Below are 141,753 nucleotides of genomic sequence, written 5' to 3'. Positions count from 1 at the left end.
CCTGGCCGCCTCCACAGACTGTAATGCAGAAAGATAAGAAGGAGGGAACTTTTGCAAATGAGCCCAGACTGGGGACTCCAAAAATGCAATTTAAAAACAAAATGTTGCCATCCGCTGCATACATTTAAAGCACACCTGATGCACATTTAAAGGACATGACTCGCCCCCACAGAATCCTGGGAACTGTAGTTTGTTAAGGGTGCTGGGAATGGTAGGTGTTAGGATTTTTTGTGGGAACTCAAGCTCATTAAATGCACATTGAATGCACTTTATACAGAACTTGCTCGCGAGTAAACGAGAGGGACAGGGTGGGTCTGCATGGGTGAAATCTGACACATGTTTTCTTGTTATAAATTCCACCGTGCTGCTGAATTCTGGATCCTGTCTTGGAAACCCACGATCCTATGCATGGGTTTATTTGGGAAACTCAATTGGGTTTCAGCACAGCGACGATCTCAGGAGCAAATCCCACTGCCACGCATGAGGCTTACTCCCGAGTAAAAGCATGCACCGACCTGGGACATGCAACCATCATCTGAGGCCCTCCTCTGTGAGAGGTCCAGAGGGTGGTAACATGAGAATAGGACCTTTTCTGCAGTGGCTCCCTATATGTGGAATGTTGTCTCCAATGGGGTTCACTTGGCACCTTCATTACATGTCTTTAGGCACCAGGCAAAAACTTTCCTCTTCTCCCAGGCCTTGGGCTGCATAAACAGTCTATGGCCTTTTAAACTATGTGTGTGAGGATTATTGTTTTCATTTGTTACTATGGGATGTATTTTTGTGTTTTTTATTGTAAAGTGCCCTGTGACCCTTGATTGAGGTATAGAAATTATTATTCTCCTTTGAGCAGGGCTGGGTTTAGGTTTGATGAGGCCCAGAGCTACTGAAGGTAATGAGGCCCTTTATATGTCCAGCTGTCCTTGGTCAACAACAAATTGTCACTGTTTTTTGTGTTGCATATATGCTATATGGCAATTTATGGACCTAATAAGTATCTACACAACACAAAACACTGTTGCTGTAAGTTTTACTTTGTTTTTTATCTTATATTTTGGAAATGTACATCTAGTTTTTCCCCCTTTAAATTTTGGGGGGCTCCCAAGAGAGCGGGGCCCTAAGCCAGGCATGTCCAAAGTCCGTTTTGGGGGGGCCTAATCTGGATCTGGCCCCTTTGGCAGTTTATTTACTGGGGTAAAATCCGAAAAAAGCCCTCAACAACTTCAATCCTAGAAAAAGGTCAAAAACTTTGGTTGGCCGGCCCCCACAGCCCTTCACTTCATCAAGTCTGGCCCTCTTTGAAAAAAGTTTGGACCCCATTGTAAACTATAGCTTGTTTAGCTTATACGTAAATCCGACACTGCCTTTGAGTAAAAAAGGTTTGCTCTGGAATTGTGTTCTGCATGTTTTGCAAGCCAAGCCATTTGTGCGCAGCCTTCGCTCGTTTGCTTTGCTTTGATCGGCTAATTAGAACCGCAGAATTGCAGAGTTGAAAGGGACCCCCGAGGGTCATCCAGTCCAACCCCCTGCGAAACAGGAATCTTTTACCCAACATGGGGCTCCAACCCATGACCCTGAGATTTAAGCGTCTCATGCTTTCCCGGCTTAGCGATCCCAGATCTGCCTCGCGAAATTATTTCACTGGATCCACGGCGCGTTTGCAAAAACCTCCATTTAAGAGTTTTTAAAAGCCACGCGTCCCTCGCGCGAAAGAAATCGAAAACTGCCCTGGCGAACGGGGAGGGGCTTCTTCCTTTTCCTTTTTGCAAGCACGTCTCTCGTTTGCAAAAAAAACACACAAAAAACCCCACCGCCTAGTAGCTCTTCCTGCACGAGAAACTCCGGCGCGGAGAAACATTCCCGCCTCTGCAAAATAAAAACCGGCGCACCGCAATCCATTACAGCTGCAAGATCTCTGGCGCCACTCTTTAAATTGAATAAAAGGAGCGGCGTGGTGGCGCATTGCATGGCGCGAGTGCTGCAGGTGCGTTTTAGCCAGCAAGGACTGGGGGACCTGCTGGTAAGAGCGCTAACAGAAACGGCACCCTGGTATCCGGGTTTTGCAACTCTCCCTTTCCAATAAAAGTCCTGCGGGACGGAGGAATGCGGATTGATTCCGGATTCGAAGCGCGCACGGCAGCTGCGTCCGCACGCCGCCCTGCCAGCGTTGCTGCGCGCTCAGGTATGGCCCCAGAGAAAGTGTGGGGAGGTTGCCTTGGCCCTTGACGCTGCGGGTTCCTCTTCTCCTGAAATGGCTAGATATCTCTATTTTTAATTCGCCTTGGAAGGGGGGCGGTCATGGAGAGTCTTCCTTCTTGCTTCCTGCTCTTTCTCCAGTCCCTCCCCCCACCCTATTCCTCCCTCCCTTTCCCCCTCTCTCTATTGCTTAGGGTGGAGAACCTGCGACCCATCAGAGGTGTTACTTTGGCCTCAGAGGGAGTTGCAACACTACAAAGTAAAAATGCAGTTTTGAGCAACAGATTCCTGTTTTGCAGGGGGTTAGACTAGATGACTCTTGGGGGTCCCTTCCAACGACAATTCTGTTATTCTGCTATTCTAATTAGCTGATCATAAACAAGCATCTGAGCTAAGTCTGTGCCCAGATGCTGGGCTTGTAACACATGCGTACCACGATCCCAAACCAGAGCTTTTTTTACACAAAAGGATATTATGATTATTTTGATTATTATTACAATTTGCACACAGGCCATGCTTCCTGGGGCAGATGGGAATTGTAGTTAATCAACATCTGGAGGACCACACAGTCTTCCCATCTCTTTCACAACCTAATAGGTTGTTGTCATTCAGTTTTGTGGGTTTTCTTTCTTAATACTTGCAAAGCTAAATATTGGGGTTTTTTTTCCTTTTAAATTTTTGCAAACTTTATTGTGACATAATGATTGTTATTAAGCACCACAAGGTTAAATTTTTTTACCTAATGAGCCCTTACCCCATAGTATTTAGAAAATGCTGTCTTGTTTTTTGGGTGGCGGCTCCATTTTGCTCCCAAAATGATTAGCACTGTGCCACTCACATTTGCTCTTGGAGGGGAAAATGATGAAAGGCCATTCCAGTCACTTTATTTCTTCCTGGTGGTTGCTGTTGTTTCAATTGATAATAATTACTTCTGGTCTCCTTTTCAGGTTGATGTCTCCATGGACCCTTTGAAGATGTGAGTATTTGGAGTAGAGGATAAGATGTGGCTCAGAGAAGGCCTTAGATATCTAAGCAATGGCTGAATGTGAGCTAGTATGATTACAAATAAATGTGGATTTTGTTCCTCAGCCTGAAATAAGGAGGTTGGCTGTCATGGCCTTTTTAGTGGTGGCTCCCAGATGGTAGAACGATCTTCCCCAGAGAAGCTCGCCTTTTGCCTATGAAGTCCCCCCGCCTTTTGGTGTCAAGTGAAGTTTTTAAAAAGAATCCCAGCCCTTTTAACATCATCCTAGGCATAGTTCCATCCTTATTTTCAGACGGTGATATATCAATACATCACAACGTTTAGCCGGTGATATATTGCGATGTGGAAAGCCAGATATCACCCAGCCCTATTACTGAGATGTTAAATTTCTGCCTTTTATGGTGGTTGAGAGTGCAATTTTATTTCTGCGGAGTTTTCCATCTCTCTGTGTGATTGTATCAGGCCTGAGGAACCTTTGACCCTCCAGTGGCAGCTGGGCTCCATAGGAAGCTGCCTTAGTTGGACCAAAGTTTGTAAGCCAGCAACAAACTATGGTTTCAGTTGATTAAACAAACCACAGTGAAGCTGCTGGGGCAGAGTTGAAACATATAATACTGAGTCGAGATTTAATAAACCATGACCCAGGTTGATGTGCGAGACAGGCCAAATTTTGCTGCGATGAATGTGTGTTACCCTATTTCTTTCCCCTTCGGAAATAATTCTTCTGTCCAACACACATGACATCTAAGGTTTCTCTGAACTTGCTTTTCAGGTCAAACCCTGGCAACGAGAGAAATAATGGCAAAACTCTGAAGAAGCATGTCAAAGCAGCTCCACCAAGGCATCCTGGTAAGTTTGCGCTGCTCAGTTTTTGAAAATGTTTGGGCTCGGGAGTAATAAACAAATGGCACCTGCAACACAGTGTTGCAGTGGGGAGGATTTACTGCCTTTGGGTGGCGCGGTGGGTTAAACCACAGAGCCTAGGACTTGCCAGTCAGAAGGTCGGCGGTTCGAATCCCCGCGACGGGGTGAGCTCCCATTGCTCGGTCCCAGCTCCTGCCAACCTAGCAGTTCGAAAGCACACCAGTGCAAGTAGATAAATAGGTACCGCTCTGGCGGGAAGGTAAACGCCGTTTCCGTGTGCTGCTCTGGTTCGCCAGAAGCGGCTTAGTCATGCTGGCCACATGACCTGGAACCTGTACGCCAGCTCCCTCGGCCAATAAAGTGAGATGAGCGCCGCAACCCCAGAGTCGGTCACGACTGGACCTAATGGTCAGGGGTCCCTTTACCTTTATAGCCCAGCTCTCCTCCAAGGAGCTCAGGGTGGCATACAGAGTTCTCCTCCCCATGTGACCCTCACAACAACCCTGTGAGGTAGGTTAGGCTGAAAGTGAGTGACTGGCCTGAGCCCCCCCCCCCCTCAATGAACTCCATGTCTGAGTGCAGATTTGAGTCCTGGTCTCTCCAAAGTCCTAATCCGACATTCTAACCACTGTACTGCACTGACCAGAGAATGGTGCAATGTTTAGCGTTCCTTTTAAGGTTGATTCCTGCCAGCTATGCCCTCTGCCAGGATGCTCCATTCCGTCCCCTCTCCCTGATTTCCACTGGCTTCTGAACATAGATAAGTCCTCCCTGAGCTTTTCTGCTTTGCTTTCTTAGCTCCCGGATTCAATCCCCTTAGGTGGGAGGTCAGTAAAGAGATTTCTCCCTCCCCTCCACTTTAAACAAATAAATTAAAAGAACAAATCTCCCCCTGTGTGTGTGTGTGTGTGTGTGTGTGTGTGTGTATACACACACACACACACACACACACACAGGGAAGGAAGGGGAAGAAAACACCTTTTACCTTTTCTGCTTTACAGAAAGTTTCCTTAACATTTTTATATATTTACAATTTTTTTGACAAAGTAATAATAATTAATTAATTAATGTACAGTCGTACCTTGCAAGTCGAACAGGATCCATTCCGGAAGGCCGTTCGACTTCCAAAGCATTTGAAAACCAAAGCTCGGCTTCTGATTGGCTGCAGGAAGCTCCTGCAGCTAATCGGAAGCCGCGTTGGATGTTCGGCTTCCAAAAGAACGTTCGAAAACTGGAACACTCACAGCCGGGTTTGGATCATTTGGGAGCCAAAACATTCGAGAACTAGGCTGTTCGAAAAGCAACTGTATTTAAAAAGAAGGGGCAAGTGCAAATGGGCCAACGTTTGAAATTAATAGGGAAATAATGGAGAATGGGAACAGGAAAGGGTCTGTATGAGAGGCAGGTCAGAGTGGCTTTTCTCAGGGTGGGAGAAGCTGTCCCAGATGGGAAGTGGGAAGATTCAACTTCTCTGTATGTGTGAAGATTAAGGTAAAATGGTGACTAAGGGCCACATAGATGTATTTATAATTTTGTGTTTTATGAGGATCATTAATGTATTTTACTTTAGGATTTTTCTGTTAGATCTATTTTATTATTATTATTATTCCCTTTTGTCTAGTTTGAATTTTATGGCATATTTGGTTGAAAACCTTTAATAAAATTCATTCAAAAGAGAGAGAATGTGGAGCTATTAGCATAATGAAGAGAGATTTGTATGCATTGCCCAATATATTGAACTTCTCTGTCTGGCCCTCGGGACTCCCTCCAGGCCGTGCCCCACACTTCCCTGTTTGCACCCTCCTTAAGACTTTCTGCCTGCCTTACCAAATTTTGATAATGCTTCCTGATTTGCCTGGATGGAGGATAGAGGGGGCTTTGTTTGTGTGGAAAGTAGCCTACCTTACGGACTGACATGTGGCCCATGAGAGATTACCCAGAACAGAATGTGGCCCTTGTTGTAAACAAAAATTGCCCTTTTCCCTTATGGGGTATCCAAGAGCCCATATAGATTCCTTACATAGGTTCCCTATTGGTAGGAGAAAATAACAGAGGCCAACCAGAGAATATTGAGGAGGGCAACCAAAATGGTCAAAGGCCTGGAAACGATGCCTTATGAGGAACGGCTAAGGGAGCTGGGCATGTTTAGCCTGGAGAAGAGGAGGTTAAGGGGTGATATGATAGCCATGTTCCAATATATAAAAGGATGTCACATAGAGGAGGGAGAAAGGTTGTTTTCTGCTGCTCCAGAGAAGCGGACACGGAGCAATGGATCCAAACTACAAGAAAGAAGATTCCACCTAAACATTAGGAAGAACTTCCAGACAGTAAGAGCTGTTCGACAGTGGAATTTGCTGCCCAGGAGTGTGGTGGAGTCTCCTCCTTTGGAGGTCTTTAAGCAGAGGCTTGACAACCATATGTCAGGAGTGCTCTGATGGTGTTTCCTGCTTGGCAGGGGGTTGGACTCGATGGCCCTTGTGGTCTCTTCCAACTCTATGATTCTATGAGAAGCAAAGCAGCTAGTAAGCTTGATCTTTACTGTTCTGTTGCAACAGGGTGCTCCGCTCACCCGCAGGAAAGGAGGAGGGACAACGAAAAATGGCATGCAAGGCCTTATAAAGACTTTTGAAATTGCCACCCTGTAGATCAAGACCACCCCCAGAAACATCATACATACCGGTACATCACAGAAGGGGTGTAACCTAAGACCACCCCTCAGATACCTCACACCTACATCACAGAAAAGGCAGTCTAAACAGAAATTTGAATGTTGTTTTTCTCCTGTTGTTTATCTCCTGTCTGGCAGGTTACAGTGGTGCCTCGCAAGACGAAAAGAATCTGTTCTGTGCTTCTCTTCGTCTAGCGGTTTTTTCGTCTTGCAAAGCAAGCCCATTAGCGGATTAGCGCTATTAGCGGCTTTTAGCGGCTTATCTGCTGATCGGATCAGCTGATAAGCGGCTTAGCGGCTTAGAAAAAGGGAGGGGGAAAGGAAAAAAAACCAGCAGGAACTCGCAAGACATTGTCGTCTTACGAAGCAAGCCCATAGGAGATTCGTTTTGCGAAGCACCTCCAAAACGGAAAACTCTTTCGTCTAGCGAGTTTTCCGTCTTGCGAGACATTCGTCTTGTGGGGCACCACTGTACTTGATTGGATTTCCTGGGGAGCCTGGCCATTCTTTTGTAGTGATAAATACTTAGTTCCTGGGCCAGGTCACAGGCTCACACCCTATTCAAACACAGACATACCCTTAAAACAGGATTTGTGAAGGAAAAGACAGTGGGGAGGCTTTTCCACTTTGACCTTGCAGAGAAAACATTTGCTCAGTTTAGGAATCAAAATGGCTTCAGGTCGGTCTTCCTGTGCTGATCTATGTATGTGCGGTTATGAACATTACCAGATATCGAAGACCTCAAAATTCCTATCACACCCTCAGGCTGGAGAGAGTTGTGCACCCCTGAAATAAAGGCACATAAGAAAAAAACATTTGAAAAAATATGGTTCCGGAACTGGAATATTAATAGATAATGTGTAAAATGTCCAGGGGTAAGCAAGGAAATAATAAAAGAATAAATGGAATAATTATTAAACTACAACAACACAACAAGATGGAAGAAGTAAAAAAAAGGGGGGGAGTGGGGGGGTATAGGGGAAGTTATAAAAAATTCTAATATAATATTTCTAATCACATTGCATTTATATACAGTAAAGGGAAGTCTATAGCAATTAGGCATATTTTAATTTAGTCAACTATGTAATAGGCTTATGTTGCAAAATGAATATGGATTTTGAATTAGATGTTTGTAATTCTTTTTCGGTTTTGGAATAAAGTTTAAAAAAGAAAAAGAAAAAAACATTTTGTTTTCCCTACAGAGATTTATGCCCCGTTCCCTGCCCCAAACCAATCTGGCTGCAAAATCTTGGGCTGTTTTTAAGGATTGTGTGTGTGTGTTGTGTGTTTCTTTGGCACCCATTTCAGGAAAACTGGAACCCCGGTGCTCCTTTCTCCTCCCAGCCCTCTCGGCTGGGTTTTCTTTCCACACAATGTGCCTGCAAGGCTTCTGAACAGGGCATAATCCTTTACGGCCAAACATTTCTCCCCTCGTTGGGGTCAGAAGTCAGAAAGCCATTGTCTGGTTATTTATAGCTGTGTCCTGTCTCTGAATTATCTTTGTTCTTTTGGGGCAGGCAGGTTGGAAAGCAGCCGACAAGTGGCAGGCAAGCCGGCTGGAGGTTTTGTGCTTGTGCCGGAGCCATTTTTACTGGGCCAGGGGGTTAGTGTGCTCAGCTGCACAACATCCAAGTTCTTCCCCCCACATCCTAGGGGAGGATGGTGGGGCACAAGGCAAGGAGCCCAAGTGTGGGTGGAGCGAAAGCTGGCGATTGGTGGAGCCAGAGCCCATCAGAGGAAGTGCCAGTTTAGGCCACATTCACAGCATAATGCACATTTGGAGCGCATGGCTTTGCCCCAGAGAATCCTGGGAACTGACATTTACCCCTCACAGGGGATTAGGCCAAATCTAGTCCTACATCCTTCTGACAGTGACTGACCAGGGCCACGGGTGGCGCTGTGGGTTAAACCACAGAGCCTAGGGCTTGCCGATCAGAAGGTTGGCGGTTTGAATCCCCGCGACGGGGTGAGCTTCTGTTGCTCGGTCCCTGCTCCTGCCAACTTAGCAGTTCGAAAGCACAAAGTGCAAGTAGATAAATAGGTACCACTCCAGTGGGAAGGTAAACGGCGTTTCCATGCGCTGCTCTGGTTCGCCAGAAGCGGCTTAGTCATGCTGGCCACATGACCCGGAAGCTGTACACCGGCTCCCTCGGCCAACAAAGCAAGATGAACACCGCAACCCCAGTCATCCGCGACTGGACCTAATGGTCAGGGGTCCCTTTACCTTAAATACCACTTGAATGGTCATGATTTCCCCCAAAGAATTCTGGGAGCTGTAGTTTATTACAGATGCTGAAAGTTGTTAGGAGACCCCCAATTTCCCTGGCTCAGCTACAATTCCCAGAGTGGATTAATGAGTCAATCCCTTTTAACGGGCGACTATGGGAATTGTAGCTCAGGGGAGGAAATAGGGGGGCCCCTAACAACTCTCAGCACCCTGAACAAATTGCAGTTTCCCAGGATTCTTTGGGGGAAGCTGCGTTTGTTTAAAGCGGTATGATACTGCTTTAAATGTGTATACTGGGGTATCTCGGGTTAAGAACTTAATTCGTTCTGGAGTTCTGTTCTTAACCTGAAACTGTTCTTAACCTGAAGCACCACTTTAGCTAATGGGGCCTCCTGCTGCCGCTGTGCCGCCGCTGCATGATTTCTGTTCTCATCCTGGAGCAAAGTTCGTAATCCGAGGTAATATTTCTGGGTTAGCGGAGTCTGTAGCCTGAAGCGTATGTAACCTGAAGCGTATGTAACCCGAGGTACCACTGTACTGTAGATGGGGCCTTAGGGTGTCAAACCAAACCCCTTATTTGTGGGGAGTGGGAGGCATCTCTCAAAAATTCCTCTGGTTTTCTCCTTCCAGGGTCCTTCAAGAAAAAAGAATCTGAACTTTTTGTCGGCAATCTCCCATTGGATATCAAGGAGGTGAGGCTTGGTGCTTTCTTTTTTGGAATATATTTCTTGCGGACACTTCTGCCGACTGCCTTTGTCTCGTGATGTATATTAAGCCGCGAAAAATGCGTCTGTGATATGGTCTAGATAGTCCCATGTTCTGGTTTTCACCTAAGTTGCCATCTACAACCCTCCTCTTTAAACCAACACCCCCATCATAAATGTGTCTCTCTTACAAGGATGTATATTGGGCAAGGGAAATGTCAGTTCTCTGTCCAGTGAGAAGGTGGGACCTGGGCATGGGATGCCTCTGTCTACAACCCAGGACATGCGTGGTCATGTGACACGGTCATGTGGCGCAGCTTTGTGGGCATAATCTGGCTCAGAAAGCTCCGCCTTTACCCCTTCTAGCCCGCCTTCACCCCAGTCCATTTGCACTATGTACCGTATTTTTCGCTCTCTAGGACGCACCTTTTCCCCTCCAAAAATTAAGGGGAAATGTGTGTGCGTCCTATGGAGCGAATGCAGGCTCCTTGGCTTCAGTGATAGCAACGCGAAGCCTCCGAAGCCCAGAGGATGCGCTCCCTCTGCGCTCCGGAGGCTTCGCGTTGCTTTCACTGAAGCCTGGATAGCGAGAGGGGTCGGTGCGCACCAACCGCTCTCGCTCTCCAGGCTTCAGGGATAGCCGCCTGAAGCCTCCGGAGCGCAGCGCGAGTTCCCGCTGCGCTCCGCAGGCTTCGGGTTCCTTTTGCTGAAGCCGGGAGAGCAAGACTCTCTCGGCTTCAGCAGAGAGGGAGAGCTGTGCAGTGCCCCTTCAGCCAAGCAGGAGGAGAAATGGAGGGGGCTCTGTTTCTCCTCCCGCTTCGCTGAAGGGGCGCTGAGCAGAGAGGGGGAGAATATTTTTTTCTTGTTCTCCCCCTCTCAAACTAGGTGCGTCCTATGGTCGGGTGTGTCCTATAGAGCGAAAAATACAGTACTTAAAGCACTACCGTGCCACATTAAAGGATACAGCTTCCCCCAAAGAATCCTGGGAAATGTTGTTGGTTAAGGGTGCTGAGAGTGGTTAGGAGACCCCTGTTCCCTTCACTGAACTATACACAACTGAGCTATCACCTGGGATAGCTCAGTTGGTAGAGCAGGAGACACTTAATGTCCGGGTTGTGGGTTCAAGTTCCACGTTGGCCAGAAAGATTCCTTCATTGCATGTTGTACAGTGGTGCCCCGCAAGATGAATGCCTCGCAAGACGGAAAACTCGCTAGAGGAAAGAGTTTTCCGTTTTGGAGGTGCTTTGCAAAATGAATTTCCTATGGGCTTGCTTCGCAAGACGACAATGTCTTGCGAGTTCCTGCTGGTTTTTTCCCCTCCCCCCCCCTTTTCTAAGCCGCTAAGCCGCTTATCAGCTGATCCGATCAGCAGATAAGCCGCTAAAAGCCGCTAATAGCGCTAATCCGCTAATCCGTCAATGGGCTTGCTTCACAAGACGAAAAAACTGCTAGACGAAGAGAATCACAGAACGGATTCTTTTCGTCTTGCGAGGTACCACTGTATGTATATATAAATTGATGATGGTATGTAAAGTAACACAGTAGCTTACAGCTCGGAAGCTAAATAACTCTTCTAGGTGATTGGTAACTTCTTTGTAAAGACTATACAATGTCCAGACTCTTTATATTCAAAAGAACTCTACTTTCATAAACATATAACCGAGAAGAATACATTTACAATCTGATGCTTATTCACTTTGTTCCTTATCAAGAGCTCCTGTGCAGGTTTCTCCCGATTAACATTTCTGTTTTCTAGCCGTATCACTTGGTCCAGTCCGATGTCCATAGCAATGTATCACGGCCACTTGGTTGGGTGCCCATACTGCATAGAATCATAGAGTTGGAAGAGACCACAAGGGCCATCGAGTCCAACCCCCTGCCAAGCAGGAAACACCATCAGAGCACTCCTGACATATGGTTGTCAAGCCTCTGCTTAAAGACCTCCAAAGTAGGAGACTCCACCACACTCCTTGGCAGCAAATTCCACTGTCAAACAGCTCTTACTGTCAGGAAGTTCTTCCTAATGTTTAGGTGGAATCTTCTTTCTTGTAGTTTGGATCCATTGCTCCGTGTCCGCTTCTCTGGAGCAGCAGAAAACAACCTTTCTCCCTCCTCTATGTGACATCCTTTTATATATTTGAACATGGCTATCATATCACCCCTTAACCTCCTCTTCTCCAGGCTAAACATGCCCAGCTCCCTTAGCCGTTCCTCATAAGGCATCGTTTCCAGGCCTTTGACCATTTTGGTTGCCCTCCTCTGGACACGTTCCAGTTTGTCAGTGTCCTTCTTGAACTGTGGTGCCCAGAACTGGACACAGTACTCCAGGTGAGGTCTGACCAGAGCAGAATACAGTGGCACTATTACTTCCCTTGATCTAGATGCTATACTATATATCATGAATGGAAATTGTTTCTACCAACATACGTGTGCAAAACTCCCTGGGAAAGGGGAGGGAAAGAGGACCTGGAAAACAGATATAAACTCTTTGTGAAATGCTTTCAGGTGTGCTTGCTGTGAATCAATCACGCAGGTGCCTTTCTGCTACTCCGGAAAGCAGGAATAAAGACTCTTTTCTCTGAATTAACCCCTTCCTCGGGAGCAATGCTCTTCCTACCCGTGAGAAAGGCCTTAAAGTCTACAGTTTCACTTCAGACAGATCACACGGACACACACTGTCCTCAGCAGAGCAGCCATTCTCCTCACATACGCACAGAGAGGAGCAGAAAGCAGTTTAAAAAAAAACGACAGTTACTGGAATAACAGTCACAACGGAACGGAATGCCTCTCTCATCTCTCGTGACTCAGCCAATCACACGAGGGCTACTGCCAAAGGGGAGAAAAAACCCATGTTAAAAATACACAGTAATTTAACATAAGTAAATATCCCCATTTAAGGAAATTTTTACCATTATCCTTAACGTTGCATTACTGGATAGCTCAGTTGGTTAGAGTGTGGTGCTGATAATGCCAAGGTTGCAGGTTCGACCCCTGTAAGGGGCAGCTGCATATTTCTGCATTTCAGGGGGTTGGGCTAGATAATCCTCAGGGTCCCTTCCAACTCTCCGATTCTGTGAGTAGCCGAGTGATCAGTCCTTCTTCCCAAGGGATTCTGGGAATTGCAGCTGGGGGGGGGGTGGTCACCTAGCGCTCAGCCCCTTAAACAAAATCTCCACCTCCCAGGATTCCTTGGGAGGAAGCCATGACTGTTTAAAGTGCTCGGTACTGCTTTAAACTCACCCTGCAGACGAGGCCTTAGATTTAAAACTCGGGGACTTGCCTCTAAATGTACCCCTTTGTGTGCTGTAATTAAACTGCAGGGATCTCTTTTGGTTTAGCCTGGGGGTGATTTTCGGGGTGGGGTGTCTATCCCGTTGTGAATCTTCCCCTCTTGTTTCTATCTTAGACAGAGTTAGCGCTCGCCTTCAGGGAGTTTGGCGTGAAGACGGTCAAGAAGCACAAGACAACTTTTACCAGGTACACCCTGCGCTAAACGGGAGGTATTGGAAGAAACCTTTGATGACCCTCCGTTCAGGGATTGGGGAACGTCCGCCCTCCCGCGAGGGTGATCCTCTTTGGCCTTGCGAGGTCTTCCCATCATGGGCGGATAGCCTGGGGGGCTGAATGCATTCCCTTCCACCTGTGGTGATGCTCAGATGAAGGATGAAGGAAGAGAACGGGGAGAGACTATGCCCTGCTTGCTTTGGGGGTCTTTGTCTCCTTTTATCTGGCTCCACCTCCTTTGACTTGGACACATCCTGCTGCCTGCAGTAGGTTGCTGTTGCCACTTTCCCCCAAGAGTGGGAGGACTGTGGCCCCTGAGGCCGACCGATCTGGCCCTCGCAGCTCTCCCTAGACCACGCCTCTCATACCACCTGCTTCATACAATCTATGCTTGCTTTTGTCTGGCCGGGACTTGTAAACCATACAGTCATACCTCGGGTTGAAGTCGCTTCAGGTTAAGCCTTTTCGGGTTGTGCTCTGCGGCGACCCGGAAGTAAGGGAGCGCGTTATTTTCTGGTTTTGCACATGCGCAGATGCTCAAAATGACATCACGCGCATGCGCAGAAGCGGTGAATCGCCAGATGCACAGACGTGGGTTGCGTTCGCTTCAGGATGCAAACGGGGCTCTGGAACGGATCCCGTTCGCATCCAGAGGTACAGTGGTACCTCGGGTTAAGTACTTAATTCGTTCCGGAGGTCTGCTCTTAACCTGAAACTGTTCTTAACCTGAGGTACCACTTTAGCTAATGGGGTCTCCCGCTGCCGCCGCACAATTTCTGTTCTCATCCTGAAGTTCTTAACCTGAGGTAATATTTCTGGGTTAGCGGAGTCTGTAACCTGAAGCGTATGTAACCCGAGGTACCACTGTATATATTCGGTGGCCCCTCCCACTTTTGCCTCTGGCCCCGCCCACCACTGGCGTGTGGTTCCGGAAGGGCATGTAGCCCATGTCTTTAGCCCATGCTCAGCGTTTCTCCTTCCCTGGCTCTCTTTTTTTCTGGAGAGATTGAAATGCCAACATGGCGCAACAGCTGACGTCGCTTCTCCTTCTCCGCAGCTTTGGGTTTCTGGAGCTGGCGTCCGCCGACATGGTCAAGCTTGCCATCAAGCAGATGAACGGGAGCCTGGTTCACGGGCGACGCATAACAGTGGCCGTTGCAGAGGACAGGAGGCCCCGCGAGCCCACAAACAGGGACACAGAGATGCCGGTAAATATTCCTGCCTCTCTTTTAGCATCGTCTAGAATGACAGTTCAAAAGCACGTCAAAGTGCAAGTAAATAAATAGGTACTGCTCAGGTGGGAAGGTAAACGGCGTTTCCGTGCGCTGCTCTGGTTCGCCAGAAGTGGCTTAGTCATGCTGGCCACATGCTCTGGAAGCTGTACGCTGGCTCCCTCGGCCAATAAAGCGAGATGAGCGCATTGTCTGCACCGGGCTTCCTCAACCTCAGCCCTCCAGATGTTTTGAGGCTACAATTCCCATCATCCCTGACCACTGGTCCTGCTAGCTAGGGATCATGGGAGTTGTAGGTCAAAAAAACACCTGGAGTGCTGAGGTTGAGGAAGCCTGGTCTACACTGACTGGCAGAAGCTCTCTCCTGGTTTTCAGGCAGGGTCCTTCTCTCCCAGCCCTATGTAAAAATGTCGGGATTTGAACTCGTGACCTGCTGCTCCACCCACTGAGCTATAAGCACTTCCCGATGGGTGTTAGGTGTTTTTACTTTTCTGGATGACGGGGCTCCAAACCTCACGTTTCATTGCAGGATTTGGAACCCATCCCCTGGGAAGAGACCGGACCCAAGTGTGGTATGTTGCACCCGTGGGGGTTCTTCTCTTTATTTCCTCCCTGCTATATCCTGGGGGCTCAGGGCAGCTTTCTACACTCCCCCACCTGCCCTGCAAAATGACAGTGATTTTCTCGCTGGGCGAAGAAATCAAATTTTCAGGCCAAATGAAATGAGAATGATATTGTAAATGTAACACCTATTTAACTAACACATGCTTACCTGGACACACTTTTTTTACCCTGGCTTTTGACACTTGACGTGTGTGTTTTTAGGACCCACCTCATTTGGATGATTGTAGCGGGTGGCTCTGTGGGTTAAACCACAGAGCCTAGGACTTGCCGATCAGCAGGTCGGCGGTTCGAATCCCCGCGACGGGGTGAGTTCCCGTTGCTCGGTCCCTGCTTCTGCCAACCTTGCAGTTCGAAAGCACCTCAAAGTGCAAGTAGATAAATAGGTACCACTCTGGCAGGAAGGTAAAGGGCGCTTCCATGCGCTGCTCTGGTTCGCCAGAAGCAGCTTAGTCATGCTGGCCACATGACCCGGAAGCTGTACGCCGGCTCCCTCGGCCAGTAAAGCGGGTGAGCACCGCAACCCCAGAGTCCTCCGCGACTGGACCTAACGGTCAGGAGTCCCTTTACCTTTAAGTTGTTTTAAACTGTTTTTAACACTGTGCTTTAATGTTGTGACTCATGCCTGGCACCTTAGGGTGAAAGGGGGGGGGGGGAGTAATAATAATCAAAGATAATGGTGTCTTATGGCAGCTGTAAAAAAAAAACCCAACCAACAAATTTAAATATTTATTATTTGTTAAACCCACTGATTTTTTTCTTTACAAAAGTAACTAAGACTCCTGTGTCTTTGAGTTGTTTTTAAAACTGTTTTTAATTTTAATTGAAGCCGTTTTGCGATACTGTAAGCTGTTCGGAATTATAATAATAATAATAATAAATAATAAATTTTATTTATATCCCGCCCTCCCCAACCGAAGCTGGGCTCAGGGCGGCTAACAACAATCAAAATAGTCCAACATTCTAAAACAATCATTATAAAATTAATTAAATCAAATTAAAATCAAATTAATGGCAACCAAATTAAAATCAAATTAATGGCAACCATCAAGCAAAATTTTGTGCAGATTGCCAGAGGAGGGGGTCAGGCTGTGCCTTGGCCAAAGGCCTGGTGGAACAGCTCTGTCTTGCAGGCCCTGCGGAAGGATGTCAGGTCCCGCAGGGCCCTAGTCTCTTGTGACAGAGCGTTCCACCAGATTGGAGCCACAGCTGAAAAAGCCCTGGCTCTAGTTGCGGCCAACCTAACCTCTCTGCGGCCTCTCTGTTGCAGCTCACCCTGGGACCTTAGGATGAAGGGCATATTGTTGTTGTTTAATAGCAACAACGATGAATTGGAGCTCACCTTATCAGATGAAGGGCTCTGTTCAGACACCACACCACACACAAAAGTGTGTGCGCCTGCATCTTTTGTAATGTGTTGTGAACTGCCTTGAGATCTACAGATGTAGGGCAGTATATAAATTTAATTCATAATAATTACCGTATTTTTCCGTGTATAAGACTCCCCCGTGTATAAGACGCCCCCTATTTTTTGGGACTCAAAATTAAGAAAACGAACTATGCCCTAACCTTGTATAAGGTGACACCTTACTTTAAACTTCAAAAATTTAGGAAAAAATATAGTCTTATACACGGAAAAATACGGTATTATTATATTACAATCAGACTTCGGCTAAATGTGGCGGGTGGGCGGGGTTGCCCACCTTTCAATCACATGACATCATGATTACCGTATTTTTTGCTCTATAAGACGCACCAGACCATAAGACACAACTAGTTTTTGGAGGAGGAAAACAAGACAAAAAATATTCTGAATCCCAGAAGCCAGAACACCAAGAGGGATCTGGCTTCTGGCATAGCCTCTTGCTGTCCTGGCTTATGGGGTAGCCGCGCGAAGCCTCTTGAGGGCAGCGGGAGGAAGTGCTTGCGGAGCGTGTGTGAGGCTCTTGGGGGCAGCCCTTTTCCCTCCTCAGGGAAAAGCCCCCAAGAGCCGCACACACGCTCCACGTGTCTCTTTAAAGGGAGTGCTGAGCAGAGCCTCCTGCCTGCATTCGCTCTATAAGATGCACACACACTTCCCCTTACTTTTTAGGAGGGGGAAAGTGTGTCTTATAGAGCGAAAAATACGGTACATCACCTTATTGGCTGTCTGTCAAGCTCCCTTGCACAGGTTCCCGTGTGCCCCTACAGACGGGGATAATTTTGCACGGACCCTCAATATTCCACAGCTACTGAGCATGCTCAGTCCTCAGTGGACTGAGTTCCGGGTGGGCCACCCATTTTTTGGGTTTTTTAATGGGGCAGTGTGGTGTTCTTCACCTTGGGATCCCCCTAAGCATATTGAGACCAGGCTCTCTCTCTCTCTCTCTCTCTCTCTCTCTCTCTCTCTCTCTGTTGACTTCGTTCCAGTTCCATTTCTACTGCCACTCTCAAACCTTGCCTCTTCTTTAATTTCCCCTGACTTCCTGTTATTGTTCTCGGCAGATCTTTCCCCAAAAGCCAACACCCAGACCTTGGACCCTCCAAAGCTGAAGGTCGTTTATGCCATTCCCATGGAAATGAGGTGAGGAGGAATATCTTACAACAACACGACGTGGCATGAAATGTCATCTGCATTTGGGTGTAAATTTCTACTCGTATGCATATCTTTTTTGCAAAGTGATTTTCCCAGTCGTGTTATTTTCACGATTATATGCACTTCTACGCACGCTTTGCCTCGGCACATTCATTTTTGCATACATCACTTGGCTGAAGAACTACATTGCGAAATTCAGAGGAAAAATTGAGGAGTGCACATTTGGAAGGCCGGACATAAGAAGAGCCCTGTTGGCTCTAGTCCAGGGGTTTCCCAAACTTCGGTCTACAGCTGTTTTGGACTACAACTCCCATCATCCCTAGTTAGCAGGACCAGTGGTCAAAGATGCTGGGAACTGTAGTCCAAAAACAGCTAGGGACCCAAGTCTGGGAAACCCTCCTGTAGTCCAACACCCTGTTCTTACAGCCAGAAGCCCACAAACAGCTCCTGAGTGCAAGAGCAACTCTAATCGCTTTAGATTCCCAGCAAGTGATAATCAGAAAAATACTGGACAGTAGCAGGAGAACAATAGCCATTGATAATGAATTTGTCCAGTCTTCTTTTAAAGCCATCCAAAGTAGTGGCCATCACTGCCTCCATTATTTAACTATGCACTGTGTGAATAAATCCTACCCTTTTATCCCTCCTGAATCTTCAAATGCTTCACTTTGTTGGATATATGAAAGCTCCATAGTTATGAGAAGGGAAGGGAAACTCTTCTCTGTCTACTTTCGTCATTTATACACCTTTATAATACACCCCTCCACCCCCGACTCTTATTTGCCTCTTCTCTGAACGAACAAGCCCAAAATGTTGTAACCCCATTGGGCACTTTCTTTGACTCCTTGATCATCTCTTGACTTCTGCGATTTATGTTCTCCTGCTAGGTACCGTATTTTTCGCTCTATAGGATGCACCCGACCATAGGATGCACCTTGTTTTAGAGGGGGAGAACAAGGAAAAAAAATTCTCCCCCTTCGGCGAAGCGGCAGGAGAAACGGAGCCCCTTCCATTTCTTCTCCCGCTTGGCTTAAGGGGCGCTGCGCAGCTCTCCTTCTCTGCTGAAGCCACGAAAGCGAAGACTCTCCCGGCTTCAGCGAAAGGAACCTGAAGCCTCCGGAGCGCAGCAGGAACTCGCACTGTGTTCCGAAGGCTTCAGGCGGCTATCCCTGAAGCCTCCAGAGCGAGAGGGGTCGGTGTGCACCGACCCCTCTCGCTATCCAGGCTTCAGCGGAAGCAACGGGAAGCCTCGGGAGCGCTCCCTCTGCGCTTCGGAGGCTTCCGTTGCTATTGCTGAAGCCAAGGATCCTGCATTCGCTCCATAGGACGCACACACATTTCCCCTTCATTTTTGGAGGGGAAAAAGTGCGTCCTATAGAGCACAAAAATACGGTATTTTTAACCGAGTACCAGAAGAATATTTTGATGGGTGTTGTGACTTTCCTTCCAGAACTTTGTTCTTGCTGCGGATGTTAGCAGATTGCTTTAAGGATGTGGGGTGGCTGTTCTCCATAGCAAAAGTCGTCGGGAAAGCTGCGCTGCTGGTGTTGGATACCGTTCCACAGACCCCCTTCTTCTGGGCCATCCATCTCACAGAGGTTGGTGCAAACTGCCAATTCATTTTGATTAAACCGCTTGCCTGTTTGCCCACCGCTTCCCAGGATTGTGGCTCCATACAGCCTGGAGAAGCGAAGCAGTTTAGTGCCCCCTGTTAGCGGTGAAAGCAACGTAAGCGCACAATGTGCTTCAATGCAACAGACGGCGGTTCATTGACCTCTAACGCACTTTGAATGGCACTGGCCTCGTTCGGGAAAGAGGGCAAATGGTAGAAAGTTGCTTTTGATGGCCTCTGCACACGTTGTGTAGTGAAAGGAAGGAGGCTAGAGGAACTGAAATCTTTCTTCTTTAAATGGAGCGTCTGCAAGTGGAAATGTGAGGGTCGTGTGTCCTCGTTTCTCAGTTTGATCCTTTTGCATGGCTTTGTACGTTTTGTGATATTTTGTGCATTGTGATTTGCTGTTATTTTTCTTGATTATAGTTTAGCACAATGCAATACAAATCTTTTACGGTCATAAAAAGGTAAAGGGACCCCTGACCATTAGGGTTGTGGCGCTCATCTCGCTTTATTGGCCGAGTACAGCTTCTGGGTCATGTGGCCAGCATGACTAAGCCACTTCTGGTGAACCAGAGCAGCGCATGGAACGCCGTTTATCTTCAGAAAGTAATAGTAATTCAGGAAGACGGTATGCCGCTTAAAAGAGAAATGAAATGAAATATTAGAGGACTTTTGCTTGTGTATGTGAACGTTCAACCGGAGCAAAAATACACCGGATACTGTTTTTGCTGTTAAAAATGCAGGAATGCCATCAGGCTATGCGGAAGCTGTTCGGGGCCTTGGCGGAAAGTGAGTCTTGCGCACCCTTTCTGACAAAGCAAGAGGTTAAACAAGGGACACGTTGCTTGGCGGAGTGCATTGTGGGGGAAGAAGGCCATGCCTGGAACAGGTGAGATTATGGAAACAAAATACACGTTGCGCATTTGGGGTTGAGAACAAATCATATACCGTATTTTTCGCTCTATAACACACACCAAACCATAACACGCACGTAGTTTTTAGAGGAGGAAAACAAGAAAAAAAATATTCTAAACGAAATAGTGGATATATGATTTTTGTGGTTCATGCTGTGGCCACAGACATGTGATCTGACAGTGAGTTTGGAGTAGCCCAATGCAAAAATCCTGAGGATCCATGTGGATCCATGCTTTGTAACCACGGAGGAGGGAAGGAAGGGGAACCATGGATCCTCTGCTCACGACTGCAGCAGATCTCCCCCGCCACCCGCAGGCATTCGCTCCATAACACGCACAGACATTTCCCCTTACTTTCTAGGAGGAAAAAAGTGAGTGTTATGGTGCAAAAAATACGGTAGTTAAAGACAAATGGAGATATCTGCAGGTGGCTGTTAGTTATGACGGCTCAGTTGAGCCTTCCTGTGCCATAGCAGTATACCTTGGGGTACTGGAGGCTGGGGACTTACAGCAGGAGAGGTTGCGAGCTTCCCAGCGACACCTCCTGGCTGCCCCTCATTGGGAACAGAATACTGGGTGGAAAATTAAAAGCGGAGGTATCTTTTTCTCTCTCTCCCTTTCTCAGGTGCTGGGTTGTGGAGAAGGTGGAGGATCTGGCGGTAGTGTTCTTTGTGGATTTCGGCCGCTCTGCCACCGTCCCGCTTAATTCCCTGCGGAAGCTGGACAGGGATGATTTCTGGGCCATCAAACCTTTGGCACAGCCGTTTGCGCTCCAGGAAGGCAAGTGAAGGCAAAAGTCGGTGGAGCGATGAACGCAAATTTCACCCTTGCGCTGTAGGATAAACTGCTAACGACGCCGCACCCCACCCCCAGTAAAAAAACCAAAAAATCTGAAGAGGTTGCCACTGGCCAAATCCAGTAACTGAGTGTCTGGGGGTGACAGAGACAAAAAAACCAAAACCCCGGAGAAGCGGAATGGAAGGGCATGACTGCCTTTTCAGAACCTGGACAGAGGTTGGATAGCCATCTGTCATGGATGCTTTTAGCTGAGATTTCTGCATTGCAGGGCGCTGGACTCCCTTCCAACCCTGATTCTAACAGAAGCGCACACACTCCATATTGCGGCATTTTTGTTGCAAGTCCCTCTTGTACTGCTTACTTGAATAATTCCTTTTGACTCGTACTTTTTTTTTCTTTCGCAGAGGTTTTCCCACCTCAACTCATGATGAGAAAAATCCTGGAAGGGAAGGTGGTTGGCCCATTGCAGACAGAGGTAAGGACAGAAGTGTCTTGCAACTGTTAACGTGCAGAGGTAATGATTTTTTTTGTCGTCTTCCAGACTTTTGATAGCCACAGAACCACTTCTCTGTCCCCTGAATCGACATGGGTGAATCCTCAACAGGTTTATTTTGAAAGTGGCCAGAGGATGAGTGCTCTGATTGCAGAGGAGAGCCACAAATCAATCCACTAGATGTGCCTCCAAAGTGGAAGCTCCAGAACAGCGACTGTACAGAGAATCCCGATTCATATATCACATTAACCAGGGGTGCCCAAACTTTATTCAAAGAGGGCCAGATTTGATGAAGTGAGCATACATGAGGGCCGACCAAAATTGTTCAGCTTTTTTTTAGGATTGGAATTTTATGAGCTTTTTTAAGGATTTTACCCAAGGAGATAAACTGCCACAGGGGCTGGATTAAACCCTCCAAAACGGACTTTGGATATGCCTACATTAAACCATACAGTGGTACCGCTGGTTAAGAACTTAATTCATTCCGGAGGTCCGTTCTTAACCTGAAACTGTTCTCAACCTGAGGTACCACTTTAGCTAATGGGGCCTCCTGCTGGTGCCATGCCGCCGCTGCCGCACAATTTCTGTTCTCATCCTGAAGCAAAGTTCTTAACCCGAGGTACTATTTCTGGGTTAGCAGAGTCTGTAACCCGAGGTACCACTGTAGTTGAAAATGAACCTGTGGTTCAAGGTGAACCGAAACGCGTCTTCCCCTAACTCTTTGGTCGCTCTCCAAACCAACAGCAGTCAGGGTTTGTTATTGGTTTGCTGGTTTGAGGCCAAAAGCCCACCTCAACCAGCATCTGAGTCTCACAGCAGGGGAAGCCCACTGTTTAAGGCATTTCCCTATCCTCCCCCCCCCCCCCGACTGCATATTCACATCACTACAATTAGCACATATGGCTTCCCCTAGAGCAGGCACCCCCAAACTCGGCCCTCCAGATGTTTTTGGGACTACAACTCCCATCATCCCTGACCACTGGTCCTGTTAGCTAGGGATGATGGGAGTTGTAGTCCCAAAACATCTGGAGGGCCGAGTTTGGGGGTGCCTGCCCTAGAGAATTGTGGGATCTGCCATTTACAGTTCCTAACACCCTTGACAAAATAGAGCCTGGTTGCTGGATCAGGCCAGTGACCCATCTAGTCCAGCACAGCAGCTTCTCCCAGTGCCCAACCGGATGATGATAATGATAATTTTATTCTCCATATGCCGCCCATCGGACTGGGTTCCCCCAGCCACTCTGGGCGGCTTCTAACATATATAAAAATACAATCAAACACCAAACATTAAAAACTTCCCTAGATGTCTTCTAAAAGTCAAATAGTTCTCGATTTCCTTGACATCCGAGGGGAAGGCATTCCACTGCCGAGAAGGCCCTCTGCCTTGTTCCCTGTGACTTCAGTGAGGGAAATGCCCGAAGACCCTTGGAGCTGGATCTCACGTCCCAGCTGGATGATGGGGGTGGAGACGCTCCTTCAGGTGCCTCTGGGAAGCCCGCAAGGACCAGAGCACAACAGCGGCTCCCCTTGCTTGCAGTTCCCAGCAGTGTACTACCTCCAAGATTAGAACACAACCATCATTGCTACTGGACATTGAGAGTCTTATCCTTCAAGTTTTTCCCTGCTGGGGGCCATCAGTACATCCTGCGACAGCAAATTTGCCCACAAGCTTTGCGGAAGAGCAGTTCCTGCGGAAGCGAGTTCCAAAGTTTAACAATGCGCTGCTGGAAGTACTTCCATTTATATTTCCTGAATCTTCCAACACTCAAACTTCATTGATGAGAAAGGGAGAAAAACATCTCCCTGTATGCTTTTCTCCAAACCATGCATTATCCTAGACACCTCTTACAATGTTCCCCTACCCCACCCCAAATTAATACTCCCCAAATGTTGTAACCTCTTCTCATGGGAGATCTACTCATGCCAAACTCATTAGCTGGTTTCCTGGGAGCAGAGTTGGTGTGCACTGATAACTTTTCGGTTTTGGGCTCCTCATTCATGTTAAATAAACTCTAGGTTTTAAAAACTGCTGTTTAATGCGACAAGTGAATCATCCAGAGGTGCAACAGGCATCTCTTCCCATGGTGGATAATTCTGCTGAAGCTCTGCAGAATTGGCTGACCCAAAGAAGCAACGCTTTGATCCCCTATGCAACGGGCACCTCTACGCTCGCTGGTGCGGTTTAGCTCCTGTGTAGCACACAGAGTTTAGGGAATTACTCATTGGCCGCTTCCGGCATGTTCTGAGGGTCAATGCAAGTTGGAGATCACTCTGCCCTGAATCTAAATTCTGCGCCAAGAGTTCCAAAGGGTCTCTGGAAACCTAGCAATTCTATGTGCAGCTAATTCATTTGGTGTTTGTTTTAATTCTTCATCTACTAGGCTTGAGAAACTAAAAGCACAGCTTGGGAGTTTCAGTGGGGATTTACCAACACTCTAAAGAGTTTCTCTTTGGATTATGTTAAGTTCTAACAGCTTTTTCTATGGGGGGGGGGGAATCATTTAACCAGCTGGATTACAACTGAACCCCGTGTTTACATCCAATTCCTAAAAACATCCCCACATGGGCAGCCTGTTACAAGGGCTGGAGCTATGGGTCATGATGGGTGTTTGGGGGCGGGGAGATGTGTTTAAAATACACTAATATTTTTTTCTAAGTCTATCTTGGTAACTTTTTACAGCAACACATTTTGAAGTTTGCCATCAAAGATGAGTAGGAGGAGGAGGAAGTTGAAAGAAATTCTGGAGAGAACATCCAACAAGCAAGCTGATGGGCTCTTGGGAAAAAGGACTGTGCCTTGTTGCAGCAGGAAGGGAAAAAATGTCTATTAATTAAAAGCATTTTGCATATTAGTGGTGTTCAAAGATGGAGGGTTTGAAGAGGCAAGGAATGTTGAAATTTTGCCTATTGATTGGAGCCTGTTCTTCCCACCTTGTTTCTGTAGTTTAGTTGATTAAAACCAAATATATACATGTACACCTAAAACTTGTTTGCTTTTTTAAAAAGTGATGCTGAGGAAGAAATTGTCTGATTGTCTCTTGCACTCAGGTGAGCTTTTTCCTCTGGAGTCATTTTTGCTGTTGAGTTTCCCCACTTCTTTGATTTTCTACCCCCCCCCCCCAAGGTCTGCTGATTTTAAAATATGCCCTACAGCAAGGGCTCCCAAACTGGTGCACAGACCACCAGTGGCCCATGCGCTCCTTTCAGGTAGTCCATGATGTGCCTGCATTAAGATTTTTAATTGCATTTTTATTGCTCTCTTTCTTTCTTGTACTTTATTGCATTTCAGTTCTAGGCAATTTCAGTTCTAACGGAGCGAAGTACAAACCAAGAAATTTAAAGGAGCAATTGAAACACGAGTAAAAATCACACAGCATTATGAACGCTATAGCTGGCCGAAAAATCAAATCAAATACCCTTGGCAATTTTCAAGTGGTCCACAGGAGCGTAAAGTCAAAGAATAGTAAAACTGGAAGTGTGGAAACCTGCTTGCTGCCCTGTTGCTGCTCCTAGGTGTCCTAGGAGCACCAGAAAGACACAAAGCCCTCACCTAATTGCTAACTCCAAATTTGTATCCTAGCAAGCTGTTGGGTTCCTACTTCCCAATTCTGAAAAACCAAGTGTGCACAAGGAGTTAACACAACAGGACTGTGAGGATTCAAAAGCAACCATCCTCACGACTACTAAGCCGAGTTGGTCCTGGTTGAAAAACAAAATCACAGTGCAGATATTGTGTCAGGATCATAGGGAACGTCACACAGACGCAATATAAATCTAGCAAGTTATGGCAATTCCACGAGCCTGAGGATCTTTAGGAACTGATTTTAAAGTTTCTAGACCTCATGGATTTGTGGTTGGTTGTTTTTTTCCTAGGAAGGCAACACCCTTTAACCTACCCTGAGTTGCCACCTGCGTTGCAGACAGAGAGGTAAGACTAGTTCCCCTTCAAATTAACAAATGTAATTGTTCTCCAAAGAAGATACATTTCCCCCCCCCCATACACATCCATCATACACTGTAACCAAAAAGGAAAAAAAAAAGCAGTGTACATGAAAATAAGAAAATAAATTAAATCCGTAGCAGAGGGAAGAGGCAGAGGTGCTCTAGACTGCAGCGGAGCTGGGAGCTTCCAGCGATAACAAGAGAATCAAAGAGTTTTGCTGTTTTGTTTTGTTTTCGTGTGTGTGTGGTTTTTAATAAGAGTGACTGCCAGCTTGCCTGCTAGCGCGGGTCCAAGCGAGTCGTCTGAGCAGAGCAGAGGGAGGGCCCGGCTGCTCGCAAGTGTTTATAATTCCGTAAGAGTCCCCCGCTGGAGCCGCTCACTAAAATCGCCTTGCAAGTACGGGCGGTGGAGAAAGAGGGAGGGAGGAGGGTGTGAGTGTCCTGTCCTAGGAGGAGGAGGAGGAGGAGGAGGAGGAGGAGGAAGAGCAGGCATCCTTGCGATCCAAATGCAGCAGCGTTCAGCAGGGAAGTCGAGGCCGGTCTGAGGCTGTCCAGCTTGACCATCTCCATGCTTAGCCATCTTCCTTAGGGGGCGTGTACCAGCCTGAGAGCAAAGTAAAAGGTGGTGAGGAAAGGTGGAAGACGGGGGGTTTAGGTGAACAGATGCCGTTTCTGTAGATCAAGGCTGGGAAACTTTTGCTGGTGGGCAACCTACATATTCTTAACCTCTTCACCCTTGTGGGGGCCCCCCTGCCCTCCCGTCAATCACCAGGTGCCATTCTCACAGCAGGCAACGCTGCGTCCTGATTGTCAGGAATGCAAAAAGCACAGATATTTGGAAATCTTTTTGTAAAATTGCCTTGTGCTGCTCTTCAAACCCCTGCTTTTCAGAGGGGCTGTTTGAAAGTCCTTTTGCAAACAGCTGAGCTTTAGCTGGGCCTGCCTGTTTGCAGCATACAGCCAGCACAGAATTAACCCCACCACCCAGTTTTCTTCTGTTTTTTAAACTACATCACAGGCCAGCAATTCCCCACCCCTGCCTCACATGGAGCTGGTCTAGCCAGCAAAATACTCTTCTTAATTGGGTGCTCAGAGGCTCTTTCCCAGGCCCAGATTCTCCTCTAGAACTGGAGGAGCAGGGGGGCTTTTTGCATAGAAACCGTATGCTCTGCCACTGAGCTAGGGGCCATCCTCTCCTGGGGGATGGGAATCCTGTGGGTCTCTCCAGATCTTGCTGGATTCCAACTCTCGTCACTCCTGATCCAGAGACCTTGCTGGGGGTATGTTGCAGCCACCCTCCCAACAACAGCTGGAGGGCACCGGGCAACCTACCCGTACCCTACAGGGATTGCCATGGGGTGATGGTTTTCAAACTGGTGGCAGCCTCAGTCGGGAATAGGTGGTCAGTAATGGCAGACAAACTTTCTGGAGTGGGAAAGCTCTGCTGCTACCCATCTTCCACTGCAATGAGACTCTTCAGTATAGACAGAACGCCCCTAGGACAAGGGGATGAGGGCAGAAGGTAGGGGGTTCTGAGCTCCCCTCCCACAATTGTTTAACAATTGCAACACCACCCCTCTCTCCCTCGATTAGGTTGTTGCCTGTAATAACTCGGGTGTAGTTTTGTACTTGTAAATGCAGGTTATTGCGACGTCACTGACTCCACCCCGTGACCTCATTTTACATTTGGCTCCTCCTATTTTATCTTGCACCTGACACCAGTTGCCATGGGTGTACAGAATGGAACTTGCTGAATACTGTTGTTATTAATGGCTTAACTGTTTCGCAGAATTTCTGGGCTCAACTCAAATTGCTGGTTTAAATCCTTATAAAGCCACTTGTGGGGTCCCACCTGCTCCTCCCTAAGCCTGGAAGTCCCTTAAGGTGAGGAAACAGTGGCCAACAAGGCAGGTCGGCTCCTCAGCCTTCCACCGGATGCACTTCAACCAAGGTGCTAGTCCTTACCATTCTTCTCATGAATCTGGACCAGGGACTTGTACGACTGCTGCGCTCTTGTCAAACTGTACTGGTTCTGCGGGGGGGAGAACGGAGAATGGCTTTTAATGTTAAGAAGGCTGCCCTCTCTGCGCCCTCTCTGCCATCGCCCACAATGGGTGCAAGGGCAATATATCGTGAATCATGATGTGTGTGTGTGCTATACAAAAATCAAAACGTGGGAAACACCGTGAAGCTAGCCAGTGCCTCTACACAGTTCCATCCTTATTTCAAAATAAAAAAATTCCTTCCAGTAGCACCTTAAAGACCAACTAAGTTAGTTCTTGGTATGAGCTTTCATGTGCATGCACACTTCTTCAGATACACTGAAACAGAAGTTGCCAGATCCTTCTATATAGAGAGAAGGTGGGGAGGGGTATTACTCAGAAGGGTGGTGGGAATGGGAGATTGGCAGATAGCTGAGATGAGCCTGTTGACGACTCTTAACGACTGTAATAGGTCTTACAGGAAAAGGCAAGGGGTGAGAAGGTGAAAAATGGCTAAGTCATGTATAATGAGATAAGAATCCAATGTATTTGTTCAAACCAGGTCTCTCCATGGTTTTAAGTTTGGTAATGAGTTGCAATTCAGCAGCTTCTCTTTCCAGTCTTTCCTTATTTCAGACATTGTGATATATCAGTATGTCACGATGTTTAGCTGGCAATATATCGCGAAGCTGAAAGACAGCTATTGCCCAGCCATGGGTACCCTAGAGGCTCCTGCCTCTAAATCACAGAAACACGATTACCCTGAGAAGCCACAGACCCGTGAAAGGAAATGTTACACTCCTAGAGGCGACTTTGCCAGATTATATCTCCCACATTGCTCCAACCATGAAGCACTCACTTGTAAGCGGTGGGTTTTTTTTTAATGCAATCAAGGCATTTTAGGACAAGCACGGTTTGACCATAAGAAGCTGCCCCCACTTTTTTTTACATCCCATATTTTAAGGCAGTGGACATAGTTCTCCCCTCCCTGTTTTATTCTTGCAACAACCCTGAGGGCTGAAAGAGAGAAAAGGTCTGCAGTTCTTTCAGGGTCACCTAAGTCAGTGTTCTTCAACCTCAGGTCCCCAGATGTTGCAGGACTACAACTCCCATGATCCACTGCTAGCTTAGCCCAACGGCCAGGGATGGTGGGAGTTGTAGTCTTGCAACAGCTGGAGACCCAAGACTGACCTAGGCCACATTGTACACCACACACCATTTAAAGCACCATGACATCACTTTGAACAGTCACGGTTCTCCCCCGCCCCCCCACAAAAAAATATATTCTGGGAGCTGCTGTTTGTTCAGGGTGCTGAGGTTGCCCACAATTCTCATTCCAGAGTTCTCTGTGAAGAAGGATTGTCAAAGCACTCGGGGAATCGTTAAAGCTTTGCCGGCTCTCTTCTGCCAGAGGCTGGAACCTCTGGCAGCCGACTCCTCTAGAGCACCAGCGCAGGGGAATTGGGGCAGGGGACACGTCGACCCAAGCCCCAGGTTACCTTGTTGGCGCCAAACTGGACCCTGGCTTTGCCTTTCACAAGTGTGGCACTGATCTGCATGATCACGGACTCCACCGAGTAAGCACTGCTCCAGCCCTGGGGAAAAGGAGGTGAGGGAAAAGGAAATCTTCACAGAACTGTAGTTGGGAGCGACCACCAGCGTGATCTAGTCCAGCCCTCTGCAATGCAGGGACCTTTTTGCCCCAGGTGCGGCTCGAACCTGCAACCCTGAGATTAAGAGTCTCGTGCTCTACCGACTGAGCTATCCCAGGGAGCAGCAGGCCAGCCGAACACCCCAGCCCAACTGCTGCAGAAGTGGCACTTGGACCTGGCCCCAAATGGGAGTCCTCCCAGCCGCTCACCTGTTTCGTTAGAAGCTCCATGCAGATAGCTCCTCCGCCCAGGACATACCTTGGGAGAGAAGGACAGAGGAAAATCCATTGTTAGCCAAAAAGCCTGAGATCTTCAGAAGAAGGGAGGTAATATAGATTTAAATAATACTGATTTTTTGGGGGGAAATAACTTGTCTTCTCCAAAACAACCTTTATTCAGATTTACAGTTTTAACATTTATGTCCACAAACCTGTACAGACTTCTCTAAAAAGGTAAATATGATTTTTATATAGTTAATATAGTTGGGTATTGACAGTTATTAAATATTATTAAAGTAAATCAATTTCACTAAAGCCTTATTATTATTATTATTATTATTATTATTATTATTATTATTATTCTCTGATGTTTTCATGCAACGTGGATAAGGCAAAATAATTACAGTGGGCACAATCTGCCAGGAATTGCTCACCAGTACAAGCCCCATTGAAGTGACTTGGAGTTGCATATGCACACAGCATGCGCAAATGGAGCAGCGGGATGCTCTCATGCAAGCCCATTTTGTTTCAAATGAGGTTTGGACAACAGAAATTCCAAGTGGACTGTGCCAGGTATGTAAATAATCATTAAGAGGGATACAGCAAAATAAGCAAGGCAAAACAGAACAGCAATAATAATACTGATTTAAAACAGCGTGGTTTTACATGGGTTGTTGTCCCCGTCTTTGATAGGAAACTTGAGCTACTAATACCAGCCACCCAAATCCCACCGGTGGGGATCGTCAGGCACTTACCCTCCCGACAGCACAGGAGACACGACCCTTACGAAGGGCGGGTCAAAGGGAAAGTTGTCCTGAAAGGAGAAGAAGCAGCTGAACTGGCTGCCAGGCAGCCCTCCCTTTCCCTCCCACCCTGGCCATCAGCAGCTGCCACTGCTGCTGCCACCACCTCCTCCCTCCACCAGCCTGACCTTAAAGGTGAAGTTGAGGAGGATGAAGTCTGCCCCCTCTTTCTCTTTGAGGATTTGCAGGTCGCTGTGCAAGGCGCTGTCCTCGTCCACCCTGGGAGAGAGAGAGGGATTCAAGCTGAGTCGAGGCCAAAGGAAGGCCACTCACCCCTCCCCAGGTCAGAGTTCCCGCTTTGGGGGTGACATGCTGGGCTGGACGAGAAGCCAAAGCGGGTGGAGAAACAAATGCAATTTTTTTCTCCCACTTTTGTACAATGGGGTAGTTTCTCCGCACCATCACGACACACACGCCTCTAAACAGGCAAGCGAGATGCACAACCAGGGTTCAAGGAAACACTTGTGGAAGGTGCATAGAGGTTTGCCTGAGGTGTTGCCTGGGGAAGAGTCCCAAGGGCCAGATGGAGCACACTGGGTCAGAGATTCCCCACCCTTGGCCTAGATGTGTGTGGGGAGGGGGCTTCTATCCAGGGGGTGTGGCTAACTTTCTAACTCTCCTGGATAGCTCAGTTGCTTAGAGCACGGTGCAGACAACGCCAAGGCTGCAGGTTTGATCCAGCTGCATACAGTGGTACCTCGGGTTACAGACACTTCAGGTTGCAGACGCTTCAGGTTACTGACTCTGCTAACCCAGAAATAGTACCTCGGGTTAAGAACTTTGCTTCAGGATGAGAACAGAAATTGTGCAGTGGCAGCAGCAGGAGGCCCCATTAGCTAAAGTGCTGCTTCCAGGTTAAGAAAAGTTTCAGGTTAAGAACGGACCTCCGGAACAAATTAAGTTCTTAACTCGAGGTACCACTGTATTCCTGCATTCCAGGGGGTTGCACTAGACGGTCCCTTCCAACTCTACAATTCTGTGATTTGTGGAAACCTTTTTGTTCCGTGGGCAGGATTCACTCCTGGCCGAAACATGTCAGTGTGGTGTAGGACCTGGCAGAGACCCACACGGCCATGAAGCTCATTGGGGGCAACCTGGATCCATTCACTGCCTCTCGGCCTACCCTACCTTGCAGGGCTGTTGTGAGGATTAAGCGAGGTGTGGAGAAAACCCATGTATGCCACACCTTTAGTTCTTTGGAGAAAAAGGTGGGATATGGTGCAATAAACACACACTGGGGGCAGGTTGTCCATGCACCAGCACATATACCGTATTTTTCGCTCCCTAAGATGCACTTTTTCCCCTTCTAAAAAGCAAGGGGAAAGGTGTGTGCGTCTTATGGAGCAAATGCAGGCAGGAGGCTCTGTTCAGCACTCCCTTTAAAGAGCCGCATGGAGCGGGGGCTTTTCCCCAAGGATGGAGAAGGGCAGCCGGTCAGTCCCTTCTTCCACCTCACAGAAAAGTCCCCAAGACCCCAAGAGCCGCACATATGCTAGGCACGGCTCTTTAAAGAGCGTGTGGCTCTTGCTGGCTTTTCCGGGAGGTGGGGGAAGCGACAGAGGGCAGCCCATCAGCCTATATATATGTTTCGCATACATAAATCCTCACTCCACTGGTTAAATAGATCTGCTGGCTGGGGAGGAGGGTATGTGGGGTATATTCAGAGGCACTGGGATGGGAAGAGAAGTTTTAATCTCTCCATCTACCAAAGCACTAGCTAACTTTATGAGAAGAACCCGAGGGCAAGGACTATCTGATTCCGCAGCACGTGTGAACTGCTCTGGGAGCCTTTGCTGTCGTTGCTGGAAGAGCTGCATAAAAATGCTGGCTATGAATCAATAAAGCAGGCTCAGATAGGCCTTTGTTGATTTTTTCCGGCTTGGCTGGAAGCAGCCCACTGCAAGGTGCTCTGCCCCAGCCTCTCTCGCTGCTCACGGTGGAGAAAAGAGGGGGAGGAAAATCCCTTTGCCAATCTACCGGCCTGGGAGAAAAAGCAGAGCAGGCGTCTTCAAGGTGTGTGTGAAGTCCCGATTCATACTGGAATGGAGGGTGCAGCGCGCGCGCACACACACACACACACACACACACACACGGGACCAGTCAGACCCTTACCTCAGGAGTTTGACATTCCAGTCGTACAGGCTGTCGTTCACTAGTTCAACTGCATAGTTTCCTGTGGGAAATAGAAAGAAGCAGTTGGTATTGCAGGAGAAAGGAAAGGAAGAATGGCTATATACACAAACACACACACACACAAACCTTAAAGTAACCAACAAAACAGAATTAAATTCCTACAGCAAACCATCTCGGCTTCCACAATATATATTCACAAAGGGGTTACGTTCCAGGCCCCATGTGTATAAATGAAATGCTCCTAAGTGGGGAGCACCCTAGAGAGTCCTTGTGGCTCTCAGGGAGACCCCAGAACCTGAAGAGGATGTCCTCTTTGGGCCCCGGGGTCTCATTGCAAGCCACAAGGACTCTCTAGGGTGGTCCCCACTTCTGGGTTCCCAGTGCCGCATGTGTATGTGCCGTCGCATGCAAGTAGATCGCGTACAAGTGGGGAGTTGCCTGTATACATACAAATACAGTGGTACCACGGGTTACATACGCTTCAGGTTACAGACGCTTCAGGTTACAGACGCCGCTAACCCAGAAATAGTACCTCGGGATAAGAACTTTGCTTCAGGATGAGAACAGAAATTGTGCTCCGGCAGCAGCAGGAGGCCCCATTAGCTAAAGTGGTGCTTCAGGTTAAGAACAGTTTCAGGTTAAGTACGGACCTCCAGAACGAATTAAGTACTTCACCCGAGGTACCACTGTATATGTAAGGCTGTCATTGCGCAGTCCCCATTTGCAGTGGCACATGAGAATCCTGGGAAAGGAAGGCTCCAGGTTAATGGGGTAATTATGTTTTTATATACGTTGGAAGCCGCCTAGAATGACAGGGTTACCCCAGCCACATGGGTGGGGTACAAATAATAAAAGTATTATTATTATTATTATTATTATTATTATTATTATTATTATTATTATTGGTTAGGGTTGGCAAGCAGCGTGAGCAAGGACACAGCCCACAGTATACATATCTACCTAAACAAACCACGAACAAAAACAATTGCTCCATCATCTACACCCCACTGAAAAGACCAATGGAACACAAAAATACGAACAGGGGTGACAAAATAAATTTCAAATTCTACATTATAGGCATCAGTATACATCAGACACACAACCACAAGAAAATAATGCATCACATTACCTACCAACTCAGTTTACTTATTACAATCCAGGTTTCTCAACAGTCCTCCCCCCTCTTCCTGACCGATGACAACCACTTCCCCAAAAAGCAGAGACGAGGCCAGGCTCCCAGTCCTCAGCCCCTCCCCATCCCCTGCCTCGGGGCTTTTCCAGGCTAGATACTCACCACCCTTGAAACTTGCCGATCGGTAAATATCCCTGAGCTCCTTCATTAGCCGGTCGGTGGCCTGCACAGACCCAGACACTGCCCCCTGAGAGAGGGCGAGAGGGAGGAGGAATTTCACTGTTACACCCAGGTTACTCTATTCCCCCCCCCCGCCCCCAGAATGGAGACAAGCTATTGCCCAGGCTCAGGGCTGGCCTGGTGCTCTCCTGGCAAGGTGAACTCCAACCCCCACCAGCCCCCAGGCAGTGCAGCCAACAGCCAGGGCTCACGGGAGCCGCACTCCGACCATGTGCCACTCGCAGCATCAAAGAGGGAGAGGCAGGCTTTGAAACGTCAGCTGGGCGACCCTCCTCTCCATCTCCACCCCCAACCCGCCCCCCATTTCCCCGCCTTGCCCTCCCGCCTGGCGACACGTACATTTAAGTAATCTTGCCTCTGGTTCTTTTTTATTTTCTCGAGGATGGCCAGGTTCTCTTTGCCAATGCCGTCATCTTCCGCCTTCTTCCCTTCCGCCGGCTCCTCTTCTTTCATCTCGTAGTGATCGAGTTCTTCTGTGTCCTTGGGGGGCGAGAAGAGAACCACAGAATGGTGAAGTTGGAAGGGACCCAAGGGCCATCTAGTCCAACCCCCCTGCGACGCAAGAAGACTGAGCTCGTGACATATTCCTGACTCGCGACAGCTTTGAATTCTCTTTTTTTCTCTCCTTAGAAATCAAAAGCTGCAAAGCCATGCAGGTCTGATTCGTGCTGCTTCAGCTTTCACAACTGCAAGCAGCGGGTGGGACTTCCTTTCACCCAAGGGCCACATTCCCTCATGGCATGCCTAACAAAAACATTTATAGCAGGCGCCCAAAATGGTACAGTGAAGGAGCCTGTCTAATATCAAAAGGCAGGGAGTTCTGAGGTGTAGGTGCTGCTACACTATAAGGTTGATTTCTTACATAGAAATTTAGCAACGTGGAACTATTCAAGAATTGTTGCATGCTAAATAGGAAGGGTGCTCTACGTCTCCAAAATGTATCTCCACAGACCTTTTAACATAGGCTTCTGCAGCCAATTTTTAAAGCTGTTATGGATTTGGATGTGTCTGTTATTTACCACTGATGGATGTATCCGAATCCTTGCTCGCTATCACACTAAAATCTCCAGTCCACATGATGGGCAGGGTATAAGTTATAAAATTATTATTACTGCCCCTGTCCTGAACATTTCTGAAGGAACAGGAATGGCTGTGGAATTGAGGTGGCTGAGCAAAGAGGAGTTGGGAAGTTTTAAAGGAATGCACCCCTTACCTCTGGCATCTCCTCGTCTTCCTCTTCAGAGGACACTTCTTCCTGTGTGCTCTATGGAACAAAACAGCAGGAGGACAGGTGTGTGAAGTTATTCTAGAAAACACTGCCGTAAGGCCATGCTTGCAACCTATGTTTAAATTGCAATGATGTCATGGTGTTCCCAGTTCCTGGAAGTTTGTTAAGAGCGCTGGGAGCTGTTAGGTGTTAGAGTTCCCTGGGAAGAGGGACAGGCTGCTGAACTGCTCTGGGAGTTGTAGCTCAGTGAGAGAAATAGAGACCTCCCAACAACAACTCAGCTTCCTTAAGTTAGGCTAACTATACTCCAAACACTACACGTTAATGCCTGCCTTAAAGCAAGCTGTTTGGAGGTTTTATAAAAAACGACTGCATTCAGACAATCATCTCAGTATGTCAAAATATGATTTCAGTTACAGATAGGTAGCCGTGTTGGTCTGCCATAGTCAAAATAAAAAAATTCCTTCCAGTAGCACCTTAAAGACCAACTAAGTTAGTTCTTGGTATGAGCTTTCGTGTGCACCTGTGTATCTGAAGAAGTGTGCATGCACACGATAGCTCATACCAAGAACTACTGGAAGGAATTTTTTTATTTTGTCAAAATATGAATGAGCCTTTCACAGGCAAACTTTGTGTGACCAAACCAGGACATTTCCATTAACACTACACAGGCTGCAATCCCAACTACATACCCAGGAGTAAGCCCAGTGGAATTCAATAGGATTTAGACTTATGAGTAGAGGTGGTTAGGAAAGGGCTGTGGCTCAGCAACAGAACATCTGCTTTGGGTGCAGAGGGTCCCAGGTTCAAACCCCGGCAACTCCACAGAGTCCCTGCCAGTCAGTGTAGACAAAACTGAGCTGGGTGGGCCAATTGCCTGACTCAATATAAGGCAACTTCCTGCATTCCTATGAACTGCACTGCAAGGAATTAAAGCAACTTTGAACTATATTTTAATATTGTGGCTCATTCCAGAGCTGTTAGTCATAGTGTCTTGGCTTGGACAAAAGGTTAAACAGAAGATTCTCATGTTTCTGAGATTCCTTGATTTCTGAAAATCAAGAGGATAAAAACTTTAGAAAAGAAGGGGGGGGAAAAATAACTTATAGTTATTTAGGAGACCACCATAAGCAGATGGAAACCAGAGCAGGATTTTGACACACTTGTAGTGTAAAAAATATCATGGATAATATGGTTTGATATAATAACTGGAGCACAAACGAATATGCAGTTGTAGATGTTTTAAAACAAGACTTCATGGACGGGATGGGGGGAAGTCGCGAGATGTGGAGAATCTCCACATATAGTGTTACGTTATCAATGTGTGTTTATTTGAATTTTTTTATTCATAAAATTTATTTTAAAAGAAGAAGATTCTAATGTTTGTTTGCCGGATTGCACACAGAAGGTGACTGCTTCAATTCTCAGCATCCCCAACTAAGGCTGGGAAAGATTCCCATCTGAACCCCTGGACTGCTGCTGCAGGTCAGTACAGACAATATGAAACTCATCATAAAGCACAGTCCACTGCCCCTTCTGTCATGGAGTGAAGTTTTATGTATTTGCAGAAGCTGCCAATAAAAGCTGGAACATGCTTGTGCGTTCTAGCAGGTCTGTAACTTTCCATTCGGCTCAAAGCAAGCAGCTGTTGTTTTGAGCTGTGTGCCTTATCTTAGTACCAAGGCCACGGGGAAGCGTATTATCTACCGCCCAGTGAGCAGTCTGTCTCCTCCTCCTTTTTCTTCATTCCTTGACTGACTTCTTTTACATTTATATTTTTGCATTTATATTTGTGTAGTGTCTTTTTAGGCTGAAACTGGATTTTTTTTTGCTCTAAGAGGAGCTTTATTGGGACTCTTGACAAAGAACTTATGCCTTAGTAAACTTCTATGAATGATTTTTCCTGTGTGTTGTGTTTCCTTGTAATCCCACATCTACCAGAGTTCCACTACTCTGCTACTTTGCTGCGTAGGCAACAGTCAGGAGTGTCCTAGGGCATTGATTCCTAACACCTTCCTATATGGAACCTATTTTAGTACACCTGTGACTGGTGTTCGGGTGGATTTCTTTGTTCCTTTGCTTGCTGATGTAAATAAACGCTGTTAGATAGAAAGAACAGTGTGTGGACTTTTCCTTCTCCTTACACGGAAGCAACTGCTGCGAACTCTGCTACTGCCTGAAGAAGTTTTGCACAGAGGAAATGTGCCGGACAGGAAGAAATAAACACAGAACCAATTGTGCCCATTCAAGCAGCCTCCATGACAGCAGAATGCCACCTGTCCCAGGAGCCTTGCCGGGAGCCACAAGGCTGGCTTACCTGCTCAGCAGGCAGAGGCTGGTCCAGCATTTCAACGTCCGGATGCTGGGGAAGGTTGTAGAGTTTGCAGAGATCGGAAATGATCCGCTTCAGGTGCTGCAGAAGCTACCCAAGAAGGAAGCCAACGACAACAAAGTTATGGAAAAAGGAGGAAGGCTGATCACCCCCCACCCTGCCTCCTCCAGCTCAATCGCTCCCCCTCCTTCCCCAAAGAGGTGGCGCTTCTCCCGCCTCACCAACGTGTTTCCTTTCTTCACGTCTGCTAGCCGCTCCAGGATCGCCGCCAGGTTGGGATCGTCTGATTCCACGGACCATATTGGGGGGACAGCTGGATAAGACTCCTAGAGAAGGCGGGGAAACCGAGGGGGTTAGCATCTCACAGAGATAACCAGATATGACAATGTTGTTCTGCTTCAGTCCTCTGCAACTTCCTGTCACAAGCCCATCATGCTAGGGATGGGGACGCTATTGTCCTCCAGAAGTCACTGGACCACAGCTCCCATCACCCATGCTGGCTGAGGCTGATGGGAATTGAAGTCCAATGATACCTTGAGGGCACCAGGTTCTCCAGTCTTGATCTAAATACCTTGACTTCAGCTCCCATGGGCTAGCAATGTTATTCTACCTGCCAGGGTTCTTGTGGCCCTCTGAATATTAGAGCCATGCAGCTAGGGACTAACTTGATGCCATAATGAAGTCTGCCAGTCCAATCTCAAGGGGTCTCAAGTCTAAGGTCTTAGTTGAGATAACAACCCTCCCTGCTTTTTGACCCAGGGATCTGTTATTCCAGAGCTGGAGATCCTGCGGGTCCCTACAGATACTGTTGGCCTCCCAACACACATCAGCTGCAGCCAAGATGTCCAATGGTCAGGGTTGAGGGGCTACACACTCCCCAGATCTCTGAAGTGGTATTTCCAGTCTAAACCACTAAGAAGGTAAACAGGGCTGAAGATCTGAGTCGTAAAAGCAAAATAGTGACACCTCTTCGCCTGATCCTTTCCCATCTTTTTCCACCTAGGCCACTGGAGCACCTGGGCTGTCCTGTATCTCTGCTTCCATGCCACAGCCTGCACCCCTTTTTGGCTACATGGTGCACACTGTGTTACCCTGGCAGCTGCCCCATATAAATCACATCTCCCCTGCTAAATCAAGGCTGGTCTCCCATAAGAACAACCCTGCTGGATTAGGCTCAAAGGTCCATCTGTCCTGGCATCCTGTCCTCATGGTGGAGAACTCAGGTGCCCCTGGGAAACCCGCAAGCAGGACTCAGGCACAATTCAGAGGCACACTGTCTTTCACAGGGAAAGGAGAATATAGCCATGGTGACTAGCCTTGATAGCCTTATTCTCCACAAACCTGTCCAATTCTCTTTTCAAGTCATCCAGTTTGGTGTCCGTATTACATCCCATCGTTTGCACACTGTGTGAAGAACTACTTTATTTTGTCTGTCCAACATTTGGCTTACCGGGTGGCCTCACTGGGTTCTCATGTTGCGGAAGTGTTCAAGATGGGAAACCCCCTGCCTCCCAGCTGCCTGCATTGTGCTTAAGGCTCAGGGTGGTCATCAGAGGCGAGCAGAAATTCCACGCAGGCGAGTGAGTAGGTTGGCAGAAGGAGGATCCCTCCAACCCACTGGGTTTCTGTCCCAGTTGCAAAGGCAGGGCAAGTCTTTGCTTGGAAGTGGGCTGGCAGAGGGTGAGTGGCTTAGATCATGCAATGTTGACCTGGAAGCTACGTGGCACTGATGGAAGATGGGGCTTCCACTGCCGCCAGCGTGTTAACACAGGATACCATGATATGCCAAGTTTGCAACTTTCCTAGGTTTGCACAGGGGCTTTCCATGATCCCTCTTGTACCTTGCCAACTACGCCCACCCACGGCCCGCCTTAGGCCCCGCCCTCTAAGCTCCGCCCCCACACGCCCCGCCCCTCTCAGAAAACGCCCCGCCCAGCCTCTGCATGCCCCGCCCCGGTTCCACACGCCCCGCCCCATCACCCCACTCTCCTCCAAGCCCCGCCCCCGAGGGAGGGCGAGGGTCTCCCGCCCAATTGAAGGCGCCCCCTCCTCCCCCCCACCCGGGGACTCACCGTGATGTTGCCATGGATACGGACGGGCCCCCCGCCGCCCGGGCCGGGCAGGAACTCGCAGCCCAGCTCGTCCGGGCAGGCGCGGGCGATGCGGAAGCGCTCGTGGCCGCGGTGGAAGATGGACTCGAGGAGCCGCAGCTCCCGCCTCAGCAGCGCGCGCCCCGGCCCCGCCCCCAGCGCGGCGCCAGGCCCCGCCCCCAGCACGGCGCCAGGCCCCGCCCCGCCCGGCCCCGTGCGCTGCATCTTCCCATCGAGCGGCCCGCCGCGGCCCCCGGGCCCCCCGCGTCCCCCCACACCGCAAGATGGCGGCCGGGAAGGGCCCGCAGTCGGAAGTGACGACCCGCATCCTGCTCCTCCCCCCATCGGCGCGCGGGCGGGGGAGGAGGAGGAGGAAGAGGAGGAGCCACGCCGGCAGGAGGTGACGGCGGAGGCCCGCGCGGGCGCACGCACGGCGCCGTCGTCATGGAGACGGGCGCTTCCGGGCCCGAGCGGAAGTGGAATCCCAATGCCCGGTTCTTTCGCTACATTTGGCCACAGAGGTGGTGGTGGGTCCTAGAGCGACGCGTTCGTAAAGGGGCCAGAATGTCGTGTTTCAAATATGTTTCACAAAAGTATCAGCTGCTCCTCCTTTTGGTGACTTGGGGAGCTTTATTTAGAAAATGATCCTTCTACCATAGAGATTGTAAGGTGTAGAGCGGCGCCAATGGCCGTAGAGAGAAGCCTCCGGTTTTGCCTAGAGCGGCTCTACGCTACTCCATACGCAGCTCGAGAATTAAAATGACTTCCAAAGTCCACCGGAAGTTCCGGTGTTGTTGGACTCGAATGTTACCCGCACAGGAACAAACACCCATGGGCGGGTGTTATATGTACGGACAGGAAGCGGAAGTTGTGTCAAGGAAACGGGCGGAAATGAATGAGAAATAGCTACTGCCCTTAAGTGGGATGGAAAAAGCCGGTGGGGGGCGCAGTTTGGAATCCTGGAGAACTTCCCTCGCAATTGGCTGCTTTCAATGTGACGCAAGAAGATGTACCTCCCAGGAAAGATGGAGGAGGGTGACGGACAGCTTTTTGGTGACGTCAGGGCACGAGTAGCCAATGGCATGGCGAGAATCCCTAGGTGTTAATACCCTCAATCCTCACGGTGACGTCATAGCGGGGGATTACCACAGGATGTGCTATTTATTTTTGGAGCATATGAGGCCCTCCTGGTTACCTCCATCTTTACTGCCACCTTCCAAAGAAGCTGGTAGACTGCCTCTAGTCAGGAAGGCTCTTCCTATATACAGTTTCTAGAGCCGGGTTTCCTTGCAAATCAATAATACTGTATGCAATGTTCAAAACAAAATAAAGACACTTAGAAGGTGCTATCAACCCTGTGAGAAGGAAGAATTGAGTGTGGGGGAGGAAGGTGCAGGGCCTAGTGGTCCACTCAGACTGCACTGTCCCAAATTCCTTTTCCTTTTCTCCAGGTCTTCTAGACTATCCCTTGATTTTATAATCTTGCCCCTAATGGCGTTTATCCCTCTACTGTTTAAAATACCATACTTTGTGGTTTTATAATGTTATTGTGCACACCTATCTCTCTGCTTGGCTACTCCAAACGAAGCCCCTCTGAAATCTATAGGATTTGCATTACTTCCTAGGATGTACAGTTAGCATTGCAGCCTTCACATGTTTACCTAGAAGTAAGTGCCTGGAGCTCAACAGGACCTTCTCTTGAGACAGCAGGCATAAGATTGCACTGTAAGCTGTTTCCCCTCTTTTGTACCTTAGCAAGAGTTTACAAAGAGAATGTGAATGTGGAAAAATTCGTATATCAGCTTTGGCTTCTGTTAGATTAAAGCTACAGCAGGTTTTATTTCAAGGGGGGTTGACTGGATGACCCTTGGGGTCCCTTCCCTGCTGTAGTATTCCATGCTAGTTGCTTAGAAATGCACAAGGCCTTTGGAGGCCTTCTTATCTCACCAGCTGCGTTCCTGCTGAAGGAGGAGCCCCCCCCCGCCTTTTTAATGAATCAGCAGAAAAACAAGTAGCCTGCAGAAGAAATCCAGCTCAGACCAGTTTTGCAGTTTGGTTGTGCTGAAGCAGCTACAGATGTTACGTTCGGATTTGTACATGGGATTTGCTTTGCTGAACTGTATAAGAGCGCTTTGGACAATAATGCAAGCAAGCCGCCTTACTTTTCGGCACGAGCCAAGGTTTGGGGTTCCATTTAGCTAAACCAAACCTGTCTTGTGCCTTCCTCTTGTGAGTCTGTTTCCCTTTCTCTAGGACAGGGGTTGTCAATCTGGTCCCTACCGCCCAATAGGGGGTGTTTCTGGGTTCTAGGTGGTGTGATAGGAATTTTATAGATATATATGGTAATGTTCATAGATATATGGTAATGTTCATAACTGCACATACATAGATCAACACAGGAAGACCAACCTGGAACCATTTTGATTCCTAAACTGACCAAATCCTTTCTCTGCAAGGTTAAACTCCCCATTGTCTCTTTCCTCACAAATCCTGTCTCAAGGATATGTCTGTTTGAATAAGGTGTGAGCCTGTGACCTGGCCCAGGAAATAGGTATTTTGCCACTACAAAAGAGTGGCCAGGCACCCCAGGAAATCCAATCAAGCAACCTGCCAGACAGGAGATAAACAAGGACAGGAGAAAAACAATATTAAAATTTCTGTGATGTAGGTGGGATGTATCTGAGGGGTGGTCTTAGGTTACACCCCTTCTGTGATGTATGCATAATATTTCTGGGGGTGGTCTTGATCTAGAGAATGGGAATTTCAAAAGTCTTTATAAGCCCTTGCACGGCATTTTGGGGGTCCTCTTCCTCTCCTGCGTGTGAGGGGAGTACCCTGTTGCAACAGATTAATAAAGATCAAGCTTACTAGCTGCTTTGCTTCTCAATATTCTCTGGTTGGCCTCTGTTATTTTCTCCTACCAATAGGGAACCTATGTAAGGACTCTATATGGGCTCTTGGATATCCCATAAGGGAAAAGGCATATTTTTATTTACAACAGTGGGTTGTAGGGGGTTCTACAACACAAGCTGAATCTTCCTTCCATCGAGTACTGGTGCGCGGAAAGGAAATTTTACCATCAGGAAAGATGCATTAGTGGGTAGGTATTAAAAAGTTGACTATTCCTGCTCTTAAGAGGACATTTGGATTCCTTCCAGGGACAGGAACATATTTTTAACACTCCCTTGATGACTGTAGTATAATAATAATACAGTCATACCTCAGGTTAAGCATTTTCGGGTTGCGCTCTGCGGCGACCCAGAAGTAACGAAGCGCATTACTTCCGGGTTTCACCACTTGCGCATGTGCAGATGCTCAAAATGACGTCACGTGCATGTGCGGAAGCGGCAAATCGCAACCCCAGACGCGGGTTGCGTTCGCTTCAGGATGCCAACCAGGCTCCGGAACAGATCCCATTCGCATCCAGATGTGCCACTGTAATAACAATAGCAGTAATAATAATACAGACTATGTAATGAGGAAGTGGGTGGAGTCTAAGCTCAGAGGAAGGGGGTTGTTAAGCCAGAGCAGCTGAATGGCTCACATGTAACGCCTGGCAACTAAGCAGACCTTTGTAAGACCTAAGTAGCTTTGGAAATGGAGAGCAGCATTGCTGAACCTGATCCTGGTCTGTGAGGGAGCTCCAACCAGCTCTTGGCAAATACATCCGAGGGCATGGAGGAAGATGCAAGCGGCTAGCTCATTCCCAATGAAGACTTGGTCACCAAAGACGGTGATCAGGATGTGGCAATCCAGCCAGACTCTTGGTCCTTTAGCCTCGGGCCTTGCTGAAAGAGATGCAGCCTCTCTCGCCACCCTGAAGTGCCCTTGGCGAGAGGTGAAGGAGGGTGTCTGCTCCAGCTGTTTTTGCTGCTCACAAGCCAGCTGTCTGCTTGTGTGCATGGAGTCTGTTGAAAAATGCATGTGGTGGTTCAGTGGGGGACTCTCTGGACCAGTTGCCATGGATACCAAGGACGGAGATTCCTCCCTCATCACCGGAGAGAAAGGCCACTTCCTCACTGAGGCGACAAACACTGTAACCACAGCATTTTCTAGTGAGCACTTCAACTGTCCAAATGCTCCTTTGTCTGCGCTGGAGGGGAGCTTTTTACTATAGCTTTTGAACCTTGCAATTTTAAAGTAATATACAAACAAGTGAAAACAGGACATTGGAACATGGTTTGACACCTGAAGGTCACATTTGCACTATCCATTTAAAGTACGTGGCTTCCCCCAAAGAATCCTGGGACCTGTAGTTTGCTCAGGGTGCTGAAAACAGTAGCCCTGCAAAGGGGAAAACTATAGTTCCCTGGATTTTTTTTAGGGGGAAGCAATGTGCATTAAAGGGAAGGTGTGTATGGGACAAAAGCATTAATGCATATGTGCTGGGTTGCCACCTACGGTGCATCAGTCTCAATAGAAGCTGAACAAACCTCATATTTCTGTTCTTCACACTCAAGCTGCTAGCTTGCCCACTCAGGTAGGGTGTGAAAATGGGTAGTACATTGCTCAAAGGTGGGGGGGCAGCTTCCTCTTCCAGGGTCAACGCATAATATAACCTGTAGTGCACACCAAGTGCTCCTTTGTAGGAAACAGCAACAACCCCGTGCGTAGAAATCTAGTGTGCCCAGGAGGAGAGTTGGTCCTTTCCCTGATGTTCTGGCTTTCTGGGGCAGGGAACTGGTTGGAATGTAGGAGCCTAAAGTCTGAGATGGTAAACCCCAGGCCCAGATTCCTTACTGCAGGAAAGGCTAGGCTAGAGAAAGAGAGAGAGAGAAAAATATATATTATTAAATATTGTTATTCATCATTATTGAGTAAAGGTAAAGGGACCCGTGACCATTAGGTCCAGTCGTGGCTGACTCTGGGGTTGCGGCGCTCATCTCGCTTTACTGGCCAAAGGAGCCGGCATACAGCTTCCGGGTCATGTGGCCAGCATGACTAAGCCACTTCTGGAGAACCAGAGGAGCGCACGGAAACGCCGTTTACCTTCCCGCCGGAGGGGTACCTATTTATCTACTTGCACTTTGACGCACTTTTGAACTGCTAGGTTGGCAGGAGCAGGGACCAAGCAACGGGATTCGAACCGCCGACCTTCTGATCAGCAAGTCCTAGGCTCTGTGGTTTAACCCACAGCGGCACCCGCGTCCCATTCATTATTGAATAGGACGTCCCTATTTTCATCAGAGAAATGTTGGAGGGTTTGGGCTAGTGAGGGGTGTGACCTGGGGGTTTGTCACTAAGGAAAAATCTCAAGGGGCAAGGAGAGAGGCTTGAGGCTCCCCGCACTCCTGTCCGAAGCAAATAAGAACAGCACCCCCCCATCCCGTTCCTCACACTGCTACTCTTCTAGAGATGGCGAAATGACGAGAACCTGTCAACGCATCAATTCTTCCTTCCTTGCCATAATCAAACTAATGACATCTCCCACATCTGCCAGCCTCTAGAACATGTTTCTAGGCCACTGAGGAGGCTTCCCTGGTGAATCAATCTTGGAGATGCGAAATTTGCTGTTGTTGTCCTTTGAAATGCCTTAGCGGAAAGGCACAATCCGAAAGTGCTTCCCTGGGCCCCGTTCTCTCCCCGCCCCCCCACTCCAAGGGCCCTGCGCATTTCCCCTAAAACATGGAAACTCCATTACCAAAGTAGGCAGCTGGCACAGAACGGTGTGACCTTTATAGATGTCAACAAGGTTGTGGTACTGTGGCTGATTCACATTATGCTGGAGGGAGGTTAATTGGAAGAGGGGGAGGGGAGCAGAGGAGAACAGACCCCCCACCCCAGAGACACTACGCAATCATTTGCAGCCAGCTTCTGCCAGGCTGAAGCTCGCAAGCTACATGCACAGTCTTCGTAATACAGCGGTACCCCGAGTTAAGTACTTAATTCGCTCCGGAGGTCCGTTCTTAACCTGAAACTGTTCTTAACCTGAAGCACCACTTTAGCTAATGGGGCCTCCTGCTGCTGCTGCCCCGCCGCGCAATTTCTGTTCTCATCCTGAAGCAAAGTTCTTAACCCGAGGTACTATTTCTGGGTTAGCGGAGTCTGTAACCTGAAGCATATGCAACCCGAGGTACCACTGTACTAAAAGAAAGGGTTCCTTTTCCTCTTAGGCAAAGATCATAAGACGACTCGGCTGGTCGCCAGATTCTGTGTACAGATCTGGAGGCGCAGACCATCCCCCGACTCAAACTAGTTCGTTAAGAAAACCCCCAAACTCAGTTCCATGGGTGACTCTAGGTCATCTCTCTGCGGTAGCTTATCTTAAAGTTTTAAGTGTCTATACGCTTATCGCATTTATAAATGTTAAATTTATTGTTGTACATTGTTTTAAATGTTTGTTTTCCTTCTGGGATTGTACTCCCAAGTGTGTTTTATAAGCTGGTCTCCAACCGTAATAAATTATCTATCTAATAATTTAGATTGGGGATCTGGCCACCCTGATTGTGTTGAGAGGGCCCCCATCTCTCTCTCTCTCTCTCTCTCTCTCTCTCTCTCTCTCTCTCTATCTCTGTGTGTGTCTTAAACACACCCAGAGGGAAATTTGCAGGAGAAGCACCAGACAAAAATATTGGGGTGCGGGGAATCACATCCCAAGGCCAAACTGTTTATGGGGGAGAGATCTGCCTGCGCAGTCTGAGAGGACTGTGTGGAAGGAGCTGTCTTGCCCTCTCAACCTCAACATGGACTCCTTCCCCGTTCTTGGATCTGCTGTTTGGAGAAGAGACTTCAGGGAAGGAAGTTCTCTTCATCAAGGGCCAGAAGAAAACACAAACAAAACACAATAAGGGTGGGGTTGGAGGGAGAACGCGGTGGAGAGAGGAGGAGGAGGACAACATTTGTATTCCTTGCAATGTCCCCACCACTTCTTTTATTAGACTTGACTCATCATCCAGCTCCCGCTTCCCCTGCTAAATGCTCGTCTCACTCTCGGGCGATTGTGAATTATTAAAGCCAGGGATGCTGAATCATCAGAGCACCGTGGTTGGCGGGAAAAGGATACAAATGAGTGTATATCGCACACTCAGAGAGAGTCAGCGGTGACTGGTGGCTGTTGAGACTGGTAGGGCAGAAGGCAGGGAGGCCAACAGTAGGTGGTGCTAGAGATCCCTGTTGAGTTCTACAGTGGCAACACTTGAGTCTGTGTACACATTACTCTGGCTCCAGTGCGTTCCTCTGTTGCCGGTATGCGACGCCATGTACACCTGACATGAGCCACAATGCGTATCTATGCCATACATAATAAAAACAAACCAAGAATTTCCCCCTCCCACAACACATTTAAAAGGGTACCAGCCAAAGGGCTGGTTGAAGAGGAGCGTTCTCTCCTGGTACCTAAAGGTGTATAATGAAGGTGTCAGGCAAGCCTCTCTGGGGAGAGCATTCCACAAATAGGGAGTCACTGCAGAAAAGGCCCCGTTCTCGTGTTGCCGCCCTCCAGACCTCAACGTGGAGGAGGTACACAAAGAAGGTGATCTCAGGGTCTGGGTAGGTTCACGTGGAGAGAGTCGGTCCTTGAGGCACTGTGATCCTCTTGACCTGCTTGAAGCATTTCCCCCTCAAACCAGCTTCCACCTGGTTTGAAAACACACACCGCAGCCGCTTCCCAGGTGCGGATATTTGAGACAGCTGTTGCGCTTGCACAGATGTCAGCAGATGTCGTACCAGAACTCCAGGGAATGAACTGGGGACCTACAGGCAAGGCAGATGTTCTGCGGCTGAACTATGGCCCTTCTCCAAAAAAAAGGGGGACGTGGGATACTGCCTTAAAGGTAAAGGGACCCCTGACCATTAGGTCTAGTCGTGACCGACTCTGGGGTTGCGGCACTCATCTCGCTTTATTAGCCGAGGGAGCCGGCGTACAGCAGGACATGTGGCCAGCAGGACTAAGCTGCTTCTGGCGAACCAGAGCAGCACACAGAAACACCTTTTACCTTCCCGCCGGAGCGGTACCTATTTATCTACTTGTGCTTTGACGTTCTTTTGAACTGCTAGGTTGGCAGGAGCAGGGACTGAGCAACGGGAGCTCACCCCATCACAGGGATTCGAACCGCCGACCTTCTGATTGGGAAGTCCTAGGCTCTGTGGTTTAACCCACAGCGCCACCTGCATCCCATGGGATACTGCCTTAAGAAGCATCAAACCGTTGGCTCATCGAACTCAACACCGCCTACACTGACTGGCAGCAGTTCTCCGGGGTTTCAGGCAGGGGGCATTCCCAGCTCTACCTGGCGACGGCAAGAGTTGAACCTGGAATATTCTGCGTGCAAAGCAGGTGAGTTAGAGGCCGCCTCTCGGTTCCTACAGCTGACTACAGACAAAGCCATTAGTCCAGCTAAGTAGGAGAGCACTGTCTTCTCTTCCAGCTCCCCTCACCCCCTGTGCAGCCTGCCTTTCTGTTCCATAGGCTCTTCACGCATGGACAGGCATTCTGGCCCAGAGCATCACGCCTGGCTAGAACAGAAGAGCAAATGCCAGACGCCATCTGCATGGCTGCCCTTGCGCCTGCCTTTCCTGACCTCCTGACTTTCCGATGAGGGAGGGGAGCTGTTTGAATGGGGTGGGGAGGGGGGCGAGCAGGGAGGGAACTTGAGAAACACGGCTGTTGACCTTGCTACTGAAACCAAAGGGAACCTTCAAATATCCCGCAAAACATTGCCATTGCGTAATATTTCCATTTGGAAAATAAATACCATGGTTCTGTTCAACGTATGCAGGATTTGAAGTATAGCAAAAGATGAGAATCTGTAGTTTAACCATTTGGAATTAACGTATATAATGGATGCTGATGCTGATTATACCTTGCCCATCTGGCTGGGTTTACCCAGCCACTCTGGGCGGCTTCCAGCACATATAAAAACATCGTAAAATGACAAATATTTTTTTTAAAAAACCCTTCCCATTACATTTTTTTTAAATAAAATTTTTATTGGTTTTTCACAGTTTTTATAAACACAAACAACACACAATACAAACAAACAAACACACAAACAAACAAACATGTATAATTTCGTATCCCTTTTTCTTAAACCTTACTTCGCCGACTTCCCCATACCTCCCCTTTCTACATCCCAATTTCCAAAAAATTTTCCAGCAAATCCTAACACTTGGTTTTATCAAATTTTACCCTCATTCTTTTCTTTTACTTAATCTTTTACAGCTGTAATCCCCTTTCCCCCCCCAAAACCTCGGCATTTTAGCACTCATTGATTTTACAATGTTTCTTAAGATAAACTTTAAATTTCCTCCAATCTTCTTCCGCCGTCTCTTTCCCCTGATCACGGATTCTGCCGGTCATTTCAGCCAGTCCCATACAGTCTATCACCTTCATCTGCCATTCTTCCAGAGTGGGTAGATCTTGAGTTTTCCAATGCTTTGCGATGAGTATTCTTGCTGCTGTGGTGGCGTACATAAAAAAGTTCTATCTTTTTTTGGCACCATTTGGCCGACAATGCCCAAGAGAAAGTCCTCTGATTTCTTAGGGAAGGTACATTTAAGTACCTTTTTCATTTCATTATAAAACCCTTCCCATTACAGGGCTGCCTTCAGATGTCTTCTAAAAGTTGTGTAGTTCTTTTATCTCCTTGACACCTGATGGATAAAATGTAAGCAACATAGCAGCTTTATCAGGGAATAAAACAACACCTTGGAAGGTTGGATTGGAAATCAACGGGTAGGAGAGATTTGTTGTGATTGTGTTTTTAAAAGAATTCGTAAATTTGAAAATTTAAAAAGATTATTTTTTTAAAAAATGAAACCGAAAGAAACGAATGTAATCTGTGGGCACTGTATTGCTGATGGAGACAGCTTCTATTGGACTGGGTGGGACTGTGCTGCGGATTTATTGATTTATTCGAATTTAAAGCATTTACAAACTGCTTCTTATTGTGACATACCGCCCCAATCTCCAAGCAGTGAGAAACTCCAGCCGTTCCAGCACTTGCCCAGGGTTCAGTTTCCTTGTAACAAGAGGAGACTGTGATGCATTTGGGATAGGTAGATAGATAGATATACATACAACCTGAGCGTAGGTTGGAGGGGCTCACAGCATTAACACCTCAGCAGACCTTGCTGTTCCATTGGTCACAGTTTTAGATCCAGTACAGAGTGAAGCACAGTCTCTCTGTCTGCAGCTTCTAGCATTCCACTTTTCAGCTCTCACACACAACACTGGCAAGTTCATGAAGCAGGGCGGGGGGGTGGAAGCAACAGAGCGACTTCTTTGGGGATGTTAAATCGTGGCACTTAACTAGCCAGCCGTTAACTTGATAATGGACCTGGTTTGGCAAGCTTGCTCTCGTATATTGGAAGGGGACCCCAGATGATATCCGGACTGAGCCCCAACCTCACCCGCAAAGCACATAACAATCATTTTTATTTTTAAAAAATCTCAAAGCATAAAAACGGGGTCAAAAATATTGTTAAAACTAAAACAGAAATACAGCATGAAACATTGAAAACAGTAGTGTAAAAATATATAAAAGCTTGCAAAATGGGTGTTCATATGAATTTATTATATATATATATATATTGGGCCCGGGAAAGCTTGGGCAAAGAAGATTGCAAAATCGAAGAAATCCCAGCTAGCTAAATGCAGGAATCACATTCATATGCATCAGCTTTTGAAGAACTAGAGATCACTTCATCAGATGCATTCTTATTACATTTTGGTAATGCTTTCATGAAGAAATGGACATTTCTTCTTGTGAACTGCCCTGGGGTGTATTTGTATGAAGGTGTGTAGATGCTTCCAATAAACTAAATGAAAACAAAGACCAGGCTGTTCATCTGGGCGGCTTCTTGGCTGATGCGTTCTTGGGTCCTGCCTACCCCCCCCTCCAGCAGCCAGCCCCCTCCCCAGGCATCCATCAGGCCTTGTTTGTGGGTTAAGCCCTGACTGACCTAAATGGAGCCTGCTTTGAATTTGGCTGGTTTCAGTCTAGCCCCCCCTCTCCACACATTCCTCTTCCTGGCCAAACCCTAGGTGGTTTGGGGGGCAGAGTGGAGTGTGATGTGTTCCAGTCACCTGCTCAGTCAGGAAGGCTTCGTGTTTGTAAACAAGACAGCACGCAAAATGGTATATGTGTGCCAGGGAAGCGCACTGAGAGATTAAATGCACTGTTCTGCTGTCACGGTGTGCGTGTGTGTATGTTAGGGATGTGCGACCATGTCAATTTTTGTTTCAGTTTCTCCTTTCTCCAATCGGTTCTCCACAAAAAAGCATATGGAGTCAACTAAATACACGGTCCCTGCTCCTGCCAACCAGAAGCGGCTTAGTCCTGCTGGCCACATGACCCGGAAGCTGTACGCCGGCTCCCTCGGCCAATGAAGCGAGATGAGCGCCGCAACCCCAGAGTCGGCCACAACTGGACCTAATGGTCAGGGGTCCCTTTACCTTTAACTTAAAAACACAGACATACCCGTGTGCAGCTAACGCCACACAAAGGCTCGCACAACTCAAACACATACACTCTCTCACACTTAAAGTCATACAGTGGTACCTCGGGTTAAGTACTTAATTCATTCCGGAGGTTCGTTCTTAACCTGAAACTGTTCTTAACCTGAAGCAACACTTTAGCTAATGAGGCCTCCTGCTTCCTGCCGTGCCGCCGGAGCAGGATTTCTGTTCTCATCCTGAAGCAAAGTTCTTAACCCGAGGTAATATTTCTGGGTTAGTGGAGTCTGTAACCTGAAGCGTCTGTAACCCGAGGTACCACTCTTGAGTTCCCACACCAGAAGCGCAGCCATACAGTACAGGAAAGGAGTGTTGATACAGATTGTACAACTGTGGCTTATTCACTCATATATATTTTTTAATAATATTTTTATTACAAGTTTTAAACAGAAGAAAATCACCAAACATATACAATACCCTCACCAAAAAGCAACAAACAAGAAGAAACATAAGTAAACAGCAACATAAACATAGAATAAAGAAAGGTCAAAACCATTCCTACCACTTTTTTTCTTTTTCTTTTCATAACTATTTGGGCTTCCTCACATCTCCCTTTCCTGTATTCTCATTAATAAAATTATGAACAGCAATTTAATACCTTGTTTCAATTCTTATTTTGTACTTCTCAAATATTATGTCTCAAACTTTAGATATTTTTTGTCAAATACTTAACTGCTTAGTTTAAACATAATATTACTTCAAATTTCATCTTTTTCTTAAACATCACTTACTCTCATATATCTTACAACTAAATTGCTGGTGCCATGTTATTTTCTATCGTGCAATTTCTTAACATTCATATTCACTCATAAGAAGAACCCCACTGAATCAGTCCAATGACCAGTCTACTCCACCATCCTGTTCTTACAATGGCCAGCTAGATGCTCCACTGGGAATCACACAAGCAGGACCTGAATCACTCTGCCTGTCATCTCCAGCACCTGGCATTCAGAGGCATGAAGCCTCCAACAGAGGAGTGACCACTGGCCAGTAGCTGCTGACAGCCCTCTCCTCCATGAATTTGTCAAATCTTTTAAAGCCATCCGGGTTGGGGCCCATCACTGCCTCCTGCCAGAGGGAATCCCATAGTTTAACTACAAAAAGAAGTTCTTTCTTTTCTTCAGTCCTGAATTTTCCAACATCAATGGATGGAAGGATGACGCACACAGAACTATCATCCTGTTACCCTCTCTCTCTCTCTCTCTCTCTCTCTCTCTCTCACACACACACACACACACACACACACACACACACACACACCTACTCGCTGAATTATCTGACAACTGGGAAACACTGGCCTGTGAGTGCTCCGGTTGGAGAACAGCCTTTACCACCTTGGGCCAGTCACACTTCTGTGAAGTCTCTCAGCCCCACTCACCTCACAGAGTGTTTGTTGTGGGGGAGGAAGAGAAAGGAGAATGTTAGCCGCTTTGAGACTCCTTCGGGTAGTGATAAAGCGGGATATCAAATCCAAACTCTTCTTCTTCTTCTTCATGGGCTTTGACGACACTCGAACTCAGGACGCAAGGGAGAAACGTGGTAGGAGGAAGCATGCTTGGCAAATCCACACCGTGATCAGCTCCTGCCCGGAAACCAATGTCCCCACTGTGGAAGGACGTGTGGATCCAGAACTGGCCTCCACAGTCACTTACGGACTCATTGTTAAAACCGTGTTTATGGAAGACAATCTTACTCGGCTACGAGTGATCACCAAAGAAGAAGATATGCACATACTGTAACAGATCTGCCTGTAGCTGGGTGGTAGAGTGTTTGCACTACATGCAGGTTCAATCTCCAGTATCTGTAACTAGGGCTGGGAATGAGCTGCTATCAGTTGGAGCTGAGTAGACACCACTCACCTAGAGAGACCAGTGGTCTGGCACAGTATAACTGAGTGTCCCATCAGTGAAGGGCCTTGGTTTAGTTTTAGAGCACCTGTTTGGCATGCAGAAGGTTCCAGGTTCAATCCCCAGCATCTCCAGGTAGGGCTGGAAACATCCCCTGGGAGAGCCCTTGGAGAGCAGCTGCTGGTCATTGTAGACTATTGGACTACTTGAATATTGCTCAACTGCCTTGCTGTATCACGTCGTGAAATTTCTGCCCATTGTAGCAATTGAAATGGGCTGTGCTATTTGCTGTCTGATTTTGAATTGTATCTTGGAATTAAAATGGTAAGGCAATAGAATACAATACAATAAATTTAAAAAGCAAGCTGGTTTTTTAAAAAAGCCTTATTTATAGCCACATCAGATAACTGACCCACCCACTCCAGGTTCTCAGAGGGTAAGCACACTCTTTGAACTGTCTACTGTAGTGGGTTTTTGTAGCTTACTTAATGACACAGTCACACGGATGGCAAATGCCATCCAAATACAATTTCATCCGGCGCTCTTTTAGATTATATCAGTTTTTGATCTGCTGTTTATGTCTTATCTTGTGATGCTGCTGTGTTGCCTCTTCTGTACAAGTTTCTTCAGGTATTTTTCTTTATACCTTTCATCTCCTTACCTTATACCTGAGCGTGCTCAGTTCCTTTCCTCTTTTGTTGACTCATTGGAATACCCTGCCTGTCTTGTTTGTTATACTTTTAATAAGATAATTTTAAGAAGGAAGGAAGGAAGGAAGGAAGGAAGGAAGGAAGGAAGGAAAGAAAGAAGCAGTAAAAAGGCAATTTGAAATTCAATATGCATATTTAATGCAGCAATGCCTCGGATCCCCTGAACAAAGCCTGCTAACCTTTGGCAGTGCACAAATCACAGCTTGGGAGCCCCTGATGTAGACAACACTGAACCGGATGGACCAGTGGTCTGACTCAGTATAAGTCGGCTTCCTCCGTCTCTTTCCCTCAAGTACGCATTTTTCTTTATCTCTCTCTTCCCCCTGGAAGGAGTCTCCCCCCTCTCTCCCATACTCATCCAGACTTGCACAAGGCGGGGCAGAGGGTCTTTACAGAGCATTAAGACTTTGTCTCTCCCACTCCCCATAGCCGTACCTTTATGTCTGCGCGACAAAGGAAATAACGCACACAAAGAGAGAGCCATCTAAATACAAGCAAATATCTTAGCCCTTTCTTCCATCCTTCAGATTTCTACTCTCCTCCATATCCTGAATATACACCAAGCAATGCGCTCCATCAGGAGGGCTCGGTATAGGCCAGTCCTAAGGATGCCGGCGTGGTCCTGTCCATCCTCATCTCCGAGCTTCTGAGGCACTCGCTTCCGCTCCCCTGCGCTGGGGAAAGGGCAGCTACCTCCCCCCCTCCCCGTCCTCCGCCTCTAGCGGCAGACGGCGGATGGGTCCCCGCGGACTTGGATCGGCCCGTGTGTTCCGGGGACGTAAGAGCCAGCGCTCGCCAGCTCCTCAGGGGTGGCCTCTGCGTCAAGGGGAGCAGCCGGAGCCAAGGCGCTGGAGAGAGAGAGAGGACGCCAAATGTAGAGAGAGCCTGGAGCATCCTGGCACTTGCCTCTCTCTCTCCCCCCCCCCCCCGCCCTCCTGAGCATCATCTCGCCTCGGCCCCTTCACAGGTTCTCCTGCGCATCGCCTTGGCGAGCCAGGCGAGGTCGAGGCGTGGGTAGGTTGGTAGGTGGGTGAGTGAGCGGATGGGGGCTCCCGGGTTTTTGCGCATGGCTCTCCGGCGGGGCTGACGGTCCATTCAGCACCAGGGACAGCGGCAAAGCGCTCCAGCACCACGGAGAGCGCGCCCTTGCCCCGAAAGAGGAAGCGCCGGCTTGGTCTTCAGCACCACGGAGAGCGGCCGAAAGGTGGGGGCGACTTAGAAGGAACTTGGGCTGGGTTAGAGATTGCGGTGCCCCCCCAAAAAAAACAACTCAGAGGAGCCTCCATTCTCTGCAGTCTCCCCACCTACACACACACACACACACACACACACACACACACCTCATTCAATCCTAGGAGCTGCCGGAACCGCCTGCACCACTTGGATTGTAACCCACCCCCCATATTGGAGGGGGTGTGTGGAACGCGTAAGGACAGAGGCAATGTCTTTATTTTGAGGGAGAAGATTCCTCGCCCACCCGCTTCAATGGCTCTTCTGATCTGCCTCTGCCTCCTTGGGATCCTAAGAAGTAAGTGTGACCCCCCCCTTTCCCTACCTATAGCGTTTAGGGCTCCCTTTCCCCCAAGACTAGCATCCTACTCTAAATGAAAGCAGAGGCTTTGTTTAGAATCAGACAGCGCGCCCTTTCCTCCTCTCGACTTCCTAGGGAGGGGAGCCGCTGCCGGTCGCGAGTACGAGCTTCTATTTTTATTGTGTCTCCAAATGATGCTCTTGAAAAATACGTCAGTTACTCAGCTGGGCAGAGATTTGACAGGCCGCCGATGGCTTAGCGGGGAAGCCAGATCGCCCCGTCCAGCTCCTGCCTAACCAGTACTCAGGGTGGGCAAGGCGACTTCCATCTCAACAGGCCAACTCATGCTGAAGTTTCCCTCTTCTCAAAAAGAAAAAAGGAAAGGGGGGAAAATTGGAGGGGGGGGGAATCTGGGAAGGTCATTTATCTGCCCATCCTCCATCCGAGGAACCGCACTAGGCAAGGCGAAAGAGGCTGGGGAGTGGGGCAGCAGGATGGGGGCTGAGATTAGGTTCCCCTTAGGCACGACTGTTTACAGCTGGAGGATAGCCCCAGGGAAACTCCATGGGACTGGCTCTGTCTGACCGTCCAGCAAGCTCCATCTGTCTTCCAGCAAGGGGCAGCTGCAGGAGCTGGAAAGTTCATAACCCCAGGCACGATGACGATGAGAGAGAGAGAAGGAAACAAGGAGAGTGGGAGAGGGAGAAGGGGAGAACCCGCAAACACCGGAGGATCTTCTGAGCGATATGAGGATGGAGGAGAGGTTGATAGGAGCACTAGATGGTGATCTGGCGGTTATTGGCTTTGGTGGCTGGTGCTCATTGGGGCTGGTGGGGCGGAAGGCAGGGAGCCCGGCAGTAGGCGGAGCCAGAGCTAATGACAGGCAGAGCTAACTGATTATAGTTTTGTCCCCATCCTCCTCTTCCCTGCTGAGTTCTGCAAGGGGCATCACTGAGACTAAGGGTGCCGACCGGCAAGGCCACCCCTGGCCTGGTTATGAGTCAAAAGGCAGGCAGGTGGGGGCACACTAAGCTTGGTGGGGCAGTGTCCCAATTGACTAGCCTCCACTGGGTATTGGGTTCTTGCAAGACTTCTATGAGAGGACAATTGTACGGCAGTTGCAGACAGTGTTGAATAGGGGATGGGAGCTTGCAGTCCTCCTGACATCGCTGGACTCCAGCTCCCATCATCCCTGACCAGCCTGGCTGCCAGTTGGGGTGATGGGAATCATTGTCCAACCATGACTTGATGGGCACAGGCTCCCCACTCCTGTTGCAGAAGGGGCCCTTTACTAAGTATTTGAATGGTGCAGTTGCGCAAGCTGGGCTTTACAGGCCTAGAATAATTTGGCTGTTACTGTGATGGGTTTCTTTTAATACATAATGTTTACTTGTGTGTTTTTTAATTGCAAGCTGTTTTGGGGTGAATTGCAGGGGGAGTGAGATATTCATTAAAAACAAAAACCACCCCACAATATTTAAAATGAGGGATCGTCCAGAGAGGGCAGAGTCCCTCAAGGAAACAGGTTTAACATCTGGGTATTCTGCAGCTTCCAGCAGATAAATTAGATGCCTTGTATTTAGGTTCTTGCTGTTTTGTGTTGACCTGTAGCTTCCCTCCCCTTATAGATGCCTCACACACAACATTTTCCAGGTAATGACATGCCCAAAGTCCTGTTCTCCATGAACACGATCCATCTCCTATTGTGGAGTAGAGCAACCTCAACACTGGATTCAACAGAGAAGAACCCTGTGTGCCCATCAAACTGTCTTAAACAAAGCCACAGAGCAGAATTCTATAGGTTATTTATTAGATCAGGAATGGGGAATGTCTGGTTCTCCATACATTTTTGGATTCCAACTAGCTAGCATGGCCAATGGTCAGGAATGATGATGAGCTGGAGTCCAGCAACATCAGGAGGGCCAGAAGCTACCAACCTATTTCCTAGACACTTGTCCCAACCCGTCAGGGATCACATATTAAATGCACATGTGGCCACCCGGATGTTGTCAGACTCCAACTCCCATCAGCGCCAGGCAGCATGGCCAATGGTCAGGAATGATGGGAGTTAAAGACCAGAAACACCTGGAGGGCCGCAGGTTCCCCCTACCTGCTTTAAAAGGAAATCCAGCCATTTCTCTTAACAGGAAATGCCTACCTAGCCCATTTCAAGGGATAGTGCTTTGAGGGAGGCGTGGTGGAAGCTGAGAGAGAGGAGGAGAGAGAGAGAGAGAAACATTTCACACTACGTTCTCTTCAACATCACATCACTCCTGATCTTATAAACTTCTGTCACATTCCTGAGGAGAATCAGATGATGCTCACACAAGCAGAACTTTATAAACATTGTGTAGGTAATTTCGAATTTGCAATGCCTGTTCTGGCAGGCAAATCCATTCCGTGTGTGCATTGTAGAAGGGCAACTTAACATCCTTTCCTCTCTCATGCATGTCAAGAGGAATCACAGTTAATCATGCAGTTGGGTGTATGTGTGCGCGCTGTATGTATAGTTAACTCTCAGAGGGAATTCCAGCCCTGTCGTGCAGGAGAGCTGCACAGAGCAGCAGCAGCAGCAGCAGCGAGGAAGACGGATGAACCACAGTTACTTGTGAGTTACTGCTAGCCTCCAGCATCCAGACTCCAAAGGACTCCAGGGTCCCTGGTGGCTAAGCAGCTGAGTCCATTGCCAGCTCATCCACAGGTACCATTCCCCACCTCTTTGCTTCAGCACCGCCCCTCCCACCCGTCAATTAGGGGAAATAACATTTTCCCTAGTCTGCCCTGCAAGACTGTCATAAGGATTGCTTTAGATATGCAACAGACTTTCCCATGTGAAATATTCTATACATGTACAGTGCTACCTCAGGTTAAGCACTTAATTCGTTCCAGAGGTCTGTACTTAACCTGAAACTGTTCTTAACCTGAAGCACCACTTTAGCTAATGGGGCCTCCTGCTGCCGCCGGAGCACGGTGCCATCCTGCCTGGCCAGTGGTCAGGGTTGATGGAAACCAGAGTCCAGTGGCGTCTAGAAGACCAGTTTCCCCATTCCTGAATAGATCAAGGTTATTTGTTTCTATGTAACTACTTTTTAAAACGTGGCTGATTTTACCAATGACCAGTAGGTGAGTCTTCATAGACACACTTCTCTGTCCTCCGTTCAGCATGGAAGAAGCATTATCAGAGGTCAAGGATACATTATTTGTTGTTGTTGTTTAGTCGTTTAGTCGTGTCTGACTCTTCGTGACCCCCTGGACCAGAGCACGCCAGGCACTCCTGTCTTCCACTGCCTCCCACAGTTTGGTCAAACTCATGCTGGTAGCTTCGAGAACACTGTCCATCCATCTTGTCCTCTGTCGTCCCCTTCTCCTTGTGCCCTCCATCTTTCCCAACATCAGGGTCTTTTCCAGGGAGTCTTCTCTTCTCATGAGGTGGCCAAAGTATTGGAGCCTCAGCTTCAGGATCTGTCCTTCCAGTGAGCACTCAGGGCTGATTTCCCTCAGAATGGATAGGTTTGATCTTCTTTCAGTCCATGGGACTCTCAAGAGTCTCCTCCAGCACCAGAATTCAAAAGCATCAATTCTTTGGCGATCAGCCTTCTTTATGGTCCAGCTTTCACTTCCATATATCACTACTGGGAAAACCATAGCACATTATAGCCAGGGGGAAACCCCCAAGCCAAGCAGGGTGAGTGAGGGGTGTGGCATGGGAGGGTGTGCAGGTTGAGGAGGGTCTCAGAGAAGCCCCAAGGGATGCGTATGGCCCCTGGGCCCATAGTTCCCAACCTCTGCTTTGGAGGAGACTCGCTCCTGAAGAGAAGAGGTCTTTACAACTCTTCTTTCTCTCTTTCGCAAGGATGGGGAAGTTGGGGCCATCTGGACTCCATCTCCCATCAGGCCAAGGTAGTCAGGGATGATGGAAGCTGTAGTACAGCAACATCTGGAGGCCTAAAGTTTCCTCATTTCCTATGTTAAAGAGAGAGAAATATTGTGATAGCAATGAAAGGAAGACAGAGGAGAGAAGGGTGCTGAGTGACAGGCAGGTCAGCCTTGAAGGGTCTGGACTGCCCTTGCATGATCTTCCGAGCCCCACTGCTGAAATTCCATAAACATTCTATATTTACATTATCGTCCCTTTCCATATGATTCTTCAGATCTCTTTCTGCCTCCGTTCTTTCCCCCACCCACCAAACCCCAGTCCCTATGCAGCAACAACGCATGACTTCATGGGCAAGCTTGCACCATTCATTATGCATCGGGTGTGATGTGTTATGAAAGGAAGCAACCTATGAATCATGGACCACTCACCCAATGGTTTCCCCCACAGCTCCCATCTTCCAGGCACAAAACACTGCGCTCTCATTTCTCTGTTCTTGTTGCTTCTGCTGCCAATGTTCTATGAGTGCCATCGCTCAGTGGTACAGCATCTACCTGTTGCAGAAGGTCCCGGGTCCAATACTCCAGGTAGGGTGGAAGAAGGCCCCCTGCCTGAAATCCGGGAGAGCTGCTGCCAGTCAGTGTAAATAGTACTGAGCTAAGGTGAATCCAATGGTCTGAGTTGGTATAAGGCAGCTTCCTCTGTCTCTATGTTTTAGGGAAGGGCCATAGCTCAGTAAAGAGTCACATCCATTGCTCTGCCCAATTTTCTCTTCGGCTCTAGCCACAAAGGCAGCCCGTAGGGAATTGCAATCCTTGAATGATAATAATAATAATAATAATAATAATAATAATAATAATAATAATAATAATAATAATAATAATAATTTATTTATACCCCGCCCATCTGCCTGGCCTTCCCCAGCCACTCTGGGCAGCTTCCAAAAAAATATTAAAATACTGTAATACATCAAACATTAAAAGCTTCCCGAAACAGGGCTGCCTTCGCATGTCTTCTAAAAGTCTGGTAGTTGTTGTTCTCTTTGACATCTGGTGGGAGGGCGTTCCACAGGGCAGGTGCCACTACCGAGAAGGCCCTCTGCCTGGTTCCCTGTAACTTGGCTTCTCGCAGTGAGGGAACCGCCAGAAGGCCCTTGGTGCTGGACCTCAGTGTCCGGGTAGAACAGTGGGGGTGGAGATGCTCCTTCAGATATACTGGACCGAGGCCGAATTGACGAACATTTCCTTCTCTCTCCCTTTAAACCAGGGTTGGGCAGCATTCAACCCTCCATATATTACTGGACACCAGCTCTCGTTATCCCTGACTATTGGCCATGCTAGGGATGATGAGAGTAGACCACCCAGTTGGTTTAAACTAACCAGTGTTTCCCTAAGTTCTGGCATAACAAGGAACTCTGGCTAGTTTAAAAGCAGAGGTGGAACCTTCTCCACCCCAGAGGCACCGCAAGAGGGAGGAAGACAGGAGCCTCTAGCTCACGCCAGCTCACGCCAGAAGCATTTAGCATTGCATTGGAAAGTGCCCAAAAGGTTCAGGTGTAAAAAACAAAAACAAGCCTTGTTTTGGGTGTGATGCTTGAATCCAGCCAAAACTGTCGAGCAGTCTGCCAAGAATAGAAGAAGCAGAGGCAGATTCCACCTTGCCAAGGCAAGCTAGCATGGTTTGCCAGAGTGACTGGTCATGCCCACTTGCTGCCATCTGACACAAGGAACAAATTTTTTTTGGGGGGGGGGAGAGAGATTATAAGATACAACTGATAGGCTACAGTCAGCTTGGCAGGGTGTCACAATTGTTTGGTCTTTGTGTTACAGTGGTACCTTGGTTCTCAAACTTAATCCGTTCCGGAAGTCCGTTCCAAAACCAAAGCGTTCCAAAACCAAGGTGCGCTTTCCCATAGAAAGTAATGCAAAATGGATTAATCCGTTCCAGACTTTTAAAAACAACCCCTAAAACAGCAATTTAACATGAATTTTACTATCTAACGAGACCATGGATCCATAAAATGGAAGCAATAATCAATGTACTGTACTATAAAATAAATAAGACATTATTGTAGATGGTAAAAATTAAAATCATTATTTTTTCTTACCTGCACCGATGATAGTCATTGTTTGGATGGGGGGCTTTTATCCATTTCCGCAGTCACACGGATCAGTCAATCAGTAGCTGAACTGGGTTCCACACAGCCACAAAAACAAATTAACTGAAAAAGCCACAAAAACAAAAACGCAAAATAAATAGCAAAAACCAAAGTGCCAGACTTAGTCCATTCCAGAAGTCCGTTTGACTTCCGAAATGTTCGAAAACCAAGACGCAGCTTCCGATTGGTGCAGGCGCCCCAGAAACAATAGCTGACATCCGCACTGGATGTTCGGCTTCCGGAAAACATTCAGAAACTGGAACATTTACTTCCAGGTTTTCAGTGTTTGAGAACCAAGGCATTTGAGAACCAAGGTACCGCTGTACAGCTGTGATGGGGAACCTCTGGCCCGCCTGATATCTTTGGACCCATCAGCCCCAGCCAGCTTGCCTAGTGGTCAGGGATGATAAACGTAGTTGTAAATGATGGTTAGCTCAAAAGCTGGAATAATAAAGTATGGTTTGATCCTGGCTTAAGAGTTTTTAAAATTTAATTTTAAACTGTTGGGAGCTGTCCTGGAACCTGATGGTGAAAAGTAGGCAATAAGTTTAAATCATCATCATAGAATTGTAGACTTGGAAGGGACCCTGAGAATCATAATTAGTCCAAACCCCTGCAATGCCGGAATATGAAGCTGTCCGATTTGGGGATCAAACCTACAAACTTGGTATTTGTGCTGGGCCCGGGGGTAACCCGTCAAACGCGGTCCAGGACTGGACCAGAATCCAAAGGTTCCGCTGGGAGTCAGTCTGACAGGGCCAAGGCAGGACATGATGCAGGATACTAGGCAAGGACAGGGGCAGGATCTAGCATACAGAAATGTTGCTCCCACAACCTGGAGCAGGGTCCGACAGCCTTTTATCTCTGTTGGGGTAACGGCCGGTCCTGATCCCCCGGCGACTCACCTCCCTGTCTCGCCCGAAGGTGAGCACTCCTCCTGCGAGTTCTCAGGTCTCTCCTTCTCTCAGACCTTAGTCTCTGCAGCTCGGGAGACGTCGGTGGGTTACTAGACCCAGAGGCCGCCTCAGCCTCCCCTGACCCAACCGGTAGTGGAGCTGCTGTAAGCGATGACCCAGCTGAAGTCAACAGATCATAATCCTCACATCTGGAGTCAGTGCAGGCTCCTGCCCCTGACTTGGCCCAGCTGGTGTTTGTTGCAGGGAAACCTGTGCAGACTGGGACTCTTCAGGATCAGGCCCCAGACTTGGATGATGCCTGAGGCAAAGGATCCAGTGCAGACTGAGTCTCCTCTGGTTCCGATTCCGAGCCTGAGTCCCAGGCCATCACAATATTATCAGCACCATGCTCTAACCAACTGATCTATCAGTAATAATAATAATAATAATAATAATAATAATAATAATAATAATAATAATAATAATACATTTGGAGGGCTGCAGGTTCCCCATCCCAAGAGAGTTGGTGTTAAAGGACAATTTAATCGAGTTTATCAAAGTAAAATCAGAGATCTGGGACCCCATGGGTCATCTAGTCCAACCCCCGTGCAAGGAAAGATTCACAGCTAAATAATCTCTGGCAGATGGCCATCCAACCTCTGTTTAAAAACTTCCAACGATGTAGTCTGTTTCCTCTGTCAAATGGCTCTCACCATCAGAAAGGGAAACACGATACTCTGGGCTCAAGGGCACCCTTCCTCCAAGAAGAATATCCTCATCCTGCCCCCAAGTGATGCTGCCTGCCTGAGCCATGCTGGCGCAAGGACAAAGTTGGCACAGAGATCTGTGGCCAACTAAACATGCGCTCTCTCTCTCTCTCCCTCCCTCCCCCGCCGTAAAATATATTTTCTGTACAGTAGTACATTATCCCCTCGCTCTCTCTCTCCTTCGATCGATCCTCCCAACGACCTCTTTACTCAAGTCAGGCTTCTTGTTTTCCAACGCCTGTCAGCCACTTCCCAAAATTGCAATTAAGCTGTCAAGGGAGCGAGCAGAAGCGTTTGCAATTCACAGCCTCGGCAGGAAAGGAAGGGAGGTAGGCAGGTCCGGATCGCAATGTGCTGGGACAGAAAGCTAAGGAGTTACACTTTTTTTCCCCCCGGACCTCCCCTGCCCCGCCAGGGATGCGGGTGGTGCTGTGGGTTAAAGCACAGAGCCTAGGACTTGCCGATCAGAAGGTCGGCGGTTCGAATCCCCGCGATGGGGTGAGCTCCCGTTGCTCAGTCCCTGCTCCTGCCAACCTAGCAGTTCGAAAGCACGTCAAAGTGCAAACAGATCAATAGGTACCGCTCCGGCGGGAAGTTAAACGGCATTTCCGTGCACTGCATCTCGCTTTATTGGCTGAGGGAGCCGGCATACAGCTTCCGGGTCATGTGGCCAGCATGGCTAAGCCACTTCTGGCGAACCAGAGCAGCGCACAGAAATGCCGTTTACCTTCCTGCCAGAGCGGTACCTATTTATCTACTTGCACTTTGACATGCTTTCGAACTGCTAGGTTGGCAGGAGAAGGGACCGAGCAACGGGAGCTAACCCCGTTGCAGGGATTCAAACTGGCAACCTGATCGGCAAGCCCTAGGCTCTGTGGTTTAAACCACAGCGCCATCCGCGTCCCAGTTGGACTCCCTTAGAGCGGTTGCACTCCCTTTTTTAAGCCAAAGGGCTTGCAGAGCAGTTTGTGGACTACAAATTAAAACAAGGCCTTCCCTGCCCGCAGGCCTAAAAGTGATGGCACAAAAGGAAAAGGCAACAAGCAGGGAAGAGGAAAGAAGTAAACTCAGGCACCATTTCTTGAAGTGAAACAGGAACTCTTATCATGAGGAGCTGGAATGGAAGCAGCTCAGGGGTAGGAAGAGCCAGACAGAGCTGGCCTTTCAGCTGATGGCCTTTCTCATCTCTCCCACTGACGTAGCCTGCTGGAATGACTGCTACCTGGTGGCAGTAGAGGGAGAGGAGGCCTGATGCAGCTGGCCTTTCAAATTCTATTTATACTGCCGTTTTAATGTATTTCTGATGGCTTCCTTTTAGCTGTGCTCATCCTTACGGCGTGTGGTTGTTTTTAAGTGGTCTTTGTGCGTGAGGCTAAAAGGGCTTTCAGAGTTAAAAGGCACACACCACTCACCAAAACCCCGAACAACACCAAGTGTGGGGATATAGGCGCACACACAGGAACGACAAGAATATTACCGTGTTGAAGAAGGAGGTGCAGAGGAGAGTTAGGAACGAGATTTTTGAAATAGGCCTCCTTTGTGACATCTGGGAAGAAAATTTGGCTGGTGGCCCTTGCTATGTACCACCACACCAGGTCCAGCTTGACCTGTTGGCTTTCAGCTTGTTATCCAGCAGCTAAAGGCAAAAGGAGGCCAGGAAGAAACAAACAAAAAGAGTTGATAATCATAGGTGGGACGTGACTCAGATAATGCTGCAGCCACGATGAAGGCTGGTTGATTCAGGCTTTACCTCAAGAACTTCTGCCTGCCTTCAGTCAACTCCCCACCTGGCTGCCTTCCCACTTACTCCCAGTTCATGGGGTGACACTGTCTGTCACCTTCCTCCTCCCTAGTCTTAGGAGGAGGGTGAAGGGGGCAAAATTCGAGCAAGCTGGCTCCACTTACCATTGGCTCTGGTAAGGTAAAGGGACCCCTGACCGTTAGGTCCAGTCATGACCGACTCTGGGGTTGCGGCACTCATCTCGCTTTATTGGCCGAGGGAGCTGGCGTACAGCTTCCGGGTCCTGTGGCCAGCATGACTAAGCCGCTTCTGGCAAACCAGAGCAGCGCACGGAAACGCCGTTTACCTTCCCGCCGGAGCGGTAACTATTTATCTACTTGCACTTTGGCGGGCTTTCGAACTGCTAGGTTGGCAGGAGTTATGTACAGTAGGTTTAGACAAATGCGTGAAAGATCAGGTAAAGGCTACAGTCAGAGGTGGTGTAATAAATTTTGATTGCCTCCCCAAGGGGCCCCCTCCTCAGAAGAAGGACCAGGGCCCTGGAAGGAGCGCAAATGAAGGCTCTGTACCGGTCGGGAAGAGACAGAGACCACACCAGGATTGGAAAAAGCAAAGCCTGATCTTTATTGAAAGAACAGGAAAAAAAACAAACCAACAACACAAAAAACTGTTGCAACAGGGTCCCCGCTCACGCAATGACACGGAGTCAGAGACCCTGAACAAAGGGACTGCCTTGATTCTTATACCTTTTGATTTTCATTCAGATCAATAGCAAGGAGGTGGGGGGAAGCGATATGAGGGGTGTGAAGAGTTGATTAACATAAGGTAAACAGGATGTTGAAAGAGTTTCTGGAGGTGTCAATTTGCTGAAGGGCTCAGGTGGTAGGTGTCGATCTTCAGGTGGTATGTGTCGATCTTCGTGTTAATTAATTTTGGATCTGCTTAAAATGGCTTTTCCTTTATCTACAGGAAAACCTCCGCAACTGTTGATAATCAGCATGCAGGTGTGAGGCTGGATGTTTGAGAAGATGTTCGGGAAATAACTTAAATGTTAATGTGAAATCCTATTCTGCATTGCTATCAATTCGGGTGATAGCCTGATGTTTGCATACTTTTTTTGAAAATAGGATTGCTTTATTTTGAGCTCATATCTGTGTGTATTCATGGTATGGTTTGCAGACCCAGTAGGAGGCAGTGTGGTGGATTGAGTTTTGGCAGCCTTTTGGATACACTATTGAGTCAAGTATATACATTTTGAAATATTTAGATTGTTACATTATTTTAAAACTACATTTTGGATACATTCAGAAAAGTACAGCAAACTACATTTTGGATACATTCAATACTTTTTAAAAGGATAGCTTCATGGAGAAAGAGGTACATGGCAACAGGCACGTTACGTTAAGATGATGCATTAAAAGGCACACATTATATTACATTCAATGATACGTGAAGAGACACAGTAAGATGGCATCTTCCCAACAATGCATTCTTTAAGGCACAGTTTATTATTATTGTGAGACTTGGGTAGGATGATATCATTAGGATCATTTTACCTTTATTCTCCTCTCTGACCCTGACTCTCTTATGACAATTCCCCTCTCTGAGGCTTAATTTTTTGGAAAAAAAATTATTGCCTCACATCCATTGCTACATACTCTCCTTCTCCAAGGTGATACATGGGCAGGACCTCGGGAAGGGTGCGATCGGGTTGCAATGGTGCAAGAATGGGAGTGTGGGGTAAGGGTGAACGGAAACTGGACATAAGGATAGGAATACATTGTCCGCAGCAGCACAGGAGACCAAGGAAGACAATCAGGGAAATGAATATAATCAGTATGCCTCTTGCTAATTCACGGAGCCAAGAGGTCTGAGGTAGCCATGACCAAGGATCCCAATCGGAAAGACCTTCATGGGGGATCTCTTTCAGAGTATCAGTTAGGGAATCTATGGAGTCAAGGTGTCCAGTGATATTGAGGGTCTGGTCTGACACAAAGGAACAGCATTCTGTCCCGATTAATTTACAAGCACCTCCTTGGGATGACAATAAATAGTCCAGACATAAACGGTTTTGAATGGACATTTTGCGCACTTCAGTGAGCTCGGTAAGGACAGAACGTGTAGTGGCTTCTGACTCTTTCATGAATTGTAACAGGACATCAGCAAGCCTAAGAATGTCTAGGTGATTTGAGAAGGTTCCATAAGCGGGGAGGAGAGCTCGGAGCCACGTTTCCCCATTTGGTTTTGGCTGTGGGCGTGTCGTGGGAATGGGGGATCGCCTGTTTCTCAAGCGGCCGCCAGGTAGAGCTAGGGTAACTCTGAACCCTGGGTGAATGTGGCCGAGGTAACAGGACCCCTGCATATGAATAGAGACCCACGTATAAGCTCTTTGCGCACAGATCCAAAATAGTCCTCCCAGCGGCTTTTCTATACGCCCGGTGCGGAAGGCAGTAATGAGGTCTGGCATAGGTTTTTCTCGAGTGAAGGGTGTCAGTACTGCAGTCAAAGCATCACTGAGAGATTTGAATGAGCGGGTGTGGGAGTGGTTACGAACCAGTGTGGTGAGTCCCTCGGGGTCGGTTTTGATGGTAACATTACAGGCACTGGAGCCTACATGGTCTCCAGTTCCCGAGAACTCCTTGCACACTGGTCCAAAGGTTCGGCCACTCAGATAAATATATTGGGAGCTGGGTTTCAGGAAAGTTAGGTTGCGTTGAAGCAGATAACTAGATCTGTATTGATCTAGTGTAAGGGGTGTGCTTATGAAGGGTATCCCTTCATCAATATGTGACGGGGCGTGTGCACAGATCCAGCACTGCGAAAGATTTGTGGTTTGTACTACCTTCTGTAACAGTTGTACATAAGAGTTTGCTTGCCATGACGATAGTCTGCGGGCTGGGGGGGGAGGTGTTATTTCTGAGAGCTTAACATGTCTTGGGGCAGTTCCTATGGGTTGGACAGGGTCCTGGGACTTGAGGAGCATTGGGTCAGTTGCTATTCCCCCACATCGCTGCGGTCCCTCAGGATCCCATTCCAAGGTTTTCCCACCACCCACAGGATGCAACCACCCTTCAAGATACGCTTTTCCTACCCAGTCAGAAGTTGTGTGTAGGTCCCATATACAGCAGAATCTTCGGACGCAAATACCTTGGTAGGTGGAAGTAGCCATTTGATTGGTGCAATAAAATCCATAAGTCCAATGTTCGTAGTACATGGAATCTGTGTAGCTTTCCCAAAGTCCTTTGCCGATTTCAGAGGGTTGATAGTGTCTGCTGACTTTTCCCCATTCAGCTTGGATGTAAGTTCCATTGTGACAGGCCAAGCGGATCCATGGATCTTCAAGGGTGTATATGGCTCGTCCCAGGATGGCATAGGAGGCACTTCTGATGATAAGTTCCCAGGCTTGGGTGTTTCTGAGTCGTGGTCGGAAGGCATGGGGAATCAGGTTCCTAGTGCCTGACAGGCAGAAGTCGAAATCTCCCAAGGCGTTGAAATCGTTGGTGTCAGTAAGGTCGCGATCAAGGTAGAAGTGTTCCACGGGGGTGTCTCCACACTGGGACCCTGGCGGTACACTGGTGGTGACTGGAAGGAGGGTACAGATGAGGTACAGGGACGTCAGGCAGGCGATTCTCCAGGAAGTCATAGTGGTGAACCTGTAAAAAGAAAAGAAGACAGACAACACACACAGACACACACACACAAGGAGGGGGAGGGGTGACAAGAAGGGGGGAACAAGGGGGAGAAGAGAGATTATCCAGTGTTGGAGCTGGTTTTTTCTTCCTTCCGGAACTGCATTCTGATGGGGGGTTGATCGGGGTCTTCTGGGCTAGGATCGACAAGTATCCTCGAGAGCCACTTTTCTTCAGAACTCTTCCCTGGTTCCTCTCCAGCTGCTAGGGGACTACGATTACCCCCGTTGTCATCAGTTGGGCAATCCTCATTGTCAGGCAGAGTCACGTCCGGCGGGGGGTCTGGGTCTGCGTCAGGGAAGCTTGGAGGATTGGACGTCTTGCAGAAGGTGTAATGGATCCAAGCACTCCTCTCTGATATTTTAATTGCGGTGGGTGTCGTGAGAAGGATCTGAAAGGGGCCTTCCCATGATGGCTCTAGAGTGTCCTTCCTAAATGATTTCACTAGGACCCAGTTCCCAGGTTGAAAGGGATGGGCATCCACATCCAGGGGAACATTTTGATTTGCTGCAGCGTATTGGTGCAGCTTCTTAAGATGTCGCTGTAGTTGTATAACATAATTAGTCAGTTCGTTTTCTCCCACCTCAAGTTCGGACACAGGAAGCTGAGTGGTGTGGGTAGGGGATGGGCGCCCAAACAAGAGTTCATAAGGGGAAAGTTTTAAGGTTCCTCTCGGTTGACTCCTGATATTGTGTAATACGATAGGAAGGGCGTTGATCCACTTGAGACCAGTGGCTGCACATATTTTTCCTAACTGAGTTTTGATTAGTCCATTCATGCGTTCAGTTTGCCCTGACGATGAGGGATGATACGGGGTGTGCAGCTGCCATTTAATGCCGAACGCTTTTGCTACTGACTGTACTATTTCTGCAGTAAAATGAGAGCCCCGGTCGCTGTCTAGACGTCTAGGTACTCCAAACCTGGGAATGATTTCTTGTACCAGAATACGGGCCACAGTTTGTGCAGTTGCACGCTTGACTGGATATGCTTCGGGCCAAAAGGACAACTGATCTGTTATGACAAGTATGAATTTATAGCCTAAGCATTTGGGAAGTTCTGCAAAGTCCAGTTGCAGGCTTTCAAAAGGGAGAAAAGCCCATGGTCGAGACCCAGGGGGCTTTTTGGGTTCCCTCTTTGGGTTGTAGCTGGCACAGATAGTGCAGTTCTTTGAAACAGCCTTTGCATGTTGATGAGCGCCTGGGGCGTACCAGTGTCTAAGGAGACTATCGGCCAGTCTATTTGCCCCCCAATGTGTGCATTGATGTAGGATACGCAAGTGTTTGGGGACCCATGCTTTGGGCATTATGAGGCGCCCATCAGGAAGTGTCCAGGTTTGACCAACTTTATGCCCCCCTATGTCCTGCCAATGCTTAACCTCCTCAGCCTGGGCTGAGTTGTACATACGTGTAAAATCAACGTCTGAAGGCACTACAAGAGCCTGGAATTCATTTTGAGGCTGTGAGGAAATTGCGGCTTCCTGAGCTGTAGAGTCGGCGATGCGATTTCCGACAGAGACAAAATCAGTTCCATTAGTGTGCGCTTTGCAATGAATTACAGAAATAGCCTCAGGAAGATGTATTGCATCCATGAGCCGCTTTACAAGTGGTGCATGTGAGATTTGGGTCCCTGCTGCTGTTAGAAATCCTCTTTGTTTCCATAGTATTCCTGTAGCATGGACTAGACCAAAACAGTATTTGGAGTCTGTATATATATTAATGCGCTTTCCTTCACTTAATTCGCATGCTCTTATTAAGGCAATTAGTTCAGCAGCTTGTGCACTATACCTAGGACTGATAGGCGCTGCTTCCAATATACTCTCATGGGTGACTACAGAATATCCTGTCTTCCGTACTCCAGAAATGGTTTTTGAACTCCCATCTGTAAAGATGGTGAGATCTGGGTCCTTTAATGGTAGATAATCTAAATCATCTCGTGGTTTTTCAGCCAGCCTGACAGCTTGGGTACAATCATGGTGGGGGGTGCCGTCATCAGGGAGTGGAAGGAGGGTTGCAGGATTGAGTGTATTAACCCTCTTAATGCGGACGTTTGAAGGGGTCAGTAGGGCAGCTTCATATTGGCTGAGTCTGGCGTTACTGAAGTGTTGGCAGCCGCGCAAATTTAGCAAGGTGGCTACTGCATGGGGCACATTTAGGACAAGTTCTTGGTTTTGCACGATTTCTAACGCCCTTTCCACCAATTCTGCTGATGCAGCTATTGCTCTCAGGCATCCTACTGTCCCTTTTGCAACGCTGTCCAGCTGGACGCTATAATAGGCAACTGGCCTTTCCTGTCCCCGGAATGTTTGAGTCAGAACCCCTGAAGCCACCCCTCTCTGTTCATGAACAAACAAGGAAAAGGGAAGCCGATAGTCAGGGAGCCCTAGGGCAGGTGCTGATCTTAGTTCACGTTTTATGGTTTCAAAGTTATTGAGGCACTCCTTAGTCCAATTAAGGGGTTCTGGTCCATCCTTATTAGTCATCTGCACCAGAGGTTTGGTCAGTTCACCATACCCCGGGATCCAGGCACGGCAGAATCCACTCATTCCTAGGAAACCTCTCAATTGTTTTTTAGTCTTTGGTAAGGGAACTCTCTCAATAGCTTCTACTCTTTCTGAGGTAAGGGCTCTAGTTCCCTGCCCTATAATATGGCCCAAATATTTGACTTTGGTAAGGCAGTACTGAAGTTTTTTTGGTGAGACTTTGTGCCCCTTGTGTGCCAATGCTGTAAGGAGGTAAATGGTGTCCTTTTGACAATTTTCCTCTGAGGTACTACTCAAGAGCAAGTCATCAACATACATCAAGAGTGCGGATCCTGCTGGGAACATTAAGTCCTGTAGGTCCTTATGCAGGGCTGATGCGAAGATGGTAGGGCTTTCTACATAGCCTTGGGGCAATCTAGTCCATGTTAATTGACTGCTTCCCCATGTAAACGCGAAAAGGAACTGGCTTTCCTCATGGACTCTTATAGAGAAAAATGCAGAGCACAGGTCCACGACACTGAAGTGTGTGCTGTCAGGAGGGATTCCTGTTAATATGGTATTTGGATTGGCCGTGATGGCATGTCTTGGGATTACAAAATTATTTATGATCCGCAAGTCCTGCACAAGGCGGTATCTGATGGGAGTACCTGGGGGGCCAGGTTTCTTGACAGGCAGGAGGGGTGAGTTACATGGACTGGCACAGGGCACAAGGATTCCTTGATCCATGAAGTCCTTTATCATTGGTTTCAATCCTTCTATTGCTTCTGTGGGGAGGGGATATTGCTTGACGCAAGGAAAAGGAATGTCTGTGCGGTATTTGATTATAACGGGGTCTGCAGATTTAAGAAGTCCTACTGCTGTGGAAGTGGTTCCCCATAGCCAAGGGGGCACAGTGTTCTCAATAGAAGGGGGTATTCCTACATCAGAGAGGTTTTCCTCTTTAACAATGCCTTGGAATGAGGCTACTGAGTCTTCAGGCATATGTAGGTAAATGCCATCAGGACTGCACATAATGGTAGCCTTGAGCTTACATAAAAGATCTCTTCCTAACAAATTTACAGGGCTTGAGGTGAGGAGAAAGGAATGCTCAGCTGCTAGAGGTCCCAAGGTAACAGTAGTGGGTTTGGAAAGATTACATGTCCTGGGAATTCCGTCAATGCCCATGATGCGTTGTTTTTGTTGGCTTGGGCTCAAATGACTATTACTTAGGGTAGAAAATGTAGCACCTGTGTCCACTAAACATCGATATTCATGTCCATCAATATTTATGGAACAAATAGGTTCATCTGAGGATAGATGAAAGGTTGGGCAAACTAGGGCAACAAAGTCGGAACTCCCTGCTGATTGTCAATAATTAGAGTAATGCTGTTGGTTCTGAAGAAAAGGATTTTGAAGTTGTTGCCCATGGCTCTGGTTCAGGGCCGGATTTAAATTAGTGGAATTCGTAGAGTTATGTGCTGAAACAGGGTCATCTAGGCGGTTAGGACAGTCTCTTCTAAAATGTCCCTCCTGCTGGCAGTGGAAACATTTCAGGACAGCGGGTCTATTACAGGAATTCTGTGGTGGGTTCATTTGAGCGAGTGGGTTATTATTTTGTCGAGGTCCTCGGAGACCAGTCTGAGGATAGGGATGGTTCAGCTGGGGTCTTTGAGAGTTTTGATAGGGGTGATTCATTTGAGGTTTATGAGAGTTCTGAGGGGTTCTGTAAGGTGGGCTTAGAGGCTGGGAGCTGTAGGGTGCCCTGAGGGCCAGAGCTAAGACTCTAGCTTTCTCCTCCCTTTCTCTTATTTCTTCCTTTTTCCTTCTTTCATCTCTTCCGTCGAAAACTGTCTTTGCAATAGCTAAGATTTCGGACATTGGCTTTCCTTCATAGCCTAATTGGAGGTTGAGAACCTTTTTTATATCTGGGTTTGATTGGTCCTTGAAAAAACTTTTTACGATGATTTGATTCTCAGGATTGTCAGGGTCTATTCCACCCCAAGTCCTGAAAGCTGATATTAGTCTGGTGTAAAAGGCAGAAGGGGTTTCGTCTGACCCTTGACTGATGGCTTGGATTTTTGTCCAATTTATGCCCTTTTTCCCCGCTAATTTTATGCCTTCCAGTATGGCTTTCCGGAAGATTTTTAAGCTCCAGATTCCTTCTTCTGTGTTATAGTCCCAACTTGGGTCATTATGTAGTTGAGGCACAGTTACCAGTTCAGCGTTGGCGGGTTTTTTGTCTTGGAATTGGGGTTTTCCTAATGCTTCTGCTGCCTTATTAAATATTTCCTCTCTTTCTGGGTCATTGAAGAGGGCGTTTAGGAGCATGTGAACATCAGCCCATGAAGGGTTGTGGGTTGAAAAAATAGTAGATATTTGACGATAGCATCGATCTGGATCTTCCTTTAAGGTGGTCATTTGATTTGACCAGTTCATTAGATCAGATGTAAGAAAGGGAACGTGGGAATACACAAACGTGGTAGGTCCTTCCGCGGTTGCTGGGGCCAGCGGAACGGATCTAAGGGGATACTGTCCCTTCCCTGTAATCTCAGAGTCTTTTGTTGAATCATTGAGGTTTTGTTCCCTTTTTGAATTAGCAACAACTTCTAATGCAGTAAGTAGTTGGGACACTAATTCTTCATCATGGAGTTTGCTACGAGTCCGATTTGCTACTGGGCTTGGGTTTAAATCTGGCATGGGAGGGGTGGAACTGTTAGTCAAGGTTCTATTAACGTCGATTTGCTTTAATTCGGGCATGGATGGCGTGGTATTTGTAGTTGAGGCTCTACCGATGTCAGACTGCTGGAGGTCTAGCGCTTGTGGACCATTGTTTTCTGCACTGGGAAGGCTGGCAGGGGTTGAAGTCCCAGACAAAGTGGAAAGCCTAAGCTCATTCTCAGGTGGTGGGGGAAAGCCAGTGATAGGTTGCTGCCTTGGAAATAAAACTAGAGGACTGGGATCGTCTTCTATAACGTCTTGATAGGAAGGGGGCTTCTTCTGGGTTGTTAGAATGGGCATCTGCCGGGACATGACACTTCCAGCTCTTAATTTCTCTCGGGAGCATTCGAATAGCTCAAGATATCGGATCTGAAGGGGATACTGGTCTTCCAGGGCAGTGCGTAGAGCAGCAAGGCGCTGGATGTTAAAAGATCCTTCCTTCACCCACCTTATTTCGTAAGGGTATCTTGTGGTAGCCCGCACCCAATTTTTGGTGCAGTGCTTCACCAATTTGGATCTGCAGAGGGTTCCAGTACCTGGCAATTCTTCCCAGGCTTTTAGTACATAATTAAGTGGACTGTCAGAGTCCAGGCGGGAAGTAAGCGCCAATTGGGCTTCCTTCTCGCCAGGGGTCTGAGGACTATTGCCTTTTGACAAGGGTGCACCCATTTTCTCAAGTGGAAGGGGTTGGACCTGGGCAATCTTCCGAAGGGTCCGAAATAAGGGAAACCTGGACAAATCTCTGAGGGGAACTGGACAAATCTCCGAGGGGGAAAACCTGGGGATACCTCACTTAATCTCTATTCTACAATTGGACAAATCTCCAAGGGGGAAAACCTGGGGATACTTGGACAAATCTCCGAGGGGAACTGGACAAATCTCCGAGGGGGAAAACCTGGGGATACCTCACTTAATCTCTATTCTACAATTGGACAAATCTCCAAGGGGGAAAACCTGGGGATACTTGGACAAATCTCCGAGGGGAACTGGACAAATCTCCGAGGGGGAAAACCTGGGGATACCTCACTTAATCTCTATTCTACAACTCACAGCAACCTCCCTGCCTTTTACAATCTAACTCAGAGTCCCTACTGAACGCTTGCACACTTGCAATGCCAGATTGAGACTCAGAAATGACAAAGAAGGAAAGGAATCAGGTGCCCTTGCTTTCTCCGCTCACAGGTCATCTCTAACAAAGATCGCCATGGCAGAGGTGCGGCTACACCTGGGAGTTATAGTTTTGGGAATTATAGTTTTCAGTGCAGAAGAAATTGCACAACCTTTCTGGGCAAAACTCCGAAGGAATAGGTTGGCATACAGAGTTAAGTGGAAGAAATCACACACAACCTTTGCCTGGGCATACTCCGAAGGGCTAAGGCTGGTGTTGAGATCGAGGGGACAGAAAGGAGTAGAAGGCAATTTTTTCAAGAGTTAAAGTGAGGAAAGAAGTAAGGATTTGAGAAGTATAGGTTTGCTGTGGTTTGCAGAATCCCACCCCACTACCCGTTTCCCTGCTTATACTCACTTCGCAAGCGCGGTGTCTCTCGTCCTTCAGGAAGCTTCCAATTTTGAGATGACAGGAATATTGGGGAGAGAAACAGTCAGAAGGAAACAACCCCCCCCCCCAAACAGCCGGCTAGATCACCGTTGCTTTTTCCTGGTTGGTCCTGTTGAGGATCCCAGTTAGAGCCGGGACTCAAGGTTTACCAGGGAAAGAAAAGCCCCCCTTGCAAACGGCTGGGTGCGCTTGGGCTTTCAGTCCCTGACACCCCAAAAATCCCGGGTAACCGGCTCCTGCCTGGCTCGCCAAAAATGTAATAAATTTTGATTGCCTCCCCAAGGGGCCCCCTCCTCAGAAGAAGGACCAGGGCCCTGGAAGGAGCGCAAATGAAGGCTCTGTACCGGTCGGGAAGAGACAGAGACCACACCAGGATTGGAAAAAGCAAAGCCTGATCTTTATTGAAAGAACAGGAAAAAAAACAAACCAACAACACAAAAAACTGTTGCAACAGGGTCCCCGCTCACGCAATGACACGGAGTCAGAGACCCTGAACAAAGGGACTGCCTTGATTCTTATACCTTTTGATTTTCATTCAGATCAATAGCAAGGAGGTGGGGGGAAGCGATATGAGGGGTGTGAAGAGTTGATTAACATAAGGTAAACAGGATGTTGAAAGAGTTTCTGGAGGTGTCAATTTGCTGAAGGGCTCAGGTGGTAGGTGTCGATCTTCAGGTGGTATGTGTCGATCTTCGTGTTAATTAATTTTGGATCTGCTTAAAATGGCTTTTCCTTTATCTACAGGAAAACCTCCGCAACTGTTGATAATCAGCATGCAGGTGTGAGGCTGGATGTTTGAGAAGATGTTCGGGAAATAACTTAAATGTTAATGTGAAATCCTATTCTGCATTGCTATCAATTCGGGTGATAGCCTGATGTTTGCATACTTTTTTGGAAAATAGGATTGCTTTATTTTGAGCTCATATCTGTGTGTATTCATGGTATGGTTTGCAGACCCAGTAGGAGGCAGTGTGGTGGATTGAGTTTTGGCAGCCTTTTGGATACACTATTGAGTCAAGTATATACATTTTGAAATATTTAGATTGTTACATTATTTTAAAACTACATTTTGGATACATTCAGAAAAGTACAGCAAACTACATTTTGGATACATTCAATACTTTTAAAAGGATAGCTTCATGGAGAAAGAGGTACATGGCAACAGGCACGTTACGTTAAGATGATGCATTAAAAGGCACACATTATATTACATTCAATGATACGTGAAGAGACACAGTAAGATGGCATCTTCCCAACAATGCATTCTTTAAGGCACAGTTTATTATTATTGTGAGACTTGGGTAGGATGATATCATTAGGATCATTTTACCTTTATTCTCCTCTCTGACCCTGACTCTCTTATGACAGTGGCAATGCTACTGAATGCCAGCTGCTTGGAATTACAAGGGCATAAAGGTAAAGGGACCCCTGACCATTAGGTCCAGTCATGGCCGACTCTGGGGTTGCGGTGTTCATCCCGCTTTATTGGCCGAGGGAGCCAGCGTACAGCTTCCGGGTCATGTGGCCAGCATGACTAAGCCGCTTCTGGCAAACCAGAGCAGCGCACAGAAACGCTGTTTACCTTCCTGCCGGAGCGGTACCTATTTATCTACTTGCACTTTGATGTGCTTTCAAACGGCTAGGTTGGCAGGAGCAGGGACTGAGCAACGGGAGCTCACCCCGCCGCAGGGATTTGAACCGCTGACCTTCCGATCGGCAAGTCCTAGGCTCTGTGGTTTAACCCACAGAGCCACCCATGTCCTTATTGGCTCTGGTGCCATGCGTGGATTCGGAGACTGGAAGAGCAAGACACTCACAGCCTGCATGTCTACTCAGCTGCAGCCTTGGCTCTGCTCAAGGGCTGCTGGATCAGAGCAGGCCGTAATTCTGAGCAAGCTAAGAGCTGGTGACATTTTAACAGCCTGCCAAAATGGGCTCATGAATGCCTGGGGATTAGCTATCCATCAGGAAGCTGGCTTGGAAGCGAGCCTGTTTGAGAGGCTGTTGCTTGTGGTCAGGGGAGCTCCTTGTGGAGAGGAGAGAGAGAGAGAAAGAGAGATTCAGGACGGGCCCCTGAATCCCTCCCCAAAATAGTCCTTTTTCGTACAAATGTTCATTGGCTTAGGGCCGTTTCTGTCACAAGATGTGACCGAAAGGTGTCTTGAGGAAAAGGGAATAGTGTTTCCCATTCTTGAGTCTCCAGCTGTTGTTGGACTACAACTCCCATCATCCCTAGCCACTGGTCCTGCTAGCTAGGGATGATGGGAGTTGTAGTCCAACAACAGCTGGAGGCCAAAGTTTTGGAAACACTGAACTAGAAGAAGAGATGGAACTAGAAGAGAAAGTCCCTACCAGAGAAGGACAGCAGATCCATCAAGTTGATGGATTGTGTGGAAATGGCTAAAATGACGGAAGAATAAGAAAACAGGAAGACCAAAATTTTAATAAGGAATGGGGGAAATGTATACCCTATCTTTTACGTTCTGCCCGGACGCTGAGGTCCAGCGTCGAGGGCCTTCTGGCGGTTCCCTCATTGCGAGAAGCAAAGCTACAGGGAACCAGGCAGAGGGCCTTCTCGGTAGTGGCGCCCGCCCTGTGGAACACCCTCCCATCAGATGTCAAAGAGATAAACAACTACCTGACATTCAGAAGACATCTTAAGGCAGCCCTGTTCAGGGAAGTTTTTAACGTGTGATATTTTACTGTATTTTTGGTTTCTATGGAAGCCGCCCAGAGTGGCTGGGGAGGCCCAGCCAGATGGGCGGGGTATAAATAATAAATTGTTGTTGTTGTTGTTGTTGTTGTTGTTGTTGTTGTTGTTGTTGTTGTTGTTGTTGTTGTTTTAAATGTTTGTTTTCCTTCTTGGATTGTACCCCCAAGTGTGTTTTATAAGCTGGTCTCCAACCGTAATTAATAAACTATCTATCTAACCTATCTTAAAAAACCATTGTAAACAGTTAAAATTGTTACTAGGATTGGAATATCACTTGTAGTTTAAGGGTGAATTTTGGACACAGTGGAGATGTAAAAGATGTGGATTGTCATAAAAGATGCAGGAGGAAACGATTAACAACAGGACCCACAAAGGGGAGGAGGGGTCCAGGAGATTCCTTGGAATCTTATTTCCATGTTGTACGTCCAATATGTGAATGTAAAGTTTTAATCTTAAAAACAATTTTTTTTAAAAAAAAGAGGAGACACTGAACGAGAGGGAGGCTCACTGATATTTAATACAGTCATGGTAGCTCAAGAAAACCTGCGTATTAATAGGCAGTCAGTGTCTGAATACCAATCACTGAACATCCTGATTTAGGAAGCTGTATGGCTCACTGGTGAAAAGAGATAAGTAGGTGAAATATACTCGGAGTCCATAGTGGATTTCATGCTCTTTATTCAGCTCATAGTGGTGAGGAGGAATGAAAGTTGTCCCAGAATGTCTGCTTTATATACATTATTTACACAATGGGCCCCACGTGATTGGCTAATTCTGGAATTCTCCTGTAGGCCAATCAGGTTGCGGATTCACTTCCACCTGGAGCTGGATTGGGTGGCTCCTGTGGACCAATCAGACTGCTGCATTCTGAATCCTATTGTTCTAGGACCAATCAGACTGCTGCATTCTGGATCCTATTGTTCTAGGACCAATCAGACTGCTGCATTCTGAACCCTATTGTTCTAGGACCAATCAGACTGCTGCATTTTGGATCCTAGTCAACTCAGTACCTAACAGTAGGGATGTCTGCCTTGTTGTGCATATGCTCTGTGTTCGTTCTGAACGGTGTTTGCTTTACTCTGCCTGCTTCCTTCTCCACCTCCACGCAGGGACCCTGGGCACAGACACGGAAGAGCGGTTGGTAGAACATCTCCTGGATCCGTCACGGTACAACAAGCTGATCCGCCCGGCCACCAATGGATCCGAGTTGGTCACTGTGCAGCTGATGGTATCATTGGCCCAGCTCATCAGCGTGGTACGTACCAAAGATGGGGAACTGGGAACTGCCAAACGGGTCAAAATGCTGTTCAAAGCAGAGGTCTTCTGTAAGTCTGGAGAAAGCTTCCTTCCTGGAGCTGCCCTTTTAGAATCATAGAACTGCAGAGTTCGAAGGGATCCCCAACAGTCATCTAGTCCAACCCTCTGCAAGGTGGGCATCACAGCGAAGGAATCCCTGACAGTTGGCCACCCAATCTCTGCTTCGCCTTGCTGAGTTATATTCCTGTGTAGGAATCATTTTGGAGAAAATCTGGCCCTTTTTTAGGTCATCCTCCTTGGTATCATTGGATGCGGGTGGCGCTGTGGGTTAAACCACAGAGCCTAGGGCTTGCCGATCAGAAGGTCGGCGGTTCGAATCCCCGCGACGGGGTGAGCTCCCGTTGCTCGGTCCCTGCTCCTGCCAACCTAGCAGTTCGAAAGCAAGTCAAAGTGCAAGTAGATAAATAGGTATCGCTCCAGCGGGAAGGTAAACAGCATTTCCATGCGCTGCTCTGGTTCGCCAGAAGCGGCTTAGTCATGCTGGCCACATGACCCGGAAGCTGTACGCCGGCTCCCTCAGCCAATAAAGCGAGATGAGCGCTGCAACCCCAGAGTCGGTCATGACTGGACCTAATGGTCAGGGGTCCCTTTACCTTTACCTTACCTTGGTATCATTATATGTGTCTTTCCCAGCCAGTCTGTTTCTTAATGTTTCTAGTCTTTCTAAAATTTTAGCTTGGACTGAGGATGGGAATGACCAGAATTGAGTTAGAGTGTTTTCTTCTATAGAGAAATTGTCCTTTTGCTCGCTCACAGGGCATTGCAAACCGTGTAAGGGTGTGCTTTTACTTTTTAATTTTGGGGTCTCTTGTTTATGACCTTTTGGAGTTGGTTCTCCTTTTTGGATTTTTCCTGGTCTTCTACCATTGGCTAACCACACTTGGCATCAAAGAGGGTCAATGGTACAATATTTTCAAAGAATCTTAGTCTTGCTATCCTTTCCTTTAAGAAGAGATGTCTTGATCTGTGGATAAATTTGGCCAAATTTTGATCTTGAAAGGTGATCATTGCTCGTACCAAGTAACCATCATAATGTAAGTACTCTCTATAACATGGTGTCATCCCGCCCAAAGCTTGTGGTGCTACAAGTCCCACCAGCTCTGACCATTGGCCAGGCTGGCTGCTGGGGGCTTGAGCTTGTGTTCAAAGAAGATTGGACAGGAGCTATCCGTAGCTACTGCCCACAATGCCCCCACGACTGAAAAATAAAAAAATTCCTTCCAGTAGCACCTTAAAGACCAACTAAGTTAGTTCTTGGTATGAGCTTTCGTGTGCATGCACACTTCTTCAGATACACTGAAACAGAAGTTGCCAGACCCTTCTATATAGTGAGAAGGTGGGGAGGGGTATTACTCAGAAGGGTGGTGGGAATGGGAGATTGGCAGATAGCTGAGATGAGCCTGTTGACGACTCTTAACGACTGTAATATGTCTTACAGGAAAAGGCAAGGGGTGAGAAGGTGAGAAGTGGCTTAGTCATGTATAATGAGATAAGAATCCAATGTCTCTGTTCAGACCAGGTCTCTCCATTGTTTTAATTTGGGAATGAGTTGTAATTCAGCAGCTTCTCTTTCCAGTCTATTTCTGAAATTCCTTTGTAGTAAAACAGCTACTTTGAGATCTTGTATAGAATGTCCTGGGAGATTGAAGTGTTCTCCTACTGGTTTCTCTGTTTTGTGATTCTTGATGTCAGATTTATACGACTGAAGGCAGCAATGCTACTGAGAACCAGTCACTGGAAGCTGCAGGAGCGGGGATGGCCCTTGTGGTCAGGAGCTGCTTGCATCTGGCTGGTCGCTGTGAGGAGAAGATGCTGGACTAGCCTTTGGCTTGACCCAGGGGCTCTTCTCGTGTTCTTCACTTCAATTCAAAGTATTTGTGTTGACCTTTAAAGCCCTAAACGGCCTCGGTCCAGTATACCTGAAGGAGCGTCTCCACCTCCATCGTTCTGCCCGGACACTGAGGTCCAGCACCGAGGGCCTTCTGGCGGTTCCCTCGCTGTGAGAAGCCAAGTTACAGGGAACCAGGCAGAGGGCCTTCTCGGTGGTGGCACCCGCCCTGTGAAACGCCCCCCCATCAGATGTCAAAGAGAACCACAACTACTACCAGACTTTTAGAAGACATCTGAAGGCAGCCCTGTTTAGGGAAGCTTTTAATGTTTGATGCATTACAGTATTTTAATACAGTGGTACCCCAGGTACTCTTCAGGTTATATACGCTTCAGGTTACAGACTCCACTAACCCAGAATTAGTACCTTGGGTTAAGAACTTTGCTTCAGGATGAGAACAGAGATCGCGCAGTGGTGGCGCGGCGGCAGCAGGAGGCCCTATTAGCTAAAGTGGTGCTTCAGGTTAAGAACAGTTTCAGGTTAAGAACGGACCTCCGGAACGAATTAAGTTCTTAACCCGAGATACCACTGTATTTTGTTGGAAGCCACCCAGAGTGGCTGGGGAAGCCCAGCCAGATGGGCAGGGTATAATTATTATTATTATTATTATTATTATTATTATTATTATTATTACTATTACTATTATTATTCTGATGCCTTTTCTTTTGCTTCTGTTGACAGCACGAGCGGGAGCAGATCATGACCACCAACGTGTGGCTGACCCAGGTAAGTTGCCTGCCACCACCCCTCTCTTTATTTATTTACTCATAAATAGAACCAATGTGCCCCTTTTCAATAATAGTGGTTTGCTTAATCACTTACCTTCTGCTGCAGTTGGAAGCAGGAAGGGGGAAATGAGCACCATGCGGGACACTATCTAGACCAGAGGCTCCAGCTGTTGCAAAATGCTGCAGGGAGACTGTTGATGGAGACAACCACCAGTGCATCATCCATCAATCATCAGTGCTCAAAAGCTTACACTGGCTGCCCATACACTACCAGGCCTGATTCAAAGGTCTTGCATTAATTTACAAGCCCCATAACAACCAGGGTTCAAGATATCGCAAGGACCACTCTGATTTCTCATATCACTGCCCAGTCACTGCGGTATTTGGGGGAGTCACTGTTAGAGGTCCCCCATAACTCAGATGCACAGCCCCAAGGAATCCTGGGAATAGTAGCTTGTTAAAGGTGTCGAGAATTCTTACCAGCTCCATCTGGTACACTGGTTGAGACCCTACCTGCCTGCAGACTGTCTCGCCAGAGTGGTACATGCTGTGCTTTTTTTTCTTAAAAAATGTTTAGGGGTACTCTCATCTCCCTACTCATATTGAAATACTGCCCCTCAATGAGACCAAACTTAGATTCACAAAATGTTTAGGGGTATGCGTACCCCTGCGTCCCCCCAGAAAAAAGCACTGGGTACATGATCTGGTTATCTGCCGCTTGGACTACTGCAATGCACTCTACGTGGGGCTGCCTTTGAAGGTGACTTGGAAACTACAACTAATCCAGAATGCGGCTGCCAGACTGGTGACCTTCTGATCAGCAAGTCCTAGGCTCTGTGGTTTAACCCACAGCACCACCCGCATCCCTGAATAAACGCCACCCGCGTTTATGCTGAATAAACGCCTGTAAATAATGCTTACACATGTCTTTGGTGCTGTGACTCGGACTTCTCACGACGGAAATGGCGGACAGAGACATGTGTAAGCATTATTTACAGACGTTTATTCAGCATAGTTCAGGAACAAAGGAAAAACATGTCTGCTTCCCTTCGTGTCCGACAAAAGAGCAAAGCAATAGCAATATACAAACGGACGTTCCCAGCAAGCCTGTGCTGGAAGTAAACAGGCATGTGACACACAACAGTCATGCCTGTTTCTTTTAAGGTGGAACAGAACTATATCCTAATAGAACCTTGCAAGCCACATGCATCTTTTTAATACTAAAAAAACCCCAAATAAGCCACTCTCACCCACCTGGAGATTCAGGACCTCCCCCTGCCACCTGGAAGGAGTGAGGCAAAACTGGAGACTTCAGGTCAGGCATGGGGATTTGGCCATCCCGATTGTGTCAAGCACCCCCCCATCTCTCTTTCTCCATTGCAGGAATGGGAGGATTATCGCCTTACATGGAACCCAGAGGAGTTTGATGACATGAAGAAGGTGCGGCTGCCATCCAAACACATCTGGCTTCCAGATGTTGTGCTCTACAACAAGTAGGTGCACCTCGGCATTCTTTGCCCTGGGTCTAATGCTTGCGGATCTCGGATGACAATAGTGAACCTGCAGTTCATGGGCTGTATTAGGACTGCAGAACCATCTGGAGGGGCCACCTTGCCCCCACCTTCCTCCTTGTCACAATGCCGCGGTGTCAGGAGAGCTTTCAAAGCCAGGCGTAGGGGACCTTTGGCCTTCCAAACGTTGCTGGACTACAACTCCCATGAGCCCCAGCAAGCATGGCTAATGGGCAGCGATGATGGGAGGTGTCGTTCAGCAACATCTGGAGGGCCAAAGGTCCCCTACACTTGCTTTTTTGGGGGGGGGATTTGATATCCTGCCTTTCACTCCCCTTCAGGAGTCTCAAAGCGGCTAACATTCTCCTTTCCCTTCCTCCCCCACAACAAACACTCTGTGAGGTGAGTGGGGCTGAGAGACTTCAGAGAAGTGTGACTGGCCCAAGGTCACCCAGCAGCTGCATGTGGAGGAGCGGAGACGTGAACCCGGTTCACCAGATTACGAGACTACCGCTCTTAACCACTACACCACACTTGCCTGCTGCTAGATAGGGATTGAGGTGGTTTAAAGGCAGGTTAGAAAGTGGAACATGCTTGTGTGTGTGTGAGAGAGAGAGAGAGAGAGAAAGAGACCGTGTATGTTTGACTGAGAGTGAGTGTGTATGTGTGAGAGACAGAATAACTGTATGTTTATTGGATCTGAAATGATAATAATAATAAATGATAATAATAATAATTTTTATTTTATACCCTGCCCTCCCCGGCCAGAGGTGGGCTCAGGGCGGCTAACACCAATAAAATAAAATCACAGTAAAAACATAATAGGGGGAAAAGAGAGGGAGAAAAAAAAAACCAATTTAAAATACAGGTTAAAATGCAGCCTCATTTTAAAATAGCTGATAAATCAAGACCATAAGGTGAGGGAAACATAAGGGTCAGACTGAGTCCAAACCAAAGGCCAGGCAGAGCAGCTCCATCTTGCAGGCCCTGCAGAAAGATGTCAAGTCCCGCAGGGCTCTAGTCTCTTGTGACAGAGCGTTCCACCACGTCGGGGCCAGTGCTGAAAAGGCCCTGGCCCTAGTTGAAACCAATCTAACCTCCTTGAGGCTTGGGACCTCCAAGGTGTTGTCATTTGTGGACCTTAAGGTCCTCCGTGGGGCATACCAGGAGAGGCAATCCTGTAGGTACGTGTGTCATAGGCCGCAGAGGGCTTTAAAGGTCAAAACCAGCACCTTAAACCTGACCCTGTACTCCACTGGGAGCCAGTGCAGTTGGTTCTAGAAAAAGAGGTGCCAGAACTCGCCACAAATGCCTCACTTGTTCTGTTAGAATGGCAATGGCGCCCACCTGAGAGGTGCTGGAACTGAGTTCCAACTGAAAGCCCTGGTTTCCGCATGGAACTGTAGAGTAACAAAGGACCATGAGAGTTGTCCAGTCCAACAGGAAATAGTTTTTAATTGTTTTTATACAGGAAAGCGCTTTTAAAGACCAATTTTCTTCATTTCATTGTTTCGGCTGTGGAGGTTCCTACTGTGAAAGCACTTCAAACTATATTATGGGCCACGATTCATAAATAGAATCAAACGGATAAAAAGGCAGGTCCGGGTGGCCTGCATTATGAGGAATGTGTGGATGGCATGGGTAGGCATTTGTGTGTGTGTGCACACGGTGCGTGAGCCCTGATCTGTGCACCTGCACCGCCAGGCTTTGGAGAATCGGATCCCTCCCCTGGTTGCCGTGAATAAGCAGATCAAATGAAAGGAGCGTTCTTACCAGTTAGTTTCTTTAATAAACACAGCAAGAGGCAAAGGAATGCATATCTCTCTAGAAATGGCGGTGCTCCCAGTAAAGGTTTTCCACTCCTTTGGCCCCATTAATCTGCATCACTCCTACGTCGGGTAACTTGTTGCCGCTGCGCTCTCTGTTCTATCACTCTTGGAGCCCGTCTAGTCCTAGGCATAAGGGGATCTGGAATGCTGTCCAAGGACACTGAATCTGCCAGCTGACCCTCTGCTGGTGTTTCCTCTTCTAGCTGTTCCTTATCCAGTATTTCCCAGCTTTTCACCTCTGGACTATGCCCTTCTGCAAACCGCTGTTCTAACTCAATACTGTCCTCCTGCCCTTGGGAAGCTTCAGGAGAAGGGGTCAGCGGCTCCCACCATTCCTCCTCCGACCAGCCTCTGACATGCACCCTCTAGAGCAGGGGTAGGCAACCTAAGGCCCGGGGGCCGGATTCGGCCCAATTGCCTTCTCAACTCAGCTCATGGACGGTCCGGGGATAAGCGTGTTTTTACATGAGTAGAATGTGTCCTTTTATTTAAAAGGCATCTCTGGGTTATTTGTGGGGCATAGGAATTCATTCATTTCCCCCTCCCCCAACAAAATATAGTCTGGCCCACTACATGGTTTGAGGGACGGTGGACTGGCCCACGGCTGAAAAGGGTTGCTGACCCCTGTTCTAGACCAACAATGAGCATTGCTTCCCCTTCTTCTCCCCTCCCCCAGCGCTGACGGGATGTACGAGGTGTCCTTCTACTCCAACGCCGTTGTCTCCTACGACGGCAGCATCTTCTGGCTCCCTCCGGCCATCTACAAGAGTGCCTGCAAAATCGAGGTGAAGCACTTCCCCTTCGACCAGCAGAACTGCACCATGAAGTTCCGCTCGTGGACCTACGACCGGACGGAAATCGACCTGGTGCTGAAGAGCGAGGTGGCCAGCTTGGACGACTTCACCCCCAGCGGGGAGTGGGACATCATCGCCCTGCCGGGACGGCGCAACGAGAACCCCAACGACTCCACCTACGTGGACATCACCTACGACTTCATCATCCGCCGCAAACCGCTCTTCTACACCATCAACCTCATCATCCCTTGCATCCTCATCACCTCCTTAGCCATCCTGGTCTTCTACCTGCCTTCCGACTGCGGCGAGAAGATGACCCTCTGCATCTCGGTCCTCTTGGCCCTCACCGTCTTCCTGCTTCTGATCTCCAAGATCGTGCCACCCACCTCGCTGGACGTGCCACTGGTGGGCAAGTACCTGATGTTCACCATGGTCTTGGTGACCTTCTCCATCGTCACCAGCGTCTGTGTGTTGAACGTCCACCACCGCTCACCCACCACCCACACCATGCCGCCCTGGGTCAAGGTGGTCTTCCTGGACAAACTGCCAACCCTCCTCTTCATGAAGCAGCCCCGGCAGAACTGCGCCCGACAGAGGTTGCGCCAGAAGCGGCAGAACCAGGAGCGGACGACCGGGAGCTTCTTCCTCCGCGAAGGAGCCAGGTCCTGCACTTGCTACGTCAACCCGTCTACGGTCAAGAAGTTCGGGGCGGGGAGCGGCGGTGATGGCGGGGGAAGGCCCTTTACGGAAACGTCGGAGCCGGGAGTCAACGGTTACCGGGACAGGCCGGGTCAAACGGTGCCACCGCCAGGCCCCTGTTGCTGCGGCCTGGAGGAGGCTGTGGACGGAGTACGCTTCATCGCGGATCATATGAAGAGTGAAGACGACGACCAGAGTGTGAGTGTCTGGAAGGGAAGGGGCTTGAGGGCGGGGGGGGGGGCTTTGTGGCCTTGTCAGTCTTGTAAATAACATACCCGCCAACATTTTTCTGAAGGAGCATCTCCACCTGCATTGTTCAGCCCGGACACTGAGGTCCAGCGCCAAGGGCCTCCTGGTGGTTCCCTCACTGCGAGAAGTGAGGTTACAGGGAACCAGGTGGAGGGCCTTCTCGGTAGTGGCACCCGCTCATCAGATGTCAAGGAAATAAACAACTGTCTGACTTTTAGAAGACATCTGAAGGCAGTCCTGTTTAGGGAAGTTTTTTATGTTCGATGTTTTATTGTGTTTTTTTAGTATTTAAAGTTTTTGTGACAGAAAAAGGAGTAAAAACTAGAAAAAAAACTTACAGCCACAATCATTCAAAATAATTCAAATTACAAACACTATAATTTTACTTTTATATCACATTCTCAATAATTTTCCAAATACCACCCCTCCCCCCACCCGACTTCCCCTCACCCATGTGAGATCTTATTGGCATTTGTATTATTGTTTCTTGTCTTAGCAGTTATTTATACTTAATAGTCATATCCTTTATAATATGATCTTGTAGCCTTGTGCGTCTTTCCCTTTACGTTTATGTTAAACTTAATTTCCATATCCATATTTTTTCATATATATCGCTACACACTCCCATTCTCTCTTGATTTTTGCTTGGGGCAGCCCCTAATTGATGCCGTTAATTTTGCCATCTCCATAAATTCACCATTCTCCATTCTGAAATATTTTTCCTGTTTTCTAATTTTTTGCCTCTAGTAATCTAGCCACTGCTGTCACATAGAGGAATATATTCTTTTTATCTTTGAGGATATTGTTGGTTGGTTTTATTGTGTTTTTAATATTCTGTTGGGAGCTGCCCAGAGTGGCTGGGGAAACCCAGTCAGATCGGTGGTGTATAAATAAATTATTATTATTATTATTATTATTATTATTATTATTATTATTATTATTATGAAAATAAGGACGTCCTATTCCAAAAGAATACTAATAATTCCCCACCCATTTGACTGTGCTGCCACAGCCACTCTGGGCGGCTTTCAACATATACAAAAACATAAAAAACATTTATATAGGGCTGACTTCAGATGTCTTCTAACGGTTTTGTAGTTACTGATCTCCTTGGCTCGGTGGTCACTCCATACCCTCCAACATTTCTCCAATAAAAATAGGGACGTCCTAAGGCAGGGATCAGCAAACTTTTTCAGCAGGGGGCCGGTCCACTGTCCCTCAGACCTTGTGGGGGCCGGACTATATTTTTTGGGGGGAGGGGGAAATGAAGGAATTCCTGTGCCCCACAAATAACCCAGAGGTGCATTTTAAATAAAAGCACACATTCTACTCATGTAAAAACACACTGATTCCTGGACCGTCCTTGGGCCGGATTCAGAAGGAGATTGGGCTGGATCCGGCCCCCGGGCCTTCGTTTGTCTGTCCATGTTCTAAGGGAAAGCGGGACATTCTGGGATTAAATCAGAAGCCGGGATGGCTTCTGCAAATCCAGGACTGTCCCTGGAAAATAGGGACAGTTGGAGCGCCTGAAATAAGCCCACAAAAAATTAGCAGGTTGCTTTCTCTCTCTGCGTGTAGGATATTAGGGGCTGCCATCCCTGCTCACTCCTCCAACCCCCCCCCCCACTTGCCAATCCCACTCCTACTCCCCCCTTTATCCCTCACCTATTCCCTTGCAGCTCCTCCAGCCCCCTCTGCTCACAGTTTTCTGCAAGCCCCCCCTCCATCAACGTTTTCCCCAACGCCTTTTAAAGGAGGCTGGGTGCTTCAGAGAGCGGTCATCTGGTCCAACCCCCTGCAATCCAGGAATCTCAGCCAAAACTTCCATGACAGCATCCTTTAGACCCAAGATGCCTGATGGGACTCACTTTCTAATTTATTTTTTACCACATATACATACAGTGGCAATGATCTCTGGGTGAAAACCAATCTGCCAGTCTTTGATATATAGACATAAAAAGAGCCCCTGCTGGACCAAGCTGATCACCCATCAGATGGGCGGGGTATCAATAATAAGATTATTATTATCTAATCCTGCCTCCTGTTCCCCAGGGAGCTCTGAGAATTGTAGCCGTGTGAGGGTCACAGGAGTTTCCTAACAGCTCTCAGCACCCTTAAACTACAGTTCCCAGGATTCTTTGCAAGGGGAGGAACCATGAGCATTTAATGTGATATCGCAATTGCTTTCAATGTGTGGTCTTGGGCTAAGGTTACCAGATTTTTTTCAGTGAATCCAGGGACACTTTTCAACTTCCTATTGAATAGATGGATTTTGTCAGGGGACTGATTTGTAAATCCGGGCACTGTCCCTGGGAAACAGGGACGTCTGGTAACCTTACCTTGGGCTATGTAGAACTTCCTTGTTCAGGCACAGTCTACCTCCGAATTCCAGTAGCTGGGGAACAAACTCAGTGGTTGCCTTTAAGGGTTCGATTTGGACACTTCTGCCTGAACACATTACAGTGGTACCTTGGGTTAATAACTTAATTCATTCTGGAGGTCCGTTCTTAACCTGAAACTGTTCTTAACCTGAGGTACCACTTTAGCTAATGGGGCCTCCCGCTGCTGCCACACAATTTCTGTTCTCATCCTGAAGCAAAGTTCTTAACCCGAGGTACTATTTCTGGGTTAGCGGAGTCTGTAACCTGAAGCGTCTGTAAACCAAGGAACCGCTGTATAACTCGACGCTTCGTTCTGATCAGTCAGGGCACTTCTTACAAAGCTTTCCCCACCATATCTCGAATCATCACCTCCTGAAACATGATGCACTGTTTTTTTTGGTGTTTTTTTTTAGAAAAAGGCTGTGGCAATTTCCCATCCCTTGGATGTTTCCTGGGGGCGACACAACTCTTCCTTGCTTCTTCCCCATCTCCCTGCCGCCTCTCCTTTGCCAAGCCATGAGTCAGAATACCCTGTCCTTTACTGACCTGTTCCCCACCTCCGAGCGCAGGGCAGCTGTGTTCTCCAACTGAGACACCGGCGAGCTCCAGAATCAATATTTCCCTTCTGCTCGGCTGGATCCCTGTGCTGAAGGCGCATGAAAAATTCATGTGCAGTGAGATATGGATGTAAGGGAGGGAGAGACCGAGAGAGAGAAGTCGGGGAAAACAGACTTATATTTCTTGGAGGTCTGCTGCTTTGCTGGTGGAATAATAATAATAATAATAATAATAATAATAATAATAATAATACAGTGGTACCTCAGGTTACATACGCTTCAGGTTACATATGCTTCAGGTTACAGACTCCGCTAACGCAGAAATAGTACCTCGGGTTAAGAACTTTGCTTCAGGATGAGAACAGAAATCGTGCAGTGGCAGCAGGAGGCCCCATTAGCTAAAGTGGTGCTTCAGGTTAAGAACAGTTTCAGGTTAAGAACGAACCTCTGGAATGAATTAAATACTTAACCTGAGGTACCACTGTAATAATAATAATAATTGCCCCAGCCACTCTGGGCAGCCTCCAACATACATAAAAACATAATAAAACATTACAAGGGGTGCTGGGGGTGTTTCGGGCATTTGTCCAAGTCCTTCCCCCATCCATCTGTGGCCAGAGAGCAATGGGTCAATGGTAGCCCCTGCCAACGACGACTTCCTCACCAAAGCAAATCATTCATCTGATCTGGTAGCCTTGCCAGAAACTATTTGCAGAAGGAGATGCTCTATGCCCACTGGACCAGGGAGGTGTCAGGTATGAAGCAGTTGCCATAGGAACCGAGAGGAAGGGGAACCTGGAACGGCAGCAGAGTGATGTCACTGCCCCAGGCTGCGCTCTGAGGCTGCAGGTTTGGGGCCAGGCCAGCTGAGCACTGATTGGGGGGGGGGGAGGAGACTGGAGAGCCTCTCCCTTCGTCACCCGCAGTCGAAGGCAGGAATGCTTCTGAATACCAGTTGCTGGAAACTACTGGAGGGACGCGGGTGGTGCTGTGGGTTAAACCACAGAGCCGAGGGCTTGCCGATCAGAAGGTCGGTGGCTCGAATCCCTGCAATGGGGTGAGCTCCCGTTGCTCGGTTCTTGCTCCTGCCAACCTAGCAGTTCGAAAGCACATCAAAGTGCAAGTAGATAAATAGGTACCACTGGCGGGAAGGTAAATGGCGTTTCCGTGCGCTGCTCTGGTTTGCCAGAAGTGGCTTAGTCATGCTGGCCACATGACCCAGAAGCTGTGCGCCGGCTCCCTCAGCCAGTAAAGCAAGATGAGCACCGCAACCCCAGAGTCAGCCATGACTGGACCTAACGGTCAGGTGTCCCTTTACCTTTACTGGAGGTGAGAGGGATGCAGGTGGCGCTGTGGTCTAAATCACAGAGCCTAGGGCTTGCCACCATTGCTCAGTCCCAGCTCCTGTCCACCTAGCAGTTCAAAAGCACGTCAAAGTGCAAGTAGATAAATAGGTACCACTCTGGCGGGAAGGTAAACAGCATTTCCATGCGCTGCTCTGGTTCACCAGAAGCGGCTTAGTCATGCTGGCCACATGACCCGGAAGGTGTACACCGGCTCCCTCGGCCAATAAAGTGAGATGAGCGCCACAACCCCAGAGTCAGGCACGACTGGACCTAATGGTCAGGGGTCCCTTTACCGTTACCTTATAGTGCATAGGTAAAACTTAGATTTAGCACTCTGCCCAATTTTTGCCCTGCTCATCACTGGTGTGTGTGGCCCCCAGAATGCGGCCCTCAGGGTGAAAGAAGGCTCCCCATTTCTGAGCCAGCCTTTATGATTTGCATTTTACAAATTTCCATATAACCCACTTAATAGAATAAAACTCTCTGAGGCTTTAAAGACACTCTTGTGGGCAATGAGAAGTGAACAATAAGCAAATATTCCTTTTGGCACAAAGTTCCCAGCCTTCTTGCTTTTTCCTGGCAAAAGATTTGGGTCTCACCCTTGAGAACTGGCATACTTCAAAAAATAAATCTTAAAAACCCCATGTAAAAATGGGTCCATGAGAGATTGCACACTTAAATATAATTGGAAGCTGAGCTGGAGCGGAGGACGAGTATATCCTCTGTGTACTGTGTTTGAGACTCCCTCCCCATTCTCCCGGGACAGGTATGGCCCATACAGAGAATTTAGAAGCCTTGGAAACCCAGCTTTCATTTAAAAGCATATCCAGGGCTCTAGCCCTCATGAGAATGAAGATAAAATTGACCCAGAGCAGAAACCTGAAGGACTTTCCTGGTTTGCCAGCAAACCAGGCTTCAGATAGCCTTCAGGGAGCTGTCATTTCAGAGCCTAGGGCTTGCCAATCAGAAGGTTGGCGGTTCGAATCTCCGCCATGGGGTGAGCTCCCATTGCTCAGTGCCTGCTCCTGCCAACCTAGCAGTTTGAAAGCATGTCAAAGTGCAAGTAGATAAATAGGTACCGCTCTGGCGGGAAGATAAACGGCATTTCCGTGCGCTGCTCTGGTTCGCCAGAAGCGGCTTAGTCATGCTGGCCACATGACCCGGAAGCTGTACGCCGGCTCCCTCAGCCAATAAAGCGAGATGAGCGCCGCAACCCCAGAATTGTCCGTGACTGGACCTAATGGTCAGGGGTCCCTTTATCCAGCGGCGTAGCGTGAGTTGTCAGCACCCGGGGCAACGCAAGTAATTTGCGCCCCCTAACCCGGGGCAAGGCACGTAATTTGCGCCCCCCCAACCCCTAACCTGCGAGTTGCCGCTGGCGCTGCCGCCCAAACGACGCCGCTTGCCCGGAGGAGGAGGGGGGCAGAGAGGCGAGGAAAATGCAACGGCCCAGCAGCTGCAGCAGCAGCAGCGGAGGCGGGGCTGTGAGGAGGGGCTGCCTGGCGGGATCGGACGAGCACTGAGAGCCGCTGCCTGCCGGACGCCTTCAGCCCGGGCGCGCACACAGCTCGTCGGTTCCGCAAGACATGCGGCTCCGCTACAGCCTGCGCCCGAGGCTCTTCGGCGACTCCGGAGGCAGTGAGCACGCCCCCCCAGATGTTGCGCCCGGTGCGGCCGGCACCCCTGGCACCCCCCACGCTACGCCACTGCCTTTATCTTTACCTGACACAACTGTAAAGGGTGAAATCAACACAGGCAACTCTATTGTTGTTTTTGTTTAATGCTAACTTTACTATTCTGCTTTTCACCATCGGTTTGAAGGCAGTTTGCAAAATTAGCAAAAAAAACTTCCTAAAACAAAAGCAATAATTAAAACCAGCATTACAAAAAAAAAAGAAAGAAAGAAAGAGGAGGGGAACCCGAGCTGAAACCATTTTTAAAAGCAGGCTAAACAGTCTGCTCTTTAAAATATTTAAGCAGGTCTTGCCTCTCCCCAGGAACAGGTTCTGTGGGAGGAAGGGAAGGAGGCTAAAAATCACGAAAGGAGAATTAGCAACACACACCCCACTTAGGATTCTCTGGGGGTTGGGGAGGGGCGTGCAACATTTGAAATTGTAAAAAAAAACACCCCTAATAATTGTGGTGGCTTGTACTCATTGGTGCTGTTAGAGCAGCGGACCAAAAATAAAAGTAATATAAGTAAGGTAAAGGGACCCCTGACCATTAGGTCCAGTCACAGACGACTCTGGGGTTGCAGCACTCATCTCGCTTTATGGGCCAAGGGAGCCGGCGTACAGTTTCCAGGTCATGTGGCCAGCATGACTAAGCCACTTCTGGCGAACCAGAGCAGCAAATGGAAACGCCGTTTACTTTCCCACCGGAGCGGTACCTATTTATCTTTTTTTTTTACAATAATTTTTATTAACTGGCCAATCACATCAAATTAAATCATATCACATAAATTCCGAATTACAAAGCCGAATTTTAAATTTTGTTGGGGGGACCCATATTTCAAGATCCGAAGGGGGATTCTGATCATCTTCTTGCTGCTGCGTTAATGTCCCAATCAGTCCCAATCAGTCCAAACAAAGTTCATAGTTCTATCCCATCTTATCTTGCTGTTTCCACATCACATCTTGTTCATATATTTTCTCTTTTTTCTTTATGATCTCTTCTGATAGTCTCCTTAAGCCGATAAACACCAATAGTAATAATAGTCCTGTGTGAATTTTCCGTTCTTCCAATCCTCAAATCGAGATGGTTTCCATATATCGTCTCCTTCATAGATAACATCACTCTTTCCATCATAGTCTCATAAAACTGTCGCTCTGAGTCCCACTGAGGAGTTTAACCCACAATATATAAACAGCTCTATTTCTCTCTTTCTCCTCCCAGACTCAAGACCTCCGACAGAGCTTCCCAATATGGCAACGGCATTTTTAACTGCGTCATTCCCAAGCTCTTATACATTCCTCGCTCTTCTTAAAACATGCTTTGGTTCAAAAGTTTATCTCCACACAGCCTTAAATCCACAGCTTAAGTCGTTAAAACAACATGTCTGGCCCATAAGGGGAGGGGATTCTTGTTTAATCACATAGGGAAAGAAGGAAGAAGTTGTTTCCCCTCCCCCCTCAGTCATTTGCCGTACCTTGTCTTGGCGTATCTTCTCATGTTTTATTCTTATTTTGTTTTATCAGAGATCTCTTCTGTTAGCAGTCTTTACTCCCCATTCGTTCTTGAAATATGTGCATTCCTTTCATCCAAATTGTTTCCTTTGAAGTTCTGCATCTAGTGGCGCGAATCAGGGACGGCGTTCAGGAGTGCTGAAATCCCACAGGAGGGCTTTGTGCCTAGTGCCCCCACCCCCACAAATTTGGGGGTGGTGTGGGGCACAGCAGGCAAGGGCCGCCCCCCCACAATCCTGGGGGGGGGTTAAGGAGGCTAATTACCCCCATCATAGCCTCCAAATTACCTCGTGTGGGTCGGAGAGATGTTATTGTCAGCCATCTTCCAATGCGCCCCCTAGTGCCCCCCCGGTACCTATTTATCTACTTGCACTTTGACGTGCTTTCGAACTGCTAGGTTGGCAGGAGCAGGGACCGAGCAACGGGAGCTCACGCCATTGCGAGGATTCGAACCGCCGACCTTCTGATCGGCAAGTCCTAGGCTCTGTGGTTTAACCCACAGCGCCACCCGCATCCCTAAAAAAGTAGTATAGACACAAACAATTGGGAAACACTGGCCTGCAGGTGCTCTGATTGGAGAACAGCCTTTGCCAAAGGTGGTCATGGACTTTGAAGACACTCGAACTCAGGACAAAAGGGAGAAATGTGCTAAGAGGAAGGCACGTTTGGCAAACCCTCACTGTGATGAACTCCCACCCGGGAACCTATGTCCCCACTGTGGCAGGATGTGTGGGTCCAGAACTGGCCTCCACAGTCACTTACGGACTCACTGTTAAAACCGTGTTTATGGAAGACAATCTTACTCAGCTATGAGTGATCGCCAAAGAAGAAGAAAGAAGATCAACAGCAGGTGGCGCCAGAGCCGATGGCAGAGCCGAAGGCCAATTGCTTCTGCTCTTCCTTCCTGCTCTGTTCTACAAGGGCAAAACTGAGACCCAAGAGGAGAAAACTAACAGCCTGGGCTATCCATTGGACTGGCTGTAAGGAAGCAGGAAGGGGCCTGACCAGGAGTGTGGTGGCAAATTCAGAAGTGCAGGGTCCCTTCAAGATAGTCACAGAAATGGCCCCTCATACACCCCTAAGATTAGACAGCGATCATATAATTACAGTGATACCTCGGGTTAAGTACTTAATTCTTTCTGGAGGTCCGTTCTTAACCTTAAACTGTTCTTAACCTAGAAGCACCACTTTAGCTAATGGGGCCTCCTGCTGCCGCCGTGCCGCCGGAGCACAATTTCTGTTCTCATCCTGAAGCAAAGTTCTTAACTTGAAGCACTATTTTTGGGTTAGCGGAGTCTGTAACCTGAAGCGTATGTAACCTGAAGCGTATGTAACCCGAGGTACCACTGTATACAATTATGCAATAACCCTGGGCAACCGGGGGGGGGGGCACTGGCTGGATCTTTGCACCCCGGCACTGCATATGCTTAAAACAGCCCAGATTGGACTTTCTGTGGAGTGTGTGTTTTGTTTTGTTTTGTTTTGTTTTGTTTTGTTTTGTTTTGTTTTGTTTTGTTTTGTTTTGTTTTGTTTTACCTTACCTTACCTTACCTTACCTTACCTTACCTTACCTTACCTTACCTTACCTTGGGACGCGGGTGGCGTTGTGGGTTAAACCACAGAGCCTAGGACTTGCCGATCAGAAGGTCGGCGGTTCGAATCCCCATGACGGGGTGAGCTCCCGTTGCTCAGTCCCTGCTTCTGCCAACCTAGCAGTTCGAAAGCATGAACTGCAAGTAGATAAATAGGTACCGCTCCGGCGGGAAGGTAAACGGCGTTTCCGTGCGCTGCTCTGGTTCGCCAGAAGCGGCTTAGTCATGCTGGCCACATGAACTGGAAGCTGTACGCTGGCTCCCTCGGCCAATAAAGCGAGATGAGCGCCGCAACCCCAGAGTCAGTGACGACTGGACCTAATGGTCAGGGGTCCCTTTACCTTTTACCTTACCTTACCTTACCTTACCTAGATCTGGCACCCGTTTGGTCGGAAGCAGGCCCTGCAAGTGGGCCCACGCACAACAGGTGCTTGCCAAGCCAAAACAGGTTCCAGCTGACAGGTGCTAACGCCCGTATCCTTGCCCTTTCCCCAGGTGAGCGAGGACTGGAAGTACGTTGCCATGGTGATCGACCGCCTCTTCCTGTGGATCTTCGTCTTCGTCTGCGTCTTTGGCACCATCGGCATGTTCCTGCAGCCTCTCTTCCAGAACTATGCCACCAACTCCCTCTTGCAGATCAACCACGGTGGTTCCGGCTCCAAGTAGCAACTGGACTCGCCCTTCTCCTTGGCCAAGCTTTTCAGAGAGGCGGGCCAAGGAAGATTAAAGAGAGAGGGAGGGAGGAGGGAGGGAGATGGAGCGGGACAGAGAGACACCCTACCCGATCTCTACATTTACGGACGCCGGCCTGAGGTGCGCTCAATATGGGATTGTGGGCCCTTTCCCCTGCTGTCTGCCATTGCCCCGGCTCAAGCTTCAGTACTGAGAACAGAGCCTTGCTTGCAGAGAAGCGGACCAGAGCTAAAACGACAATACTGGAATAGGTTGGTTTCTTCCGGGCTGCCAGGATGATATGGTAGCTCAACAGTAGAGCACCTGCTTTGCATGCGGAAGGTCGTAGGTTTGATCCCCGGATTCCCCACTTAAAAAAAATAATGGGTGGTGGTGGTGGGAAAGGTTGCAGCAGGGTCAGGCCTGGCTGTCTGATCTGCTTATTTTAGGCAGCTTCCTCCATTCCCATTGATCGGAGGTGTCAGTTCCAAGCAGCCAGGAGGTGTCAGTTCCTTCCAAGAGGCTGAGGTCAAGTTCCTGGACGGCTGTCTGGATGCGTTATGGGGCACAGGGGGCAGTGAGTCTTGCAGCCTCGAGGGCATTTTGGATACAGACTACAGCTTTCTCTCTGCCCCCCACCCCATACTCCCTGGCTTGTGCCAATTATGGGGAACCAGCTCCCAACTCAGGGAAAAAATAATCATCATCTATGTGTCTATATAGAATTAAATATCCACATCTACACCCTCCATCTCTGAGGAGCAGCTACAGATTGGAAGGCCACCCTGTGGCGCAACCCTCGGCGGGGAGAGGTGTGGGGTGGGGAGAGCTTGGCAGAAAAAAAGGACATTTCGCAGGGGGGCTCCTAGGACCACCCGTGAGATTTGACCAATACATCCACAAGGTCAGGTGGCAACCCTGCCCGAAGAAGGGACTCTCGGGATCTCTCAGGACAGACTGATGCCAGGACCAGCTCCCCTAACAATATGTGTGTGTGGTTGGCCAGAGGAGAGGGAGCGTAGACTGGTGCTCCAGCCACCCAGGGTCCAGTTCAGGCGGGGTCTTCCACTCTGGGCCATCACCAGCAGCCTCGGTAGAGAGACCAGTGTCCCCCCACAGCGCCATTGGGTGTGTCTTCCTGACCCTGTTCTCTTCTGCTCCTGAAAAGCCAAACGCTGACACCGCAATACCAATAAAATAGGTCACATAGATGGGAGAGATTCCTTCTTTTGGTTCAGCTGTGTGCGAGTGGTTGTTTTTTAAGCGCATTTCAAGGTTAGGGTTGCTGCTACCACGCAATTTCTGTTCTCATCCTGAAGCACCACTTTAACTAATGGGGCCTCCCGCTGCCGCCGCGCCGCCGGAGCACGATTTCTGTTCTTATCCTGAAGCAAAGTTCTTAACCCAAGGTACTATTTCTGGGTTAGCAGAGTCTGTAACCTGAGGTACCAACAACAACAACAATTTATTTGTACCCCACCCATCTGGCTGGGTTTCCCCAGCTGTTCTGGGCGGCTTCCAACGAAAAACATTAAATACATTAAAATGTCAGACATTAAAAACTTCCCTAAACAGGGCTGCCTTCAGATGTCTTCTAAACTGTAAAGGCCAAACCAACATCCTGTTTAATCTACAGATAATAGTAATAAGGGCTACCTTTGAAGGTGACCCGGAAACTACAACTAATCCAGAATACGGCAGCTAGACTGGGGACTGGGAGCGGCCACCAAGACCATATATAAAACTGTCCTGAAAGTGTTGGTGCTGACCTTTAAAGCCCTAAACGGCCTTGGTCCTGTATACCTGAAGGAGCGTCTCCATCCCCATTGTCCAGTCCGGACACTGAGGTCCAGTGCCGAGGGCCATCGCTCGCTGCGAGAAGTGAAGCTACAGGGAACCAGGCAGAGGGCCTTCTCGGCAGTGGCGTAGCGTGGGGGGCGCAGGGGGGGCCTGGCCGCACCGGGCGCAACATCTGGGGGGGCGCGCTCGCACTCGCAGCTCTCTGCCCCTACCTGGTTAGGGGGCGCAAATTACTTGCCTTGCCTCGGGTGCTGACAACCCACGCTACGCCACTGCTTCTCGGTAGTGGCACCCGCCCTGTGGAATGCCCTCCTATCAGATGTCAAGGAAATAAACAACTGTTTGATTTTTAGAAGACATCTGACAGCAGCCCTGTTTAAGGAAGTTTTCAATGTTTGATGTTTTATCGTGTTTTTAATATTCTGTTGGGAGCCTCCCAGAGTGGCTGGGGAAACCTAGCCAAATGGGTGGGGTATGAATGAATGAATAAATTGTTGTTGTTGTTGTTGTTGTTGTTGTTGTTGTTGTTGTTGTTGTTGTTGTTGTTGTTGTTGTTGTTACCCCACCCATCTTGCTGGGTTTTCCAGGCCACTCCGGGCAGCTTCCAGCATAATATAAATTCAATCCAATCCAGATCCACACTGAGCTTTTAAATAAGCAAAGAACCTCCTGCAGAAGTCCCTAGTCCTCAACATAGTGACAAAATACTGGAAAATATGGGGTGGAGAAGAGAGAGGTTCTGTTAAGTCACCGCAGAGGAATGACAGTTTAGAGTGGCACCATAGTGCTTTGAATGTATGGTGTCTAAAAGCATCAATAATAGCTAGATAATGATAATGATAAACGGCCTCGGTCCAGTATATCTGAAGGAGCGTCTCCACCCCCATCTTTCTGCCCGGACACTGAGGTTCAGCTCTGAGGGCCTTCTGCCAGTTCCCTCGCTGCGAGAAGCCAAATTACAGGGAACCAGGCAAAGGGCCTTCTCGGTGGTGGCACCTGCCCTGTGGAACATTCTCCCACCAGATGTCAAAGAGAAAAACAACTACCAGACTTTTAGAAGACATCTGAAGGCAGCCCTGTTTAGGGAAGCTTTTAATATTTGATGTATTATACTATTTTAATATTTTTTTGGAAGCGGCCCAGAGTAGCTGGGGAGGCCTAGCCAGATGGGCGGGGTATTAATAATAATAATAATAATAATAATAATAATAATAATAATAATAATAATATTTATACGCCACCCATCTCTCTGGGTTTCCCAGTCTGATCTATTCAGCAACTTTCCCCCCACTGCTGTCCTGCAAACCAAAATATGCTAAACTCTCTCCTGTTCTTTCTGAGTCTCCGGCTGCTTCCTTCCAGCTGGATCTGCATACATCACCCCCAAACACTTAACACGTGGCTGGCTCTGCCAAACTGCCTGGATGGTGTCCCGCTACCCCCGCTGCCCCCGCTTTTCATCCTCAAGACAAGGCAGAAAGAAGCTCGCTGCAGAAGCACCATCTCCTGGCTCCCTCTGAACCACAGCAGATGGCAGGCCGGCAGGCTGGCTTTCCACTTCAGTTCCACCGGTTCCAACACTCCACCTGGCATGGTGACCCAGCCGCAACCAGGCCGGCCGATCTTTTTAGCTGAGAGCAGAGAGACAGGGGCAGAAGGCTCAGAGTAGCATAGCAGAAGCGCCAACCTTTAGGAAGGGCGGCAGCAGAGCGATGGAGACCCTGTAGAAAGTCCCACCTTCGACCCCCAACATCTCCAGGCAGGGCTGGGGGGAAACCTCCCTGCCTGAAACCCTGGGGAGCTGCTGCCAGTCAGTGCAGACACCACTGATCTAGATGGGCCAGTGGTCTGCCTCAGTGTAAGGCAGCTTCCTCTGTTCAGCATTAGACACATGGACCCCAGGCGATGATAGCTCACCAACAGCAAACAAATAAATAAAACCTCTGTGTAGAAAGCAGTCTGCCTTTCAGGACCAGCTGCTGCCAGCAGAGGCAGGAAGAGGCCAGTTGCACTCATGCCTCGCTTGTGGAAAACAGGATGTTGGGTTAGGATTCAGTAGGACTCTTCTCCCAACAACCGTGGAAGTGTAAGCCTACAAGAGATGTAAAGGTAAAGGGACACCTGACCATTAGGTCCAGTCGTGACCTAATACAGCTTCCGGGTCATGTGGCCAGCATGACTAAGCCGCTTCTGGCGAACCAGAGCAGTGCGCGGAAACACTGTTTACCTTCCCGCCAGAGTGGTACCTATTTATCTACTTGCACTTTGACGTGCTTTCGAACTGCTAGGTTGGCAGGAGCAGGGACCGAGCAACGGGAGCTCACCCGGTTGCGGGGATTCGAACCGCCGACCTTCTGATCAGCAAGCCCTATGCTCTGTGGTTTAACCCACAGCGCCACCCACATCCAGAGGCCTAAAGGGGCACGTCTGATTCCCAGACCTGAGCTTCCCCAGCCCTTCAACCAAGGCCCTTCCCACTCCACAAAGTTTCAGCCTGTGAAGATTTAAGCAGCAGTGCCAGAACAAAGAGACTAGCGAATGTTTTACTCTGCAGTCGGTGTAGCTTGAGCCTCGAGGAAGCACAGGCAGTGGTTATTTCCGAGTCCCTGGGGGGACCATTACTCTCTTTTCTCCATCCCACACATGCCAACCTGCTGGGTAAACGCAAGTGGCGCACTCAAGTTTAACCAGGAATTGGTGCTTCCGATTGTGATCCAGGGCTCGAAAACCTTACCAAGCCATCGTTTCTTACACCAACAGCATAGCAGAATGATCAATTATGTGCCCAACAGATACACACACAAGCCTATCCCAGGCAGATAAACAAGAGGAATTAAAATATCACGGTATTTAAAAAAGAGGTTAAGTGTTACGTGGAGGGAGGGAGGGACAGAAATATTGTAATAGGTTGGGAAAACCCACCCACTTTCATACCTTACCTATTAATGCACATAGGAGGAAAGAGGAAGCAGCTATCCTGAACGAGGGCTTTATTCTGCCCAGGGCTGCGCTCAGTAGAGGCTGGTGCATTAGGGCAGATGGGGCAATGCCAGCCCAAAGCCTTATTTCTTACCACCAGCCCAGGGGGCAGCACTGCCCATTAGCTCCCTCTTCTTTAGTCTCAGAGTTGCCCCTGTAGACATCAGCCGTGGGGAGGGCGAAGAGCGCTAGGATCTGCTGGCTCTGCCTGCCATTGGCTCTCTGGCGCCATCTACCTTTGGGCTCCCTGCCTTCCACCCTATCGTTTTCTCTGGGCACCAGTCTTTGCGAGTGGCAAGGTGGAGGGATGTGGGCGGGCAACGCGAGGGGCCAGAGCCTCTCTTTCTCTCTCTCTGTCACCTTTCTTCCCTTCCAGCCTCCCCCCACCCAAGGTGGCTGCTTAAATAAATAAATAAATAAATAAATAAAATAATTTATTATTTATACCCCGCCTGGGCAGCTTCCAACAGAACACTAAAATACAATACCCTATTAAACATTAAAAGCTTCCCTAAACAGGGCTGCTTTCAGATGTCTTCTAAAAGTCTGGTAGTTGTTGTTCTCTTTGGCATCTGATGGGAGGGCGTTCCACAGGGCGGGTGCCACTACCGAGAAGACCCTCTGCCTGGTTCCCTGTAACCTGGCTTCTTGCAGCGAGGGAACCGCCAGAAGGCCCTCAGCGCTGGACCTCAGTGTCCAGGCAGAACGATGGAGGTGAAGACGCTCCTCCAGGGAAAAGGCTGCTCCTGCCCAAGTAACAAAGCGATTGCTTGCAGAGGTCTTGGCTCCCCCCGCTCTCCTCCCGCCCCCCCAGCCATTTCAGCTTCTTCCCCCACCCTCCTTCCCAAATGAAATTAAGCACATAGATCCACCTTAGAGAATCTCATGGGAGATGGTCTCCCCCCTCCCAAAAGAGGAACAAAAAAACAAAAAGATGTTTGCTTTGCCCCCTCTCCCCTGGGAAAAGAAAAAAGAATCACACCAGCAAAACCAATACAGAAAACCTTTTTTTATTATTATTATTTTCAGGCGGAATGTGGTGACTTCAGTTGTCAAACGATGGTATCTAGAGGGGCAATAAAAAGCAGACTTGCCAAAAAAAGGGGGGAGGGGAGGAAATAACCTGAATTACAATAGTGGTGGGAGAAGGATCAGATTTGCCTTGAATAAATTTACATCTGTTTTTTATTATTATTTGCTCGCCAGCGCCTTCGCGACTAAGGAAGGAAATGAACTGTGCGTCATGAGGGACAAAGTGGGGAGATGAGGGACGGAGGAGAGGCTGCCGCCTTTCGACAGAAAAAAGAGTTTGCATAAAGAGAGCTCTCCCCAGTTAATTCCACTACAGCAACTGCCCAGACGTAACTGATGGGGAGGAGAAAAGCTGGTGGGGGCAAAATAAATCCCCAAAGCCTGGGATCCTTTGCATTTCAAATGCACCTTTAGAAAACGAAAAACAAAAAACAAAGGCTGCTTGGAACATCAGGGGGAAGGATTCCACAAATAAGACAAACCACTGCCAACTCTATAGCAGCCAACACCTTGGAACTGGAGTTTTATATACATATATTTAAAAATTGAGGGCTAGTAACTTAAAAGAAAGGGGGAGCGTGGGAATTCTCAGGTGTTAGAAGGAATCAAGGGATGACCCCATATTTAAACATTCACAGAAACCCGGTAGTATGTTTCTAGGCTGGGCCGCCACAGAGACTACAGCTAGGACATACTTGCTTGAGTGACTGCTCCTCCGTGCCTTTTAATATTAAAAATTAAGGTGAGTCTGGCTGGCTCTCACGACAGCAGGTGTCAATACAGAACAGGGAGGAAAGGAGTTTGGGAGAATGTGGGGGAGCTGTGCGGTTTTAGCTTAGAATGAACTCAGAAAGGCTGGGCTGTCTCGCTGGGAACAAGGCGAATTCAAGAACATTCCAAAGATTCGGGGAAAGGGGAAATTATCACACATACACCCCCCCCATTAAAAAAAACCCGGAATTATACCATAACCTGGCGGTGCGATGGGTAAATGTTGTAGTGGCTCCAAAGGCAGAATTCTGAATTAAACAGAAAGGTAAGAGGAGGAGTTGGGTTATATATATCAGAAAATTAAATTCAAGTGAGGGGAAATCTCTGTGATGTTCCTAGAGTTCACCTTTATGCAAATCCATGGAGAGACAGAATTGATGTGGAAAAGACAGTGTGTGTGCATAATTACCAGTTCCTCAATTCACAGCTTTTAAAAATAAAATAAAAGGAGGGGTTCAAAGAATTGATTTTTTTAAAAAGAAAAGAAAAGAGAGGACAAGGCAGGCAGTCTTTTGACTAACCAGAAGGGGACAGAGATGGGGAGAGGGTGTTGTCACAAGACGAGCGTTGATGCTGGTGGAGCTCTCTTTATCTCTCAGGTTTGCACACTCGGATCACGTCTTTGCAATGTTCGTTGATAAGGGGGGGGGAATTAAAGGGGAGGGAAACTCCGCCCCCCCCGCTCCTTCCCCAATGCTGCCAATTTAAATCGGAAGGCCTCGCGGCAAATCCATAACCCTAAGTTAACATTCCTGCTTCCATTTTTAAAAAAAGAATACACACAACCTATGTTAATAAAAAAAATACCCCTTTCCTTTCACCCCTCCCCCCGCAGCCAAAAAAAAAGTAAAATAAAATAAAATAATAAAAATGCACAGCTTGCTAGACTTCGGACGGGCCAAAGGTCTTCTCTTCTTGGGGTTTGCAGATCCAGCTCCCGTAGCCCATCTCCTGCAGGGCCCAGAAGAATTGCCGCTTGGCACTCTGGTATGTGACGGCCGCTTCCTTGGCCTCCGAGTACACGGTCAGTTTCTGCAGGGCCTTGCGATCCATCTTGGCACAGAGCGATTGGAAGAGTGCAAACAGGTTCCTCTTGGAGACCCGGGACACGTCCAGTTTTGGTCTGAGGGGAGGGAGGAAGGAACGTAAAGGAAAAGGACTCCAGGAGGGAGCCTAAGTGTTTTGGTGTCCTCCTGGCTTTCCCACGGCAGTCGCCAGTGCTAGCAATTCAAACTGGACAACAGAAAGATAAGAATGTGCTGATCTTTCGTAAGAATGTGTCAAAACTGTTGGGGCCGTCCAGCTCGTATTACCTACACCAGTGACGGCCAAACTTGGCCCTCCAGCTGTTTTGGGACAATTCCCACCACCCCTGGCCACTGGTCCTGTTAGCTAGGGATGATGAGAGTTGTAGTCCAAAAACAGCTGGAGGGCCAGGTTTGGCCACCACTGACCTACACTGAAAGTATGTGCGAGGTTGGGTGTGTTCTCTGCTCTGCCTGGAGATGCCTGGGACCATCTTTGTGCAAAGGAAGTGTGTCTCCCCCACCCCCAATCCACACCAGGCGGTGCTCCCCCCCCCCCATTTACTCACTTTTCTTATATCTCATCCAGTGTCAGTTTCGTTGCTGGCCCCGAGCATGTGGATGGAATATGCATGAAAACAAAGGCAGCCAAAAATCTGCTTCCCACACCCACTGGAAGCAGCGACCCAACCATGCCTGATGTTGCGGTTACCCCTCTATGCCTCCCCTCTGATAGCTGTGCCCCACTCTTACCCATCTACTTTGCCTTTTGTGCCATCCAGGACTTCGACTTCAGAGTCATCAGGGAGGCACCAGTTGACGCTGGATTCCTTTGTCTTCCCCGTCTGCCTTGCGGAGTCGTAGACGCTGACTCTGCCAACCTGTGTTGGAAGGCAGAGAGAGAGAGAGAGAGAGAGAGAGAGAGAGAGAGAGAGAGAGATAGCAAAGTTGAATATTGTGTGTGTGTGTGTGTGTGTGTGTGTGTGTGTGTGTAAAGATAAAGGTATCCCTGATCATTCAGTCCAGTTGCGGACGACTCCGGGTTGCGGCGCTCATCTCGCTTTATTGGCCGAGGGAGCCGGCGTACAGCTTCCGGGTCATGTGGCCAGCATGACTAAGCCGCTTCTGGCGAACCAGAGTAGCGCATGGAAAGGCCATTTACCATCCCACCGGAGTGGTACCTATTTATCTACTTGCACTTTGACGTGGTTTCGAACTGCTAGGTGGGCAGGAGCTGGGACTGAACAACGGGAGCTCAATAACAAACAGTGTATCCAGTGGTTTTAACCAGGACCGAGTTTCAACACTGCGATATATCACCAGCTAAACGTCATGTTAAGAGTGATATATCACGATCTCTGAAATAAGGATGGACCTAGGTAGAGGCACTGGCTGGCACTTTGCCTCCAACAGCAGAGGTAAGAACATGCCCTAGCAATCATTGACAGCCTTATCCTCCACGCATGTACTAATTCTCTTTTAAAGCCATTCAATCTGGTGGCTATTCCAAAGCAACCTTCTTCCAAAGCAACTACTCTATTCCAAACTTAAAAATGGAAAGCGTAATGCTGGTGGTCAACAAAAGAGGTTTAAAGACTGTCTCAAGGCAAATTTTAAAAAATGTAGTATAAACACCAATGACTGGGAAACACTTGCCTGCGAGCACTCCAGTTGGAGAACAGCCTTGACCAAAGGTGTCATGGGCTTTGAAGACACTCGAACTCAGGGCACAAGGGAGAAACGTGGTAGGAGGAAGGCACGCTTGGCAAATCCACACCATGATCAACTCGTGCCCGGAAACCAATGTCCCCACTGTGGAAGGACGTGTGGATCCAGAATTGGCCTCCACAGTCACTTACGGACTCATTGTTAAAACAGTGTTTATGGAAGACAATCTTACTTGGCTACGAATGATCCCCAAAGAAGAAGATTCTGCCACATCTTGCAACAGCAAACTCAGCAGTCCATTGTGCAGAAGTACGTTATTTTGCCTGTTCTGAATCTTCCAACATTCAGGTTTGTTGGATGGGGCCAGAGTCTGAATACTAAGGAGGGAGAAAAGACTCTCCTCCCATCAATCCAATTTCTCCACAGGAGGCTTCGTTTTGTATACCTCTATAATATCCCCCACTTACTTGCTTTCCCTCCTCCAAACCAGAATTATGGAATTGTAGCATTGGAGAGCCATTCCCCAAGTGCCATCTAGCCCAACCCCTGGCTATGCAGGAATCTCAGCTAGACCGTAAGTGACAAATATTGCAGCTGCATAGTGAAAAGGTCCAGACACCTATGCTTTGAGCACGACTGAACTATGGGAAGGTGGCATACAAATAATTGATGATGGAGGAGGAGGAGGAAGACAAGGAATTAAAACCGCAACGGGAATCAAAACAGCGGTTACCTCCGGGTGATTGACAAAATACGGCTCGGGGAGTCCGGACTGGAATGTGTTGCCGTCTCTTGACATGCGGCAGCAGATGGCACGCGTCAAGTGACCTTGACTGTACAAGTAGCCTGGAAAGGGAACACAAAATGAGGTTGATGGCGCAGGCATATTTTTTTTTGAAAAAAGGAGCACAGATCAGCTGCTTCATCAACATGAAGGGCACCACCATCTTTGGAAGGGCTAGCGGCAGCTGCATCTTGGCAGGAAGGACAGAGGTTTAACACAAGTCTTGAGCACTTTGCCGCCTTTAAGACATTTATAGCCAGGGCCTGCTGCGTCCTTGTTATGAGACGGGGGCTTCCAAGGTCCCAAAAGAAGGAGGAGGAGGGGGGGAAACACCCAAATGAACATGCAGCAAAATCTCAACAGCCTCTTTTGCTTCCTATAGAGCAGGGATGGGAAAACTGGGCTATGTGGATGTTCTTGGGTTCCAGTTCCCATCAGCCCCCAGCCAGCAAGGCTAATGGGAGTTGTAGTACAGCAGCATTTAGAGAGCCCTACAGGTTTCCCAACCACTGCCCTAAGGTGAGTCATTTGTGGCAGAATTGCGTCTCTGTGCTCTCGAGTCTTCTCATCGACTGTGCCCATTATTTTTTTTGCGACTACTGCTAATCAGATATTCTACTTGTGCTTTGCCATGCCAGGGCAGGTTACAACAGTTTAAATGTGCTGCATTAAAACTGGTTAAACCAAAGATTTTTTTGGGGGGGTCTCTCTATATATATGGACAACCGCCCCCCAAAAAACACAATTTATACACCACTTAATTTTGATTATCTCTAGGCAGTGTATACCAAGCCCAACAAATAGAATCAAGATAAAACCAGTTAACCAACTGTAAAATCAGAACGGTGAAAGAATGGCTGCTGGGATTTATTATTATTATTATTTTTTAAGACTCCAGCAGATGCCAAAAAGTTCAACAGGGAAGGGGCATCCCTTCCCAGAACTGGGCCGACCATATGGAACGTGCATCAACTTCTCCAAAAACCTAAGTGGCCAGGCAGGGATAGAAGGAATCAAGCACTCCTAAGCTATTCTGGACCAAAGTCATTAAGGATGCTGGAAATTAATGTAGGAACCTTGAACTCAGCTTGGCAGCATCCTGGCAGCCAGGGAAAGGTTTTTGAGCAATGCACTGGCGACAGTCTGCCCCATCAACAACAGGAAATGTTTCTCTGGTGTCAAAGCTGCCCGGGGGGTGGGGGGGTGGAGAGAGGTGTGCCTTCTATGTACACGGAAAGCTGCACAGCCAAGGCACCAGGGCGCCTCTGCTAGGAGGGAATTCTGGGGCTGCCACAGAGAAGGCTCCCTCTTCTCCCAGGCCAATACCGCCCTTCCCCTGCTGATCTTAGCATCCAAGAGGGTCTGAATCTCTGTAGCGAAGGAAGTGGTCTTTCAGACATCTTGGAATGGAGTGGGGTAAAGTAATAGGTGCTTTGCGGGGGGGGTTATAGCTGAGAAGGCAGGAGAAAAGAGATACGAGATCCCCACACCCAGCAACAGGGAGGATGGAGAGATCCCTTACCAAGTGTGACTGAGCGGAGATAAACAGGCTGCAGGAAGTGGGAGAGCAGCGCCCCCTGCAGGCCCAGCACATTCCAGCGCAGAATCTTGTCGCTGCAGGACATGGTGCGGAGACGCTCGCCATGCTGGATCCCGTCCCACGTTGGCACGATGTCGCTGGATTCCACCGGGATAGTGCCTTCCCCTGCAGGAAGAGAGGGAGCCAGTCGGGAGCTGCCTTTGCTGGGATGGCCCAAAGGCCACACACACCCTCGCTAGAGTCCAAGGATGGCTGTCTCCAGCCGCTGCCGCCAGACAGATGCTGCTGGATCTTCAGAGAGGAGGGCATGGGGGCCAGGGCTTCTTCCAGCACCTGATGTTTTCAAAAGGTATGCTGCCTCTGCACAGAGAGGTTCCATTCAGCTGTTACCGCAGCATGAAAGAGGGCACAGCCCTCCAGAGTTCCCAGAGCATTTCAGCCTGGCTGAAATAGTGTCCTGGGCAGAGGGGCAGCCAGGGAAGCCTCGCAATGCCAGTAGCAAAACGAACAGCTACAGTGGTACCTCGGGTTACAGACGCTTCAGGTTACAGACTCCGCTAACCCAGAAATAGTACCTCGCGTTAAGAACTTTGCTTCAGGATGAGAACAGAAATCGTGCTCCAGCGGCGCGGCAGCAGCGGGAGGCCCCATTAGCTAAAGTGGCGTTTCAGGTTAAGAACAGTTTCAGGTTAAGAACGGAACTCCGGAACGAATTAAGTACTTAACCCAAGGTACCACTGTACAGTGGTACCTCTGGTTGTGAAAGTGATCCGTTCCAGAGGCCCGTTCGCAACCTGAAAAGCCCGCAACCTGAAGCACTGTATCTGCACAGGTGCGTGGCGCGGTTTGGCGCTTCTGCGCACGCGCGAGCGGCAAAAACCGGAAGTAACCCTTTCCAGTGCTTCCGGGTCGCTGCGGGACGCAACCTGAAAAAACGTAACATGAAGCAAATGTAACACGAGGTATGACTGCAAGGGGCCTGTCCACAAGACACTGACGCAAAAACCATGGACAAACTACGCAACAGAATGAAAAGACCACTATTCCCCCAGCCTTTTCCCTCCCCCTCTCTCTCCCCCTCCCCAGAATTGAAGGTGGAGATGCTATATGTACCTTTCCTTGCTTATCTGTATCACAAAAAACTTTACCATATTTTTCGCCCCATAGGACGCACCGGCCCATAGGACGCACCAAGTTTTTTGGGGGGGAGAAATAAAGGGGGGGAATCATTTTCCCCCAGGTGCTTGTGGGGCCAGCAGTGGGGAGAAGCGCTCTTCTCCCTGCCGCCCGCCTTCAGACCAGGTCCGGGGACAGCGGGAAGATGCGCTGCGCCTCCCAGCTGTCCCCGGAGCTTGCGGGGCTGGCGGCGGGGAGAAGCACGCGTCTCCCCACCGTCAGTCTCCAAACCACATCGGGAGACAGCGGGATGGCGGCATTCCGCCTCCCCGCTGTCCCCCGACCTTGTGGGACTGGCGCTAGGGCTCTCCTGAAGCCTGGAGAGCGAGAGGGGTCGGTGCGCACCGACCCCTCTCACTCTCCAGGCTTCAGCGAAAGCCTGCATTCGCCCCATAGGACGCACACACATTTCCCCTTTATTTTTGGAGGGGGAAAAGTGCGTCCTATAGGGCGAAAAATACGGTCATTAAATAGCCAATTTAAAAAAAGAGAAAATCACCGTTCCGTATTGCAACAGGCATTGGGCTGCATACAATGAAAAGAAGTTATTGCTGCTACTGGATGGACTGACTGACTGAGTATAAGGCAATTAGAAGGCTGGAAACTGTATCCTTAAAAAAACTGCATACCAGAATACCCGACTGCACAGGTAAAAGCTGAAAAAGGGAAGGAACAAAACCCCAGTCGCCGGGCTCAGTTCCCCTGGCACTCACCGTTTTCAACTTTTGTGCGCAGCTTCCCCTGCTTGGGATTCTCGAAGAGCGGCTGGTGCTGGCCTTCCCCCACTGTGTTGGCCTGGTCGGTGCAGGATTTGTCAAAGAGAGCCCCGTCCCCACAAGGTGCCGTGCTAGGGGGCAGAAGAACAAGGCACACCCTGAACCCGAGAGGCTATTAAGTAATCAGTGTGGGCTGCTTTTCAGCAGGTCCCCCTGAAACAGGGCTCAAGCAAATTCTTAAAATGGCAATTGAAAAGGCATTGTGCTAAATGGCCCTTCTAGCCCAAGGAGAGAGCAGCTCAGGTCCTACGGCCAAATGCAGACCTGCAGGCCTCTCTATCTGACCCCTGGGCAGTTCCACCTCCCTCACAGAGCTCGCTGCGGGGAAGCAGCCTTGGACGGGGCCTTTTCTGCGGCAGCCCCCAAGCTGCAGAATTCCCTCCCGAGAGAGGTGCGCCTGTCACCTTCACTAACATGGTTTTCATTGTGTGCTGAAGACACACCTCTTTGCCCTGCCCTTTTGACACTTGAACGGTGTGTTTGGGGCGACCCCACCCTGTTCCTGCGACTGCAATTTGTTCTGAACTGCTCTTTAAATGGTTGCGACCTGCCCTGGGACCTTAAGGGGAGGGGCAGGAAATAAAATCAATGTCACCCTGTCTGCCTGCTGTGTGGAACACTTATTTACCCCTGCCCAACTCTTCCCTTTGCTGTTTTTTGGGTTCCCCGATAGCTCCTTCCCCGTGTTGCATTCAACATCCCCTGCAAAACACAGCACAATCAGGCACACACCCCCACACCCCCCCCTCAGCCATCTTGCACCGCTGCACGCAGGCCAGGCCCCGGCTGGTGCTCACCTGATGTACAGGTGAAAAGTGATGTCGTCTTTGATCTTCAGCTTGCCATCCTCCAGGGGCTGGAAGATGCTGTCTTCGGGTGCCGAGGGGTCAAACTTCATGAGCTCTGTGTAGAGGAACCTGGAAGAACACCACCACAATGTGAAGCGGTGCCTGGTCAACCTTCCTGGCCTTGGGACCCCATTCTGCACACGCTTACTTGGCCGTAAAGCCCCACATAGCAAGGTTGCCCCCCCCCAAGTAGGACTGCAATGTTTAATCAATCAGTTGTTTGGCTTTCCTTTCCCCCTCCTGCTCCTTGTTTAACTGCTTTTTAAACAGGTTTGCCGTTTTGAAATTTTAATGCAGGCTTTGGGAGGTTCTGGTGGCCTCGAAAGTGGGATGTGTTAAAATCTAAATAAATGATAAATAGGTGCTTCAAACCATCAGGAAGCAGTTTATAAAACAACTATTGCACGGTGTTAGGGTTTTACTGTATATTTCATCATTTTAAGGTATCATTATTCATACTTGCCAGTCACCACCCTGTAAAGAGGGGTAGACAGCGAAAGAGAAAAGGGGGTGCCTCACCCTCCACCAGCCTCTCTGTCCCCTCCCAAAATATTATATCTCTCAACAGAAAAAACCAAGTTCCTCACCCCTGTGTGTTACAGATAAAGGTTGCCATCATTAAATATTCCATTCATTCACAATATCGCTCACAACGACCTGCAAGGTAGGACCAGTGCCTAGTATTCTGTCCTTGAACAGGGGCTGGGCACTCAACACATGCCCCATTCTGGGCAGATCTCTTCTGAATGGCCTTGCTTGGCTTCCCGCTTCCGCTTCCTCACCTTATGAAACCCCTCCTGGAAATGATCTCCGCATGACAGTCATTGACCGTCTCCCCTTTCAGGCTCAGCTCCTCCCCTTTCACACAGCGATTCCCTGAGAGGCAAGGAGGAGAAAGAAAGCGGTCAGGAAAATACTGCATTAACAGACCCCGCGCGAAGGGCTTGGTGTGAACAAAAGGAGAGCCGAATTTGTTTACTTCCAGGTGGTTGTTGTGTGTGTGTGTTTTTAACAACAGACCAAGGAATCCTTAGCGGTTTGCTGGGACAAAGAGTTGTCACTCGCGAGCCGTCACTGAATATGAGCCTGCTGTAGAACCTGATGCCATGCTACAGTTTACGTAATGCACTCCACAAATCCACCTTGGGAAGCTGCACAATATGGACTGTGCTTGCAAAGCCGTGTTTTACAACGAGAGCAAATCTATACGGACTGGTCTTCTGCAGCAGCTGAATTGCATTCCGATTGTTCTATCCCCCTTGATTACTTATTTATTTATTAAACGAAAAGACGGCTGAGGCTAGTTTCCAATTTCATTCTGGGTTTGATTTTAAAACCCTCTTCATGAAAGAAAAACCACCCAAAACATAGGGCACTTATTCCCAGGGGAAGAGGCAGCTAGTGGTTTGTACAGGGTTTTCCCTGGCACCCATAAGCCCTTCCATGTGCTGCCCCTGGGGTCGCGAGATGAGTGCGGCTGTCTTTTCCTCCACTGAAAAGCACATGGAGCTGAAGGAGGAAGTTGGAAGAGTGATAACTTGATAACTCTTCCCCATTTCCTCTTTCAGCTTTATGGGGCTTTTCAAAGCTCATATTAATTCTGCTGGATCTGATTTCACTCAAGATTCCATTAATAGAACAGCAACAAGCAGGCAGGGTGCCTGCTTACTCCATTTCTATCTGGCTTTTCTTTGGGGGGGGGGGGCGAGAACGAAGTGACCTGAGTGGGTGGTGTCCAAAAATAATCTGTTCCCCGTGACCTTTTTTTTTTTTTAAAAAAAGTTTTTGTTTAGAGCAAGATTTCCCAAACTTGGGTCTCCAGCAGTTTTTGGACTACAACTCCCATTGTCCCTAGTTAGAAGGAACCAGTGGTCAGGGATGACTGGAATTGTAGTTCCCAAACCGCCGGAGACCCAAGTTTGGGAAACACCAGTTTAGAGTCATTTAAATAAAGGTAAAGGGTAAAGGGACCTCTGACCATTAGGTCCAGTCACAGACGACTCTGGGGTTGCGGCGCTCATCTCACTTTATTGGCCGAGGGAGCTGGTGTACAGCTTCCGGGTCATGTGGCCAGCATGACTAAGCAGCTTCTGGCGAATCAGAGCAGCACATGGAAACGCTGTTTACCTTCCCGCCAGAGCGGTACCTATTTATCTACTTTTACTTCATGCTTTCAAACTGCTAGGTTGGCAAGAGCAGGGAACGAGCAACGGGAGCTCACCCCGTTGTGGGGATTTGAACCACCGACCTTCTGATCGGCAAGCCCTAGGCTCTGTAGTTTAACCCACAGTGCCACCCGCATCCCTTAGAGTCACTCAGCCATGGCTAAATGGAGCTTTTAAGCAAGATTCTTCCCAGCTCTGATATGAGTAATCCCCCTGCCCGGACTAGAAGCATCCCTTACCTGTTCCGATGCTCACCACGACCCCCAGGCCCTCTTGCCCTCGCCTCATGATGATGGCGGCCAGGATCTTCCGCCCGAGCAAGCTGTGCTGGATACGTGCGGTCAGGGTGTTGAACCGCTGGTGGCTCAGCATAGCGATCTGGTCGTGGAGTGTGCTTCCGCTCACGGGGAGCTGCGAGATGGAAGAAGAAGAAGGGGAGGCTGGGAGTTTTCACAGCCGAAGAACAAGGCCCAGGGGAGAGGGGAGAGAAGCAAACTGCAAGGAAGCCTCTCTGGACATTGCTGGACTTCAACTCCCATCAGCCCCAGCAAGAATGGCCAATGGCTCAGGGTGATGGGAGCGGTAGTTCAGCAACATCTACGGGTCCAAGGTCTTCCCATATGGCCCATTAACAGCGAAAGGAGAGGCAAGCGAGGGTGGCAGTGTTACCTCTGTGATGGTCAGGCCTTCGGAGTTCTCTGCCTTCTCCGTCTCCCCGATCAGAACCCGGAGTGCCGCGTCGGCAGCCTCCTGCTTGCCTTGCTTTTTGCTGTGCGCCGTGACGGCCGGGAACCAGCGGCCGCCCACTTTGGCTTGGAAGACGAATCTGCCAGGAGGAGGAAAATCATCAGAGAAGGTGCAGGTTCAGTAACCGAGGGGCCCTGGGTGAGGTTGGCGCTATAAGATCAAGAGCCCCAGCAGGAAAACAATGCACAGGAAGACCTTGAGAGAGTTGGAAAGGTCAGAAAGAATGCAGCAAGCTTGAGTAAAGCCCGAAAAGGGACTGGCTGGGTCCTACCCCCACCCTTGTTCTGTTTTTAAGATCAGCCTGCTAAGAGGCTGCTGGACTTCCACCAAGCAGGCTGGATCGCTACATCTCTCCAAAGGGGACACCTGAGGCCGTCCAGGTGTGGCTGGACAGGTGTTGGAAGCCTGACCTCGTCTGGAGGGCCCTAAGAGGTGCCCCATCCTCAGCTTACAGTCCAGGGCAGCCATGTGGTAAATAATAATCGTAATACAGTGGTGCCCCGCAAGACGAATGCCTCGCAAGACGGAAAACTCGCTAGACGAAAGAGTTTTCCGTTTTGGAGGTGTTTCGCAAAACAAATCTCCTATGGGCTTGCTTTGCAAGAAGACAATGTCTTGCGAGTTCCTGCTGTTTTTCCCCCCTCCCCCCTTTTTCTAAGCCGCTAAGCCGCTTATCAGCTGATCCGATCAGCAGATAAGCCGCTAAAAGCCGCTAATAGCGCTAATCCTTCAATGGGCTTGCTTCGCAAGACGAAAAAACCGCTAGACGAAGAGAATCACAGAACGGATTCTTTTCGTCTTGCGAGGCACCACTGTAATAATAATTCAATTTCTTGCCATAAGGTCCCAGGGCAGGTTACAATGATTTAAAATACAATATTAAAAACAATTTGAGAACAAATTATAGCCACAAGGACAGAGCAGGACATATTAACAGGAGAAAGCGGACCGAGAAATGTTTTTTCTCCCTCTCTTGTAAAAGGGGCATCCAAGAAAGCTGGGTGTAAAAGGACTTCAGGCAACAGTGACAGAACTTGCTTCTGCAGGAGGGGGTGATGGCCACTGACCTGGATGGCTTTAGACGAGGATTGGACAAATTAATGCAGGATAAGGTTATCAAAGACCACAATGGCTATTCTCTGCCTCCACAGAGGCACCAGCTCCTGAAAACCACAAGAGAGGATTCCCCCCCTCCTTTCTTTCCATTTCCCTCTTTTTCCTTCCGTTCCTTTTTAGATTTAGATTTTTTAAAGTGTTTCTTTCATTCTGGTGCATTATAAAAACACACCTTGCATTGAGTATGAACTTTCATATATCTGTGGACAAGTATCCAGAAAATAGAAGATGATGATGATAATACAAGTCGTACCTCGAGTTACAGACACTTCAGGTTGTGTTTTTTCATGTTATGGACGTGCTGAAACCTGGAAGTACCAGAACGGGTTACTTCTAGGTTTCAGCGGTCATGCAGAAGCGCTAAATTGCGCTTTGCACAGAAGTGGGGAATCGCAACCTGTGCGTGCGCAGACGCGGCGCTGTGGGTTGCGAACGCTGAAGGTTGTGAACATGCCTCCCACGTGGATCACTGTTCACAACCCGAGCGTCCACTGTAATAATAATGAAAACCACAAGGGAGTTTCTCTTGTCCTTGGGTCCTGCTTTCGGGCTTTCCCTTGTGGTGTACGGCTGACCACTGTGAGAAGAGGAGGCTGGATGAGCAGAGCTGCTGGCCTGATCCTGCAGCGAGAATCTATTTATGTTTAATGGCCATCCTGCCTAGGGCAGTTCCCTAGCGGACCAGGAGGACTTATCGGCGATGCAGGCGAGCCCTTTCCGATACAGAAGTTCTGTAGCTCAGCAGCGGAGCTCCTGCTTTGCACACAAGACTCCAGTTCCCCCCGGGGTCTCTCTGGTTAAGAGAGATTAAGCAGCAGGGCTTGGGAAAGACCTTTAGACAGAACAACCCCTGCCACCCAGCAGATGACAATCGAATTGGAGACTAAGGGCCTGGTCTTTGTTTCCTATGTCCTGCAAGCAACACAAGGATAGAACCCTCCGGCTGGCTGGGCAGAGAGCCACTCCGCCTACTCACTTGGGGTCGTGGGGTGGCCCAGTCTGATTGATCAGCTTGAACTCAGCAGCAAAGCCATTGGCCCGGGCGTACTCCAGGAGGCCACTGACTGGGTTGGAGTTCAGGTACTTAATCAGCTCGCCGACACCCTTAGCGCTCGCGGCTTTTGCCTCTTCCACAGTTGCAGGCTGGACACCAGGCACGTCCGCAGGCTGGTCGCCCTGGGCCTCTGTCTGAAAAAGTCGCCAAGGAAACAGAGAGAGAAAGAGGCTGATGAGGAGGCTAGAGCGAGGCCAGGGAGCGTGGCGCACAGAGGAGGCCGGGAGACCTGTCTCCGTTCTCATTTCCATGACATACTGAGCGTTTTCCATATTGTGATTTTACGTTGCGAACCGCCCCGAGATCTATGGGTATGGGGCGGTCTATACCTTTAAGAAACAAGAAACAACAAGGATACCTGTTCAGGTAAGGTGCTGGTGTCCCCAGTGAGGCCCCTCATGGCGGCCTCGGCGGCCATCTGCTTCGCTCCCTTCTTGCTGTTCGATACCACGGCAGGGAAGACGCGTTCGCCCACTTTCACGCAGTACTTGAACCTGATTGAAGGAAAAGGGGAAGACAGAGAGTTCATGGGCTTATTGAGACGGAAGGTAGATCACACAGAAAGTGGTTGCAGCAGGAAGGCAGGTGGGGCCTGGGTCATTTCCAGAACCCCCACTCCCTTTGAACAGAAAAAGGAGAGGAAGCCTGTCCCCCCCCCCAAAAAAAAACACAACACACCATGTTTCTTGATTTTAGTTCCTTTTAGACAGACAAGCCACTGGACAGAGCCAATATCTTCCTCTGCATTTTGTGCAGAGCCCTGCACACTGCTAAATACTATAACCTAAACCAAGCTAGTCAAATATTATAACCAAGACTGTCCCTCTTTGAGATAACTGCTGCTTTTTTGGGGGGGGGGGAACAAAGGCAAGGCTGATTCCAACCTACCTCAACCTGTGGCCCTCCAAAAATTGGGAGGCCTACAACTACCATCATCCACAACCTGTTTGCCACGCTAGCTGGCGCTGATGGGAGCTGGAGTACAAAACACCTGGAAGGCACCCGGTTGACGAAAGCTAGTTAGTGGGCTGGGTGCTCTCATAACCTTTGGCCTCCAAGTGTGGCTGAACTACAGTCCCCATCATCCCTCCTGCCCACGAGTCATGATGGCTAGAGCTGATAAGAACTGCGACACAGCCACATCTGGAGGGCCAAAGGCTTCCCACACCTGCCCTAGTGAATGAAGGGGCTCAGGAGAGGCAATTAAAAGAGATTACCGTATTTTTTGCTCTATAAGACTCACTTTTTCCCTCCTAAAAAGTAAGGGGAAATGTGTGTGTGTCTTATGGAGCGGATGCAGGCTGCGCAGCTATCCCAGAAGCCAGAACAGCAAGAGGGATTGCTGCTTTCGCTGCACAGCGATCCCTCTTGTTGTTCTGGCTTCTGAGATTCAGAATATTTTTTTTCTTGTTTTCCTCCTCCAAAAACTAGGTGCGTCTTATGGTCTGGTGCATCTTATAGAGCGAAAAATACGGTAAGTCAGGCCTCTTGAAGCAAGACCGCCAAGAATGTTTTTGATCTTTAGCAGTGAGCCCTGAGAGCTTTGTCTCTTGCACAGTCAAGAAACAGAACCGAGGGCAAAAAAACCAGAAGCATTTTTGTTAAGGATTGTAGGACAAGACCTGCCAAGAAAAATAAAGAACTTATTTATGTATGCTACAACAGCGGCAAGAGTCTTGTTGGCACAAGGATGGAAGAATCGAGGAAATCCCAACGAAAGAACGGTGGCAAGAAAAATTGATGAGCTATGCGGAATTGGCAAAACTGACATAAACTGCGTGAAAAGGACAACAGTGACTTCAAGGAAGAATGGGAACCTTCTACAAATTACTTTAAAAGACAACAAAATGATTTGGACTCCTTTGAATACAGCGCAAGGAGAAACAAGAGGTTTTCCCGGTGGTGACGATGTGCGTGCGCGAACATCCTCAGGGACTCTTGCAATAAATAAACAAGCCCTCCCTCCATCCTCACCCCCCCCAAAAAAAAAACAAAGGTGGTGCCTGTGTCCTGGTCTATTCCCCAGAGAGCAACAGCAGCCTAGGGCTTCGCCACGCTGTGAGCTTCACACGCTTCTGAACGCGAGTCGCGACCTACTTGGGATCGTGGGGAGGGCCGTCCTGAGAGAGCAGCTGGAACTCGCAGATGCTCCCCGACTTCTGTGCGTATTCCATCAGGGCGCTGACGGGGTTCTTCCCAGAAAGCACATTCAGCTGTTGCGTTGTAGACAAAGCCTCTGACTCTGTCTGCTCAGGCTGGAGAGGGAAGGAAGGAAGGAAGAGAGGAGGAAATAAAGAAAGGGTTGTACCAGGACGCTGCAGAGTGGGGCTCTTTCTGCTGTTTTGTTTCAGTATCTCTCTCACTGAAGCACCATGTTGGTTTGGCAACTCAGGGTGGGGGGGCACCAATGGGAAATTATCCTCCTGGTGCCCAGAAGAGGAAATAATAATAATAATAATAATAAATTTTATTTATACCCTGCCCTCCCCGGCCAGAGCCGGGCTCAGGGCGGCTAACACTAATAAAATTACAGTAAAAAACAAACAAACAAAAAAACCCCCACAATTTAAAATACAGGTTAAAATGCAATTTAAAATGCAAATGAAAGGATGGCTGTAAAAGCCAGCTGACCACCACCCTCAACAAAACTTCCACTGACCCCCAACTTCTCCCCAGAGGCAAAATTTTGGCTCACAGGGCTGCAGTTTCAGGCACCCTAGCCTGGGGGAGACCCTCCCCCACTGACTAGCCTGTTGTAGAACCCCAGGGGCTTGTGGATAATTTCCCAGGGGGTGGGGGAGAGACTACAGCAGGGGCGGGCAGACATCAGGCAAGACAGATCTATTTTGCTGTTTACTACAACCCCATGGTCTGCCTACCAGAGTCAGGTGCGAAGACCAACAGTGAAGAATTAAAAGGACAGGGTGCCTCGTGCTCATGACCTTAGGATCTATTTTCAACAGTACTGAACTCGGCTCAAAATCCTTTCACACCTGAGTCCATACCTGGCTAGCTTTCTTCATTTTTGCAGCCTAATTTAAGGAGGTGGGGGAAAATCATTTTGCTATGTATATATTTTTTTGACCAATTGAAACTTTTTATTGCACTAGTCGTAGGCTACGGCATCATTCAGAAGGAGAACAAAAAACAAACAAACCCAAAAAAACCCCCAAAACATAAAAATCATCAGGCACCACACATACAATAAAACCACAGTCACAGCTACTAAAATTATTTGTTGCATTAAATAGAATAGAATAGCAGAAGATTCTCAGGTAAAGGTAAAGGGACCCCTGCCCATTAGGTCCAGTTGTGGCTGACTCTGGGGTTGCAGCGCTCATCTCACTTTATTGGCCAAGGGAGCCGGTGTACAGCTTCCGGGTCATGTGGCCAGCAGGACTAAGCCGCTTCTAGTGAACCAGAGCAGCGCACGGAAACGCCATTTACCTTCCCGCCAGAGTGGCACCTATTTATCTACTTGCACTTTGACGTGCTTTCGAACTGCTAGGTTGGCAGGAGCCGGGACCGAGCAGCGGGAGCTCACGCCATCGCGGGGATTCGAACCGCCGACCTTCTGATCGGCAGGTCCTAGGCTCTGTGGTTTAACCCGCATCCCTTAGGATTCTCAGGTAAGTTGATTCTCAGGTAAGTTGTGCCAAATTAAATATCCGAATCCCCTTGTCATTTTGCTGTTGTTATCACTAAACAACACCCTTTCTGGGCTAACCTTGATGACTATGTTCTCCACTGACAGAGGCAGCATTCCCAACTATCGACTAAAAGGTAGGGATGCGTATGTGTGTATGTACCACAGTTTCTCAAGAAACATCAAAATGGTTTACAACAACCATTAAGAAACAAAAACCATACCCCCCTCCCCAAAAAAAACCCTAACACAGATCTACCACCTAATTATTACAGATCAACAACAAGTAGAAGAAGCTGGGCCACTTCCATTGTGAGAAAATAAATCGATATGGAAATCGGATTGTGGTGGAGCCGCTTTTCACAGAAATGGCAGCTCCAGAGAGCTCCACTTTCGGCCCCTGCCTGCTACAGGGGTGGGTGGGGAGCCGCTCTCACCAGTTCTGCTTCGCTGAGAGAACTGTCCTCATATAAGGATTTCTCCAGCTCCATGCCGTCCTCCCCTTCATGCTCGACTTCGCGCAAGAGGATCTTCATGGCGTGGGCGGCTGCTTCCTGCTTGGCCAACTTCTTGCTGCCTGCTTCCGCCGGGGGGAACCGGCGACCGTCGATCACCGCCTGGAATTTAAACCTTGACCAAAACACACAAGGCACAAAATGGTTAGGATGTGTGCTAATCAGTGAATCTGGCGTCATTATTTATCACATTTATGTCCAAGGAGCTTCAAGGCAGTGTATGTGCCCCTCACCCGACACCCAATTTATCCTCGCAGTGATAACCACACAGTTAGGCCTCGAGAGTGTGTGATTACCCAGTGGACGTCCCGGATGAGCAGGGATTTGAGCCTCGGCTTCTATGGTCCCAAGTCCGATGCTGACCACTACAGCACACTGGTTCTCCTTTCCAAGCCCTCTGCCTCGACAAATAGGTTTTGTTAGGAAGGGGTTATTGATGCGGGTGGCACTGTGGGTTAAACCACAGAGCCTAGGATTTGCCAATCAGAAGGCTGGCGGTTCGAATCCTCGCAACGGGGTGAGCTCCCATTGCTCGGTCCCTGCTCCTGCCAACCTAGCAGCTCGAAAGCACGTCAAAGTGCAAGTAGATTAATTGGAACCGCTCCGGCTGGAAGGTAAACGGCGTTTCCGTGCGCTGCTCTGGTTCGCCAGAAGTGGCTTAGTCATGCTGGCCACATGACCCGGAAGCTGTACGCTGGCTCCCTCGGCCAATAAAGCGAGATGAGCGCCGCAACCCCAGAGTTGGACACAACTGGACCTAATGGTCAGGGGTTTCTTTACGTTTTTTATTGGTGCAGCATTTACACCGGGGTGGCAGAACCAGCACTCGAGCATTGGCCATGCTGGCCAAGGCTGTGGGAAGCTGGGAGTCCCAATGAAAGCTGGAAGACCAGAGATGTCCCCCATCACGCCTTTAGTGAACTCCTTCCTCCTTGCCTGATCTGTGGGCACAGCAAAGATTGTGGGGCATGCTCTAAAAGCTTGCTAGCCAGCTAGGCCTCTCTGTTCTAAGGAGCAGAACCCTTAGAAGCCGCCCAGCCCTCTTCTCTGGTTGTGCTGACAAAGAGGATGCCAGGTGAATCATAGAATCGTAGAGTTGGAAGGGGCCCCCCAAAGCTCATCTAGCCCAACCCGCCGCAATGTAGGAATATCAACATGCGATTCCCCTGTCCAATCTGAAACCATACTGGACCCTGCTTTGAGAAGGTGCTAGCAGTTCTCTTTCAGGGAAGCTGGACTGCCATTACAGATTTTATCTTTGGAGGAAGCCCCACCCCACCCCAAAAACTAAAACTCCCAAGGAACCCAGTTTCAAACTGTGGCAGCACTACAAGGAAGACAAGGAAGAAAAAGGCCCAGTTTGATGGTGGCAGGTGCTTGTTGGGCATGGGTAGGCAAACTAAGGCCCGGGGGCCGGATGCGGCCCCAATCGCCTTCTCAATCCAGCCCACAGACAGTCCAGGAATCAGTGTGTTTTTATGTGAGTAGAATGTGTCCTTTTATTTAAAATGCATCTCTGGGTTATTTGTGGGGCATAGGAATTCATTCATTTCCCAAAAAAAACTATGGTCTGAGGGACAGTGGACCGGCCCCCTGCTGAAAAAGTTTGCTGACCCCTGTTGTTGGGGCTTGTACGGCCGAAGGTTGGGAGCCCAGCAGTAGGTGGCGCCACCCAATTCCTGCTTTGCCACAGTCACCCTCCCTGCTGAGATCTACAAGGGCAACACTGAGGCTAAGCGGGAGGAAGCCGACAGACGGGGCCATCCTCTGCAACAAATGAAAGAGGGGCAGGCAGGTGGGAGCTGGCTGAGGGGGCAGAATGAGATTAGCAGGGCAAAGCCCCATACATTTCAAGCGGACCAGCCTCCACTGGCCTGGGTAGCAACAGAGACTACAGAGCTAAATGCCCCCATAGCGGTTGCGGTTTCAAGCTCCCGGCTCCTTTGCTTGGGAAGAATCTGCTCTCATGGAAAAAAGTAGGCCAATTTTCCTGTCTAGCGGGTCTATTGATGTACCAGAGGGTGGCACACATACTCTGCTGGTGCCTAGAAAAGGCAAGGAGTGAGACAGAAAGAAAGAGACTCGTGTGTGTGTGTGTGTTTCTAAAAACACAGTGGCTATAAAGAGCAGCCAAGCAAGAACGTAAAAATAAAATCCAACCCACCCAACTGTTCAGAGCGATGCGCCAGAGGGAGGGAAGAGGAACGCTCCGGGTCCCCCCCCCCCCACATGGCAACAGATGCTCCCTGCCAGAAGCAGACAGCGTGGAACTCCTCCAGCCACACAGGAACTTATGGGGCATAATATTTGCCTAGTGCAAAACTACTAATTAGCCACACAGCGGGCTTACACCCCCCCCCCTTTGGAACTGCAGCTGAAGATTCGCTATTCTAAAGCCGAGGTGGAGGACCTCAGGCTTGGGGGCCCAAATGTCACCCTCCAGGCCTCTCTATCCGCCCCCCAGGACACTTCGCAGGCTGCATCCCCCTCCCCAGGCTGACCCACACACCCCCTTCCATGCACCCTCTTCAAGTGCTTTTGTCGGGACAGAATGTGCCTTTGAACTTCAACAACGCCTCTTGCTCGCCTGGATGATGTGGGTGGGAGGGTGTAGAAACGCCCCAATTTTTGCATGCCTTTTTCCTGCTTACTTTCACCTCTGGCTTCACCCACTGCTTGCACGTGGCCCCAGGAAGGCTGCCCGTGGTGGAATGTGGCCCCCTCAGGCTGAAAAAGAGATTCCCCACCCTCCGCTCTAAAGGGGAGCACAGAGCTCATGCCAGGCACCGCTTTTCAAATTTGGAAAGAGAGGGGGGGAGGAGAAATACATTCACCATGCAGGTGGTTTGGTTCTCCATTTCACTCTCGCTTAGCTGAGTCTTCCTCCTTCCCCCTGAGGCTTTCCCTGCCTGGCAGTGGGAGGCGATTCTTAAATTGCAAGTGGCTGTTTTGCAGGCCTGAAGAAAGAGATGTTGCAAGCAGAAACGAAACCTTCCTATTGCTGCCCATTCATGCTCGTTCCTCTGTCCTGCGCTCCCCAACTTCAGAGCCCTGAAGGTGGAAACCGATCGCCGCACACGATGATCAGGGTTTCAACACCAGCATCTCAGCGTTGTGTGGAGTTTTTAAAAGACGGCGAGTCCTTGCTCCACAGAGCTTACTAACTAAATTTAGACGGACTTGGGGCTGTGGGACATTATTAGATTATTCAGCAGAGACTGCTGTGTCATCACTCGAATTGTTAATATAAGATGAATGTGTTTTGTAAAAGAAAGAAAGAACGAACAGAGAGTCCTGCATTTTAAGTATTAAAACAGTCTTTCTTTCCTTTTTAAGGGAAGACTTGATATATATCTCAGCTGCCTGCTTATTAAGAGGCTTTTGTAACCTACGGGGCAGAGTAATACGCAAAAGCAGTTGTGAAAGGAAGAGGGGCAACACACAATCTTAAACCAGTTGCAATCACACTAGCATTTTAACCAAATCACATCTCTTGCTTTAAAGAAAACTGCTCTTTTTAATGTCTGCAGTGACTTGTACAAGCCGAGGCAAATGCATTGAAATGTAACCTGAGCAAAAGTAATCCCCTTCTCCTTTTGGAGAAAACTTTTCTTTTTAACATATTTGCCAATGACCTGCACAGTCCGAGACAAACGCATAAACACTGAGCAAGCACAATCCCCTTCCCCGGTAAGAACAACCCCCTCCCCAGAAAGCGCTCCCTCTCTCCTCTCTTACCGTGGCTCGTGTGACGGCCCGCTCTGCTTCAGCAAGACGAACTCACAATGTTGGTACGTGTACTGGGTGTATTCGATCAAGCCGCTGACGGGGTTCTTCTTCTGGCAGGCCATGAGCTTCTCCAAGGGAGTGCACAGGAAGGCCGTGTCGAACTGGGCCGCGTAGCTGGGGGAGAGCGGGGACTCCATGATGCACCGGGACTCCTCGTCCTGGTTGTTGATGGCATTCAGGTCCTCCGGGATGTCGTCGGTGGCCCACTTGCCGTTCTCAAAGTTGTCGTAGTTGGGGAACCAGTGGTACCGGGGCCGCTTGCGAGGAGGGGGGGCCGCCGCCCGGGGAGAGGAAGCGTCTCCCTGCTCCGCTGGCTCCGACGACACCTGCTGCCCGTTCTCGACGTTCTCCTCCTCACTCTCTAGAAGCGGCGGTGGCGGCGGTGGAGGAGGAGGCGGGGAAGGGGAAGGAAGAGGAGGAGCTGGCAAGCTGGCGGGCAGCTCCGGTTCCGCGCATGGGGTCGGAGGCTCGGGGTTCGCTTTTGGAGCAGGGGCGGCCATTTCCCTGACCTCTTCCGCCTTCTGCTTGTTCTGCATCCTCTTGCGCTTGTTGTCCGTGAGGGACCACTTGGGGGGGTTGGCGTTCTCCTTGCACACCTCCCCCAGCTTCTCCAAGGACAGCAGGGTGGAGTTCACATTCCGGGCCTTGGAGAGGCCGATGTTTTTGGCAAGGTCGTGCGCCGTCGAGTCCGCGACGCTGAACAGGTAGTTGCAGATCTTCTCCCTGACCTCGGCCATGGCGGCGGAATCAGGATAGTCCTCTGGGTCAGAGGCAGAGCTCTCTTCTCCTCCTCCAACCCCAGGAACTGGGAATCGGCCCTGGCCCCTCTGGCCGGCGGAGTTCCCTTCTCTCAACGCTCCCTGGGGCCTAGGGCTGTCTGCTAACCTCCACAACGGAGGGTGCTCCCCTATTTTGCACAACTGCCCCCGTGTAAGAAGCCTGTAGAGGTGATGATTGACCTCCTTCTTCTGCACTTCGAGTTTACGGGCAAGGCAGCGGGCAGATTCGGCCTCCCCAGGTCGGAGCTGCCCCAAGATCTCCAAGAGCCGCTGTTCAACTCCTTGGCCGGAGAGCGTCAGGTGCCGTAAGTCTGTGATGAGCCCGTCAACTTCCCTCCTTGAACTGCCGCTGTACCTCGGCCGGGGGGGCTGGGGAGGCTGCTTCTGCTCCTGCCAGCTACTGTTGCAGGGAAGCCTCCTGGCTGCGCCCCAACTGCTGTGCTGGGAGCTCTGGGGAGGTGAGAAGGCGCCTGGACCTCGGCGGTAGCCCTGGTACAGTTGGGGTCGCTGCGCCCGGGGCTGCCACAGCGGGGCTTCGCCGAGCTGCCCGTTTAGGAAGAGGACCTGCCGCTGCCGAAAATCCTCGCTTCCCTGCGACACAAGAGGACCGTTAAAGAAAGCTGGGTTAGAGAGGCTGCTATGTTTTGGGGGCACCTGATCTGAACCTCTGCCTCGAGTGACACCTCTGCTCATAGCGTGCTGCTGGGGCGCAGGGCTGGGGGCGGGCACATGGGCACCAGACGAGAGGCAGCTGCGGCTTGCTCTCACGGGGGCTGCTGCGCAGAGGCCTGGCAAAGAGAAAACAAGAGAACAGGGCACGTTTCAGACCTCGGATACACGCTCGGGGGAGCCGACGCAGTTCTACCGAAACCAGTCCCTCTGCCCCAGTTCCCAAAAGACAACACCTGACGACGGAAAGAGGCTCCCGTCAGATAGAGCGGAAGCCTCCTGTACAGCTGCTGAAGACCTGCGCTCCCTTATCAGAGGAGGACACTGGTTTAAGGCACTAAGGTCAGGGGAGATCTACAGATGGGATGGAGAACGAGTCTCCTAAACACGGTTGAACGCAAGGTATGTTCAGCTTGATTCAGGGTTTCTTGGGCAACCAAGGGAGAGTTGTGAGACTTTACTTCCCAGCACATAGTAAAAGAAATTCAGGGGGAAAGAACGGAAGCACTTCTTCCCATCAGTTCGGAGTTAAACTATGGAATCCACTCCCCCAGGTGGCAGTGATAGACAAATTCAGGGAGAATGAGGCCATCGGTGGGAGGCAGTTGCTGCAAACTGCAGGTGCAGAGCTTTGCTAATGCACTAGGTCCTGCTTGTGCGTCTCTCGTCGACATCTGTTCGGACACGGTGTGAACAAGATGCTGGACCAGGCACGCCACTCTGAGCTCTCCTCGTGTTCTCAAAAGGAAACCCACCCCATAGCCCACCTTTCCCTGTACAGCCATATTGCCTGCGTTTGTGGTGATATGGTTGGGGCCGGATTAAGAGTAGCTTCATAGCAGAATGGCAATTCCTAGGAGACCTTTAGAAAATAGTTAAGAGGAACAATCCTGGGGCAGAGTTAAGATTCCAGATGCCAGGATGAAAAACTTGCAAACCAAAATGACTGGGATTTCCCCCAGTCGATACATATGTGAGATTTATGTCATTAAACCCAGCTACAGATTGGGTTTGTCAGCAGAGTCTGTTTACATGGTTTCAGAGTCTATTTGGCTCAGTACAGCTGTAAAACTGACCACCACCTGGCCTTCAAAAGCCTTCTCTCCAAGAGGCAGATTTGGAAAAATCTATGACTGATGTTGGAGAGCCAAACTTTTTTTTAAAAAAAATAAAAACAACCACCTTGTTCTAACCCACAGAACCAACATAACAGTTACATCTTCCCTTCAGTCGATGAAAAAGAAATCCTTAAGAGGGGTAGCCATGTTAAGGCAATCCCAGCCGGGCCTATCCGAAAGCAAACGTCACTGAGTTCAACAGAACTTACTCCCAAGCAAGTGCTAGCAAGACTGCAGCCTGGCAAAGCAATCCTTTTACATTCCTAGATGTACAGGGTCACCCCACCAAGTTCACAGGGGCTTCGTCACCAGGAAAGCAGGTATAGTATTGTGGCTTCGGTATGTCACAGTACCCACACACAAAGAAAGAGACCTGTGGTGTTTTCAGACTCACAAATGTACTATGGTATGGAGCCATGGGATGGGTTATCTTTCTAGGCACCACAACTCTTTCTGCAGCAACCAAATTAAGTGTCTTCTGCTCTCTGGGAGAACAGGAAGTTGCCAGCTAGCTCAGTAATGCCTTGGTCCAGCTAGCTCAGTAATGCCTACACCGACTGGCAGTGGCTCTCTGGGGTTTTGAAGCCCACAGAGAGGGAGCTATATTCCTTTCCAGAATACCCTCTGTTCAAACTCTAACTACCTCAATCTCAGGAGCTACAAGGGAACAAGGAAGGCGGGGGGGGGTTGGTTGGCTGAGGGGTCACAGAGAGAATTCCAGGCATTTCAAGGGGAGGCAATTCGTAAAACAGGTATAGGTAAGGGAAATCGGATAGTCTTACCTCTTTTTGTTCCACGCTGGTAAGAACCAGGCATTGCATAGATAGCAAGAAACAAAAAAAGAGGGGGAAAGCTCTGCGAAGAGAAGGCCTTCCCCAGAACAAGGAGGGGGCAAGGCAAGAGGAAAAAGAGGAGGTGTGTGTCCCCCACACTATGAGAGACACAGACACCCGGGGGGGGGGGGTGGTAGGGAAGAAGGAAAGGCTCGCCACAAAGCAAGGACTCTGCAAGAATTACACAAACACCCCACTATCCTCCTCCCTTCTCTCTCCACAGTACAGCGGGCAGGCTGGATCACTCACTTAACATAACTGCCAGATAGGTTTCGCTTTCAATTCTCCGGAGGTCCAGCCTCCCTCTATGCTGTTCCGCCCAAGGAGTGTCTAGTTACAGACAGAGGGATGGGCCGGAGGTAAAGCCATTAGCTTTAGGTTGGGGGGGGCCAGAAACCGATGATGAGTGCTTCCTCCCCCTCTCTTGCAAGCTCATTGCAGCATTGCCTAGAAGTAAAAAAAGCCTAGAAAGGGAAAGCTCCACAGCCACTTACAGGAAAATACTTTTGGTTCCTTTTCATCACAGGCTGGTGGGAGGGACTGTTATCTGCTAGGCAGAAGGGAAAGCACTTACCAGAATCTCATGCTTCTCTAACTGGGAGATTCGTTCACTTCTAACTCTTCTTTCCTTTATCCCTTACCCAGAGCTGCCAGACCTCAACTCAGCCTTCTCTGCTCCAACACTGCAACCAAAGAGGCACCAGCTTCCTGCAGTTTGGGGTATCTTTCCACATCTCCTTAACAATACCTTTGGTCATTCCTAAACCAGCCTCAGTACTAAGTTCACACACCTCTATCTGCTTGTTTGTTTCGAAGGCTCCTGAGACACACAGGCATCTATCCGCAACAGCAACTGCCCATTTGCCTTCATGGAGTTGGCTCTTTTCAGCCATTGCTCACTGCTCAGCAATGTCCAGTACAGAGAGTATTGAGGAACCTGCCTAGTGAATGACTAGGTGAATGTATGAATGACTGCTCTGGCTTCACCTCCTATGGGTGCGTGTCATCTTGACAAATTACAATACACACAGCGCTACGATTCTCAGAACGGTTTAACAATCAATTCCTTTTCCCAGGGAACTCTGGGAGGGGAATATGGGTTTCCTAACCCTCAGCACCCCTAACAAACAACCGTTTCCCAGGATTCTTTAGGGAGAAGCCACAACTGTTTAAATAGTGCTTTCAATGTATGGTGCAGATGAGGCCTGGATATGACAGAAGAGAAAACTGAATGGAAGTGACCTGCGCCCCCTCCCTCCAACTACCTCCTCTTAACATAGCCATAGGCCAGTCCATCATGCCCTCCAGATATTTTGGACTACAACTCCCATAAGCCAGCATGCTGGGTTAACACACATAATTGATACCTACAGATCTCAGACAGCCAACAGAGCAGAGGCGCCAGGAGCCATCCTAGAACCCCAAGTGAGAAGCATTAAGCGATGCAGGCGCGTAGCTCAAAACCGGGTCAAGGGCAGGTTGCAAATGGCACAGCATAAACTTTCCTCCTCGGATTGGTTAACAGGCTCAGATAACCCGCTCGCCTCTCCAGGTGCAAAACGAGACATGCACATGGTGACTGTGGAAGAGCTCGCCAGGTCAGTTCAATGGGGGGGGGGCAGAACTGCACAGCTGTTGCATGGGCTGAGGAACAGTGGGAAGCACCTGGTTCATCTTTGGCAAAGAAGCCACCCGAAAGAATTAAAAAACAAAAACAAAACAGCACTAAATTGAGCACCACGCATTTGCGACATGAACGTGAAAGGATTTTAAAACCTTACAGCGAATAGCTCTATGGCCAATAAAGCACCCAATAACAACCAACACCGATGTGATATTATATACAGTGTCTGCCTTTCAGAGTGAAGTCACAAAGATCGTTGGGTATTCATGCATATTCTATAGGACTCATTCTTGTAAGTTATGAATACAGTTGTACCTCGGGTTAAGAACTTAATTCATTCTGAAGGTCTGTTCTTAACCTGAAACTGTTCTTAACCTGAAGCACCGCTTTAGCTAATGGGGCCTCCTGCTGCCGCCGCACCGCCGGAGCACGATTTCTGTTCTCATCCTGAAGCAAAATTCTTAACCTGAGGTATTATTTCTGGGTTAGTGAAGTCTGCAACCTGAAGTGTCTGTAACCTGAAGCGTCTGTAACCCGAGGTACCACTGTACATGGATCAAGAACCTTTGGGCCCTCTCCTCAATTCACCAAGGTTAAGATTCAAAGCCCACCAGTGCTCTGCCCCATTAAAACACAAGTTATTCCCCACCCCCCCCCAAAAAAATATATAGCAGCCTCAAGATACACTGGAAAGATTGGAGGCAGGTCTTTCCGGGAGGAAGGAAAGAGCTTAACTCTGGACCAGGTTAACTGAAAGGTGCCATTTACCACCACTGCCTGGTAAGGCATTAAGACGATTGATTTTGCCATAGCCTGATGATTATCTGCTTGTGGTAACACTGAGGTGGGCTTTCTCAGTGGTGGCACCAGTGTTGCTTAATGCTCTACCTGCGGAAATAAAGGAGGCCCCATCAAGCACTGGCCTTCTACCAGCTCTTGAACATACACTTGTTCAGACAAACACTTCCCCGCTTAAGACTCATGTTTTAATTGCGATGCTGCTTTGATGGGCTTGTTCACTATATAGTTTAATCGTGGATGTTTTAATGCAGCTGTTTTACAATGCATTCTAATTAATTGTGGGCAGCTGTGTCATTACTGGTTTTGTTGTCGTCGTTTCGCTGATGTCTTGTATCTTTTTGTGAACCACCTTGGTATTTTCTGCTTCAAATGAAAGGTGATGTATAAATTCTAACAACAACAACAACAACAACATTCTGGTTTCAGCCAGCAGCCTTCTCTCAGGCAGCTGTGACACATCAAAAGGAGATCTAAGCTTTTGCATGTGTTTGCATCATGTTCTTGAAACCAGCTAAGCATAAGTTGCGGGGGGGGGGGGGATCTAAGTTACAAAAGGGGAGGAATTCACACTCCCAGTTTGCCCCTACCCTCTTCTAACACCCAGGGGGCCTAAACAGGACCACAGAAACTTACCAGCCACAGTTCAACTCACCTGTCTAACCTGGCACTCTGAGAGCAGCCCCTCTGGCTCTGTTCAAACTGCCTGGTCACTTGAGCTGGGAAGGTGAAATTTCACCCCAGTGGCAGCTCTCACGCTGCGCTTTGCAACAAGGTTCAAGGGCGGTAACTTTATCCCAGAGGGAAAGTACGTGCCCAATATTCATGGCGTTGCCAAACATATTTCAATTATTTGGAGCCAACAACATCTCTTGTGGCAGCCAAGTCTGCAGTTCACACATATCCCATTTCCTGCCCGATTGAGAATACGCTTTGAAAAAGAAAGGGAAAAAAGCTTCCTTCTTTGGATTCTTAAATGAGGAAGGTCTCGGGCAGCATGGACACTGACTAAAGTGAAATGCACATCTCAACAACTTTCAAAGCCAAACTTAACAGTCTGCAAAATGTCGTAGCTGTTGACAGTAGCAGAGTCCAGAGGCTTTGTGCAAAATAAAATCAGCCATGCAAATAAGCCTACACACAACTACCCGGGAAGAACTCTCTCAAGGGCTCACAACTCTGTGGCAAAGATCTTGTGTTGCATCCTGAGGGTTCCAGGTTCCGTTCCCAACATCTGCAGTTAACAAAAAGGAATCACAGAACTGTAGAGTTGGGACTCAAAGGGTCATCTAATCCAACCCCCTGAAACGCACCAATAACGGGTCTGGCAGTCTTTGCTGAGAGCTGCTGCCTTCAAAGTGAGAGGCCAATTCTCTGACTCGGGATAGAGGCAACTATACCGTTCAGCTCTCTCTTTTAATGTGCATAATGAATGGGGCGCCTGCCGCAGGGCACTATCTCATCTCCAACGCTATTTAATTTCTATATGAAGCCGCTGGGAGCAGTCATTAGGAGTTTTGGGGCAAGGTGCCATCAGTATGCTGCTGACACTCGGCTCTATTTATCCAGGAGAGGCCATGCAAGCCCTAGAACCAGCGCCCTGGACGCAGTGGTGAGATGGGATGTGGAGAAACAAGCTGAGCTTGAATCTTGGCAAGGCGGAGGCACTGTGGGCGAAGGGTTCCCAGGTCCAAGCAATTGGTCCATTCTTTTCCTGAAGGAGCAGGTTCACAGTCTGGGGCTGCTTCTGGATCCAGCTTTGTCCCTGGAGGTCCAGGTAACATGAATGGCTAGAAGTGAATTTTACCAACTGCAACTGGTTATGACAGCTGCAACCTGGACTGGGGAAGCTGGGCCACAGTAGTTCAGGCACTGGTTACTTCAAAACTGGATGGCTGCAGTGAACTCTATGCAGGGCAATGCACGTGATCCAAAAGGTGCAGTTTGTTGCTTTATGGTCGCTGATAGGAGTGATGCCCTCCTGGGCGGCTTATGTAGCAGGACAGATACAGATTGCATGGTATTCCCACCATCCAGGAAATTAGCCTGGTCCTCTACTTAACATGGATAAAAGTTACTGACAACAATTATCCCACAAATTAAGATTGCAGGGGAGGGAAGATTGAGCTCACCGCCTCCCCACTTGACACAGCTATTCTCAACCACAGCAACAAACACTTGTGTTACATGCGGTGAGGCAATATCTTATTTATCTGTAACACATGCACAGAAACCAAAACAAGCATACATCAGATATTTAGTTGAAACTTGCTAGAATATAAATGACCCAGAAAAAGGGAAGGATCAGCACTTATGGCAGCTTCTGAAAAACATGAGTGGGCTGGGCTTGTTAATCTTCAGGCTGCCAGGCTTACGGAATTCACTGACTGTGGTTCGTGTCTCTTGAAAAAAATCATGATCAGTAATCCAAGGAACTTTGATTAGGAGAGAAATGAACCACAAGGGCTAGATAGTGCCTTACCGCACTGAGAAAAAAGATGGCCATGAGAAATCATGATATTCAAATGGAACCTCCATGTTCAGAAGCAGTCTACTTCTAAAAGGGTATTGCTGGGAGACTGACAGTGAGAGAAAGCTGTGGCTCTCCTGTCCTGCTTGTGGGCTTCCCTAGAGGCATCCGGAGGGCGCTATGACGGACTGAGGATGCTAGATTAGATTGCCCCTTGGGCCCAATCCACAAAGGCTCTTCTTAAATTATGATTGGCAAGTAGAGGGCCAAGTTCCATCTCCCCAAGCAGCATCTTGTTGCAGTGCAGTACCATGGTGTGGTGGTTGCTGCAGCAACAGGTCTTGCTACCAGCCTACTTAGGAGGACCGGGGGAAACCATCCTCCATCTTTCCCATGGAAAGCTCAGCGGAAGAGCACCTGCTCTGCATGCAGAAGGTCCCAGGTTCAATCCCCGCCATCTACAGGCGGCACTGGGCATGTGCCCTGCCTGAGACCCTGGAAAGCCACTGTTGCCTATCTGTGTAGACCAGTGTTTCTCAAACTTGGGTCTCCAGCTGTTTTCAGATTATAATTCCCTTCATCCCTGACCACTGGTCCTACTAGCTAGGGATGATGGGAGTTGTAGTCCAAAAACAGCTGGAGACCCAAGTTTGGGAAACACTGATGTAGACAATTCTGAGCTAGATGGATTACTGGCCTGACTTGGTGTAAGACAGATTCCCGTGTTCCTAGGCTCTCTGTGAATTGGCTTTCCTGTAAAACTGATGGTTGACCAGCTTCCTATACCAACAGTGTTTTTATTTTCCAGTATATTGTCTTTACTGTCTAAATGTGTTTTTTCCTGTGACTTTCTGTAACTGCTTAATGCTGCTATTGTTTTTTTGTGCTTGTTCTGTGTTAATATTTATTTAGCTTCTCTTGTACCAACAACAGACAGTGACGGCTATTGGGTTCCAAATAAATTAAATACCATGCTTTGGCCACATCAAGAGGCAGAAGTGCCTACCTACAGCTTCAAGCTGCTCTTACTCCCTGAAAGCCAAGAAACAAGCACGCACACATGTGCTTTTTAGCAGAGAAACTGCTGCATATGGTGTAGGGAAAAGGCAAGACAGCATAGCCTGAAAAATGCCTAGAAGTGTGGTCATCATTGCAACAACGATTTATACCCCACCTTTCAGGAAGCAATTCCTTCCATGATGGCTTACAAACAACATTAATGTCGCAAGACAATGATCAATGTGTAAAAAAGTTGTCCGGATCCTTGCAACAGAAAATTGGTGGTCAATACTTGTGTGAGGGGCAAAGGGAGCTGGGACAGGAGACAGATTTGCTGGCATGTACATATTAGTGGCTTAAAACACAGTGGGAGTAGTTCCTCCTGTGCTTCAAGTTGCCTTTTTTAAGCAGCTGTACACACCACTACCAGGTTTGTTTCCCCGTGCCTGCAACTCATGCACCCCAAACTGCTACTCAATGAAACTGCCAACTGCACATAGGCTGTCATCCGCACATGCACAAGAAATGTCTGAAAAGTATACACCTCAGCATAGCAATAGTTTATATATTCAAATCAGATGGGAAATGCATCAAGTAACAGTGTTTCTCAAGAAAGCGCAGGATACCTATGGACACCAGTGGTGGAAGAGCGCTGGATAGAAGTACCGGTAAGTGGCAATGTGTACGAAACCTTTGTCTGCCTCTGTGTTCTCACAGTACCTTTCCCACAGGACAGCCACTGGTAGACACAGGATTGCGGGGAGACTTCAAGGGGAGGGGTTAACACTGCATGCATTGGACTACAGCAAACACACCATGCTGTGGATTAATGTAAGCACAGGAGACACACTTTTTAATGTGTGCTTAGCCACTTTGGATTAATCTTTAGGAGGCAGATATAAACAAGTCAATGTAAACAATCGAAGATGCATACCACACAACCATCAATGAGATACGAAAGATCCAAGTCCACTATAGTGGAGCTCATAACAAAAATAAACTACTCAGAATTTATACAGAGCACTTTAAAATAATGCTCACAAACCCTTTAAGGTGGGCCAGGATGGTTATCATCCTATTGTGTGTGCATGCACTTAACCTTCACTGCTCCACTTTGCTGCAACATACTGAGACAACATCTGAACAGAGTACTTCCAGGTTCACAACCCAGGCTTTTCACCATTAAGCTACACTAGTTCTCTAACATAGCCTACATTCCTTTCCCAAACTACAGCTGATTTTGTTAGCAACTAATGCAAAGTGTTTAATGGGCAACTGCCCTGACCAGACCCACAGTACCCCCTTTTCCAATAAGGGCTGACTGCGTGTTTCTTCTGCGAAGCCTTCAACAAAGCAGAAAAACAACAACCCTCCCGATTTCCGGGGGTTGCTCCCTCTCCTAACAACTGACGTTCAAAGGTATACTGCTTCTCAACCCGGAGGTTCCATTTCACAGATCACGCTGCAATCCTATGCCCCTCTCCGACGCGGGAGTTAATTGCACCGAGCTCCGCGAAATTCACTTCCGAGTAGGCATGCAACTGGATCGGGCTCGTCAAGAGACAGGCAGGTTGCATGCATGGCGTTTCCTGGTGCAGTTCTACGGAGGGGCACTGGTGCAGCCCTAGAGGAGAGGGGGGAAAGGGGGCTCGAGAGAGGCTTGTGCGGCCCTTGTGAAAATGCATGGGAAACGGGGCGCTTCTTCCAGGTCGGTGGAAAGCAGGACTTTGCACACACACATGCACCCCCCCTCCGTGCCCCAATCCCCTTCCCAGCGAAGCTTGCCTTGGCCTGGCCTTACCTTACCTCCCCCCAAAAAACTACCCTGCGGGCACCGTCGACTGAAGCCGCCTCTATTGTGCAGGAGGGTCGCCGGCAAGGGCTGATGACGAAAGAACAGCAGCGCGGCGCCACCAAGCACGTGATACCGGGGGGGGGAACATGGGGAGTAGGAGGAAGTGAAGCCGGAGCCGCCTTCTTTGGAGAGGGCAGAAAACTCTCCGCCTCCACCCTTCGAAACCCTTTTGGCGGAAGAGAGGAGAGGAGGAAACCTCGGCGGAGCTTTCCCTAATCTCCCTCTTCCCAGGTACCGCCTCTTTGAAAAGGAGAGGGAAGGGAAATTCAAAGAGCAGCATGAGGCATGGTTTAAGTTCATAGCTGTTGCCTTTTTTAATGGAAATTCCCTTATTCCGAATAGGATTCCTCGCAAGAAAAGGGGAAAGTTGACAGCTATGTTTAAGTTGCTAACACCAGCCTCCACAGCTACATGCCTATAAAGAAACCTTCCCTGTTAAACACACGTGGTGATGATGAACGACACGGGTATAGATGGCTTTAGAAACGGATGGGACAAACTGAAATGGGAGTTTGGAGGGGGGCGTCTATCAAGGGCTATTTTTTTTATTTCTAAAAATAATGTGCGCCGTCTAGGGTTTGGAATCAGAAAACTGGAGCACTTGAGGGTTTACGTTCCTCGTTTAAACTGTGTGTACCCTACCATTGCATCAACTGAGTCTTAATTTAGCCAAATCCCTTGATGTCAGGGAATCTACTCTGGGCATAATACTTCGTTGGATACAATCCAATGCATTTAGGGTCAGGTTTCAAAATTAAATCAGGAACTGTTTTAACTCTTCCCCCCAAGTTACAATCTGCGAAGGTGCACTCTACACTTGGGGCAAGCCTACCTCTACCTTGGGGGGGGGGTCCCCTACCCCACATCGACACCAGAGAGCAACCCGTCCTCCTAGGGGCTCCGACTGGGACCTAGAGGGGATAAGCCCCTTGTAATGCTTGGGACAAATCCTGCCAACACCTGCAGTCTGGCCACGGAACCCAGAGAGCAGGACTTGTTGGAATGTAAGGGAGCAGCTTTTATGAATTTGTTTAAGAACATCAGAGGGGACCAGCTGGATCAAGTCAAAACCAAATCTTGGCCAATAATCCCTTCCCTGCAGCAGCCAACCTGGTGGTCCAGGCATAGAAAGCTGCCCTACGCTGAATCAGACCATTTGTCTGTCTTGCTCAATTCTGTGTCTACACTCGTGGTTCAAATAATAAATAAATAATTTCCTACTGACTACTTTGAAGTTGCTGAGGGGCTTGGCGAATTGCTTCACGCATGTTGTAACAATGTAATGTGCTATGCTAGATACTGTATGATTTTTAATGGCATTTTCTCCTTATATAATTGTATTTTAAGTCTATTCCACAGGATTCAAATTGCAATACAATATAAGAAATAACGAAGCCACGGAAACACAATTTAAAAGCAACTGTGAATATTTAATGGGATGGATCTGCCATCCTCCCAGACCACCTGAATGAAGTATGCGGACCACTGGTAGTCCATAGACCACAGTCTGCAAACTCCTGGTCGACACTGACTTGCAGTGGCTCTCCAGGATTTCAGACAGGGTTCTCTCCAAGCCTTACCTGAAGAAACCGGGGATTGAACCTGGAGCATTCACAATGCAAAACAGATTTTTCAACACTGAGCTGCAGCCCCTCCTTCTCTGGGAGGCACAATAAGCAGTGCCTTAATGGGCAATACAGTGGTACCTCGGGTTAAGTACTTAATTCGTCCCGGAGGTCCGTTCTTAACATGAAACTGTTCTTAACCTGAAGCACCACTTTAGCTAATGGGGCCTCCTGCTGCCGACGCGCCTCCGGAGCCCGATTTCTGTTCTTATCCTGAAGCAAAGTTCTTAACCTGAAGCACTATTTTTGGGTTAGCGGAGTGTGTAACCTGAAGTGTATGTAACCTGAAGCGTATGTAACCCGAGGTACCACTGTACCCTAATGCAAGGATGTCTTCCATTTCTTTTTCTTTCTTTTTTACACACACAAACACAGAGACACACAGCATCCTACATCAGTGCCGCAGAGGGCCCCTACAGCAATCAGAGGGCTGAACTAAGTTTGGAGATCTATCAGGATAGTCACAAACAGGGAATGAAGGCTATTCCTCTCTGCTGCTGCTGATCCCCAGCAGTGGGTCATCAGAGACTGCCTCTGAATGTGGAGGTTCCATTTGATTCAGTTAGCATAGTACAGACAGCCTTCATGTGTGCTTCATCCGCTTTTCCTTTCCACTGCCACCGTAGCCCCTCCACATCAAATTCCACACATTAATTAGGTGCCATATTTAAAACTACCCATTCGCACTCCAGTTTCCTTCTGGCACTCTGTAAAGATAACTGGTGCTACATGTGAAGCAGGTGCAATAAAAAGAAAGCTTCCCTCAAGAGGAATTGAGAGATCAATAGAATCATCACTGTATCCCATTACACACACTCTGCAGGTTGGTACAATTGAGGCTTGTAAGCAGCCACCTGCTGGTCTGCCCGTTATGAGGCAGAAGCCAATAATATAAAACATTCTAAAGTACAGCAGCCTTCGCCAACTTGGTGCCCTCCAGATTGGCGAAGCGCGTTTTTACAAGCGGTTGATGCACCTTTAAGCAGCATACACTGGAAGGCTTGGCAGCTGGACTACCAAAGTCATTTGCATGTTATTCACTTTGGATATCTTTGTCTAGCATTGCTGTTTTAGGAGGAAGCTTGGCTGGTTCCAAGGCACAGTGGCCTTGATGCATCTAGAACCAACACAGAATCTTAAGGCTCAGAGAGGGACCAACGAGTGAAACTCAAGGCGTGCTCCACAGCAAAACAAAACAAGCCACAGAGCTCTTCACCATTTAGCCCACTGAAAGCAGGAACAACTGAGGCACATGGCCAACACCAAGGGGGATTAGAGACTGCAGTCAGTATCTGTTTGGGAATCTCACACAAACCACTCAGAGTTCCTCAGAGAAAAAGCAAGATGGAGAAGAAAGTTCTAGCTGACACATGAGCAAGCCACCATGGAGAAAGGGTGTCTCCACCCCACACTGTGGTCCATGTCCAATCACACTGGGAAGTAACTCTGTAGGATTTCTCCCCCGATTCTCCTCTTCCACCATTTTATCTTGCTTGTTCACGCACCTCTTGCTCCGGCCAGAAAGGATAAGCAATCAGGAACATTTCAAGCTCTCCATATTCCTACCAGCCTACCTCCGAAGTGAAATGGAAATAGGAACAGAAAGCTACACATTTCAGCAACAGACGGAAAACCCCAAGGCTCTCCATGCAGTGGGATGAACACTGAGAACCAATCAGTCATTACTACCACCCTAGACTATTTATAGTCACCAGCAAAGAGGCCAGTCAAGTCCTCACCCAGGAGGAAGCAACACATAATAAGAGTTAACACATCCGAGAGGTGAGGGGAGACCTATTAAGCAAATGATTTTTGGTGAGCAACACACACTGAGATTCAGAGAGGAAGGTGGAAAGAAAAGGCACCCCCCTTTTTTGCTTTTAATGTTATTGCAGAGGCTGACAATTGGGAAAAGCAGCATGGATTCCAATTTCAATTAAGCTCTGATCTGCAGGCAGGCCTCTCTCATGAAGCACAGATAACTGCCTGCAGAAATGAAGGTGATTAAATCAAAATATACTGGGGTGGGGTAAGAGGGGGGCCATTAAAGAACAGGGGTGAGCATAGTATAGCTTTTCAGGGTATAACATTTCAACTGCACACATTTGCAATATATATATATGAACTACAGCAAGTGTGGTTGAACTACAGCTCCCTGCCTCCCCCCCTCCGCCTGTTAGACATACTTGCTAGGGCTGGTGGAAGCTTTATTTACTTTTAAACTTTTATCAGGCCCTTCCTCCCAAAGAAGCTCAGGGATACTCAGCAACAGCTGGAAGTCCAAATGTTCCCCACTCCTGAACTGCAGCCTGATTAAATCATGCATGTCTGCACCACTCTTTCATTTTGAACAGTTTACTGCGGCTCACTCAGCCTTGCATTTAAGCGCTGGCCTGACAGCCAGCGGCAATAAGGAATTCCATGCAGGCAGATGAGCTGGTTGGCAGAGAAAGACTGGAAGGCTCTGTTCCTCTCCAGAGCCCAGCACAGAAACCAAGTGGACCACCACACACCAAGCCCCCAGCGCAGAAGTGAAACATTTCGCTGTGAGAGCGATGGAGTTCTCTGTCACTCTTTGCCAGCCCCATGCATGTTACTAACTTTGGCGGGCTGGATTTGCTAGTCACAAAAGGGGCAAGTCGGGCATGGACCACTGGACATCTTATTTCACACTACGCTGGCTTTAGAGATTTCACCAGGTACCTCCTGTGGAATTCCATGCAAACATCAGCAACCATAACTTTTACTTTTTAAAGTCCAGCTGCTTGCAAAGTTGAATTCTGCAGCCAGTACCACAGTCTGTACTCTCAAAGAAATATGGGGCACACAGTCTGTATTAGAACTGTTTGAAGGCTCCAATACACTGCATTCTGTCCCCCATCAGCATTAAGATCATCTCTTTCTAGTCAACCACAGTTAAGCATCATGTGGGCACTGATGCTAACCATACTGAACAGCAACAAGAAAACATATTGCTTTCAAGTCATGACCCAATAATAAGTATATCCCTTCCTTCAAAATAAAAGGACACCTTGTATTTAACAGTTCATCTGGTTGCATAGGCAACCTGGAATTCCATACAGGAAAGTGATCAGGTTGGAAATGAAGGGACATGTCACTCCATTCCTCCTCCTCCAGCCTTTGTGGTTCCTATGCATAGAGGAAAGAAAATATTTTCCTCTGCAACCATATTGGAAAGGCAGCGGGCTGGCAGAGGGGAGGACTGGGTGAACCATCCTACTCCAACATCCCACTTGATAGAAGTCTGTCTTTTTCTTCCTTTCCTTCTTTCTAAAACCACCCTAGCAGCACAATTGTAACTCCATCTAATCAGAAGCAAAGCCTCTTTAATTCATTGGGGCCAGTTCCATAGTAGATGGGGTTAGGGCTCAAGCCTAAGAGGCTAGTGGCCTGCAATTCCATGCTTCCTGAGGAGACCATTAAGGTTTCTGAGGTTAGTGAGCAGCCCCAGGTTTTAAACCATCTCCTTTCCATTTTCTCTAGAGTGAGGTGTGGGGAGAAAGGCATGCAACACCCACCCCACTCTCAACTGCAGCTTTCTTCTCATTTTATCTGCAGCGCCGAGCGCTGAGGTATAATGAGCAGGGGGCAGTTAAGGTGGAAAGGAGGACAGCAATACTCATGGGGAAGATCCACACCAGGCATAAGCAAACTCGGCCCTCCAGATGTTTTGGGACTAAAACTCCCATGATCCCTAGCTAACAGGACCAGTGGTCAGGGATGATGGGAGTTGTAGTCCCAAAACATCTGGAGGGCCAAGTCTGCCTATGCCTGATCCACACCTTGCATTTGTGAAGAGGCTGCATCCTAATGTTTTAATGTTGTATCTTAATCTTTTAAACTGCATTTTAATCAACTTGTTTTTATTATTGGTTGTTAGCCGCCCTGAGCCTGGTCTTGGTTGGGGAGGGTGGGGTATAAATAAAAAATTATTATTATTATTATTTAAAGCACACCCAATGCACATTTAAAGAGCACAGGACTCCCAACAGTCCTGGGAACCATAGTTTCCCCTCACAGGTCTACAATTCCCAGTACCCGTCACAAACTACCATTCCTGGGGTTATTTGGTGGGGGTTTTTTTGTCATGTGCTTTAAATGGTGTGGCTCTGCCCTTGAATAGCGCAACCCTGCGTGTGTACACTCGGAAGTCAGACCCACTGAATTCAGGATTGCAAGCTAACTAACTGTGCAATTCCCCACATGAGCAAGCCTCACGGGGCTGCGCTCCCAGGTTAAGCGTGCACAGGATCCGCTGGCTGCATTTCTCTGCAGGGCCCCGATCCCCCCCCCCCCAAAAAAATAAGGAAGCGCGAGGCAGACAAGAGATGGCAACGCGAGACAACCCCTCCCGCCCCTTTCCCTGCCTCTCTCATCGCCCACCCACCTCTCCCATCCTCTCCTCTTGTGCAACGCGAACCTCCGCCTTCCCCGCCCCTTTGGCTTACTGCGCGCATCGTCGCTTAAGACGCAGAGAACACCGGCTCGCAGTTGGCGCGCATGCGCGAAGCAGAACGCCGCCGAGTCTATCGGGGAAAAAGCGGCGCACTGCTCGCCTGGTAAAGGGGGGCGGGGAAAGCGTCGCTCGGCCGCGCATGCGCGCCGGGCGCCAGCTCCCTCTCACAGCAGGGCAGTGCGCACGCGCGGAGCGAAGCGCCGCTTTCCCGCCCAGCGCCCGCCGCTTTCCCCCTCCCGCGCTCTCCTCCCGCTCCTTTTCTCTCAGCCGGAGGCTTCTCGGAGGCTCCTTACCCGCTCGGCCGCTTCCGTCCCGGAGCTCGGCCGCCCCTCAGCGGCGACTGTTGGGCCCGCCGCGAACTGCCCCCCTCAGCGGTCCGCTTTCTCCTTTTTTCTGCTCAGCGCCGCCGTGCTGGGCGCAGAGTGGTGCCGTCACGCGAGGCGCGACCGGCGGCGGATGCAGCGACGTCACGTGACCCGGGCTTGCCCTGGCGTCACGTGACAGGCCCTTCACCTAGGTAGGGGAAGCTGTCTTCGCTGGCTGTGCGTATGAGAGAGAAACCTCCATAGTCAGAGGCAGTGTACCTTTGTGAAAGGCAGGAGAGCGACAGAGCAGGAGCCATTTTTTAAAAATGTATTTTTAATTTTATTTATAAATCTCCCCCGTCCAAGGATTCTCAAAAGGGCTCACATGCCATTGTATCTAAACTGTAGTCGTACTTTAGAACCTTTGAAAGCAATGGACAGGGTTAATTTAGGCGCAGTAATTTCAGTGGGTGTAGGGAGTCTTCTGTTCTCATGAGGTGGCCAAAGGATTGGAGCCTCAGCTTCAGGATCTGTCCTTCCAGTGAGCACTCAGGGCTGATTTCCTTCAGAATGGAGAGTCCCATGGACTGCAAGAAGATCAAACCTATTCATTCTGAAGGAAATCAGCCCTGAGTGCTCACTGGAAGGACAGATCCTGAAGCTGAGGCTCCAATACTTTGGCCACCTCATGAGAAGAGAAGACTCCCTGGAAAAGACCCTGATGCTGGGAAAGATGGAGGGCATAAGGAGAAGGGGACG

The 141,753-nt window shown here is 48.6% G+C and overlaps 4 protein-coding genes and 1 long non-coding RNA gene across 12 annotated transcripts in view; 3 read left to right on the top strand and 2 right to left on the bottom strand.

Moving 5' to 3' along the window:
- The window catches only part of TDRD10 (tudor domain containing 10), a 35,733-nt gene extending 10,008 nt beyond the window's left edge, over positions 1-25,725 (top strand). For both annotated transcript variants that reach the window (XM_081173678.1, XM_081173677.1), the window contains 12 exons: positions 3,144-3,172; positions 3,954-4,030; positions 9,571-9,632; positions 13,051-13,121; positions 14,206-14,356; positions 14,910-14,952; positions 17,486-17,564; positions 19,027-19,174; positions 19,935-20,080; positions 20,731-20,885; positions 21,308-21,378; positions 24,077-25,725. In XM_081173678.1, the coding sequence (XP_081029804.1) occupies positions 3,144-3,172; positions 3,954-4,030; positions 9,571-9,632; positions 13,051-13,121; positions 14,206-14,356; positions 14,910-14,952; positions 17,486-17,564; positions 19,027-19,174; positions 19,935-20,080; positions 20,731-20,885; positions 21,308-21,378; positions 24,077-24,112 (1,068 nt within the window). In that variant the 3' untranslated portion in view covers positions 24,113-25,725. The remainder of the gene's footprint in view (positions 1-3,143; positions 3,173-3,953; positions 4,031-9,570; positions 9,633-13,050; positions 13,122-14,205; positions 14,357-14,909; positions 14,953-17,485; positions 17,565-19,026; positions 19,175-19,934; positions 20,081-20,730; positions 20,886-21,307; positions 21,379-24,076) is intronic.
- UBE2Q1 (ubiquitin conjugating enzyme E2 Q1) lies at positions 25,341-39,508 on the bottom strand. Its single transcript, XM_081173700.1, has 13 exons — positions 39,131-39,508; positions 37,280-37,384; positions 37,044-37,148; positions 34,712-34,762; positions 33,838-33,978; positions 33,421-33,505; positions 32,106-32,166; positions 30,122-30,212; positions 29,946-30,004; positions 29,182-29,230; positions 28,820-28,915; positions 27,304-27,370; positions 25,341-25,942 (listed from the first exon to the last, which is right to left on the bottom strand). The coding sequence occupies exons 1-13, from the start codon at positions 39,491-39,493 to the stop codon at positions 25,911-25,913; spliced, it is 1,305 nt and encodes a 434-aa protein (XP_081029826.1). The 5' UTR covers positions 39,494-39,508; the 3' UTR covers positions 25,341-25,910.
- Positions 39,509-54,528: 15,020 nt separating this feature from the next.
- On the top strand, positions 54,529-97,244 carry CHRNB2 (cholinergic receptor nicotinic beta 2 subunit). The gene is made up of 6 exons (XM_081173654.1): positions 54,529-54,688; positions 78,373-78,518; positions 81,150-81,194; positions 82,580-82,689; positions 85,213-86,227; positions 95,835-97,244. The coding sequence occupies exons 1-6, from the start codon at positions 54,646-54,648 to the stop codon at positions 96,003-96,005; spliced, it is 1,530 nt and encodes a 509-aa protein (XP_081029780.1). The 5' UTR covers positions 54,529-54,645; the 3' UTR covers positions 96,006-97,244.
- A 4,506-nt stretch (positions 97,245-101,750) lies between these two features.
- Positions 101,751-103,063, top strand: LOC308575311. Its single transcript, XR_014002759.1, has 2 exons — positions 101,751-102,474; positions 102,511-103,063. It is a non-coding gene; the product is annotated as an uncharacterized lncRNA (long non-coding RNA).
- Positions 103,064-103,073: 10 nt separating this feature from the next.
- Positions 103,074-141,119, bottom strand: ADAR (adenosine deaminase RNA specific). Of its 7 annotated transcripts, none has more exons than XM_081173470.1 (15): positions 140,983-141,119; positions 123,392-125,009; positions 119,576-119,768; positions 117,590-117,747; positions 115,851-115,986; positions 115,415-115,626; positions 113,245-113,401; positions 112,815-112,986; positions 111,193-111,286; positions 110,360-110,479; positions 109,500-109,633; positions 107,593-107,775; positions 106,020-106,132; positions 104,372-104,499; positions 103,074-103,716 (listed from the first exon to the last, which is right to left on the bottom strand). In XM_081173470.1, the coding sequence occupies exons 2-15, from the start codon at positions 124,912-124,914 to the stop codon at positions 103,476-103,478; spliced, it is 3,564 nt and encodes a 1,187-aa protein (XP_081029596.1). In that variant the 5' UTR covers positions 124,915-125,009; positions 140,983-141,119; the 3' UTR covers positions 103,074-103,475. The 7 variants fall into 7 exon arrangements, with proteins under 7 accessions (XP_081029596.1, XP_081029597.1, XP_081029595.1 ...); XM_081173471.1 differs by lacking the exon at positions 140,983-141,119 and adding an exon at positions 140,682-140,700; XM_081173469.1 differs by lacking the exon at positions 140,983-141,119 and adding an exon at positions 134,534-134,638.
- Between the last annotated feature and the right edge of the window lie 634 nt (positions 141,120-141,753).

The sequence above is a fragment of the Podarcis bocagei genome (genome assembly GCF_964188305.1).
Source record: "Podarcis bocagei genome assembly, chromosome: 16".
NCBI classification, from domain to species: Eukaryota; Metazoa; Chordata; class Lepidosauria; order Squamata; family Lacertidae; genus Podarcis; species Podarcis bocagei.
Note: the sequence above shows the minus strand (reverse complement) of the source record. Positions and strands in the feature narration are given on the sequence as shown.

Bases quoted from the DNA above. Each gene is read 5' to 3' on its own strand.
- UBE2Q1 (XM_081173700.1), bottom strand. From the start codon at position 39,493: ATGGGGGGAGGAGCAGGATGCGGGTCGTCACTTCCGACTGCGGGCCCT. The intron at 33,979-34,711 runs GTAAGGGGTGCA...TCGCCCCCCAAG, and splicing joins AAGACGAGGAGATGCCAGAG to GACACAGAAGAACTCGATCA. The intron at 29,231-29,945 runs GTAAGTGCCTGA...TTCTCTCCCAAG, and splicing joins TCTCCTGTGCTGTCGGGAGG to GTATGTCCTGGGCGGAGGAG.
- ADAR (XM_081173468.1), bottom strand. From the start codon at position 126,824: ATGCCTGGTTCTTACCAGCGTGGAACAAAAAGAG. The intron at 117,748-119,575 runs GTGAGAGCGGCT...TTCCCTCTCCAG, and splicing joins CTCTCAGCGAAGCAGAACTG to CCTGAGCAGACAGAGTCAGA. The intron at 115,627-115,850 runs GTATCCTTGTTG...CGACTTTTTCAG, and splicing joins CCAGCACCTTACCTGAACAG to ACAGAGGCCCAGGGCGACCA.
- CHRNB2 (XM_081173654.1), top strand. From the start codon at position 54,646: ATGGCTCTTCTGATCTGCCTCTGCCTCCTTGGGATCCTAAGAA. The intron at 81,195-82,579 runs GTAAGTTGCCTG...TCTCCATTGCAG, and splicing joins CCAACGTGTGGCTGACCCAG to GAATGGGAGGATTATCGCCT. The intron at 82,690-85,212 runs GTAGGTGCACCT...CCCCTCCCCCAG, and splicing joins GATGTTGTGCTCTACAACAA to CGCTGACGGGATGTACGAGG.